This window comes from Balaenoptera physalus (genome assembly GCF_965194825.1).
Source record: "Balaenoptera physalus genome assembly, chromosome: X".
Lineage (NCBI taxonomy): Eukaryota > Metazoa > Chordata > Mammalia > Artiodactyla > Balaenopteridae > Balaenoptera > Balaenoptera physalus.
Window position 1 is genome coordinate 65,002,468 of NC_138903.1, and position 144,179 is coordinate 65,146,646.

General features: G+C 38.2%; 2 protein-coding genes across 6 annotated transcripts; one reads left to right on the forward strand and one right to left on the reverse strand.

Moving 5' to 3' along the window:
* Positions 1-48,701: 48,701 nt before the first annotated feature.
* Positions 48,702-110,835, reverse strand: LOC309653105 (uncharacterized protein). Of its 5 annotated transcripts, XM_082447477.1 has the most exons (15): positions 110,609-110,835; positions 100,548-100,688; positions 99,961-100,115; positions 99,418-99,537; positions 74,517-74,607; positions 73,331-73,425; positions 72,562-72,681; positions 68,328-68,372; positions 67,043-67,120; positions 63,047-63,142; positions 59,762-59,890; positions 57,548-57,708; positions 56,126-56,183; positions 52,714-54,931; positions 48,702-50,752 (listed from the first exon to the last, which is right to left on the reverse strand). In XM_082447477.1, exons 5-9 carry the CDS (start codon positions 74,560-74,562, stop codon positions 67,109-67,111), a joined length of 318 nt encoding a protein of 105 aa, XP_082303603.1. In that variant the 5' UTR covers positions 74,563-74,607; positions 99,418-99,537; positions 99,961-100,115; positions 100,548-100,688; positions 110,609-110,835; the 3' UTR covers positions 48,702-50,752; positions 52,714-54,931; positions 56,126-56,183; positions 57,548-57,708; positions 59,762-59,890; positions 63,047-63,142; positions 67,043-67,108. The 5 variants fall into 5 exon arrangements, with proteins under 5 accessions (XP_082303603.1, XP_082303607.1, XP_082303604.1 ...); XM_082447481.1 differs by lacking the exons at positions 74,517-74,607; positions 110,609-110,835 and adding an exon at positions 109,505-109,571 and having other exon boundaries at positions 67,043-72,681; positions 99,435-99,537; positions 100,647-100,688; XM_082447478.1 differs by lacking the exons at positions 56,126-56,183; positions 57,548-57,708; positions 63,047-63,142; positions 67,043-67,120; positions 68,328-68,372 and having other exon boundaries at positions 52,714-52,849.
* Positions 110,836-115,108: 4,273 nt separating this feature from the next.
* ZCCHC13 (zinc finger CCHC-type containing 13) lies at positions 115,109-118,741 on the forward strand. The gene is given in 3 exon segments (XM_082447474.1): positions 115,109-117,082; positions 117,084-117,147; positions 117,150-118,741. Coding segments are annotated over 3 exon segments (504 nt in total). The 5' UTR covers positions 115,109-116,695; the 3' UTR covers positions 117,203-118,741.
* The last annotated feature ends 25,438 nt before the right edge of the window (positions 118,742-144,179 follow it).

Genomic DNA, 144,179 nt, shown 5'->3' on the forward strand with positions numbered 1-144,179 from the left:
TGAATTCAACTCATCAAGTAGATTACACACCATGACCAGGTGAGGTTTATTCCTGAGATGAAATGCTGATTTAACATATGAAAATCAATCAATATGATATGCCATATTATCCGAATAAAGGATAAAAATCACACAATTATCTCAATAGAAGCAGAAAATAATTTGTTCAACATACATTCACAATAAAAATTCTAAACAAAATAAGGATAGAAGGAACTTTCCTTAACAAAATGAAAGCCATTTAGAAAAGCCCACAGCTAGCATCCTAATCAATGGAGAAAAACTGAAAAGCTTTTCCTCTAAGACTGAGTACAGGGCAAGAATCTCCACTTTGCCATTTCTATTTAATATAGTACTGAAGTACTAGTAAGAGCTAGACAAGAAAAAGAAATAAAAGACCTTCAAATCAGAAAGGAAGAAATAAAATTATCTTTGTAGACGACATGATCCTATATGTGGAAAACCCTAAAGAGTCCATAAACAAAAACTGTTACAACAAATAAATTGAATTCAGTAAAATTGCAGGATACAAAAATCAACATATAAAATCAGTTGTATTCCTTCATGCCAACAATGACTAATCTGAAAAGGAAATAAAGAAAACAATCCCATATACAATAGCATCAAAAAGAATAAAACACCTAGGAATAAAATTATCTAAGGAAGTGAAAGATCTGTACACTGAAAACTATAAAACATTAATGAAAGAAATTTAACCAGACACAAATAAATTGAAAAATATCCTGTGTTCGTGAATTGAAAGAGTTAATATTGTTAAAATGTCCACACTACCCAAAAAGACCTACAGACTCATTGTAATCCCTATCAAAATTCCAAAGGTGTTTTCACAGAAATAGAAAAAAACAATTTAAAAATTGGTATAGAACCACAAAACGCCCTGAATAACAAAAGCAATCTTGAGAAAGAAAAACGAAGTTGAAGACATCACACTTTCTGATCTCAAATTATATTACAAAGCTATAGTAATCAAAACAGCGTGGTACTGGCATAAAAACAGGCATGTAGACCAATGGAACAGAATAGAGAGTCCAGAAATAAACCCAAGTACATACGCTCAATTAATTTTTGACAAGGTTGCCCAGAACACACAATGGAGAAAGGATAATCTCTTCAATGAATGGTATTGGGAAAACTGTATATCCACATGCAAAAGACTGAAACTGGGTCCTTTCTTATACCATACACAAAAAACCAACTCAAAATGGATTAAAGACTTAAATGTGTGACTTGAAAGTAATAAAAGCACTAAGAGGGAAGTTTATAGAGATAACCACCTACATTTACAAAGAAAAAGATTTCAAATAAACAACCTAAGTTTACCCTCAAGGAACTAGAAAAAAAAACAAAGCCCAAAGTTAGCAGAAGGAAGAAAATAATAAAGATTAGAAATAAATAAGAAATAGAAAATATTAAAAATTGACAATCTAAAATATGATACAAATGAACTTATTTACAAAATAGAAACAGACTCACAGACATAGAAAACAAAATTATGGTTACCAAAGGGGAAAGGGTGGGGAGTTTGTGATTAGCAGATACAAACTACCATATATAAAACAGATAAACAACAAAGTCCTAGTGTATAACACAGGGAACTATGTTCAATATCTTGCAATAACCTATAATGGAAAATAAAATGAAAAAGAATATATATATAAATCACTTTTGCTGTACACCAGAAACACAACATTGTAAATCAACTATACTTCAATTTAAAAAAAGAAAATGTAGTATAATATATACATAAATAGAATATTATTCAGCCTTAAAAAAAGTAGGAAATCCTGCCATTTGCCACAACATGGATGAACCTGGAGGACATTATCCTAAGTGAAATAAGCCAGACACAGAAGTACAAATACTACATAATACCACTTATATGAAGGATCTAAACTAGTCAAACTTATGGAAGCAGAGAGTAGAATGCTGGTTTCCAGGGTCTGGGGGGAAGATGGAAATGGGGAGATGTTAGTCAAAGTGTATAAAGTTTCAGTTATGCAAAATGAATGATTCTTAGAGATCTACTGTACAACATGGTGCCTAGCGTTAATACTGTATTGTATACTTAAAAATTGGCTAAGTGGTAGATTTTATTTTAGGTGTTTCAAAATAATAACAATAACGGTGGTGGTGGTGGTGGTGGTAGTAGTAATAGTAGTAGGTAAAGAAGGCAAGATGAAACTTTTGTAGGTGATGGATATGTTTATTGACATAGATTGTGATGATGGTTTCACAGATGTATCTCCAAACTCATGAAATTGTGTACATTAAGTACAGCTGTTTGTATGTCAATCATACCTTAATAAAGTGGTTAGAAAGGAATAAAAGCAAAGGGGAAAAGGAAAACTATGAGAATTTGTTACTAGCAGACCTGCACTTCAAGAAATGCTAAAATATGTTCTTCAGACTGAAGGAAAATGACACCAGGTTGAAACAGAGACACTCAGAATAGAATGAAGATTATTGAAAATTATGTCTCTGGATAAATAGAAAAGATAAATTTTTTTCTTTGCTATTTACCTTTTTTATGAGTCACACACTAATTCTAGCAAAAATTATAATGTTCACTTGTGGGATTTATTATCTATTTATAAGTAATAAATATAACAATTGTAATATCAATGAGGGGAGATGTCAAGCATATGAACTTATACAGTTGCAGGGTTTCCATTTTTTACATTAAATGGTATAACACTAGACATAAGTGTATTGTAAAATGTTTAGAATGTATATTATAACCCATAGAGAAACCTTTGGATATTTAAAATAAAAAACCCAAAGGTAAATTAAGTGATGCTAGAAAATATTCAAATAATCTAAATAAAGGAAGGGAAGGAGGAGCAGAGGGAAAAAACAGAGGAGACATGTAGAAAAGAAATAATAAGGTTGTAAGAAAATTTCCAACCATATAAATAACACCATTAAATATTAATGGATAATAAATTTGTATACTTTTAAGACAATAGTTTTGTGGTAATTTGTTAGAGTAGCAATAGGAAAGAAGTACAACTTATATCAATGAACAAATTTAAATTGATAAAAATATTCTTCCCACAAAGGAAAGTCCAGGCCCAGATGACTTCACTGGTGGATTATATCAAATATTTAAATAAGAAATATTAACAATCCTACACAAATATTAGAAAATAGGGGAGGTGGTAACACTTACCAACCCATTTCATGAGGTATTACTCTGATACCACATCACAAGATTATAGAACTACAGAACAATATCTATGATGACCAGAGATGCAAAATTCCAATAACAATTTAGTAAATTGTATCCAATAATATATAAAAAGCATAATTCATTATGGCCAAATGGAATTTATGGCAAGAATTTAAGTTTAGCTAGTTCAAGATGGCACCATAGGAAGATCCTGAAACTCTCTTCTCACTCACACACTGAGTCTACAGCTACATTTGGAACAATTTCTTCCTAAAAAGACAAAGTCTGGCTGAGTGATGACTACACATTGGGCAAAGGAAAAGAAAACCACATCAAAACATGTAGGAGAGGCTGGGACACAGTCTTGCCATAAATCCCACCCCTGGCATAGCGATCCACAACTGGAAAGGAACTGAAATCCCAGAGCTTCTCTCTGAAGAGCAGAGGGTTCAGACCCCACATTAGGCACCCCAAATTTTAAGATGTGCACCTAAGAGATAAGCCCCCCAAACATCTAAATTTGAAAACCAACAGGGCTCACATACTGAGACTCACAAGACAGTAGCAATTTGAGAAACACATCTTAAAGGACTCATGCACTCAGACTCATCTGCCCCACGGCCCAACTCAGAGGCAGCCGATAGTGCCTAGACTTAAAGTGAAAGAGGCTCACCTACTCATATTGAAACCTCGGCCTGAGGGGCAGGCATTTAATTTAACACACACATCTAGGAGCCTGCTGGAAAACTCTCCTGGGATGGAGATTGGTGGGTGCCATCTTTGTGCTCTCCCTTTACCATGTTCCAGACTTCACATGCATCTCATGTCCCAATTTTTGGCAGCTGACACCCAGGGAATGTCTCTTCATTGCCTGGCTCTGGAGGCCAGGGGAGTTATCTTTTCTGGTACCATGAGACTGTAATAATTTGTGTCACCCACAAAGAAGCTCATACTCTTATTTAGCACCCCAGCTTTTGTGATTATTGCCTGGCTCTGGTGGCCAGTGGGGCTTATGCTCCTGGGTCCCACTGGACTGTAACCAATGGAAAAAGAGTTCATAAACAACTATCACCTCCAGGGCACAGCAAGAGACAATAAACCCAAAAGCTTGGTCTTTCTGTGAAAGAGGCCTATTAGCCAATCATCATGACTGTGACCTGACGGACAGGGTTCTAATTAAACATGCATCTAGAGGCTGACTGTAATCCTTTCCAGAGACCTTGGAGTACAGGCACTATCTTCACACTCACCCTCTGCCATGCTCCAGAGCACCAGTGTCTCTTGGAGGGGAGCTTTACATGTGTCTGGTTCCTGGATCTTATGGTTGATGCCCAGAGGATAACCCTTGATTGCTTGGCACTGGTGGCCAGAATGGTTTGCATTCCTGAGTCCCACAGGACTGTAGCAATCAGAGGGACAGTTCTCAGCAGGCTACCACCCCAGGGCATTGCACAGACAGCAGAATGAGACACACATACTCCCCCTGTCTTTCTGTGAAGGAGGCCACTTTACCTGTCCTAGAGCTCCAGACTGAGGATCAGGCTTCAGGTTTGGCCACACTTAGTGGCCTACAGAGCTGCTCTCAAGGAACGTAGATTGTGGATGCCATCTTGGCACTCTCCCTTTGCCTTATTTCAGTTCACTGATATCTCCCAGAAAGGAGCTTATCCACTCATCTGGAGCCACAGTTTTTGTGACTGCTGCCCAGGAGACACCTCTAGATTGCCGGGTTTTGGTAGCCAGTGAGGCTAATGCTTGCAGCCCCTCGTGACTGTGGATATAGATATAGATAAAGATATAGATATAGATATAGATATAGATATAGATATAGATATACTTTTAAAAGCTACTGCCTGAGGGTCTGTCTTCCAGTCACCCTGAATCTAGATGCTGAGATCCTCCCCTTTGTGACACTAACAAGTATTGACACATCCTCAACTACTGGGAGCTATTACAAATATAATAGGCTGATTGGATAAGTACAGATGGTTGAGAGATGAAAAAAGGCTGGGGCAGGAATGAATGAAAAGTTTCATTTCCTACATGAAGCCACTCCTTCAAGACTGGGAGAGGTGGTGTTTTTCATCTACTGTAGAGCAACCAACACAGAGAGTCAAGCAAAATGAAGAAACAGAAGAATATATTCCAAATGCATGCACAAAAGTAAACCTCAGAAAAAAATAACTTAATGAAACAGAGATAAAATTTACTTGATAAAGAGTTCAAAGTAATGGTCATAAAAAATACTGGACTGGGTAGAAGAATGGATGAACACAGTGAGAACTTCAACAAAGAGGTGCAAAATATAAGAAAGTACCAAATAAAAGTCACAGAGCTGAAGAATACAACTGAAATGAAAAATATACTAGAGGGGTCCAATAGAAGACTAGATGAAGCAGAAGCATCAGTCTACTCAAAGACAAGGCAGGGGAACTCATCCAATCAGAGCAGCAAGAAAATTTAAAAAAATTTTTTAATGTGAAGACAGCTTAAGGGACTTAAAGAACAACATAAAGCAGACTAACATTCACATAGGGCCCCCAGAAGGAGAAGCAAAAGAGAGGGAAAGAGGCAGAAATCTTATTTGAAGAAATAACGGCTAAAAACTTTCCTAAATTGGGGAAGGAAACAGAAATCCATATCCAGGAAGCCCAGAAAATTACAAATAAAATGAACACAAAGAGACCCACATGAAGACACATTATAATTAAAATGACAAAAGTTAAAGACAAGGAGAGAATATTTAAAGCAGCAAGAAAAAGACAACCTGTTACATACAAGGGAACCTCCATAAGGCTATCAGCAGGTTTTACAGCACAAACTTTGCAGGCAAGAAGGGAGTGACACAATATATTCAAAGTGCTGAAGGAAAAAATTTCCAACCAGGAATCTTCTATCCAACAAAGTTATCATTCAGAATTGAAGAAGAGATAGAGTTTTCCAGACAAGCAAAAATTAAGGGATTCATTACCACTAAACCAGACTTACAAGAAATATTAAATGGACTTCTTTAAGTCAAGAAGAAAGAGTGCTAACTAATAACAAGAAAACATATGAAAGTATAAATCTCACTGGTAAAGGTAAAGATATAGTAAGTGTAGTGTATTAATCACTTATAAAGCTAGGATTAAAGCTAAAAGACAAAAGTAGTAAAAATTACTATAGTTAGTTAAGGGATACATAAGATAAAAAGATGTAAAATGTGACATCAACAACATAAAATGTGGGGAAGAGAGTAAAACGGTTGAGCTTTAGAATGGAATTAAACTTAAGTTGTTATCAACTTATAACAAACTCTTATAGATAGGAAACAATGAACAAAATCGCAATAAGCACATACTCATGAATAATTACTTTAAATGCAAATGGACTAAATTCTCCAATCAAAGGACATAGAATGAGTGGATAGATTAAGAAAAAGACCCATCTATACGCTTCCTACAAGAGACACACTTTAGATAAAAGGACACAAAAAGACTGAAAGTAAAGGGATGGAAAAAGATATTCCATGTAAATGGGAAAGAAAAGAAAGCTGGGGTAGCAATACTCTATATCAGACAAAATAGACTTTAAAACAAAGACTGTAGTAAGAGACAAAGAAGGACAATACATAATGATAAAGGGGTCAATCCAACAAGAGGACACAACGTTTGTAAACATTTATGCACCTAACATAGGAGCACCTAAATATATAAAGCAAATATTAACAGACCTAAAGAGAGAAATAGACTGCAATACGATTATAGTAGGAGACGTTAATGCCCCACTTACATCAATATGTAGATCATCCAGATGGAGAATCAATCAGGAAACACTGGCCTTAAGTGATATTTCAGACATGATGGACTTAAAAGATATTTACAAAACATTCCATCTAAAAGCAACAGAATGCACATTCTTCTCAAGTGCACATGGAACATTTCCCAAGATAGATCATATGTTAGGGCATAAAACAAGTCTTTTTTTTTTTTTTATGATTCCCAGCAGATTTTTTTTTAAACATCTTTATTGGAGTATAATTGCTTTACAAGGGTGTGTTAGTTTCTGCTTTATAACAAAGTGAATCAGTTATACTTATACATGTGTTCCCATATCTCTTCCCCCTTGCATCTCCCTCCCTCCCACCTCCCTATCCCACCGCTCTAGGTGGTCACAAAGCACAGAGCTGATCTCCCTGTGCTATACGGTTGCTTCCCATTAGCTATCTATTTTACATTTGGTAGTGTATATATGTCCCTGCCACTCTCTTACTTTGTCACATCTTACCCTTCCCCCCCATATCCTCAAGTCCATTCTCTAGTAGGTCTGTGTCTTTATTCCCGTCTTGCCACTAGGTTCTTCATGACCTTTTTTTTCCCCTTAGATTCCATATATATGTGTTAGCATACTGTATTTATTTTTCTCTTTCTGACTTACTTCACTCTGTATGACAGACTAACTTCATCCACCTCACTACAAATAACTCCATTTCATTTCTTTTTATGGCTGAGGAGTAATATTCCATTGTATATATGTGCCACATCTTCTTTATCCATTCATCTGATGATGGACATTTAGGTTGCTTCCATGTCCTGGCTATTGTAAATAGAGCTGCAATGAACATTTTGGTACATGACTCTTTTCAAATTATAGTTTTCTCAGGGTATATGCCCAGTAGTGGGATTGCTGGGTCGTATGGTAATTCTATTTTTAGTTTTTTAAGGACCCTCCATACTGTTCTCCATAGTGGCTGTATCAATTTACATTCCCACCAACAGTGCAAGAGTGTTCCCTTTTCTCCACACCCTCTCCAGCATTTATTGTTTCTAGATTTTTTGGTGATGGCCATTCTGACCAGTGTGAGATGATATCTCATTGTAGTTTTGATTTGCATTTCTCTAATGATTAATGATGTTGAGCATTCTTTCATGTGTTTGTTGGCAATCTGTATATCTTCTTTGGAGAAATGTGTATTTAGGTCTTCTGCCCATTTTTGGATTGGGTTGTTTGTTTTTTTGTTATTGAGCTGCATGAGCTGCTTGTAAATCTTGGAGATTAATCCTTTGTCAGTTGCTTCATTTGCAAATACTTTCTCCCATTCTGAGGGTTGTCTTTTGGTCTTGTTTATGGCTTCCTTTGCTGTACAAAAGCTTTTAAGTTTCATTAGGTCCCATTTGTTTATTTTTGTTTTTATTTCCATTTCTCTAGGAGGTGGGTCCAAATGGATCTTGCTGTGATTTATGTCATAGAGTGTTCTTCCTATGTTTTCCTCTAAGAGTTTGATAGTGTCTGGCCTTACATTTAGGTCTTTAATCCATTTTGAAAAACAAGTCTTTATACATTTAAGAATATTGAAATCATGTCAAAAATCTTTTCTGACCACAGTTGTATGAAACTAGAAATTAATTACCTAAAGAAAACTGGAAAATTCACAAATATGTGGGTATTAAACAACATGCTACTGAATAACCAATGGGTCAAAGAAGAAGTTAAAAGAGAAATAAAAAATACCCAAGATAAATGAAAATGGAAGTGTAACATACGAAAATGTATGGGATGCGGCAAAAGTAGATGTAAGCGGGAAGTTCATAGCAATAAATGCCTGCTTCAAAAAACGAGAAAAGACTCAAACAGCAAAACCTTGCACCTCAGGAAACTAGGAAAAGAATGTCCAATGAAGCCCAAAGTTAGTAGAAGGAAGGAAATAAAGATTAGAGAAGAAATAAATGAAATAGAGACTAAAAAGATAATAGAAAGGATCAATGAAAGTAAGAGCTGGTTACATGAAAAGATAAACAAATTAACAAAACTTAGGTAGACTCACCAAGAAGAAAAGAGAGAGGAATCAAATAAAATCAGAAATGAAAGAGGAGGAGGACCAAGATGGCAGAGGAATAGGAGGACATGGAGTTCATCTCTCTCCACAGATGCATCAAGAATACATCTATGGATGGAACAGTTCTCACAGAACATTGGCTGAAAGCAGAAGAACTTGGACACTGGAAACGATAAGAAAGATCCCCGCATAACCAGGTAGGATGAAAGAAAGAAGGGAAAAAGTAGAGGAAAGGAAGTGGGATGGGATCTGCACTGCTTGGGGGGGGGAACGGAAGCAGAGGAGAGGCTCCTACATCCAGGGAAGCCCCCACACTGATGGGGAAATAAGATGGGACAGAAGGGGAGCTTCTGAGGCTGTGGGAGGAGGGTGAAAAGGCCGGTCTGTGCAGACAGGACAGAGTGAGACCTACACAGATGGTCCATGCCACAACCCTGCGTGCCCCAGAATGGGAAGTGTGTCTGCTGGTGCACACGGGGGCTGAGAGGTGGAAAGTGGGGATTGGAGAGCAAACCCGGGTGGAGGACCGCTTTTGGCTGTGAGGAGACAGCCTGAGGGGGCGGTAGGGAGGAAATTCATAACCAGGAATGCTTGTGGAGGAAATCCAGACTGCCATAGAAGCAAGGTACCACTGTTGAGTGACACACAGGGGTGGAGCCACCATTGCAGCCTCTCTATCCACACGCCGACCCCCTGCACTGCCAGGTGCTAAGAAAAGCTCCCAGAAGGGCTGACCTCATGCTGGTTGCCAGGCACTAGGGCCGGATCTATCGTGCCCATGGCCTCTGGCTTTCCTACACACCTGTTGCCAACAGGGCCCCTGCAACCCAGGCAGTTGTTCCATCTCTGTTCCCTGTCCTCACTGGGGCAGAACCGAGTGCTCCAGGGCAGCCTTGAGAGCAGACTCCTGTGAGTGGCCCACACGCAGAGCTGAGGCTAAAACCACAGCTGAGACCAGGGGCAGAGCAACTAAGGAACAGGAACAAAAGTCTTCCCATGCAGCTGCACAAGCCACAGATTGAATCCTCGTGACCAGCTTGGTAAACACTACATCTATGGAATATCTGAATGGACAATGAGTGTTCCCACAAATGAAACTGGTCTAGCTCTAGAAGCTATGGACTTTTGGGACTAGTACACATGGAAGGTGGGCCAGGACAGAGTCTGTGTTGCCCGCACAGTGCCCACAGGGGGACCAGAAACCTACCTAGAGGTTTTGGAAGGCCTCCTGGAGAGGCAGAGGTTGGCTGTGACTCACAGTGGGGGCAAGGACCCTGACAGCTGAGACCCCGGGAAAATATAATTATTGCTATTTTTAATGTTTTATTTTGTTTTGTTTTTTTATTATTATTTGTTTTATTTTTATTTTCATTTAGTTTTTTAATTTTTTAATATATTTTAAAATTTTTTGTATTTCTATTTCTACATTAGTTTTTTGTTGTTCTGTGTTTTTTCCTTGTTTTTTTCTTACCTTTGTTCTATTTTGTCTTTATCGTTTTTTCCTTTGTGCTATTTGTTCTTGTCTTTCTTACATTTTTAAAATCATTTTCGTGGGTTTGTTTTGTTTTTCTTGCTTTTTCTTTAAGTGTGCATTATGCTTTTGTTTTGTTTTTTATTTTTATTTTTTGGCAGTAATGTTTTTAATTGATTTCATTTTGGGATTCTTTTGTTTGTCTGGTTGTTCTCTTGGTTTTTGTTTTCACTGTTTTTGTTTTTGTTTCTTGTTTTGTATCTGTGTGTGTGTTTTTGTTTGATTCTGCTCTTACATCTGTCTGGGTTTTTTTCTGTCTGTTCATTTGTTTGTTCTTAATTGTTGTTGTAGCTGTTTGCTTGTTTTTGTCTTTGCTATTTGTCTTGGGTTTATTGTCTGTTTGTTTTCATTTGTTTTCTTCCCACCCTTTTTTCCCCCCCTTTTATTGCCAAGCCATATGGCTTGTGGGTCTTGGTTCCCAGGCCAGGGGTCAGGCCTGAGCCTCTGGGGTGGGAGCACCAAGTCCAAGACACTAGAACGCCAGAGAATTCCAGGTCCCAGGGAATATTAAATAGTGAGAGCTCTCCCGGAGGTCTCTATCTCAACTCAAAGACCCAGCTCCATCCAGCTGCCTGCAGGCTCCAGTGCTGAACGCCCTAATCCAAACAACAAGCCAGACAAGAACACAAACCCACCACCCATCAGAAGACAGACTGCCTAAAGTTGTACTAAGCCCACAGCCCCCCCAAAACACACGACTTGATGCGGCCCTGCCCATCAGAGGGACAAGATCCAGGTCCACCCACCAGAACTCAGGCAACAGTCCTTCCCACCAGGAAGCCTACACAAGCCACTGGACCAACCTCGCCCACTGGGGAAAGACACCAGAAGCAAGAGGAACTAAAACCCTGCAGCCTGCAGAAAGGAGACCGCAAACACAGTAAGTCAGACAAATTGAGAAGACAGAGAAATATGTTGCAGATGAAGGAGCAAGATAAAAACCCATAAGACCAAATAAATGAAGAGGAAATAGGCAGTTTACCTGAAAACGTATTCAGAGTAATGATAGTAAAGATGATCCAAAATCTCAGAAATAGAATGGAGAAAATACAACAAAGGTTTAACAAGGACCTAGAGAACAAACGAACAGTGATGAACAATGCAATAACTGAAATTAAAAATACACTAGAAGGAATCAATAGCAGAATAACTGAGGAAGAAGAATGGATAAGTGAGTGGCAAGATAGAATGGTGGAAATAACTGCAATGGAGTAGAATAAAGAAAAAACAATATAAAGAATTCAGGACAGTCTCAGAGACCTCTGGGACAACGTTAAATGCACCAACATTCAAATTATAGGGGTCCCAGAAAAAAAAAAAGAGAAAGAGAAAGGGTCTGAGAAAATATTTGAAGAGATTATAGTCGAAAACTTCCCTAACATGGGAAAGGAAATAGTCAATCAAGTCCAGGAAGTGCAGAGAGACCCATACAGGATAAACCCATGGAGAAACACACCAAACCACATATTAATCAAACTAACAAAAATTAAATACAAAGAAAAATATTAAAAGCAGGAAGAGAAAAGCAACAAATAACATACAAGGGAATCCCCACAAGGTTATCAACTGATCTTTCAGCAGAAACTCTGTAGACCAGAAGGGAGTGGCAGGATAAATTTAAAGTGATGAAAGGGAAAAACTTACAACCAAGATTACTTGGGTAAATCTTACTGGGTACAACAAGGCTCTCATTCAGATTTGACGGAGAAATCAAAAGCTTTACAGACAAGCAAAAACTAAGAGAATTCAGAACCATCAGACCAGATATACAGCAAATGCTAAAATAACTTCTCTAGGCAGGAAACACAAGAGAAGAAAAAGACCTATAAAAACAGACCCAAAATAATTAAGAAAATGGTAATAGGAACATATATATCAATAATTATCTTAAATGTAAATGGAATAAATGCTCCAACCAAAAGACACAGACTGGCTGAATGGATACAAAAGCAAGACCCATATATGTGTTGTCTACAAGAGAACCACTTCAGTCCCAGGGACACATACAGACTGAAAGTGAGGGGATGGAAAAAGATATACCATAGAAATGGAAATCAAAACAAAGCTGGAGTAGCAATACACATATCAGATAAAACAGACTTTAAAATAAAGTCTGTCACAAGAGACAAGGAAAGACACTACATAATGGTCAAAGGATCAATCCAAGAAGAAGATATAACAATTGTAAATATTTATGCAGCCAACAAAGGAGCACCACAATACATAAGGCAAATGCTAGCAGCCATAAAAGGGGAAATTGACAGTAACACAGTAATAGTGGGGGACTTTAACACTCCACTTACACCAATGGATAGATCATCAAGACAGAAAATTAATAAGGACACACAAGCCTTAAGTGACACATTAGACCAGATAGAGTTAATTGATATTTATAGGACAGTCCATCCCAAAGTAAGAGAATACACTTTCTTCTCAACTGACATGGAACATTCTCCAGGATAGATCACATCTTGGGTCACAAATCAAGCCGTGGTAAATTTAAGAAAATTGAAATCGTATCAAGCATCTTTTCTGACAACAACACTATGAGACTAGAAATCAATTACAGGAAAAAAACTTTAAATAACACAAACACATGGAGGCTAAACAATATGTTACTGAATAACCAAGAAAACACTGAATAAATCAAAAAGGAAATCAAAAAATACCTAGAAAGAAATGACAATGAAAACACGATGACCCAAAACTTATGGGATGCAACAAAAGCAGTTCTAAGGGGGAAGTTTATAGCAATACAATCCTACCTCAAGAAACAAGAAAAATCTCAAACAAACTACCTAACCTTACACCTAAAGGAACTAGAGAAAGAAGAAAAAACAAAACCCAAAATTAGTAGAAGGATAGAAATCATAAAGATCAGAGCAGAAATAAATGTAATAGAGAAACAATAATAGATAGATAAACAGTAGCAAAGATCAATAAAACTAAAAGCTGGTTCTTTGAGAAGATAAACAAAATTCATAAACCTTTAGTTGGACTCATCAAGAAAAAAAGAGAACACTCAAATCAATAAAATTTGAAATGAAAAAGGAGAAATTACAACTGACACTGCAGAAATACAAAGGATCATAAGAGACTACTAAAAACAACTGTATGCCAATAAAATGGAAACCTGGAAGAAATGGACAAATTCTTAGAAAAGTACAACCTTCAAAGACTGAACCAGTAAGAAAGAGAGAATATGAACAGACCAATCACAAGTAATGAAGTTGAAACTGTGATTAAAACTCTTCCAACAAACAAAAGTCCAGGACCAGATGGCTTCACAGCCGAATTCTATCAAACATTTAGAGAAGAGCTAACACCTATCCTTCTCAAACTCTTCCAAAAATTTACAGAGGGAGGAACACTCCTAAGCTCATTGTACGAGGCCACCATCACCCTGATACCAAAACCAGACAAAAATATCACAAGAAAACTACATGCAAATATCGCTGATGAACATAGACACAAATAACCTCAATAAGATACTAGCAAACCAAATCGAACCACACATTAAAAAATTCATATACCACAATCAAGTGAGATTTATCCCAGGGATGCAAGGATTCTTCAATATACACAAATCAATCAGTGTGATACACCCTATTAACAAATTGAAGGAGAAAAACCATATGATCATCTCAATAGATGCAGAAAAAGCTTTAGACAAAATTCAACACCCATTTATGATAAAAACTCTCCAGAAAGTGGGCATAGAGGGAACCTACCTCAACATAATAAAGGGTATATATGACAAACCCACAGCAAACATTATTCTCAATGGTGAAAAACTGAAATCATTTCCTCTAATATCAGTAACAAGACAAGGATGTCCACTCACACCACTTTTATTCAACATAGTTTTGGAAGTCCTAGACAAGGCTATCAGAGAAGAAAAAGAAATAAAAAGAGTACAAATTGGCAAAGAAGTAAAACTGTCACTGTTTGCAGATGTCATGATACTATGCATAGAAAATCCTAACGATGCCACCAGAACTACTAGAGCTAATCAATGAATTTAGTAAAGTCACAGGATACAAAATTAATAGACAGAAATCTCTTGCATTCCTATACACTAACATTGAAAGATCAGAAAGATAAATTAAGGAAACAATCCCATTCACCATTGCAGCAAAAGGAATAAACCTACCTAAGGAATAACCCTACCTAAGGACACAAAAGACCTGTATGCAGAACACTATAAGATACTAATGAAAGAAATAAAAGATGACACTAACAGATGGAGAAATATACCATGTTCTTGGATTGGAAGAATCAATATTGTGAAAATGACTATACTACCCAAAGCAATCTACAGATTCAATGCAATCCCTATCAAATTACCCCTGGCATTTTTTACGGAGCTAGAACAAATCATCTTAAAATTTGTATGGAGACACAAAAGACCCCGAATAGCCAAAGCAGTCTTGAGGGAAAAAAACGGAGCTGGAGGAATCAGACTCCCTCACTTCAGACCATACTAGAAAGCTACAGTAATCAAGACAATATGGTACTGGCACAAAAACAGAAACATAGATCAATGGAAAAGGATAGAGAGCCCAGAGATAAACCCACGCACCTATGGTCACCTAATCTATGACAATGGAGGCCAGAATATACAATCAAGTAAAGATAGCCTCTTCAATAAGTGGTGCTGGGAAAACTGGACATCTACATGTAAAAGAATGAATTTAGAACACTCCCTAACACCATACACAAAAATAAACTCAAAATGGATTAGAGGGCTTCCCTGGTGGCGCAGTGGTTGAGAATCTGCCTGCCAATGCAGGGGATACGGGTTCGAGCCCTGGTCTGGGAAGATCCCACATGCCGCGGAGCAACTGGGCCCATGAGCCACAATTACTGAGCCTGCGCGTCTGGAGCCTGTGCTCCGCAACGAGAGAGGCCGCGATAGTGAGAGGCCCGCGCACCGCGATGAAGAGTGGCCCCCGCTTGCCGCAACTAGAGAAAGCCCTCGCACAGAAACGAAGACCCAACACAGCCTAAATAAATAAATAAACAAATACTTTAAAGAAAAAAAAATTATTAAAAAAAAAAAAATGGATTAGAGACCTAAATGTAAGGCCAGACACTATAAAACTCTTAGAGGAAAACATAGGCAGAATGTTCTTTACCATAAATAGCAACAAGATCTTTTTTGACCCATCTCCTAGAGTAATGGAAGTAAAAACAAAAATAAGCAAATGGGACCTAATTAAACTTAAAATCTTTTGCACAGCAAAGGAAACCATAAACAAGATGAAAAGACACCTCTCAGACTGGGAGAAAATATTTGCAAATGAAGCAATTGACAAGGGATTAATCTCCAAAATATACAAACAGTTCATGCAGCTCAGTATCAAAAAAACAAACAACCTAATCAATAAATGGGCAGAAGACCTAAATAGACATTTCTCCAAAGAAGACATACAGATGGCCAACAGACACATGAAAAGATGCTCAACATCATTAGTTAATAGAAAAATGCAAATCAAAGTGACAATGAGGTATCACTCATACCAGTCAGAATGGCCATCATCAAAAAATCTACAAACAGTAAATGCTGGAGAGGGTGTGGAGAAGAGGGAACCCTTATGCATTGTTGGTGGGAATGTAAATTGATACAGCCACTATGGAGAACAGTATGGAGGTTCCTTAAAAAACTAAAAATAGAACTACCATATGACCCAGCAATCCCACTACTGGGCATATACCCTGAGAAAACCATAATTCAAAAAGAGTCATGTACCAAAATGTTCATTGCAGCTCTATTTACAATAGCCAGGACATGGAAGCAACCTAAGTGTCCATCATCAGATGAATGGATAAAGAAGATGTGGCACATATATACAATGGAATATTACTCCTCAGCCATAAAAAGAAACGAAATTGAGTAATTTGTAGTGAGGTGGATGGAGTTAGAGTCTGTCATACAGAGTGAAGTAAGTCAGAAAGAGAAAAACGAATACAGTATGCTAACACATATATATGGAATCTAAGGGGAAAAAAAAGGTCATGAAGAACCTAGTGGCAAGACAGGAATAAAGACATAGACCTACTAGAGAATGGACTTGAGGATATGGGGAGGGGGAAGGGTAAGCTGGGACAACGTAAGAGAGTGGCAGGGACATATATACACTACCAAATGTAAAATAGATAGCTAGTGGGAGGCAACCGCATAGCACAGGGAGATCAGCTCTGTGCTTTGTGACCACGTAGAGGGGTGGGATAGGGAGGGTGGGAGGGAGGGAGATGCAAGAGGGTAGAGATATGGGAACATATGTATATGTATAATTGATTCACTTTGTTATAAAGCAGAAACTAACACACCATTGTAAAGCAATTATACTCCAATAAAGATGTTAAAAAAAAAAAAAGACACATGCACCCCAGTGTTCATTGCAGCACTATTTACAATAGCCAGGACATGGAAGCAACCTAAATGTCCATCAACAGAGGAATGGATAAAGAAGACCTGGTACATATATACAATGGAATATTACTCAGCCATAAAAGGGAATGAAAATGGGTCATTTGTAGAGACATGGATGGACCTAGAGACTTTCAAACAGAGTGAAGTCAGAAAGAGAAAAACAAATATCATATACTAACGCATATATGTGGAATCTGAAAAAAATGGTGTAGACGATCTTATTTACAAAGCAGAAATAGAGACACAGATGTAGAGAACAAATGTATGAATACCAAGGGGGAAAGGAGGGGAGGTGGAATGAATTGGGAGATTGGGATTGACATTTATACACTATTGATACTGTGTATAAAATAGATAACTAATGAGAACCTACTGTATAGCACAGGGAACTCTACTCAGTGCTCTGTGGTGACCTAAATGAGAAGAAAATCCAAAAATGAGGGGATATATTTATACATATAGCTGATCCACTTTGCTGTACAGTATAAACTAACACAATATTGTAAAGCAACTATACTCCAATAAAAATTTTTTAGAAAAGAAATGAAAGAGGATATGTTACAACTGATACAACCAGTACATGCACCCCACATTCATAGCAGAATTATTTACCCTTGCCAAGATATGGAAGCAAGGTAAGTTTCCATCAAGAGATGAATGGATAAAGAAGTTGTCATACACACACACATAGACACACACACACTGGAATACTACTCTCAGCCATAAAATATTTGCCATTTACAACAACGTGGATGGACTTAGAGGGTAATATACTAAGTGAAATAAATCAAACAGAGAAAGTCAACTACTGTATGATATCATATGTGGAATCTAAAAAATACAACAAACTAGTGAACATAACATAAAGGAAACAGATTCACAGATATAGAGAACAAAGTAGTAATCAGTGGGGAGACGGAAGGGAGGAGGAGCAAAATAGGGCTAAGGAATTAAGAGGTAAAAACTACTATGTATATAAAAAATAAGCTGCAGGTATATATTGTACAACACAGGGAATATAGCCAATATTTTATAATAACCATAAATGTAGTATAACATTTAAAAATTGTTAATCACTATGTTGTACAACTGAAACTTGTATAATATTGTACTATCAACTATTCCTCAAAAAAAAAAGGTTGGTAGAATCCACCTGTGAAGCCATCTGGACCTGGACTTTTGTTTTTTGGGGAGTTTTTAAAATTACTGATTCAATTTCATTACTAGTAATTGGTTTATTCAGATTTTCTATTTCTTCGTGATTCAGTATTGAAAGACTATATGTTTCTAGGAAATCATCTGTTTCTTCTAGGTTGTCTAATTTGTTGACATATAATTGTTCATAGTATTCTCCTATCCTTTGTTTTTCTGTTGTGTATGTTGTAATTTCTCCTCTTTCATTTCTGATTTTATTTATTTGGGCTCTCTATTTTTTTCCTGGTGAGTCTGGCTAATATTTTGTCAATTTCATCTTTTTGAAGAACTAACTTTTAATTTCATTTATCTATTCTATTGTGTTGTGGGTTTTTTTTGTCTCCATTTCATTTCTTTCTGCTCTGATCTTTATTATTTTCTTTCTTCCACTAACTTTGGGCTTTGCTTGTTCTTTTTCTAGTTTCTTTAAATATACATTTAGAGTTTTTGCTTGAGATTTTTCTTGTTTCTTGAGGTGGGCCTATATCACTATGATCTTCCCTCATAGAACTGTTTTTTCCTCATCCCATGGATTTTGGAAAATTATGTTTCCATATTCATTTGTCTCAAGGTAATCTTTTATTTCCTCTTTGATTTCTTCATTGACTCAATGATTGTTTAGTAGCATGTTATTTAGCCTCCGCATGTTTCTGTTTTTTTCTAGATTTCTTCTTGCAATTGATTTCTAGCTTCACGCCATTGTGGTTAGAAAAGATGCTTGACTTGATTGCAAAATTTTTATATTTATTGAGACTTGTTTTTTGGCCTAACATGTGATCTATCCTGGAGAATGTTCCATGTGCACTTGAAAAGTGTGTTCTGCTTCTTTTGGATGAAGTTTGCTACACATATCTATTAAGTGCATATAATCTAAAGTGTTTTTTAAGGCCAGTGTTTCCTTACTGATTTTCTGCCTCGATGACCTATCCATTGATGTAAGTGGGGCATTAACATCCCCTACCATTATTGTATAGCCATCTATTTCTCACTTTATTTCTGTTAATATTTGCTTTATATATTTATGTGATCCTATGTTAGGTGCATAAATGTTTACAAATGTTGTGTCCTCTTGTTGGATTGACCCTTTTATCATTATGTAATGTCCTTCCTTGTATTTTATTAGTCTTTGTTTTAAAGTCTATTTTTCAGATATAAATTGTTGCTACCCCAGCTTTCTTTTATTTTCCATTTACATAGAATATCTTTTTCCATCCCTTCACTTTCAATCTATATGTGTCTTTTTAGATCTATTATGAGCCTCTTGTAGGCTGCATAGAAATAGGTAGATGGGTCCTTTTTTTTTTTTTTTCCAGTCAGCCACCTTATGCGTTTTGATTGGGGCATTTAGTCCATTGAATTTAAAGTGATTATTGATAGGTTATTACTTATTGCCATTTTGTTCATTCTTTTCGGGTTTTTTGTAGTTGTTCTCTTTTATTGTCTTCTCTTGGTTTCTTCCTTCTGGTTTGATGGATTCCTTTAGTGTTATGTTTGGATTCTTTACTCATTATTTTTTGTGTTATCCATTGTAGGTTTTTAGTTTGTGGTTACCATGAGGTTCATATATATTGACCTTTATATATACCTGTGTATTTTAAGCTGATAGTCACTTAAGTTCAAAAGCATTCTAAAAGCATTCCTTTTTAACACCACCCACACACACACCTTTCATTTTCCTGGTGTCATAATTTACTCCTTTTTATTTTGTGTGTCTCTTAACTACTTATTGTTAAGTAAATAATCAGATATTTAAATATCTGATTATATATTTGCCTTTACAGTGAGATTTTTCTTTCATATACTTTCTTATTTCTAGTTGTGGCCTTTTTTTCTGCTTAAGATGATGCTTTAACATTTTTTGTAAGGCCAGTTTACTGGTGATGAACTCCTTTAGCTTTTGCTTGTCTGAGAAACCATCTATCCTTCAATTCTGAATGATAACTTTGCTGGATAGAGTATTCTAGGTTGTAAGTTTTTTTCCTTTCATCACTCTATATCCTGCTACCCGCTTATGGACTATAAAGTTTCTGCTGAGAAATCAGCTGATAATTTTATAGAGTTTCCCTTGTATGTGATTAATTGTTTTTCTCTTGCTGCCTTTAAGATTTTCCCTTTAACTTTTGCCATTTTAATTATAACATGTCTTGTTGTGAATCTCTTTGGGTTCATCTTGTTTGGGACTCTCTATGCTTCCTGTACCTGGATGTCTGTTTCTTTCCCCAGGTTAGGGAAGTTTTCAGCCATTATTTCTTCAAATAGGTTTTCTGTCCCTTTCTCTCTTCTTCTAGGACTGCTATAATGCGCATATTGGTATGCCTGATGTTGTCCAAGTGGCTCCTTAAACTCTACTCATTTCAAAAAATTCTTCTTTTTGCTGTTCTGATTGTGTCAATTTCACTATTCTACTTTCCAGATCACTACTCCATTCTTCTGCATCACCTAATCTTCTTTTTATTCCATCCAGTGTATTTTTATATCATTTATTGCATTCTTCATTTCTGATTGGTTCTTTTCTATATTTTCTAAGTATTTGTTGCATTTCTCACTGAGTTCCTCCATTCTTTCCCAAGTTTGGTGAGTATCCTTATAATCATTTCTTTTAACTCTATATCAGTTAAATTACTTATCACCATTTCTGTGGGGTTTTTTCTGGAGTTTATTCTGTTCTTTCATTTGGAACGTATTCTTCTGTCTCCTCATTTTGTTTGATTTTTGGTTTTTGCTTCTTTGAATTATGTGAAATATCTAACTCTCCTGGTTTTGAAGAAGTGGGCTTGCATTTGAGTGTCCCCTGTATAGACTGCATATGTCTGGTGGCTTTGGCAGGTCAGCTGCAGTTGGAGCAATGCTGGCTGGGGTCAGTCCCTAGGGAGCACTGGACCAGAGGTCACCTTGGCTGGATAGCTGGGGCTGGAGCTGGAGCCATTGTGGGCTGGGAGTAGTTCAGGGGAACTCAACAATGGCACTCGGGAGTGCCTCTGACCCCAGAGAGGGCTCCAGTAGTTCCCTGCTTGTTTGGCAGGAGCTCTAAAATTAGCACATGGATTTTTTTCCTGTATAATCTAGGTTCCCTATAACCTTCTGGTAGTTTTTTGTTTTTGTTTCACGTGTCTTAATGCAGGTGTGTGCTCAAGCCCCTCAGCTATATCCCTCCCTACTGTAGTTCATCATGAAGAGGGTAGGATTCTCATGGATACCATGTCTCTCAGTTTCCTACCCATTCCTGTGTGGTCCTTCTAAGTGAAATAGCTGTTTAATCAGCCTTTAGGGCTTCTTCAGGAGAAATTGTTCTATATGTAGATGTAGATTTGGTGTTTCACGGAAGGAGGTGAGCTCAGAGTCTTCCTATGCTGCCATCTTGCTCTTCCCCATTTCCTTTAGTTCATTGAACAAAATTTCTTTGAAGCAATGGTTGCTTTGAAATCTTTGATGTTAAATATGACATCTGGTCCTGCTCATGGGCAACTTTTGTTATCTACTTTATTTCCTGTTTATGGGAAACATGGTCTTGTTTCTTTGGATGTCTCATAATTCTTTGTCAAAAACTAGACATTTTAAATAATATGTGAGTCATTGGATCCTAACATGTAACCCTCTCTGAGACTTGTTTTTATTGTTTTTTTCTTGGTTTTTGATGTTGTAGTTGTTTGTTTTGTGACTGGGCTATTTTAAAGAAGTCTATTTCCTTGTAGTGTGAAGCTTTTGATGTTTCTCTTCAGAGGGTGAAGTTTCAAGTATATGTATAGTCACCTTGGGATCACAGAGATTTTAGCAGTGCTCTCTTTGACTATCTCTTTCTCTGACCTCTCTTTTAAACGGCTTTATATATTATTATACATCACCTATTAGGCTCCACTAATTCCCAGATGACTACGTTAATGTTTTCAATGTTCTGAGGAATAAATTGCCCATTAGTCTAATCAAATTAAATTCATGAAGTGATAGTTTTTGAAGGCTGTCTTTGGGGTTTGTTCTACTCCAAGGAGGTCTTTTCTTTGCTATATCTTTCCCTGGTTCTCTCTGGTGAACTAACTGGCCTATGGTATATCCTCTTGCTCTTAATTGAGAGGCACTAATTATTTCAAGAATGTTCTTAGACTTGAACTTCCCACACTCTGTTTCAAATAGTCATTTGCTTTGGATAGAAATTTCATGCTCCCTTTCTTGTGGACTGCCTCTACCCCTGAGAAAACTCTCTGAAAACCTACTATGGGTACTGGGTGGAGTGGTAGTCTGTTGACTTATAGGTTTATTATTTCCCTGGGTGAAACCTCTGACCTATAAAAAAGCTGGGACAGGGGGGAAAAGTCAGGGTTCCAGTACTCTAGGTCTGCCACACCTGGAGTAGAATCTCCACCTTATCAATTGGAACTGGGTAAATGAAAGGAGTCCTCAAACTCTTGGCTGCACTAACCAGGAATTTATTCTTTTCAACTTTGAATTGTAGGGTACAGAAAATGCTGGCAGCCTGCCACTCAAGGTTTCATATGGTAAGCCTTGATTAGGAGCTAGACACAGACCTTACATGCTTCACAAAAAATTTACTTAAAATGGATCATAAACCCAAATGTAACATGCAAAACTATAAAACTTCTAGAAGATAACATAGAAGAAAATCTAAATGATCTTGGGCTTAACAATGACTTTTTTAGATACAACATCAAAGACATGATTCATCAAAGAAAGAAGAGATAAATTGGACGTCATTAAAATGAAAATTTTCTGCTCTGCAAAAGATACTCTCAAGAGAATGAGAAGATAAGCCATAGACTAGGAGAAAATATTTGCAAAAGATATACCTGATAAAGAACTGTTCTCCAAAATATACAAGAAACTCTTAAAATAATTTAATAAGAAGAAAATAAACAACCTGATTTTCAAATGGGCAAAAATCTGAACAGATATCTCACCATAGAAGATATACATATGAATAATAAGTTTATGAAAAGATGCTCAACAACATATGTCATTAAGGAATTGCAAATTAGAACAACAATATCACTACACACCAGTTAGAATGGCTAAAATTCTAAATACTGACTATATCAGATACTGTCAAGGATGTGGAGCAAGAGGAACTCTCATTCATTGCCAATGGGAATGCAAAATGGTACAGTTATTTTGGAAGACAATTTGGCAGTTTCTTATAAAACTAAACATAGATTTACCATGACATCCAGCAATCACACTTCTAAACATTTATCCAAATGAATGAAAATTTATGACTGCACAAAAACCTACACATGAATATATATATCAGCTTCATTAATAATGGCCAAAAATTGGAAGCAACCAAGATGTTATTTAATAGATGAATGGATAAACTGTGGTTCATCTATAAAATGAAATATTATTCAGGGATAAAAAGAAATGAGCTATCAAGAGACATGGAGAATTTTGTACCCTTGTAATACAATACCCTCTTAACTGTGTCTCTAACATTTGTGTCTCCCTTCCCCAGTCTTTATTCCACATAGCAAATAAAAAATTATGTTTTGAAGCACACACACACACAAAAAAAAGAGACATGGAGAAGAGACATGGAGAAAATTTAAATTCATTTTGCTAAGTGAAAGAAACCAGTCTGTTAGTTTTTTTATGAATTAGGATATAGTTTATCTTGGTGAACATTCCATGTACAATTGCAAGGAATATGAATTTGACTGCTCTTGGGTATAGTGCTCTACAAGTGTCAGTTAAGATAAGATGATTCTAGTGTTTTTTATATCTACTTTTATTAACTTTCTAGCTAATTGTTCTATTAATTCTTTTTTTTCATTTAGGTTTAATCGACAAATAACATTAGTTTCAGGTGTACAACATAATGATTAAATATTTGTATACACTGTGAAATGATCACCACAATAAGTCTAGATTCCCTCAGTCACCACAGAGAGTTACAAACTATGCAATACAGTATTATTGACTATTTTTTCTACTTTTATAAGAATATTTTATTGTACAGAGAAATACAAACTGCTGCACGCTGTCTGACTTATACAAAAAGCCCACTATTCTTTTTTTTTTTTTACTGTGCAAATATAAACCAAAAGGAAATTATATAGTAACAGATACAGTACATTTGAAAGCAAAAGCATTACTAGAAATAAACAAGGGCACTTCATATCAACAAGTCCAATTTACCAGGAAGTTTTAAATTTGTATGCACTTAACTTCAAATTATATAAAGCAACAGAGCTACAAGGAAAAAATAGACAAATTCACTATCATAATAGGAGATTTAACATACTGCTGTCATTCAAGAATTATTGACTATTGTCACCATGCTGTACATTACATTCTAAAGCCCTGTTTATTTATTTATTTATTTAAAACACTCAAGGAACCAATGTTTATTGAACAGGCTTTAAATCAGGCATTTTTATTAGCATTCTTCTGATAGAATAAAATTTAGATTTGTACAAGATCATCAATTTTTTCAGTGTGTTTTTATTTAACATCTTTTTTGGAGTATAATTGCTTTATATTGTTGTGTTAGTTGCTGCTGTATAACAAAGTGAATTAGCTATACATATACATATATACCCATAACCGCACCCTCTTGCATCTCTCTCCCTCCCACCCTACCTATCCCACCCCTCTAGGTGGTCACAAAGCACCTAGCTGATCTCCCTGTGCTATGCAGCTACTTCCCACTAGCTATCTATTTTATATTTGGTAGTGTATATATGTCCATGGCACTCTCTCACTTCATCTCAACTTACCCTTCCTCCTCCACGTGTCCTCAAGTCCATTAGCTACGTCTGCATCTTTATTCCTGTCCTGCCCCTAGGTTCTTCAGAAATTTTTTTTTTTTAGATTCCATATATATGTGTTAGCATATGGTATTTGTCTTTCTCTTTCTGACTTACTTCACTCTGTATGACAGACTCTAGGTGCAACCACCTCACTACAAATAACTCAGTTTCATTTCTTTTTATGGCTGAGTAATATTCCATTGTATATATGTGCCAAATCTTTATCCGTTCATCTGTCAATGGACACTTAGGTTGCTTCCATGTCCTGGCTATTGTAAATAGTGTTGCAGTGAACATTGTGGTACATGACACTTTTCGAATTATGGTTATCTCAGGGTATATGCCCAGTAGTGGGATTTCTGGGTCATATGGTAGTTCTATTTTTAGTTTCTTAAGGAACCTCCATACTGTTCTCCATAGAGGCTGTATCAATTTACATTCCCACCAACAGTGCAAGAAGGTTCCCTTTTCTCCACACCCTATCCAGCATTTAGTTTTTGTAGATTTTTTGATGATGGCCATTCTGACAGGCTTGAGGTGATATCTCATTATAGTTTTGATTTGCATTTCTCTAATGATTAGTGATGTTGAGCATCCTTTCATGTGTTTGTTGGCAATCTGTATATCTTCTTTGTAGAAATGTCTATTTAGGTCTTCTGCCCATTTTGGGATTGGGTTGTTTGTTTTTTTGATATTGAGCTGCATGAGCTGCATGTACATTTCAGTGATTAATCCATTGTCAATTGCTTCATTTGCAAATATTTTCTTCCATTCTGAGGGTTGTCTTTTCGTCTTGTTTATGGTTTCCTTTGCTTTGCAAAAGCTTTTAAGTTTCATTAGGTCCCATTTGTTTATTTTTCCATATCTCTGGGAGGTGGGTCAAAAAGGATATTGCTGTGATTTATGTCATAGAGTGTTCTGCCTATGTTTTCCTCTAAGAGTTTGATAGTGTCTGGCCTTACATTTAGGTCTTTAATCCATTTTGAGTTTATTTTTGTGTATGGTGTTAGAGAGTGTTCTAAATTCATTCTTTTACATGTAGATGTCCAGTTTTCCCAGCACAACTTATTGAAGAGACTCTCTTTTCTCCATTGTATATTCTTGCCTCCGTTGTCAAAGATAAGGTGACCATATGTGCATGGGTTTATCTCTGGGCTTTCTATCCTGTTCCATTGATCTATATTTCTGTTTTTGTGCCAGTACCGTACTGTCTTGATTACTGTAGCTTTGTAGTATAGTCTGAAGTCAGGGAACCTGATTCCTCCAGCTCCGTTTTTTTTCCCTCAAGACTGCTTTGGCTATTCGGGGTCTTTTGTGTCTCCATACAAATTTTAAGATTTTTTGTTCTAGTTCTGTAAAATATGCCATTGGTAATTTGATAGGAATTGCATTGAATTTGTAGATTGCTTGGGTAGTATAGTCATTTTCACAATATTGATTCTTCCAATACAGGAACATGGTGTATCTCTCCATCTGTTTGTATCATCTTTAATTTCTTTCTTCAGTGTCTTATAGTTTTCTGCATACAGTTCTTTTGTCTCCTTAGGTAGCATTATTCCTACGTATGTTATTCGTTTTTTTGCAGTGGTAAATGGCAGTGTTTCTTTAATATCTCTTTCAAATTTTTCATCATTAGTGTATAGGAATGCAAGAGATTTCTGTGCATTAATTTTGTATACTGCTACTTTACCAAATTCATTTATTAGCTCTAGTAGTTTTCTGGTAGCATCTTTAGGATTCTCTATGTATAGTATCATGTCATCTGCAAACAGTGACAGCTTTACTTTTTCTTTTCCGATTTGGATTCCTTTTATTTCTTTTTCTTCTCTGATTGCTGTGGCTATAACTTCCAAAACGATGTTGAATAATAGTGGTGAGAGTTGGCAACCTTGTCTTGTTCCTGATCTTAGTGAAAATGGTTTCAGTTTTTCACCATTGAGAATGATGTTGGCTGTGGGTTTGTCATATATGGCCTTTATTATGTTGAGGTAGTTTCCCTCTATGCCCACTTTTTGGAGAGTTTTTATCATAAATGGGTGTTGAATATTTTTGAAAGCTTTTTCTGCATCTATTGAGATTATCATATGATTTTTATCCTTCAGCTTGTTAATATGGTGTATCACATTGATTGATTTGCGTATATTGAAGAATCCTTTCATTCCTGGGATAAACCCTACTTGATCATGGTGTATGATCCATTTAATGTGCTGCTGGATCCTGTTTGCTAGTATTTTGTTGAGGATTTTTGCATCTATGTTCATCAGTGATATTGGCCTGTAGTTTTCTTTTTTTGTGACATCTTTGTCTGGTTTTGGTATCAGGGTGATGGTGCCTTCCTACAATGAGTTTGGGAGTGTTCCTCCCTCTGTTATATTTTGGAAGATTTTGAGAAGGATGGGTGTTAGCTCTTCTTTAAATGTTTGATAGAATTCGCCTGTGAAGCCATCTGGTCCCGGGCTTTTGTTTGTTGGAAGATTTTTAATCACAGTTTCAATTTCAGTGCATGTGATTGGCTGTTTATATTTTCTATTTCTTCCTGGTTCAGTCTCAGAAGGTTGTGCTTTTCTAAGAATTTGTCCATTTCTTCCATGTTGTCCATTTTATTGACATATAGTTTCTTGTAGTATTATCTCATGATCCTTTGTATTTCTGCAGGGTCAGTTGTTACTTCTCCTTTTCATTTCTAATTCTGTTGATTTGAGTCCTCTCCCTCTTTTTCTTGATGAGTCTGTGTAATTGTTTATCAATTTTGTTTATCTTCTCAAAGAACCAGCTTTTAGTTTTATTGATCTTTGCCATTGTTTTCTTCATTTCTGTTTCATTTATTTTGATCTGATCTTTATGATCTTTCCTTCTGCTACCTTTGGGGTTTTTTGTTCTTCTTTTTCGAATTGCTTTACGTGTAAGGTTAGGTAGTTTTTCTGAGATGTTTCTTGTTTCTTGAGGTAGGATTGTATTGCTATAAACTTCCCTCTTAAAACTGCATCCCTTTTGCTGCATCCCATAGGTTTTGGCTTGTCATGTTTTCATTGTCATTTGTTTCTGTGTATTTTTTTTATTCCTCTTTGATTTCTTTAGTGATCTCTTGGTTATTTAGTAGCATATTGTTTAGCCTCCATGTGTTTGTATATTTTTACAGGTTTTTTCCTGTAATTAATATGTAGTGTCATAGTGTTTTGGTCGCAAAAGATACTTGATACAATTTCTATTTTCTTAAATTTACCAAGGCTTGATTTCTGACCCAAGACATGTTCTATCCTGGAGAATGTTCCATGAGCACTTGAGAAGAAAGTGTATTCTGTTGTTTTTGGATGGAATGTCCTATAAATATCAGTTAAGTCCATCGTGTTTAATGTATCATTTTAAGCTTGTTTTTCCTTATTTATTTTCATTTTGGTTGATCTGTCCTTTGGTGAAAGTGTGGTGTTACATTCCCCCTACTATTATTGTGTTACTGTCGATTTCCCCTTTTATGACTGTTAGCATTTGCCTTATGTATTGAGGTGCTCCTAAGTTAGGTGCATAAATATTTACAATTGTTATATCTTCTTCTTAGATGAATACCTTGATAATTGTGTAGTGTCCTTCTTTGTCTCTTGTAATAGTCTTTATTTTAAAGTTATTTATTCTGATATGAGAATTGCTACTCCAGCTTTCTTTTGATTTCCTTTTGCATGGAATATCTTTTTCCATCCCTTCACTTTCCGTCTGCATGTGTCCCTAGGTCTGAAGTGGGTCTTTGTAGACAGCATATATTCAGGTCTTGTTTTTGTATCCATTCATCCAGTCTGTGTCTCTCGGTGGGAGCATTTAATCCATTTACATTTAAGGTAGTTATCGATATGTATGTTCCTATTACCATTTTCTTAATTGTTTTGGGCTTGTTATTGTAGGTCTTTTCCTTCTCTTGTGTTTCCTGCCTAGAGAAGTTCCTTTAGCATTTGTTGTAAAGCTGGTTTGGTGGTGCTGAATTCTCTTATCTTGTCTGTAAAGGTTTTAATTTCTCCGTCGAATCTGAATGAGATCCTTGCTGGGTAGAGTAATCTTGGTTGTAGCTTTTTCCCTTTCATCACTTTAAATATATCCTGCCACTCCCTTCTGGCTTGCAGAGTTTCTGCTGAAAGATCAGCTGTTCACCTTATGGGGATTCCCTTGTATGTTATTTGTTGCTTTTCCCTTGCTGCTTTTAATATTTTTTCTTTGCATTTAATTTTTGATAGTTTAATTAATATGTGTCTTAATGTGTTTCTCCTTGGATTTATCCTGTATGGGACTCTGTGCTTCCTGGACTTGCTTGACTATTTCCTTTCCCATATTAGGGAAGTTTTCAACTATAATCTCTTCAAGTATTTTCTCAGTCCCTTTCTTTTCTCTTCTTCTTCTGGGACCCCTATAATTCTAATGTTGGTGCATTTAATGTTGTCCCAGAAGTCTCTGAGACTGCCCTCAATTCTTTTCATTCTTTTGTCTTTATTCTGCTCTGCAGTAGTTATTTCCACTATTTTATCTTCGAGGTCACTTATCTGTCCTTCTGCCTCAGTTATTCTGCTTTTGATTCCTTCTAGAAAATTTTTAATTTCATTTATTGTGTTGTTCACCATTGTTTGTTTGTTCTTTAGTTCTTCTAGGTCCTTGTTAAACGTTTCTTGTATTTTCTCCATTCTATTACCAAGATTTTGGGTCATCTTTACTATCATTCCTCTGAATTCTTTTTCAGGTAGACTACCTATTTCCTCTTCATTTGTTTGGTCTGGTGGGTTTTTACCTTCCTCCTTCATCTGCTGCATATTTCTCTGTCTTCTCATTGTGCTTAACTTACTGTGTTTGGGGTCTCCTTTTCACAGGCTGCAAGTTCGTAGTTCCCATTGTTTTTGGTGTCTGTCCCCATTGCTGAAGGTTGGTTCAGTGGGTTTTGTAGGCTTCCTGGTAGAGGGGACTGGTGCCTGTGTTCTGGTGGATGAGGCTGGATCTTGTCTTTCTGGTGGGCAGGACTGCGTCCAGTGGTGTGTTTTGGGGTGTCTGTGAACTTATTATGATTTTAGGCAGCCTCTCAGCTAATGGGTGGGGTTTTGTTCCTGTCTTGCTGGTTGTTTGGCATGGGGTGTCCAGCACTGAAGCTTGCTGGTCGTTTAGTGGAGCTGGGTTTTAGCATTGAAGCAGAGACCTCTGGGAGGGCTCTCGCTGATTGATATTACATGGGACCAGCAGGTCTCTGGTGGTCCAATGTCCTGAACTCAGCTCTCCCACCTCAGAGGCTCAGGCTTGACACCCAGCTGGAGCACCAAGACCCTGTCAGCCACCTGGCTTTCAACACAGGTCCTTCTGGCTGGTGTGGCTTGTGCCCAAAGGAGACCAAGTTTGGTTCAGAAGCAGAGGAAACTGTATTCTCAGACTGAAGAATGGAGAGGTGTGAGCTCAAGCTCTAGAGCACACGCTTTCTCAACAGGCAGTCTTTCAATGTGTTTTTAACCCCTGTTTATTTCTTTCATATCAGGAGAGGGGGGAAGCATTGTAGTCATTTATACATTAACAGTATAAGTCCTTCCTCACAGATGTTGACATTTAAGTGTCAGAAGACTGGATGTATTACAAGAAAAAGGCATTGAGCTGAAAGACAGACTTAGATGTGTTCATTTATCGATACACTGATCAGCCACACAGCACATTATCAGAAGCCTACTATGCACAAGGTACTAGGGTTACAAAATACTGTAAAGAAGCCTATCATCTAATACAGAGAAGACATTCATGAAAACATACCATTTCATAACAGTAAAATGAATGCAATAATGACAATATGAATGAAAGAATGGACCAGGAGAAAAGATGCACCGAAACCTACTGAATGGAAAATGCCCATAGTAAAGGTAGTCCTTGGGCAAACCAAAGCCTTATTTATTTTATGACTGGAAATTTGTACTTCTTGATCCCCTTCACCCATTTTGCCCACCCTCTAAACCCCTCCCCTCTGGCAACAACCAGTCTGTTCTCTGTATCTATGAGGTTGGGTTTTTAAAAAAATATATAGAACATTTAAAATTTTTTTGACTGCGTTGGGTCTTCGTTGCTGCGCGCAGTCTTTCTCTAGTTGCGGCGCACGTGGGCTACTCTTCGTTGTGGTGTGCAGGCTTCTCACTGCAGTGGCTTCTCTTGTTGCAAAGCACAGGCTTTAGGTGGCGCAGGCTTCAGTAGCTGCAGCATGCAGGCTCAGTAGTTGCAGCACACGGACCCTAGATTACACGAGCTTCAGTAGTTGGGGCATGCAGGCTTCAGTAGGTGTGGCACACGAACTCAGTAGTTGTGGGTCATGGGCTCTATAGCGCAGGCTCAGTAGTTTTGGTGTATGGGCTAAGTTGTTCCGTGGTGTGTGGGATCTTCCTGAACCAGGGATAGAACCCATGTCCCCTGCATTGGCAGATGGATTCTTAACCACTGTGCCACCAGGGAAGTCAGAGGTTCTTTTTTTTTTCTTTTGTTTGTTCAATTTCTTTTGTTTTTAGATTCCAAATGTAAGTGAAATCATATGGTATTTGTTTTCACTGTCTGACTTGTCTCGCTTAGCATAATACACACAACATCCACCCATGTCGCATAGGGCAATATTTCATTCTTCTTTATGGCTGAGTTGTATTCCATTGTGTGTGTGTGTTGTTTGTAGAGTCTATTCAAATTACCTGCCCATATTTTAAATTTAATTGTTTTTTATTTGTTGTTCAGTTGTATGAGTTATTTATATATTTTGGATATTAACCCCTTGTTAGATATATGATTTGTAAATATCTTCTCCCTATATTTAGTAGGTTGCCATTTCATTTTGTTAGTGGTTTCCTTCGCTGTGCAGAAGCATTTTAGTTTGATGTAGTCCCATTTGTTTATTTTTGCTTTTGCTTCCCTTGCCTGGGGAGACATATCCAAGAAATATTGCTATGATTTATGCAAAATGTTCTGTCTATGTTTTCCCCTAGTAGGATTATGGTTTCTGATCTTACAATTCGGTCTTTAAACTACTTTGAGTTTATTTTTGTATATGGTGTTAGAGAATGTTCTAATTTCATTCTTTTTATATGCAACTGTCCAACTTTCCCAGCACCAATTTCTGAAGATACTGTCTTTTCTCCATGTATATTCTTGCCTCCTTTGTCATAGATTAATTGACTATAAGTGCGTGGGTTTATTTCTGGGCTTTCTATACTGTTCCATTGATCTATGTCTGCTTTTGTGCCAACACCATACTGTTTTGGTTACTATAGCTTTGTAGTATAGTTTAGATTAGGGAGTGTGATGCCTCTCTATTAATTCTTAAGAGTAAAGTATTGAAATCTCCAGATATAATTGTGGATTTGTCTGTCTCCTTGCAGTTCTGTCAGTTTTTGGTTCAGGTATTGTTATGTCTTCTTGGTATAGTGCCATCTTTATCATTATGTAATGTCACTATTTATCCTAGGGATATTTCTTCTTCTGAAGTCTACTTTTTAATATTAATATAGCCATTCCAACTTCCTTTTGATTTGTGTTTGCATAATATAATATTATCTATGTATTTTTATTTGAAATGTGTTTCTGGTAGAAAGCGTATAGTTGGGTCTCATTTTAATAACTAAATATTTTATGGGACTATACAGCTTTCCTATTTTTTTCTTGAGTTGGTTTTGTTAAGCCACATTTTTCTAGGAATTCATCTATTTCCTCTAAATTTTCAATCCTATTGACATAAATTGTTAATACTGTTCCTTACTCTTCTTAATCTTTTTTCCTTTGTTATGATTTCCCTCTTTTATATTATTATTTCATTGTACATTTTCATCTTGATGAATCTCCCAAGTGTTTGTCTATTTTATTAGTTTTGTAAAACAAACAAATATGGGGTTTTATTGACCTTTACTGTGTCTTTGTTTTCTATTTTATGAATTTATGGTTTGCCTTTAATACCTTCTTCCTTCTACTTCCCCCCTCCCATTTTTTCTTATTATATTCTTAGATTGGATACCTAGCTGTTTAATTTTCACCCCCTCATCTAATATAAATAGTTAAGGCTATAAACTTCCCTTAAAACATGCTTTCATCATATCTCATAGGTTTTTATATGTATTATTTTCATTATTTTTAAACATTAAGTATTTTAAGATTTCCCTCATGATTTCTTCTTTGACTCATATATTTAGAAGTGTGTTTTAAATTATACAATATATGTAGATGTTTTATTTACCTTCTTTATTCATATATAACTTAATTGCAGTGTGGTAAGACAACATGGTTGCTATGATACCAATTCTTTAAAATTAGTAAATAATTTATGGAGAATCAATTCTTTTTTTTGAATTTTATTTTTTAATAAACTCTTTTTTTAGAACAATTCTTGATTTACAGAAAATTGCAAAGATGGTACAGAAATTTTCCATATACTCACACCTAGTTCCCCCTGTGTTTAACATCTTTCATTGTTATGGTACATATTTTAGAATTAGTAAACTAAAACTGATACTTTATTATTAACTAAAGTCCATACTTCATGTAGATTTACTCAGTTTTTACCTAATATGCTTTTATTTTCTGTTCTAGGATCCCATCTAGAATACTACATTACATTTAGTGACCATGTCTTCTTAGTCTCTTCTTGGTTGTGACACTTTTGTACCTTATTTTTGATGGCCTTGATATTTTGGGAAAGTATTATTCAGGTATTTTGTAGAATGCCCCTCAGTTGGTATTTCTCTAGTAATTGGTATTTTCTCTAGTAGTTTTTTTTTTCATGCTAAGACAATAGGCTGTATAATTGTTTTTTGGCTTCCAGTTGGATTAGCCAGTGGAGAACCAGAGTAAGAAATCAGAAAGGGATGAGGTTTTGTTTTATATTTCCATGGTTCTCTCCATGTGAGGAACTTGGGCTGACTGTATTCCTCAAATACAGTGCACGACTCCACTAAGAGTGTCTCTGCCTACAGTTCTCAAGTTCTTGTAGCCACTCCCTCTCCTTGTCATTTCTGGAATTAAAAATAATTTCATCTTCACTCTTAGTGTTCCTAAACTCTTTTTTTGCCCCCTCATGATTTTCTAATTCCTCACACATATCTTTGAAAACCGTCCCTTTATTAAAACTTTCTTGAATCATTCTAATGAAACTGTGCCATTTATCCCACTGGAACACTGTCTAGTATATTATGAATCAAAATAAGCTTCTCTGGACATTGAGGCAGAACTAACATTTTTTTAAATTTATTTTTTATTGAATTATAGTTGAATTACAGTGTTCTGTTAATTACTGCTGTACAGCAAAGTGACTCAGTTATACATATATATACATTCTTTTTTCATATTCTTTTCCATTATGGTTTATCACAGGATATTGAATATAGTTCCTTGTGCTATGTAGTAGGACCTTGTTATTTATCCATTCTTTGTTTTTTAAGTAACTTTTCTCTTTTTTAAAAATATTTATTTATTTTATTTTTGGCTGCATTGGGTCTTAGCTGCAGCACCTGGGATATTCATTGCGGCATGCGGGATATTTTGTTGCAGCATGCGGGCTCTTCATTGTGGCACACGGGCTCTTCATTGTGGTATGTGGGCTTCTCTCTAGTTGTGGCACAGGGCTCTAGAGCACATGGGCCCTGTAGCTGTGGTGCATGGGGTTAGTTGCCCTGTGGCATGTGGAATCTTAGTTCCCTGACCAGGGATCAAACCCGTGTCCCCTTCATTAGAAGGTGGATTCTTAACCACTGGACCACCAGGGAAGTCCCCTATTTATCCATTCTATATATATCAGTTTGCATCTGCTAATCCCAAACTCCCAATCCAACCCTCTCCCACCCGTCTCCCCCTTGGCAACCACCAGTCTATTCTTTATGTCCCTGATTCAGTTTTTGTTTCATAGATAGGTTCATTTGTGTCATATTTTAGATTCCACATTTAAGTAATATCATATGGTATTTGTCTTTCTCTTTCTTACTTAGTATGATAATCTCTAGTTGCATGCATGTTGCTGCAAATGGCATTATATCGTTCTTTTTTATGGCTGAGTAATATTCCATTGTATATATGTACCACATCTTCTTTATCCATTCACCTGTCGATTGGCATTTTGGTTGTTTCCATGTCTTCGCTATTGTGAATAGTGCTGCTATGAACACAGCGGGCATGTATCTTTTTTTTATATATAAATTTATTTATATTTATTTTTGGCTGCATTGGGTCTTCTTTGCTGTGCATGGGCTTTCTCTAGTTGTGGCAAGTGGGGGCTACTCTTCGTTGTGGTGTGCAGGCTTCTCATTGCTGTGGCTTCTCTTGTTGCGGAGCACAGGCTCTAAGCACATGGGCTTCAGTAGTCATGGTGTGAGGGCTCAGTAGTTGTAGCTCATGGGCTCTAGAGCATAGGCTCAGTAGTTGTGGTGCACGGGCTTAGTTGCTCCACAGCATGTGGGATCTTCCTGGACCAGGGCTCAAACTTGTGTCCCCTGCACTGGCAGGTGAATTCTTAACCACTGTGCCACCAGAGAAGTCCCGCATGTATCTTTTTGATTTATAGTTTTGTCTGGATATATACCCAGGAGTGGGATTGCTGGATCATATGGTAATTCTACTTTTAGTTTTCGGAGGAAACTCCATACTGTTTTCCATAGTGGTTGCACCAACTTACAGTCCCATCAACACTGTAGGAGGGTTCCCTTTTCTCTACACCTTTTCCAGCATTTATTATTTGTCAACATTTTAATGATGGCCATTCTGACCGGCGTGAGGTGGTACCTCATTGTAGTTTTGATTTGCAATTCTCTAATAATTAATGATGTTGAGCATCTTTTCGTGTGCTTATTGGCCATCTGTATTTCTTCTTTGGAGAAATGTCTCTTTAGGTCTTCTGCCCATTTTCCGATTGGCTTGTTTGTATTTTTGTGGTTGAGTTGTATGAGCTGTTTGTATGTTTTGGGAATTAAGCCCTTGTCAGTTTCATTATTTGCAAATATTTTCTCCACTTCTCTAGGTTGTCTTTTTGTTTTGTTTATGGTTTCCTTTGCTGTGCAAAAGCTTGTGAGTTTGATTAGGTCCCATTTGCTTATTTTTATTTTTATTTCTATTGCCTTGGAGACTGACCTAAGAAAACCTTTGTACGATATATGTCAGAGAATGTTTTGCCTATGTTCTCTTCTAGGCGTTTTCTGGTGTCATGTCTTATGTTTAAGTCTATAAGCCCTTTTGAGTTTATTTTTTTATTATTATTTTTTAATCAGTCATCAATTTTATACACATCACTGTATAAATGTCAATCCCAATCGCCCAATTCAGCACACCACCATCCCCACCCCACCACAGTTCTCCCCCCTTGGTGTCCATACGTTTGTTCTCTACATCTGTGTCTCAACTTTTGCCCTGCAACCCGGTTCATCTGTACCATTTTTCTAGGTTCCACATACATGCGTTAATATACGATATTTGTTTATCGCTTTCTGACTTACTTCACTCTGTATGACAGTCTCTAGAATCATCCACGTCTCAACAAATGACTCAATTTCGTTCCTTTTTATGGCTGAGTAATATTCCATTGTATATATGTACCACATCTTCTTTATCCATTCGTCTGTCGATGGGCATTTAGGTTGCTTCCATGACCTGGCTATTGTAAATAGTGCTGCAATGAACATTGGGGTGCATGTGTCTTTTTGAATTATGGTTTTCTCTGGGTATATGCCCAGTAGTGGGATTGCTGGGTCATATGGTAATTCTATTTTTAGTTTTTTAAGGAACCTCCATACTGTTCTCCATAGTGGCTGTAACAATTTACATTCCCACAAACAGTGCAAGAGCGTTCCCTTTTCTCTACACCCTCTCCAGCATTTGTTGTTTGTAGATTTTCCGATGATGCCCATTCTAACTGGTGTGAGGTGATACCTCATTGTAGTTTTGATTTGCATTTCTCTAATAATTAGTGATGTTGAGCATCTTTTCATGTGCTTCGTGGCCGTCTGTATGTCTTCTTTGGAGAAATGTCTATTTAGGTCTTCTGCCCATTTTTGGATTGGGTTGTTTGTTTCTTTAATATTGAGCTGAATGAGCTGTTTATATACTTTGGAGATTAATCCTTTGTCTGTTGATTCGTTTGCAAATATTTTCTCCCATTCTGAGGGTTGTCTTTTCGTCTGGTTTACGGTTTCCTTTGCTGTGCAAAAGCTTTGAAGTTTCATTAGGTCCCATTTGTTTATTTTTGTTTTTATTTCCATTACTCTAGGAGGTGGATCAAAAAAGATCTTGCTGTGATTTATGTCAAACAGTGTTCTTCCTATGTTTTCCTCTAAGAGTTTTATAGTGTCCAGTCTTACATTTAGGTCTCTAATCCATTTTGAGTTTATTTTTGTGTATGGTGTTAGGGAGTAATCTAATTTCATTTTTTACATGTAGCTGTCCAGTTTTCCCAGCACCACTTATTGAGGAGACTGTCTTTTCTCCATTGTATATCTTTGCCTCCTTTGTCATAGATTAGTTGATCATAGGTGTGTGGGTTTATCTCTGGGCTTTCTATCTTGTTCCATTGATCTATGTTTCTGTTTTTGTGCCAGTACCATATTGTCTTGATTACTGTAGCTTTGTAGTATAGTCTGAAGTGAGGGAGTCTGATTCCTCCAGCTCCGTTTTTTTCCCTCAAGACTGCTTTGGCTATTCGGTGTCTTTTGTGTCTCCATACAAATTTTAAGATGATTTGTTCTAGTTCCATAAAAAATGCCATTGGGGGGCTTCCCTGGTGGCACAGTGGTTGAGAATCTGCCTGCCGATGCAGGGGACACGGATTCGAGCCCTGGTCTGGGAAAATCCCACATGCCGCGGAGCAACTAGGCCCGTGAGCCACAACTACTGAGCCCTCGCGTGTCTGGAGCCTGTGCTCCGCAACAAGAGAGACCGCGACAGTGAGAGGCCCATGCACCGCGTTGAAGAGTGGCCCCACTCGCCACAACTAGAGAAAGCACTCGCACAGAAACAAAGACCCAACACAGCCAAAAAAAAAAAAAAAAAACAAATGCCATTGGTAATTTGATAGGGATTGCATTGAATCTGTAGATTGCTTTTGGTAGTAGAGTCATTTTCACAATATTGATTCTTCCAATCCAAGAACATGGTATATCTCTCCATCTGTTTGTATCATCTTTAATTTCTTTCATCAGTGTCTTATAGTTTTCTGCATACAGGTCTTTTGTCTCCCTAGGTAGGTTTTTTCCTAGGTATTTTATTCTTTTTGTTGCAATGGTAAATGGGAGTGTTTCCATGATTTCTCTTTCAGATTTTTCATCATTAGTGTATAGGAATGCAAGAGAAGTCTGTGCATTAATTTTGTATCCTGCAACTTTACCAAATTCATTAATTAGCTCTAGTAGTTTTCTGGTGGCAGTCTAAGGATTCTCTATGTATAGTATCATGTCATCTGCAAACAGTGACAGTTTTACTTCTTCTTTTCCAATTTGTATTCCTTTTATTTCTTTTTCTTCTCTGATTGCAGTGGCTAGGACTTCCAAAACTATGTTGAATAATAGTGGTGAGAGTGGACATCCTTGTATCATTCCTGATCTTAGAGGAAATGCTTTCAGTTTTTCACCGTTGAGAATTATGTTTGCTGTGGGTTTGTTTTATATGGCCTTTATTATGTTGAGGTAGGTTCCCTCTATGTCACTTTCTGGAGAGTTTTTATCATAAATTGGTGTTGAATTTTGTCAAAAGCTTTTTCTGCATCTATTGCGATGATCATATGGTTTTTCTTCTTCAATTTGTTAATATGGTGTATCACATTGATTGATTTGCGTATATTGAAGAATCCTTGCATCCCTGGGATAAATCCCACTTGATCGTGGTGTATGATCCTTTTAATGTGCTGTTGGATTCTGTTTGCTAGTATTTTGTTGAGGATTTTTGCGTCCATGTTCATCAGTGATATTGGTCTGTAATTTTCTTTTTTTGTAGTATCTTTGTCTGGTTTTGGTATCAGGGTGATGGTGGCCTCATAGAATGAGTATGGGACTGTTCCTTCCTCTGCAATTTTTTGGAAGAGTTTGAGAAGGATGGGTGTTAGCTCCTCTCTAAATGTTTGATAGAATTCACCTGTGAAGCCATCTGGTCCTGGACTATTGTTTGTTGGAAGATTTTTAATCACAGTTTCAATTTCATTACTTGTGATTGGTCTGTTCATATTTTATGTTTCTTCCTGGTTCAGTCTTGGAAGGTTATACCTTTCTAAGAATTTGTCCATTTCTTCTAGGTTGTCCACTTTATTGGCATAGAGTTGCTTGTAGTAGTCTCTTAGGATGCTTTGTATTTCTGCGGTGTCTGTTGTAACTTCTCCTTTTTCATTTCTGATTTTATTGATTTGAGTCCTCTCCCACTTTTTCTTGATGAGTCTGGCTGATGGTTTATCAATTTTGTTTATCTTCTCAAAAAACCAGCTTTTAGTTTTATTGATCTTTGCTATTGTTTTTTTTTTGTTTGTTTCTATTTCATTTATTTCCACTCTGATCTTTATGATTTCTTTCCTTCTGCTAACTTTGGGTTTTGTTTGTTCTTCTTTCTCTAGTTTCTTTAGGTGTAAGGTTAGATTGTTTACTTGAGATTTTTCTTGTTTCTTGAGGTAGGCTTGTATAGCTATAAACTTCCCTCTTAGAACTGCTTTTGCTGCATCCCATAGGTTTTGGGTCATCGTGTTTTCATTGTCCTTTGTCTCTAGGTATTTTTTGATTTCCTCTTTGATTTCTTCAGTGATCTCTTGGTTATTTAGTAACGTATTGTTTAGTCTCCATGTGTTTGTGTTTTTTACGTTTTTTTTCCCTGTAATTCATTTCTAATTTCATAGCGTTGTGGTCAGAAAAGATGCTTGATATGATTTCAATTTTCTTAAATTTACTGAGGCTTGATTTGTGACCCAAGATGTGATCTATCCTGGAGAATATTCCCTGCGCACTTGAGAAGAAAGTGTAATCTGCTGTTTTTGGATGGAATGTCCTATAAATATCAATTAAATCTATCTGGTCTATTGTGTCATTTAAAGCTTCTGTTTCCTTATTTATTTTCATTTTGGATGATCTGTCCATTGGTGTAAGTGAGGTGTTAAAGTCCCCCACTATTATTGTGTTACTGTTGATTTCCTCTTTTACAGCTGTTAGCAGTTGCCTTATGTATTGAGGTGCTCCTATGTTGGGTGCATATATATTTATAATTGTTATATCTTCTTCTTGGATTGCTCCCTTGATCATTATGTAGTGTCCTTCCTTGTCTCTTGTAACATTCTTTATTTTAAAGTCTATTTTATCTGATATGAGTATAGCTACTCCAGCTTTCTTTTGATTTCCATTTGCATGGAATATCTTTTTCCATCCCCTCACTTTCAGTCTGTATGTGTCCCTAGGTCTAAAGTGGGTCTCTTGTAGACAGCATATATATGGGTCTTGTTTTTGTATCCATTCAGCAAGCCTGTGTCTTTTGGTTGGAGCATTTAATCCATTCACGTTTAAGGTAATTATCGATATGTATGTTCCTATGACCATTTTCTTAATTGTTTTGGGTTTGTTTTTGTAGGTCCTTTTCTTCTCTTGTGTTTCCCACTTAGAGAAGTTCCTTTAGCATTTGTTGTAGAGCTGGTTTGGTGGTGCTGAATTCTCTTCGCTTTTGCTTGTCTGTAAAGCTTTTGATTTCTCCATCAAATGTAAATGAGATCCTTGCCAGGTAGAGTAATCTTGGTTGTAGCTTCTTCCCTTTCATCACTTTAAGTATATCATGCCACTCCCTTCTGGCTTGTAGAGTTTCTGCTGAGGAATCAGCTGTTAACCTTATGGGAGTCCCCTTGTATGTTATTTGTCATTTTTCCCTTGCTGCTTTCAATAATTTTTCTTTGTCTTTAATTTTTGCCAGTTTGATTACTATGTGTCTCAGCATGTTTCTCCTTGGGTTTATCCTGTATGGGACTCTCTGCCCTTCCTGGACTTGGGTGGCTATTTCCTTTCCCATGTTAGGGAAGTTTGCGACTATAATCTCTTCAAATATTTTCTCTGGTCCTTTCTCTCTCCCTTCTCCTTCTGGGACCCCTATAATACGAATGTTGTTGCGTTTAATGTTGTCCCAGAGGTCTCTTAGGCTGTCTTCATTTCTTTTCATTCTTTTTTCTTTAGTCTGTTCTGCAGCAGTGAATTCCACCATTCTGTCTTCCAGGTCACTTATCCGTTCTTCTGCCTCAGTTATTCTGCTATTGATTCCTTCTAGTGTAGTTTTCATTTCAGTTATTGTATTGTTCATCTCTGTTTGTTTGTTCTTTAATTCTTCTAGGTCTTTGTTAATCATTTCTTGCATCTTCTCGATCTTTGCCTGCATTCTTATTCTGAGGTCCTGGATCATCTTCACTATCATTATTCTGAATTCTTTTTCTGGAAGGTTGCCTATCTCCACTTCATTTAGTTGTTTTTCTGGGGTTCTATCTTGTTCCTTCATCTGGTATACAGCCCTCTGCCTTTTCATCTTGTCTATCTTTCTGTGAATGTGGTTTTTATTCCACAGGCTGCAGGATTGTAGTTTTTCTTGCTTCTGTTGTCTGCCCTCTGGTGGTTGAGGCTATCTAAGAGGCTTGATGGGAGGCTCTGGTGGTGGGTAGAGCTCACTGTTGCTGTGGTGGTCAGTGCTCTGTAAAACTTTAATCCACTTGACTGTTGATGGGTGGGGCTGGGCTCCCTCCCTGTTGGTTGTTTTGCCTGAGGCAACCCAACACTGGAACCTACCTGGGCTCTTTGGTGGGGCTAATGACAGACTATGGGAGGTCTCACGCCAAGGATTACTTCCCAGAACTTCTGCTGCCAGTGCTCTTGTCCCCATGGTGAAACAGAGCCACCCCCGCCTCTGCAGGAGACTTTCCAACACTAGCAGGTAGGTCTGGTTCAGTCTCCTCCAGGGTCACTGCTCCTTCCCCTGGGTCCCGATGCACACACTATTTTGTGTGCGCCCTCCAAGAGTGGGGTCTCTGTTTCCCCCAGTCCTGTCGAAGTCCCGCAATCAATTCCCACTAGGCTTCAAAGTCTGATTCTCTATGAATTCCTCCTCCCGTTGCCAGATCCCCATTTTGGGAAGCCTGACGTGGGGCTCAGAACCTTCACTCCAGTGGGTGGACTTCTGTGGTATAAGTGTTCACCAGTCTGTGAGTCACCCACCCACCAGTTATGGGATTTGATTTTACTCTGATTGTGCCCCTCCTACCATCTCATTGTGGCTTCTCCTTTGTCTTTGGATGTGGGGTATCTTTTTTGGTGAGTTCCAGTGTCTTCCTGTCGATGATTGTCCAGCAGCTAGTTGTGATTCTGGTGTTCTCGCAAGAGGGAGTGAGAGCATGTCCTTCTACTCCACAATCTTGGTTCCTCTCCCTTGAGTTTATTTTTGTGTATGGCGAGAGGGTAGGTTCTAATTTTATTGACTTACATTTGGCTGTCCACCTTTCCCACCAACACTTGAAGAGACTGTCTTCTCCCACTGTATATTCTTGCCTCCTTTGTTGAAGGTTAATTGACCATAGGTGTGTAGGTTTATTTCTGAGCTCTCTATTCTCTTCCATTGATCCATATATTTGTTTTTGTGCCATTACCATGCTGTTTGATTTCTGTAGCTTTGTAGTATTGTTTGAAGTCTGGGATGGTTATGCCTCCTGCTTTTTCTTTTTCTTCGGGATTGCTTTAGCAATTCTGTGTCTTTTATGGTTCCATATGAATTTTAGGATTATTTGTTCTATTTCTGTGAAAAATGTCATGGGTAATTTAATAGAGATCACATTAAATCTGTAGATTGCTTTGGGTAGTATGGTCATTTTAACAATATTAATTCTTCCAGTTGAAGAGCATGAGATATCTTCCTACTTCTTTGAATCATCTTCAGTTTCCTTTATTAGTGTTTTATAGTTCTCAGTGTATAAGTCTTTCACCTCCTTGGTCAAGTTTATTCCTCAGTATTTTATTTTTGGAGCTGCAATTTTAAAAGGTATTTGTTTTTACCTTCCCTTTCTGATATTTCATTGTTGGTGTAAAGAAATGCAATCTTTTTTTTCTGTATGTTAATCTTGTATTCTGCTACCTTGCTGAATTCGCTGATCAATTCTAGTAGCTTTTGTGTGGAATCTTTAGGGTTTTCTATATATAGTATCATATCATCTGCATATAATGAAAATTTCACCTGTTCCCTTCACCTTGGATACTTTTTATTTCTTTTCCTTTTCTGGTTTCTGTGGCTAGGATTTCCAACACCATGTTAAAGAGAAGTGGTGAGAATGGGCATCCTTGTCTTGTTCCAGATTTTAGTGGGAAGGCTTTCAACTTTTCAACATTGAGTATTATATTGGCCGTGGGTTTGTCATAAATAGCTTTTACTATTTTGAGATATGTTCCCTCTATACCCACTTTGGTAAGAGTTTTTACCATGAATGGATGTTGAATTTTGTCAAATGCTTTTTCTGCATCTATTAAGATGATCATATATTTTTTGTCTTTTCTTTTGTTGATGTGATGTATCACGTTGATTGATTTGCGTATGTTGAACCATCCTTGTGAACTTGGGATGAATCCCACTTGGTTGTGGTGTATGATCTTTTTTATGTGCTGTTGGATTCAGTTTACTAATATATTGTTGAGAATTTTTGCATCTATATTCATCAATGATATTGGCCCATAATTTTCTTTTTTGGTGGTGTCTTTCTCTGGTTTTGGTATCAGGGTGATGGTGGCTTCATAGAATGTCCTTGGGAGTGTTCCCTCTTGTTCAATTTTCTGGAAGAGTTTGAGAAGGATTGGTATAAGTTCTCTGTATGTTTGGTAGAATTTGCCTCTGGGACCATCTGGTCCTGCACTTCTGTTTGTAGGGAGTTTTAAAATTACAGATTCTATTTCAGTTCTAGTGATCAGTCTGTTCAAATTATCTATTTCTTCTTGATTCAGTTTTGGTGGGCTGTATGTTTCTAGAAACTTGTCCACTTCTTCTAGGTTGTTGAATTTGTTGGCTAATAATTATTCATAGTATTCCCTTATGTGTTTTTGTATTTCTGCAGTATCAGTTGTTATGCCTCCTTTTTCATTTCTTATTTTGTATATTTACGTTCTCTCTTTGGTTCTTGGTGAGCCTGGGCAGAGGTTTGTCAATTTTGTTTATCTTTTCAAAGAACCAGCTCTTGGTTTTATTGACTTTTTCTATTGTTTTTTAGTTCTCTATTTTGTTCATTTCCTCTCTGATCTTTATTATTTCCTTCCTTCTGCTGACTTTAGGTTTTGTTTGTTCTTCTTTTTCTAATTCTTTTAAGTGATAAGTTAGGTTGTTTGAGATTTTTCTTATTTTTTGAGGAAGGCCTGTATCACTGTGAACTTCCCTCTAATAACTGCTTTTGCTGCATCCCATAGAATTTTTATGGTTATATTTTCATTGTCATTTGTATCAAGGTATTTTTTAATTTCCTCTTTGATTTCATCATTCACCCATTGGTTTTGTAGTAGCATGTTGTTTAGTCTCCATGTAATCTTTTTATTCTCATTTCTTGTTCTGTGGTTAATTTCTAGTTTCATGCCATTGCGGTCAGAAAAGATGCTTGAGATAACTTTTATACTCTTAAATTTGTGGAGGCTTGTTTTGTGCCCTAGTATGTTGTCAGTCCTAGAGAATGTTGCATGTACACTTGAAAATAATGTGTATTCTAGGGTTTTTTTAGTGTAATGTCCTGAAAATATCAATTAAGTCTAACTGCTCTATTGTATCACTTAGTATCTCTGTTGCCTTATTGATTCTCTTTCTGGAAGATCTGTCCATTGATGTGAGTGGGGTGTTAAAGTCTCCTACTATTATTGTATTCCTGTCAGTTTCTCCCTTTGTGTCTGTTAGTATTTGTTTTATCTATGTGGGTGCTCCTATATTAGGTGTATATATGTTGACGAGTGTAAAATCCTCTTCTTATATTGATCTTTTTTGTCATTATATAGTGTCCTTCTTTATCTTTCTTTATGGCCTTTGTTTTAAAGTCTATTTTGTCTGATACGAGTACTGAGATCTCTGCTTTCTTGTCATTTCCGTTTGCATGAAATATCTTTTTCCATCCCCTCACTTTCAATCTATGCGTGTCCTTCGCCCCAGAGTGGGTCTCCTGTAGGCAGCATATCATAGGCTCCTGTTTTTTTTTTTTTAATCCAATCTGCCACTCTGTGTCTTTTGATTGGAGCATTTAGTCCACTGACATTTAAGGTAATTATTGATAGATATGTATTTATTGCCATTTTGAACCTTCTTTTCCCATTGATTCTGTATTTCTTCTTCCTTTCTTTTTCTTTTTGTTTTTCCTTTTGTGACTTGATGATTTTCTTTTGTATTGTACTTGTGTTCTCTCCTTTTTGGTTTTTGTGAATCTACTGTATGTTTTTGATTTGTGGTTACCCTGTTTTTCAAGTATGTTAACCCCTTCTTATATCTACTTGCCTTAGACTAGTAGTCATATAGGCTCAAACACTTTCTAGGGGGAAAATATCTACATTTTCTTACTCTCCTCCCCCACGTCTTATGATTTCAATGTCCTCTTTTACATCTTCATGTTCATTCTTGTGTTGTTCATTGTGGTTATCATCACTTTCACAGAAAATTTTTTGTTTTTAATCTGTGTACTGGCTTATTTAAGTGATTTATTTTCCAATTGTGATTTTCTCTTCCCTATGGATTCTTACTTCTTTTCCACTTAGAGAAGACCTTTCAATATTTCCTTTAGGATAGGTTTAGTAATGCTATATTCTTATTTTTTGCTTGTCTGAGAGATTCTTTATCTCTCCTTCTATTCTAAATGATAATCTTGCTGGGTAGAGTAACCTAGTTTGTAGATTTTTCCCTTTCAGGACTTCAAATATATGTTGCCACTCCCTTCTGGCCTGCAACGTTTCTGTAGAGAAATCAGCTGATAGCCTAATGGGGGGTCCCTTGTAATTACTCTTTGTTTTTCTCTTGCTGCCTTTAGAATTCCCTCTTTATCTTTAACTTTTGCCATTTTTATTATAATATGTCTTGGTGTAGGTCTGTTCCAGTTTATCCTGCTTGGGACCCTCTGTGCTTCCTGTACCTGGATATCTGTTTCCTTCTTTAGGTCTGGGAAGTTTTCAGCCATAATTTCTTCAAATATATTTTTGGTCCCCTTTTCTGTTTCTTTTCCTGGAATCCCTATTATGTGTGGGTTGGCACACTTTATATTATCCCATCGGTCTCATACTATTTTCTTTTTTTTTTTTTTATTTGGCTGTCTGCCGTCCTGATTGGGTGATTTCCATTATTCTGTCTTCCAGGTCACTTATTCATTCTTCTGCATTATTCATTCTGCTATTCATTGCCTTTAGCTCAGCTTTCATCTCTGTAAATGAGTTTTCTAATTTTTCTTGGTTTCTCTTTATAGTTTCTAGTTCCTTTTTACAGTGTTCTGCATTTCTTTTGATAGCCTTTCTTAATTCCTTCATTATTTTCATTATCTCCTTTTTGAACTCAGTGTCAGAGACCTGTTTCATTGTTAATTCTTTCAGGGGAATGCTCTTGATATTTTAACTGGGAGTTGTTCCTCTGTTCCTTCATTTTACTTATATTTCTCTTACTCTGTGAGTTTAGGGGAAAGTTATCTACTGTGGTCTTGGATGGCTATTTATATGTGGGGTTGTTCCTGTGTAGCTTGTGTGGGTTTAATATTTTTGGTGTGAGGGCTGTTTTTAGTATGGATGCCTGTCGCCTCTTTCCCCAGCACGTGCTGGTTGTTTTCCCCTTGATAGGGGGTGTGCAGATGCAGTGGCTCATGCCCAGTCTTGGGGTTCTCAGCTCAGGCAGGCAGCTCAGGCGTGCACTTGGGACATGTGATGGGAGTGGAGGCAGCTTGCAATGACGACTGGAATTTGGGTGGGTTCGTGACCACTCCTAGGGTCTGGGAGGGAGTCAGCAGGGGCCCACAACCACTCCTGGTGTCTGAGTGGGAGGTGGCGGGGTCCCACAACTGCTCCTAGCGTCTGGGGAGGCAGCAGTGGAGGCTTGCCACTGCCTCTGGAGCCCATTCAGGCAGTGTCCTGCCCTCTGCAAGTGTACACAGAGGATAAAGTCTACAATCTGGTCCCACCCGTCCCCTCATGCACCCTGCAAACAATGGTGACTGGCCTCTAAGGTGGCCCAGGCTTCCTCTGCTTACACACCCAGCCACAGTCGCACTGGATTCCAGCCCCCCGACCCCACCCCAGTCTGTCTACACACAGCCAACCCCAGTACTTTCCTGGTTCTGATCTCTGAAGCCCGAGTTCCAGCAACCAGCCTCCACCAGCACTGGTGGACGTGCATGTCAGGCTGCGGAGTGCTGGGCAGCAGCACTGACCACCTGTGCAGTTCTCCCTCTGCTCTGGCTGCAGCAAACTGGCTGCTGCATTCTCCTCTGAGGCTCTGAAGCTCCCTTTCTGTCTTGGCCAATCTCCCTGCCGGTGAGGAGGCTTCCCAGGGCACAGGAAGCTTTCCTCTTTCACACCTCCCTTCCAGGGGCGCAGGTCTCATCCTGATTCCTTTCTCACTTTTTTTTTTTCTTTTTTCCTACCCAGTTACGTTGAGATTTTCTTGCCTTTTCAGAAGTCTGAGGTCTTCTGCCAGCATCTAGTAGATATTCTGTGAGAATCACTCCACATGTAGATGTATTTTTGCTGTATTTGTGGGAGAGGGTGAGCTTCACGTCATGCTACTCCGCCATCTTGCTCTCTCTCCCTAGAATCAATTCTTGTAACTGTTCCAAGTGTGCTTCAAATGAATTGTTTTCTGTAACTCTTCAAGGCAGAAGAGTTTGTATTTCCACTCCCATTTGGTAAGGCTTGTAATTTGTGTTGTTTAAATTTTCTGTATGCTGTTGATTTGTATATGGGATTTCTCAACAATTGAAAAAGAGCTGTTTAATTCTCTCAGTTGCTTGGCGGATTTTTCGATTTCTCTGTGGACTTCTATTAATTAATGCTCTGTATATTCTGAGGCTATTTTTACATGGAAATGTAATATTATGTAACATTTTAATGAAAATGATGACCTTTGCCATATCCTGTTGGTTAGAAGCAAGAAACAGATCCTGCCCACATTGAAGGCGAGGAGATTACACAGTGTAATGACTAGGACAGATCTTTTAGATTTATCCTTAGAGTCTCACTTCAACAATAAACATTTATTGTATTAAACACCACCTGGATAATTTAAGTGGCTTTGAACATTTTAATTTCATTTATACCCACCCCAAATTACATTGTCATGTATTTGACAAAGTGGACTTTGTCAAATTAAACACATTTACTCTGAAAGAGGCACTGCTAATAGAAAGACAAGCCACAGACTTGGAGAATCCAATTCCAAATAATCTATCTGACAAAGAACTTGTATCAAGAATATATAAGGAAGTCTGAACACTCAACAGTAAGAAAAAGAACAACCTAATAAGAAGGGCGGGGGGCAAAAGATTTGAACAGAGACTGCACCAAAGAAGATATTCAAATGGCAAATAAGCATATGAAAAGATGTTCAAACTCATATGCCATTAGGGCACTGCAAATTAAAACCACAATGAGCGATCACCACACACCCAATGGGTAAAATTTTTAAAAACATATGATAATGCCAAGTGCTGGTTAAGATGTGGAAGAAGTGGAGCAACTGGAACTCATATTTGTGGTAGGAATGTAAAGTGATACAGAAACTTTGGAAAAGTTTAACACACACTCTCACTCCTAGGCATTTACCCTATAGAAGTGAACATTTATATTTACACAAAACTGGTATCTGAGAGTTTATAGCAACTTTATTCATAATGGCCTAAACTGGAAATATCTCTCATGTCCATCAATTAGTGAATGGATTAAAAGCTGGTACATCCATACAGTGAAGTACAACAATAAAAATAATGAATATTGATTTACATAACAATATAGATGATACTTAAATGCATTTTACTAAGTGAAAGAAGCCAGATCAAAAGGTGTACATATTGCACGACTCCATTCATATGACCTTCTGGAAAAGGCAAAACTATAGGGATGGAGAACAAATAGGTGGTTTCCAGGGACTGAGGGAAAGGGGTTTACAACAAAAAGAGCAATCAAGAGAAATTATTAATGCTAAAACCATTCTGTATGGTACTGGAGTGGAAGGATACATGACTCTATACTTGTCAAAACTATAGAACTATACATGATAAGAGTGAATTTTAGTGTATGCAAATTAGAAATAAAAATCTCAAACAAATGGATATTTTTGCCTGTCAAATGATGACAGATTTATAAAAGGAAAGGGCATATTTTGATGCACATTTATGCACCCCTGATGGGAATGTTATTTGTACAACTATATTGAGGACAATTCAACAACACCTTTCAGGTGCCCTAATAACGCTCTCATCAAACTCAGTAATTCCAATTCTAGAAATTTATTCTAAAGAAATAGAGATGCACATAAAGGTTAATATACAATTATGTTCATTATATGTTAATTTTATAGGCAAAATTGATAATATTCAAAATGTCTGCATCATGGGATCATCCACAGTAAGCCCCCTATATACAAACAAGTTCCATTCCAAGAGCGTGTTCATAAGTCCAATTTGTTCGTAAGTCCAACAAAGTTAGCCTAGGTACCCAACTAACACAATAGGCTATATAGTACTGTACTGTAATAGGTTTATAATACTTTTCACACAAATAATACATAAAAAACAAACACGAGAAACAAAACATTTTTAATCTTAAAGTACAGTACCTTGAAAAGTACAGTAGTACAGTACAACAGCTGGCATACAGGGGCTGGCATCGAGTGAACAGGCAAGAAGAGTTACTGACTGGAGGTAGAGCAGGTGGGAGACGGTAGAGCTGAAGGATCATCAGCAATAGGTAAACTTCAATTTTTTTTTACCTTAATTTAAAAATACTTTTTAAATTTAACATCTTTATTGGAGTATAATTGCTTTACAATGGTGTGTTAGTTTCTGCTTTATAACAAAGTGAATCAGCTATACATATACATATATCCCCATATCTCCTCCCTCTTGCTTCTCCCTTCCATCCTACCTATCCCACCCCTCTAGGTGGTCACAAAGCACTGAGCTGATCTCCCTGTGCTTTGCGGCTGGGTAAGCTTCTGTTTCACTCACATTCTGGGCCTGAAATAAAGATACTGTACTACTATGCTCTATACAGTACGGTACAGTAAAGTACACAAAAGCACAACCACTTGTAGAGGATGCATGCACATGACAATGTACACCAGACTCATGAACTAACTTACATGACTGGACACGTGAACACACGTTCGCATCTTTGAAAGTTTGCAACTCGAAGGTTCATATGTAGGGGGGCTTACTGTAAATGAACTTTGTTAGAACCATATGAAATATTATGTGACACTTAATACTGTATTTTTAAATAATGCTAATGATATAGGAGAATGCTTGTTTATTCTCAAATGAGAAAAGTTAAAGAATAACATATACAATGTCAATTTTATTTTTAAACTGTGTTATATACACTTTTTTTAAAGAGTAAAAGGAAATACATGCAAATGTTATGAATTATTTTCTGGGTTATAAGATTATAGGTATTATTTACTTTTTAATTTATACCTTTCACTTTATTTTTTAACAATGACCACTTGTTACTTTTGTCATCAAAAAGAAAACATTTTTTTATTTTCAAAAAAGAAACAAGCCCAGCCTAATGCAGCCAATCCCATGATCTTTTCAGTTGCTATCTTCACTCAGAAGGCCACACTGTTGTCCCCCTGGATGCTTGTTGTTGTCTTGCTCCTTCAGGTACTGGACTCATTGCAGATGAATGAATACCTGCCAAAGTGAGAGACAGAGAGTGGCAGCATCTCTCCAGGAACATGAAATTGCTTAGTTAAACTGGCCTGATCAGCCACAGGTTGATACTGGTATCAATCTCTATGACCTATACAGGGAACAGATGTCTTTAAAAGCTATAATGCCCATCTTATATAATTGGAAGTTTCCCTTCTTCTAAATCTCTTTCTTCTATGAAATAATCTTTTAAAACCCTTCTCCTTCTCGAAAGCAGCTCCTAATTTTATTTTAGATATTCCATCATTCTCTGGGGAATGACAAAGGTCCAAATATTGACCTTTCATTGTACTGTTTCCTTATGTCCTATCTGGTGTTTGGGGTTGCCTGAAGCCATTCTGCCCACTGTCTCTGGCCCATTCATCCTATTAAAAAGAAAAACAAAAAACTGAGCTATTTGGTACTACTTGTGCTATTTCCTCTGTCCTCAACCCCTTTAACACCCTGTCATTGAACTGGAGAGTTCTTCTAAGTTGCAAACTTTTTTCTGGGTTGTTTTTTTTATACAGGTCAACAGAAACCTCCACAAGGGCAGACCTACCTAAGAAAAGTGGCTGACAGTGACTCTCACGAGTGAAAAAACAAAATGCAGCACAACAACTTATCTTCACTCTACCTCTAAAAATAACAGGTTCATGAAGCGAGTCTCAGTGCCTTCTCCACTGAGGTAAAGGATTTTATGACCTTCACTTTTCTCTCCTCCCTTCATTCTTAATGGCAATAAGGAGTTAACTCCTATCTTCACTCAAATATCAGAAATCTCAGGTTTGCTTCCTTCAATCATGTAGGCTTCTAGGTCTAATACCCACTAAAATGTCAAGCATTTGTTACTCCATAATGGGATTTCATAGCTTCCCCCTCCTTCCCCTCTGCACTGCACTCCTTCTCTCCTTAAATCCAGAGAGAAACATGGTGTCACTACCAACACTCACTGAATCTTCATTCACTCATTCACAGTAAGGCTCTTTCGATCTGGGGCCTGTTACAGACAGATGGCCTGGGGGAAGGAAAAGAAAAAAAAAACACCTGCTGAAACCCATCATGGTGGGGCAGGAGATGAAAGGTGGCTAGAGAGAGCAAGGAGTGCACTAGAAGGATTATGAAGAAAGGAGAGGCAAGGCACAGGATAAGGCACCAGAAGATGTGACTAGGGGTGTCCTGAACAATCACTGGAAATATTTGAAAGGTTCAAGACTGTCCACTTCCCCCATACCCTATCTTGCCCATCCCCAAGAGACCAAAAGTAACCTGACACTGTTTACTATTAACCCATAAGATGTGTGTCCTTATATACCATATGTATGCAAATCCTAATCTCTGATGACCAAGTTAGAAAGGGATACAAGCCCTCCTACTGGTATTTCATAATCAGTTGAGACATCAGGAGTAAACCCTGGGGCTGGGGTCCAGTTGCTGGCTGTGGCTAGTGTCTCCTGTGGCTGCCCCAGGAGATAAGGTGGGAGTTGGTTTCAGGGTGATTAACATGAGTATTCTCCAACTGCAGAGTAATTATGACAAATTAAACACCAACCTTAGTTTTCATACCTCCTTGGGTTTTAAGAGATGGAAAGAAGTGCTAATGAAAGACAGTGACCCACAGTGGCATATACGTGGGACAGAGAAGTGCCAGTGGAAGGAGAAAGGCATGGCTTTTGTTTGCTTTAATCAGTGATATCTCAGTCATGGGACTGAAGGAAAAAGAATATGAATGCAGGGATTGGGGTTATTTTCAAGTCAATTGACTACCTTCCTTCCATGAAGTTGGGGTCTTATGTTGCTGAAACTCAAACTCATCTCTGGTGGCCTATATTCCAGCATTGGGGATCTGGCAATTTTTGACTACATGGTGTCCTCTTTATGGGAAGTGATAGTTCATATATATACATAGAGTACAACTTCTGAAAGGAGCCAAGAGGGCTAAGCATGCAATTGAAAAGAGCAACCTGTGGTCTGGAGAGTCTTCAGAAGAGTGATCTATCTATTGAGTCATGCTTTGCAAAGCTGGGATGAAGAGAGGCTGTAGTCATCCTCTGATTTTTTCCTTTTCTTCTCCTTCATGAAGTCTTCTACCAGCTCCTCCTGAGGAATAAATATAGAGCAGCCCCCACGGGAGGGGATGGGCTGTCTGAGGGCCTGGTCACTCTAACACAGTGGCTCTAAACCTTTATTGGAATATTAGCTCATTTGAAGACTATAACAAAAGAAAAATGACTGCATGCAATTTCAGAGGGTTCACAGAGACTCTCTTCTTAAACTTTACCTTCCAAGTCCTAAGGGCCATCTCTTTGCATCAATTTCCAGCCATCCTTCCCAACAGCACAGGGAACATCTACAATGTGGCCACCAGACTGGATGTATCCTGACCCTAAATGGCTTTTACAAAGTGGTTTTTGTTATTCACACACTGATGTGGGCTTTCTTTTGTCTACTCTTTATCTTAAAAGCTCAATTAGATAATAGGACTGTGTCTTGTTCTAATCAACATGTGTTTTTAAAGTACTGTGCCTGTCTTTTTCAAAGGGCAGTTCTAGTTCACTCCTCAACTCAGAGGCTCAGAAGCCAAAGCACATTATGGAACACAGCCAACAAAAGCCTGTACCATGTAATGAAGTTACATCAAGGTCAAGGGAAAATTTTAATCCTAAACAAATCTTTTTATCATACTTCCAGATGACCAGCCTTGCTGCTCTTTCAAAGAGTTAGGAGATGGCCACAGGATTCCACCAGTGCTAAGGGCCAGCAGCCTAGCTATCCTTGCCTGGGATTGCTGCTCATTTTCACACATGAAATGTTGACAGACCCAAAAGGGATAAACAGATGGCACACAGCAAAGTGTCGGGTTATAGAACAAGCACTTAATAAAGGAGGGGATCATTTTAGATGTGCATTCTGCCAGCCAAAACCTCAGTGCAATGGGCAAACCACAGTTTTTGCATCTTCTAGTAATCCCCACCACTCTTCTGAGGCTCATACTACTATCCATCCCACTACATCCTCTCTTCTCTTGCATCTGCACAATTGTCATGTGCCAACCTCCAGATCATTCCTCAGTCACTGAAGCCTATTTTGTCTAGCCCACAGTGTTCATTCCTAGCCCAGCTTTTGCTATAATCCTGGGTCACTTCAGTATCCAGGTAAACAACCATCTGACATCCTACCATCACAGGTATCTTGATCACTCCAATTTTAAAATTTTCACATTCCAAAGTTCAGCCTCTGATACAGGTCCTATCCTTCTAGTTTTCCAACTATTCAGCACCCATCTTGATTGCACTAAAGCCTCTTTTTCTTTACAGACTCTGAGCTTCTTTCCATATACAGTCTGGATCCTCAAATCCATTTCTGTGTAACTCCTCTCTTGCTAGCTGTCCATCCCTCAATCAATCAAGATCAGTTCCAGGCAACCAAATGTTACTTGTAACAATGGCCCAAGACCACTTTATATTTTTTTCCTGAGTCTATTATCAAGTTTCAAACTAGTTGTTCACTTTGATATGTCATAAGCTCTCAATCCAGCCTTTTGGCCTGGATATTCCTTAGACTCTTGTCTCCATAATCCTGTCCCTGGTCAGCTTCCTCTCTATCATCCACCTCTCCAATTACAAATCTTCAACGCCCTTATCAGGTACTCTTCTTAACTCTTATTCTTATCACTATGCCCCAGTGAAGAGGTAACTCCTTTCATCTAAGGCTAACCCTCCACCCGTGTTCTAAGAGCCAAAAGTTATCATCTCTCTTCCACATGTACAGTGCCTCCCTTTTCCCTGCCCTGTAGTCTGTGAGCATGCTCAATTTTCTCCTACATTAAAAGGGAGCTTTTATGACTCACTGTAGGGCCCTGATGGAATTGGTTAACTTGTATTCTAGTTGTCACATCTTCTAACAGAAAGAAGGCTTCTCATGAAGCAATAATGATTAATCACACTAAATAAGAAAAAGGAAGTATGAGCCTGTTGAGTGGTGAACATAATCTGGAGGCCTACCTGTTAATGTAGGTAAGGGGATAGCTGAGGTATAGTTGAAAGGGGAAAACTGTGAATACCAGCCACAGGAGCAAACCCCAGACTGTGAGGATGAAGTTTCTGATCAATGATCACTCTGGTCCTACCCAAGGAGCAACTGGCAGCAAGTGTAGTAGTGGCAGCAGCAACAATGCAACATCTGCAAGTAGCCAAGACTAAAATACAGGCATAGAAACAGAGTATTTCATGGAAAATACATTAAATATGACATATATGTGGCACTTGTGCTGCCACATATATGTGGCACTTGTACTCCCCTTCTCCCACCCCCAGCAAACATCACTAATTAGTTATAATCCTCTTTCATACTGAGCTGAGATCTGGCTTCAGAATCCTTTTTATAAAACATAATCAAGACATGTACTATCAATCAATTGGAGATGGTACTTGAGATGATGAAGTATATTTCCTATTTTTGCACTACACAGAAAAGTCCTTGGCAAAAGAATTAGAAGATAGGAGTAAGCTTCAGGAGAAAGCACACTGAAGACAGCTTGGACGTTGTAGGCAACTGGCGGGGACAAGCTGAGCCCATGGAGATCACAGAGCAGGCGCCCAATTAATGTCTGTTGATGATTCATTTTTTCATTCAACAAACATTTAATGAGGCCTACAATGTGCACCGGATTAGGCACTGCGAATACAAAGATGAATAAGGCACTGTCCTTGCCCGTTAGGAATTTAGAGTCTGGTAGACGAGAGCCATAGACACGGACAATGATAATACAACCTGATAAGTGCTAGGACACTTAGCAGGTTGTATTATATCCATCCGAGTAGGATTTCTTCAGGTTGCTGTTGGATCCATGAAGTCCTCCCAGCCACCAGGGCCTGCTGTTGTTTCTGTCACGCGGTGAATGTCCCAAGAACTAACAATGATACCTGCAATTTATAGCGTGCTTATAACATACACTTTACAATATCCTCATGAAAACCCTGCAAATTAATTATTATAATAGATGAAGAAATTGAGGTTCAATGAGGTTAAGTAACATGGCTTAGATCACACAGTTAGTAAGTAGTTGAGCCAGGTTTCAAATCCAGTTTTGACCAATTCCAAAGCATTTTACTACATTTTTTAGGATACTTTTATTCAGTTTGGGTACTGTACAAATTTTCAACAACTTTATATTTGGAAATAAGAGCAAATGCAATAGATTAGTGATCAGGGCATGGACAAAAGTCATCTGTTTTCCCAACCTATTTGGCAGAGGGAAAAAAAAAGGCAGAGAAGTGACTTCACACTAGCATGCCATTGAAAACCTTGAGGTCAGTTAGTTTTACTTTTTTTGCAAACCCCAACATCCTTATTGACAATATAAAATATAAGTACCTCTAGTTAACTATCTTCTTTTAATCCTCGTCAAGGTCAACATCATTATCTGCAGCAACTACAGTTCATATAGCATTTAGCATATTCCACACCAGTTCCAAGCAATTTACAGAAATAATCCCATTAAATACTTATATTCCCACCCCCACTCATCATTGCAAAAAGATATTAATTCTATTTTACATAAGAAGTACCAGAGAGGTGAAAAACCATGCTCAAAACCACATTGGTAAGTGTGAGACTAGATTTGAGTCCAAGGCCCAAACTGTCACTGTACTACTTTGCTGTCCTGCTCAGGGCTTCCTGTCCCAAACCTTCTTCCCCCTACTGCCCTCCAGGATGGCTAGTGACATAAGGTCCACTGAAAATACATAAGGTCTACTTAAACATAATCTCCTATTAATCATTCCAGTCACAGAAAGCCATTCTCTGAATCCCCAGGGTCACCACTCTGAGCCTTAAGGGGAGAATTTCCCAAATATTCTGTTTATATTGCTTTGAGAAAAGAGAAAATAAACACTGGATATATTTAGATTTTTAATTATTGAATGTATTTTTTTACCAAGAGATATAACCATAAACATTTAAAAATCCCTAAGCAAAATAAAGCAATTGAGACAATAACTAAGGCCATTTCTTCCCTGAGTGGGTTTTAAATACAAAGGCCTCCATTTTTGGTAAAAAATATTTTGGGAGATATATGACAGTGAGATTAGCCCTGCTATTGATGAGAAGGACCAGGAACTTAGTAATACTATGAGAAGTCTGCAGCTGTTCAGATGTCTTCCCAAGAGTCAACATTTCATATATGGCTGCCCCCCAAACCAAAGAAACTTGCAAAATCTGTGCAGCAAAGCCCTGGTCTAGAAGGAACATCTTTAGATGTTCACCCATCTAAAGAACACGTGAGGATCTTTCATGAAGGCCAGGGGTGGGGATGGGGGATACACACTTGCCAAAGTCTGAAAGCCTCAATTTTCCCATGTTTTAATTATATCTGTATTTTGTATAAACCCTTATTTGAGAGGTTATCCCCTCTTCTTCACTCCCACTCCTTCTAGCCTTAGATCACTTATCATCTTAACTACTACAGTATCCTTCTAACTGATCTCCCTGTCCAGATTTGAAAATCTTCCATACTACCAGAGTGACCATCAAAAGCATCTCCTTAAAACACTCAAAATGAAATCCAAATTTCATGGCACATTTCCATCTAATTTCATGAACTACTTGTAGTTTCCCAATTCATCATTCTATTTCTAATCCCCATACCTTTGCTTAGAAGGTATTTCCCTCTGTTTTCTGCCTAGTCAACCTTTACTTTTTTAAAGAATTAACTGAAGCATCAGTTCCTCCAACCTCTGCATCTCCAGACTCAGTCAAATGATTTCTCTTCTCAACCCCATAGTATCTTGTACATACCTCCATTGTAGAGCATACCATACTGTTGTAAGTATCTGTGTACATGTCGAACTCTCTCACTAGACTGAGAACTCCTTGAGGGCAGGAATCGTGTCTAATTCATCTCCATATCCCCATCACCAAGCACAGTGCCTGGCAGCACAAAAAGCAGCAGAGAGAAGCTGAAGATGCAGGAGAGAGAACAATAAAGCAATATTCTTGAATTGAGGCATAATACAAATATGATGAATGAGTTGAAGCTATAGAAAAATATTATTTCAGCTCAGTATTGCATAGAGCTCTTGAAAGAAGAGATAAGTTAACTCAGGGAGGAGTTCCCCATCACTAAGTACACTTACTTGGAGGCAAAAAGACCATTTGTTGGGTATATTATAAAATGACTTGAATTAGGGTCAAATTAAAATAAGCTGTTTTAGATATGAGATTTTTTTTAAGGTCCTTCTATCCTTGAGGTTCTAAATCTACAACCTATGCTATAATCAAAAGAGCCATCACTCTGAGCCCATGTCACAGTGAATGGTGGCTCCCAGAGTTGTGGACAACTGTTGAGGCTTCATCTCATTCCCATCCATTAGCAGACTGATTGTACAACATAACTCATTTTCCAGTGGCCTGATTCCCTGGTGACCCTTGAACCTGGAGCAGGAAATACTTTAAATGCTTTAAAGGCCACCAAGTAGAACCTCATGACCCCAAATATCTTCCACAACCTGCTACCTGAAGCCTTACATTTCTTCCTTAAACCTTTAGTGCCTTTGATCAGCTTGTTAAAATGCCACTTAATCTAATATGGCGAGCTTGCACCAATCAAGTGTATACTATAGGATGGATAAAAACAATACAACCTTCTGTACCTCATGAAATCATCTAGTCTCACCTTCCCCTCCACCCAACACAAATCAAAGAATGCTTACAAAATATCCTGATTTTTAATTCTGGTACTGTTTCTTCAACTACAAAATATGGACATTGTATTGAATAGTCTCTCAGATCCCTTTTACCCCAGAGAAATATATGTTCCTCACCTATAAAATAGACAAGTGGAATCGGTTCTTCCAACTTCACCAGATTTTTATAAGGGTCAAATAAAACTATGTTTCTGAAAGGCTTCTAAATGATAAATTGCGATACAAATGTAAGGAATTACTATTGCAAAATAAGATATATAGGAGGAGAGAGGTAAAAGAAGTATGCTCTGCCATTAATGAGATTAGTTACCTGAGCAAACTTATTCTACCTCTCTGGGATGCCTCAGAGGGTTGTGATGATTAAATGGGAACATGTGAAGTAGGCACACAATAAAAATCTGTTTCATCTGCCCTGACTGAGACAGAATCTCAGTTATAAATGTGACCTTAAAGTGCATGTAATCCAACTTTCAGTCCATGCAGGGAGATTCTCAGATTCCACTAGGTTATTATTTCCAAGAGTATTTTCATCTTTGGACATTCTTGAATCTGTTACTCCATTAACTAGAACTGCCTTTACACAACAAAACCAACTATCCCTGACTTCAGACCAGCAAGCTCTCCATTTTGCAGTTGTCTCCCACAATCTAAACAGCTCTAATTCCTATAATGCTTCTCATAGGATCTAAGTTCAAATATCTCTCTGTATCCTGGATGTTCTCCTTTAGCTCCCTCTCAGAGAGTTGCTCTTAAAATTGAAACAAAACCATCAAGTGGAACAGGATTCTTACCTCTCCAAAACTCTAAACCTTTGTAGTGAAAACACAACCAGTTAGCTCTATATTGGAGGGTTTGAAGGTCTTCAATGGGTACATATGCTATAAACAATAAGCAGAGTCCCCAAAAGCTTGCAGGATGGAAGAAGCACTTCGAAATGGGAAAGGGGAGGGTCAAAGGGATGTTGACAGTATTAAAAACAAATGGCTTACTACATAATTTCCCCTAATATTAGCAACCACCTCTGTACTTATGCAGAACAGGGATATGGAACATTATAAATAATGCAGGCTCCTAGGGCCTTGTGGAAGAAATGGTAACATCATATTCAAAAATACATTTTATATGACCTTTTATACTAATAGAGTCTAGTCTATGCAGATGACACCTTCTGTACTTTTCCCACCAGAATCTCAGTTCCTAAGACATCTGCCTACTTCTTCCAGAAACTAGGAAAAAAATATTGAAAATAATAAGTGGAAAAGACAAGCACACAATGATGAAGACCTGAATAAAAGGAGAAACATACCACATTCATGTATGAGAAAATTATAAAGATGACAGCTCTCCAAAAATTATTCTATAATTCAATGCCATTCCAACTGTAACTCCAATGCTATTTGTGGTGAGAACTTGACATGTTCTTTCTAAAGGGCTCCTGGAAGAACAAGTATATGAAAATAAAGAAATTTAAAAAAAAACGAATGAGGGTCTTTCCCTACTAGATAAAGTTGTTATTTAAAACTAGACATGTAGGAACATACAGCAGTCACATTGTCTAATCACAATGCAATAAAACCATATATACATGTATACATTTCATTATATGTATATATTTCAACATATATTATATACTTCATATATATATGAAATATGTGCTCAAACCAGAAAACCTCAACATGAAGCATCACAGTAAATAACAATTGGGTCAAAAAAGAAATGTAAATTACAATCAAGCCAATTTAACAAGTAAAAAAGGAATACTATAACATAAAGCCAATACTATACATAGCCTTACATTCTCTTATTATAAGGTAATGAAAAAGAATTACTGTCAGTAAAGATAACAAACAAAATGAGAGTCAAACAAAGGAGAAGAACAGGGGACAGAAAGAATATGTGAATAAATAATAGCCCAAAACTTGCCAAATTTGATGAAAAAAATATTAATCTATACATGCAAGAAGATCAATGTATGCCCAAAAGGATAAAGTCAAAGACACTCAAATCTAGACTCATGACTGACTTCAGAATCTTGAATGCAGCAAGAGAAAAACAACTCATCATGTACAATGGCTCCTCAGTAAGTTATAGCTGACTTCTCATCATAAACCATGGAGACCAAAAAACAGTGGGTGATATATTCAAACTGCTGAAGGAAAACGAATGTAAACTGAGAGTTCTATGTTCAGCAAAACTATCCTTGATAAATTAAGAATTGTAACATTACCAGATAAACAAAAATTAAAATAATTCAGTGCTAGCAGACATGCCATCTACAAGAGATACAAAATCAAGTCCTTCAGGCAGAAATGAAAAGACATTAGACAGTAACTCACATGCACATGAAAAATAAAGAGCACCAATAAGATAACTCCATAAATATAACAGACAAAAAAAAATCTGTATTTATTTGTAACACTTTTCTTCTCATTTCTGACTTAAAGACAATAGCATAAAGGAATAACTAGAAAATTGTGTTGATATGCTTACATCATGTACAGATGTAATTTACATAATAATAACATCACAAAGGAAAAGAGAGGGAACAAAGACATAGTAGAACAAATTGTATACACAATTGAAATTAAGTTGGTATTAATCTGAAATCAATTCTTTTAAGGTAAGTTGTTAATTGAAAGATCAGAGCGGGGCTTCCCTGGTGGCACAGTGGTTGAGGGTCTGCCTGCCAGTGCAGGGGACACGGGTTCGAGCCCTGGTCTGGGAAGATCCCACATGCCACGGAGGAACTGGGCCCGTGGGCCACAGCTACTGAGCCTGCGCATCTGGAGCCTGTGCTCTGCAACAAGAGAGGCCGCGATAGTGAGAGGCCCGCACACTGCAATGAAGAGTGGCCCCCGCTCGCTGCAACTAGAGAAAGCCCTCGCACAGAAACGAAGACCCAACACAGCCAAAAATAAATAAATTTATTTTAAAAAAAAAGAAAGATCAGAGCAACCATGAGAAAAGCAACTCAAAAAATATAATAAAAGAAAAAAGGGAATTTAAATGGTACAAGAAAATGCTTAAAATATTTAACAAAAATAAAAGAAGGTAGTAATACAGGAACAGAGGAACAAAAAGACATAAGACTCATGGAAAACAAGTGGCAAAACAATCCTACCTTGTCAGTAATTACATTAAAGATAAAAAAATTTTAAATAATGCAATCAAAAGACAGAGCTTGGAAAACCAGATTTAAAAAATATAATCTACCTATATCTTATCTACAAGACAGTTTAAATTCAAAGACACAAAAAGTTTGCAAGTAAAAGAATAGAAAAAGACGTACCAGGCAAAAACACTAACCAAAAGAGAGCTAGAGTTAGCTATACTAATAAAACACACAATTAAGAAAAGACTATTACTAGACATGAATAAGGATATTTTATTACAATCAAAGGATCAATCCATCAGGAAAGTATAATTATAAACATATATGTACCTAACAACATAGCACCAAAAATAAGGAGAAAATGGTAGAAACAGAAAAAAAAAAAAAGATAATTCAGCAATAAGTTTCAGTAATAGAACAACTAGGTAGAAGATCTACAAGAAAAGAGAAGACCTGAACAACTCTATAAATAACCACTTGATCTATTAAACATCTACAAAACATCCACACAACTGCAGAATACACATTATTCTCAAATGCACATGGAACATTCTCCAGAATAGACTAGATGCTAAGAAATGAAACAAGTCTCAACAAACTTAAGAGAATTGAAATCATACAAAGTATGTTCTCCCATGATGAAATTATAAATCAATAACAGAATGAAATTTGGGAAATTCACAAATATGTGCATATTAAACAACAAACTCCTAAATAACCCATGGGTCAAAGAAGAAATCACAAAAAGAATTTATTTTGAATAAAAATCTAAACAACATATAAAAAGATATATAACTCAATTCCAGTGAACATAGGATTTGAATAGACATTTCTCCAAAGAAATACAAATGGCCAATCAGCATATGAAAAGTTGCTCAACACAGATATACTAGGCAAAACCACGAGATACAAGAAACAAATGACCCTTGAACAACATGGGCTGGAACTGCGTGGGTCCACTTACAGGTGGATTTTTTTTTTCAGTAGTAAATACTGCAGTACTACACAATCTGTGCATATGCGGAACCTCGGATGGGAGGAACTGCATGTATGGAAGGCTGACTGTAAGTTACACGTGGATTTTCCACTGTGAGGAGGATGAGCGCCCCCAACCCCCTGTGTTGTTCAAGAATCAACTGTACTTAACATCTACTAGGATGGCTATTATAAAAGATAGAAAATAAGTGAGAATGGAGTTAAATTAACATCCTCATAAATTTCTTGGTGAGAATGTAAAATGGTGCAGTTACTTTAGCAGTTTGTCAATTACTCAAAACATTAAATGTAGAGTTGCCATATTACAAAGCAACTGCAATGCTAAGTAGATACCCAAGGAAATGAAAATATGTCCACACAAAACCTGAAATGTCCTTCAACATTATGCCAGCATCAAACTGCCCAATCTGTGTAGGCATAACCCATAAACATATAAGCAAAGATTAGAGATAAAATAAAATACCACATGGAGATTAGTCTTACCATTGAAATATTTTCATCCACTAGGACATGTAAGCTTTCCAGTGACACCATGAAGTCAAAAGATGATCCCGTAATACAGCTGGGCTAAATAATGATCTAGCAGAGAAGTAGCAGAGGCAAGACTGTAAAGAACAGTCACTAAAGAACCTCAAAAACAGAAAAGTACCACATTTGACCACAGGTGGTGAAAAATCTTAGCAGGATCACATCTATAATACAAAGGGATTGCTGAGCCAACAACCAGACATTTATTTTTAGTAACAGATAGGAAAATATGACAATTCAGTACCAACACAAGGCAGTAAAAAAGCCAAAATTTTCTTAATGGTGGAAAAAGCCTAAGACCTACCAAATATATTTCAATCACCTTGGTGACTATGGTTTAGATTAATGCTATTCAACAAATAACGACAGCAGACAGAAACAATGACCACTCACCATGATAAAATTCTGGGACACATTTGTTGATCGCATGATTAAATTAACATTGGCAGTATAACAAATCACGGATCTATGGTTTCATAATACAGCAAGTAACAGGCCCTCCAGAACCACTCAGTCCATGGTTGGCAGATCCTAACACCTAACGTTTTTCTAATTAACAAAATTCCAGGCAGTCAAGTGGAGGAGCAAAGAAAGGCTAAATGGTTAACAATATTAGAATACCCCAATCTAAATAGCAACACTGAACTAAAAGTAAACAATGAAAAGTTCTCCATGTAAAGCACTATAACGTACTGAGCAACCTAGGTGACAACACTAAAGCACACCACCTAAACAAGTTTTGCCATGACAAAAAAAGCAAAAATTTTTGAAACCAAGTAAGATGCAGCTCAAAGTACTATTTAACAAACAATAGTGGTTGCTAGAGAACACCAGCAAAATTAAACCACCACTCATCACTGCATTATACATATGCATGCTAGATAATTTTTAAAATAATTTGGAAAACAGAGCACAATTATAACCAGTAATACATTAACACATACTATGCTTTTTGGTATCCATATCAGATTATCACAGGGCATGTGCTTACTAGGGCAATGTTATGTTTGACAAAAGTCAGCTGAAATTACTGCAACAATAGTACAATAAAAGTATATCAAATAACAACACTTGGAAATTTCGGAATAGCACATTAAGTCTTTAACAATAAACTCCCTCAGGCATTTTTTCATATATGGAGTAATGTACTCCAGTGAGGTCAACTGGTTTTAGGAGAAACACGGTCCTTGTTATCTGATATAAAGACATCATCCATGTGTTTTTAACTTGCTAGTGAAATTTTTAAATTGCTAGTGATAAACCAGATCAAAGCTAATAAGTAGGAATACTGAATTTAACCAACTGTACATCAGCACTACACTATACTGCACACAAACACCAATGTCAAATTTTATAAGCCAGAACCTGTAACTGGGCAAAATCAAGAAATGAAACAAACACCCTTGAAATTCCTCAAATGTATTTTTGGCTCACTACACAGTCATCAGGTTACTGTACTCTCAATCAGAACCATACTTGTGATGCAAGCAGTGCAATATCACTCAAAAGGGCGACACATTGTGGACTAATGCAGTACTAGAGTCTTGGGGGGAAAAAAAACTTTGTGTCCACAAGGTGGCAACAAACCTTGAAATATTTCCTGACAAGGGGCACAAAACCCTCCATAAATTTGGAGGCAAGACACCTAAAATTAAAGAAAAACAGCCACTGTAATATACGTAATAATTACACTGACCTACTTTAAGAATGTCACACACCTCAGTGAATGTGGAGATAAAGTTAATATTACAAGCAAATAAACAGCTTTTATCAACACTAAAATATTTTTTGCTCTTTAGTACTATTAGACTGTGATGTTAATGGAAGTTTCCATTAACAAACTTCCATTTCTGGAAGAGACTGAAGAGACCAAATTTCTGTGAGAGTGATGAACCTAACATATCCAAAAGGCATCATATTATGGGTAAATTGAGTAACACAATTTCTGTTATGTTTCCTCTTTGTCCACTAAACTATGCAAAATCTGGATGAACTTTTCTTGGAGTTTTTATGAGTGAAAACCTCACTCCTATCATGTTATGGAGGATCTACAGTAATTGGCAAGACTACTACTTAACATATCGCATGATCAAAGTGATCTATAAACAAGAAAATCACACTATAGATGATATACATGCCATATATAACCTACAATAGTTGACAATCTCAATGGCCTCAAAAACCTTACAACATTATTGTTGTCTTACCATCACTGGAGCATTTACATTTAGAGTAATAATCCCTGAAGGGAAATATGCAACCAATACCACTAATACAAGCTGTGGAAAATTTCCACAATCATTGCTAATTGTTCTCAGAAATGCACAAACTTTGGAGGTATACTGTAAATGGTTGAATAAGACACTAAATGTACCAGTAAATAGCCTTATTAATACCTTTAACAACCAAAACACAAACTATTGGGCCTTAAAACCCTATTACTCTTTAAAAGTATTTAAATGTCTAACAATAAAAGACACTCAACAGCAACCCTGAAATATATTAGTGACTCAAAATGGAGGAACCAGATTGTAATGTTACTGGAAAATTGGGGAGCCATTTCTGATCTGCAGTGATTTCGCAAAGGGTGCTGCCCTGTGGACAAATGAGGTACAACATAAAAGCTAACATAGTGGTTATCTTGTATCCACAAGATGGCGCCAAATTCCTACCAATCTCAATATTTGATTATGTAGCAGAGGTATTAAACTGCACTGCTGATGACACTAATTTCCTACATTCACATGAACATCAAACCATCTAAATTCTCAAAGGGTAATGATGCATGTACCAATTGGATACAAGTTCGGATTAGCTCCAACTTCTCTACAGTTCAGTTACAAATGTGAAAACACCCATTACAACCTATGAAAACGCCACACTATTACCTCAGATTTAATAGGCAGTGGAATTAGTAATGAAACAATGGCCATAAAATATTGGAGCCCAGAGAATGACGCATATATTTACGACTAAATTTACCTACGTATACTTTGGCCTGTCAAGAACCAAACTTTGAATGCAAGCTTGTCACCTGTTAAATAGCAGTGTGGGTAAATTTAGTACAGAGCATCACCTAACTCTGAGACAGTGCCAAATCTAACATTTAGAAATATGCCCAGATAAACATATGCTATCAGTGCGTTAGAGAGAGCGGTAATTGTAAAATTATTTGCAAATGATAATGGTGATAAATCACATACGTTCATGAAACGTTCAGCATAAAGGACCAAGGGCAGACATACAGTTTCATTAAAAATGTTTCGCCACCAAATGCCTTTATTACTGACTTGCTGGTTCCCAAGGCTGCAAGCAGCGCATTACTAAGAGTATTTTCTTAAAATTCATCTAATAGCTTATAAAAGACAACACTGTAAAGACAAATGAAATATACATAAGATCCACGGTAATGGGTCTTTTGCCCAAAACACAGCACCAAATTTGTCAAGGCTCGTGAAAGATATGATTGGCAGTGGGATCTTACTTAACGTTGCCAAATATTCAGACAAAATTGACTCCCTAAAAAAGTAAATAGGCACCTAAGGATACCTAGCAAACTTTCTTTTTTTAAAAGCCTTATTGTATTGGTACAGAATCAAGGGATCCTAATGCAATGCAACTGGAAGAGACCCTGAGATGTTGACTTGTAATGTCACCTCTGCAGAGGCAAAGCAGAGTGGACAACTGGGGAACTCCATTGCAAGCCTCTGGCAGCGTCAACGAATAAAAAGTAGGTGACTGACGTTATAGGTATATGACAGTAGTAACGCTACTTAATGTAAAGACACAAATATGGAAAACTATAGCTATCCAGGTTTGCAGTATTATCTGCCATAAAGTGATGACAAGACCAAACTTCCCATAGAAAACTGACATCCAATAGCAAATGGCTACATTATTGCACTACAAATTCCAATTAGTGGCTCAATATTTCAAAGACGGATGCCAAACCTGTGACTTTATTGGACAACTTGATTGCATTGCCGGTTTGCACAAGATGGAAGCAGCCCAGGTAAATTAACATTGCACCTAAAAAACAGTGACTGGTTTATCATACACGTAAGCATGAATATATAGTTACTAGAAATAAAGGACCTTAAGATACAATGAGTTTTTCAATAAGCAGCAAAATTTTACTAAAATTTTTACTAGGTCTAAACTTTGGAACACAGTGCTCTGCAGCAGAGATTTCCAAAGGATAAGTCATGCAATTACATTTGATTTTCTTGCTAATTTGTCCATAGAAAAACCAAAATTGGAAGTTCATTACAACCATATCATGGGAAGATTTGCTGAGCTTAAGCTGCCAATTGAGTGTTACATTCCATCTGAAGAATCAATTAAACTAGAAAAAGAGAGTAGCACCGTGTCTAAGACGTTTATCCTGTCTCAGGACAGCCAATTCTCCAGCAGTGGCTGTCTATAATGCAACAAAGCAGCCTACAGGAGCACACTTAGGAGACAGACAACTAGAAAAGGAGTTAGGCACTTATATGCTTTCAAAGAACCAAATATTTTAAAGGCATTTCTTGAAAAACTAAGAAAGCTCACCTGCACTACCAATGTAGGGAATTGTCCGAATAACCTTAATGAAAATTCAAGTAATATGTCCTAGGCAGTAGAATGCTTGAAAGGAATAGTAATGTCTACTAATAGTATTAACAGAGATTATCTGGGAAAATACAACCCAGGCCATCAGGGGATAGTTGAGGACCACAAAGTCGCAGAACCCCAGGTGGCTAGGACAAAAAGTGCTAGCAGTATACAACAGCTTCTTGTCCGCTTACAGGAAAACTGCCCTTAAAGCCAATGAGTGGCGAATCTATTGCAAACATGATTCCCAAAGAGCAGGGGGGCACTACGGGTGACAAAATTATATTAGAATATTTTCAGATGGCAAGTTCGTTGAAGATAGGCACTATTACTAACTAGGCATTAAAGAATTTCACCACCTAAAAGATTGTTGCATATTTGCTGACAGCGATGGCAAACTCCCATCTGAAGTTTTGCCTCCTAGTTCACTTTCAGGGACACTTTGACCAATGCTGTCATTAGGCAATTCTGATTTCTTCTTAGTACTGGGGGTGCATGATGCGAGGCACTTCACAATATGCTGAGAGGTTCTAGAAAAGGGCCTTTGTATGGATGGGGTCTAGGACAAACTATAAGGAGACCTACATTTCTAGTTCACACACTCCAGTGCAATGTAGAGAGGGAGCAGCAAAGGTGAACTAACCTTAACTTCCAACGATGAGATCTTTGGTGCCGCCGCATGGGACTCCTTCAAATCAATAAAACAGCCAAGCAGGGAAGTATATTCATGAGTCCCACCCATACTCCAAGGACACATTAAAAAGTATTTATTCCCCCCCTCTTGTGGAAAGCATGCCCAGTTTGTAGTTCCCACAAGTATAAAACCATATCCTTTTCACTTAAAAATGCTAATCTTTTTGTGCTGGAATCTGAAACTGATGATTCAGAAGCTGGTTGTATTCCCATCTCTGCCAGTATGTCACTTTTAAAGGTTGAAATAAACAAAATCTTTCCTTTCTTGACTGCTCTTAATATGCGTTTGAGATGTGAATCAGGAAGTGCAAAGGAAGCTCAGAAACTAAGCACAGATAGCAACTCATCCAAAGGATGGGTAACTCAATACAGGGTAATAAATGCAAAGTGCACTGGCCATTCTGGCAGTGATCAAAGATTACCTGTATCAATGTAGGCATCACAAAGCTCTACGGGCTAAGTATACCACAAACAAAAGGCATCAGGCTCATTCCTCCTCCCGATGAAAGCAGGGGTAATCTTTGTTCTCTTCATTGCAAATCTGTTCCAGATTATTCTTGAGGTCAATACCCGCAACCATCCTTCTGGTTAAAAACCATCTCACTACATCCTTGAACACGTGCTCTGGTCCTAACATAAGGTATGGGATTTCTTAAATCTTTTATTTTGGAGTTTCATCTAAGACCTCCTAACTCTAGAGTACATGCTGAACTACTGCACTTAGTTAAAAGGCTGTAAGGGCAGTGAGTTCCTGAGATGAACACCAAGAGTTCATCATAGCAGCATCTGTCTGGACAGCCTTCTGGCCCTGATAAGCAGAAGCCAGTAAAAAGTACAGCTAAGCCAAAGACATCCCATCCTAAAGGACAGCTGGAATTTCAGCAATACTATGATTGGAGACCCCTCAGGGGACCCAGAACCTTGTCTACCATGGTGTACTATTCCCTGGGGAACAAATGTTGCGTGTTCTTCCTATTGTCCTATAGAGGAACTCTCATCTTTGAAGAATACTGGCTTCCTGTATTAAGTGAACATAGTTCCAGTAGCAACTAAAACTTCCCAACAGGTTAACTTCTCTTAACCTTATCCTCAAGTGTAAAACATGCAAACTAGGAAGTGCTTCAAGTCAAATTACTGAATCAGATGGCCTACAATCTAATGTCTGTAGTTATGTATGTTGCTCAACTATCCTGTACTTACCGGACAGGAAGATTCTTTGAGGCATGTCGAAATCCACAGAAAATCTTTAAGATCTTAACACACTCGATTACCCATCGTAGTCCCCCCATCCCTCTCCCATTAACCCCCAAATTGAACAGTGATAAATACTCAGGAAACACTGGTAGGACACAGGCTGGCCCATCAATCCCACAGGCATGAGAAGCCAGGGAAAGAGTGGAGAGGATTCTTGGATGTAATAATAAAGGCATCTCAAGTTGGAACTTTCTATATAAAGACGATGGTCCCTGACTCCATTTTCAACATATTGAGCAGCTTGGGAGTGAAAGAGAGAAGAGGCAAAAGAATAATTTTCAAAGTCACTGCTAATAACTACAGTGCCTGCTTGATAGGGTTGTGTAATAGAGCTGCAGCCATCCCCGACTGAGGGCACTTGATAGGTGACAAAAACCTGTGTCCCCTGATTCCTACAGGATATGCATCCTTCCCTCCATGCTGCCCCAAATACCTCCTCTGCTGCTCATCAGCTTGACACCACATCCCCATTCCACAGGAAACCATCCCTTCCCTGCTGCTTTCGTGGCCTAAATGACAGCCACAAGTGGTCCCTCTCCCAGTGCTTGAGCTCACCCAGAGCATAAACAATCGCTGGGCCCCAAAACACACAGAACCAGGATGGGCATTAAGGGGGAAGAGGTGAGGCTGAGCCCTGCCAAGGAGATGGGGTGATGTGAAGATAGCTGCTGAGATCACAGGTCTTCTTGGACTGATGCTTGATTTCTTCAAAGCACTATGCAGTCTTTCTTCTTTGAAACCGATTCCAGATGGATCTTCCATCCCTTCCCTTCTTCCCTTCTTGTCCCAAGCCCTCAGGCCCTCACCCCTACCTATCTCCCTTACCTAATAACTCTCAAACAGAACTCCTAATAGCATCAACTTGTATGACAGGAAATGCTGACTATCCCACACCTTACTCCCTATTTCCCTCTTAATTGTTTCTTAATAGATGAGAAGCCAAGACTCTAAAATCCCTTAAATACCAAAAGCAAAAGTACTAGAAGGGCTCATGCAGTTTGCTTGAGTTTTCAATCTATCCTGGGCCAGACAAGCCACCCACACCCAACCCATGGATCTCAGTGTTCACACACAGAAACTGATAGGGCCTCATCAGGCAATTAGTCTATTCAGCTCTAATACTCTATAGAATATGGATTTGTATTCCCTCTCTTAACCACGCACCCCTTTCCTTGAGGCTGGGGAGGGGCACTGTCCACCCCAGGACAGCTCTGGTGTTAGCAGTGGCCCCAAAGAACTCAATCTCAAACATCTTCTGAGATGCACCAGTTCTTCTGATGCAGCAGCAGGTTGTCAACCATGGCAAAGTCTAATAATGCCAAGTGAGTCTTCATCCTACCACCCTGCTCCTTGGACCTAAAGGCACCTCCCAGATTCTGCCCCAAGCTATGTTACAGTTTGGTGTGAGGGGACATTAGGCATCCAACAGCAGGGTAAGTGTAAGTGATTACAGTTCCTGATATTTGGCATTCCTTGGGGGCCAGGGTAAAATAAGTGACTTCCTAGACAGACTAAACTAACTCATAGGCACTGTGAAATGAGAGCTCACTAGTGATATGGTACAAGGCTAAAGATTAATGGGGGAAAATCTACAAAGGACTCCCTAAATTGCCCTGCTCACCCTCTTAGTAGGTCAGTTCAAAATTCCTCCTGTTGTGAACACTCATTTACTTAACAGCCAAGCTGCTACCAAACTAGCTCAGTCACCTGGGGTTAAAGCCTCATAGGCAGAAGCAGGGAGGTAAGGCACAGAGAATAAGCTAGAGTCTAAAAACAGAAGCCTTCAACAAGTAAGCCCACCACACACAACCACCATTTTAAAGGTAAAAGGAGAAGTCTTAAAATGAGACAAATGAAAGACACCAAGAGGCACCAAGGGGCACTAACTCATTCTTCAGTGACTCCACAAAGCCCCTCACTTGTCTGGCTCAACACGGACTCCAAAAAGCCAGCACACCACTATAGCTGAATCACTGATGCTCCCGAGCTCCCAGGAGACAATGATGCCCAGAGACCATGATTCCTACACCCCATACCCCATTTATATTCCAAAAGAAGGATAAATGACCCCACACTCACCCCCATCTGCTTTGCTGAGAATTTTATGAGGATTTATTTATTGTATAAGCCTGCCAGCTTTCCCAGCCAGGTGGTTAAACTCTGAATATGAAGGGTTGGAGAAGGTGGAGGTGAGAAGGACGATTTAAAAAAAAAAAAGAAAGTATTAGACTCAGATAAATGAAAGGGGGCAAGAAGGAATAACTGCACATGCCAGGGAAGGAGAGTGAAACAGCAATCTATGAGGGGCCTTGAATGTAGGGGCTAAGAGAGTAGACCCTGCAGTATGATCACCTGGGTACAAATCCCTGCTTTGCAAATGACTTGCTGTGTGACCCTTGACAGGTCATCTAGACTGTGTAAGCTGTAATTATCCCATCTGTAAAATTTGGGTAAGACTACTCACAGCACCTAAAGGAAAGGGTTACTGTATTAAATGCTTTAATACAGGAACAGTGTCTAACACACAGGAATTACCCAATAAATGTTAGTTGCTTCTAAATCTGGGCTAAAGCAATCTGGGTCTATCAGTCACTTTGCTTTGCTGCTTCAGCCCTGACACAGGGATGCTATTCTCACTAGGGCCATGTGGCCAGGTAAGAAACTGTGCCTGGTCTAAGGACTTAAGCACATTACAACTGAAGTGACTCACACGTACGTGAATTAAGTATATTTAACTTCAACCTGAAAAAACTTGTGACCTAGAAATTCAGAAACTTCAAGGCCAAGTCAAGGCTGAAGGCCAATAAATAGAAAGAAAGCTTCTCAATCCCAAAGGAGTCCCTGGAAAAGGAGTAAAGCCTGACTTTCAAAAGGGCTGTAGTTAACAGTGGAGATGCAGGTCTGACACCCAAAGCCCACCCTCCTCCTACCCTGTCGAAGCAGGTCTCTGTCAGGGCAGTGAGCACTAGTAGCCCCAACCACTGCCACAGAAGTGTCTTTGAAGAACAGACGGTGATCAGTTCTCCCTCTGTGCACGGCCGTTTTCTTTCCTATTAAAAAAGAAAACTTATTGAGAAAAAACTGTCCTGTTGGGGAAGGCTAACTGCACTTCAGTTGAATTGAAGGTTTAACTGCTGAGAAACCACATATATCCCTTAGACAAATATATAAGTGCATACGGGTCATCTGTTCCCAAGCAAATATGGGGAAATTTTCACAGGTGTGAAGGTTAGCCATGCTTCTTTTCCTTTGAGAAATGTGAGCTAACTGAATCCCAAACAATTCAAAGCTTTCCTTGGAATGTAAAACGCCACAAACGGAGCCTTCAAATTCAAACTGTAACTTAAAAAGCATTCTGATCTTGTTAAAATTATTTTCTCTCCAATTCACACTCTGATTATCTGTACAATGTACATGATATTAACACCAATTATAATTTACTTATCAGAGGATGTGGGGAAGAGCATATCTGCAAGGCCCATGGTAGGTAATAATCAATAGGAACACAGACAGAGATATTCAGTTTAGGCACAGCAAGACTCTGTTTTTAATGGATTTTCTTTAAACCAACCAATTGGACTATGCATTATAGTTTATAAATTATTCTGTAGTTTAAAGGAATAATACTTTCCCCCTCTGACAGAAAGACAGCCCTTGTCCCAACAACATTAAAGATAATGAGATGGAATGATTGCTCACCTGACTTAACTCAGCAATCCTCCGTGGACGAGATGGAAAGTCAAATGGAGGCTGAAGACCTGAAGGTAGAGGAGCCTGAATTTCCAAAGTTGAACCTGGACAGAAACATCTGGGGTAAAACAGTTGACTTGAAAGCAGGTTGGCTCCCAGGAGTCTCTCTGTCCGGGTAGCCAGATAAAGGGACCAAAAGGCAGATCTCTACTTGGGAAATCAATTGAGTAATTTGGAACAAGTCTCATTCTGAAGTGCTTCTTTGGGGTGGGGGGAGGGAGGGATAAATTGGGAGATTGGGATTGACATATACACGCTACTATATATAAAATAGAGAACTAATAAGGACCTACTGTACAGCACAGGGAACTCTACTCAATACTCTTGTAATGGCCTATATGGAAAATCTAAAAAAGAGTGGATATATGCATATGTATAATTGAGTCACTCTGCTGTACACCTGAAACTAACACAACACTGTAAATCAACTATACTCCAATAAAAATTTTTTTAAAAAATGCTTCTTCCATGGAGTGTGGTTAAATTATGAAAACGTGTGTATAATAAAGGTTGTTAGGATGGAGACATCACAAGAGGAAATACCAGAGAGGTCAAGGGTAATTAAGAAAGTCCAAAGATGACACTGTAGTATCCTGGGGCAATTAAGAGCTTAGGCTCTTCCATCATAAGACATGAGTTCAAAAAGGGAGTCTACAATTTACTGTCTGGCCATTCTTGGATGAGTTTTGAACTTCTCTTGGTTTGATACCTGTCTTTGAAATGTAATAAAAATGATACTAACACCAGAGTTGGTGAGATTATTACATCAAGTAGAAGTAATTAGAACAATTCTAGGTTTGGCTATCTCTAAAATGAACCAACCTTAGGAGGAAATGGCCTTTATTAAAGGTCTTTTCTGTATGGTTCATTGTGTGTTTGAAAACCAGATGTGGAGATAAGTGTCATATCCAGGTGTTCTATTAGAAAGGTACCCCAGTTAATCCTAACACACCTATCCTATATACTCTTCTGATTGCCTCTACTTTGCTGGTCCAGCATTTAAACTTAAAAAAAAGGGCAAATCTTAAAGAGTTCCTGATCTTCCTAGGAGTACAGTTACCCCTGGACATTGAAAAGGACCTCAATTTACCTCCAACTAAAGCATCATTGATAAAGATAATGAGAGAGAACCTACAGAGCAGAGACTCTGAGGATGAACTGCTTGAGTCGCTCTGTGACATTTGGGGAGCAACGTTACTGAGTTTAACTGACCTCAATTACGGCAGCTGAAAAAAACAAGGGATAATATTAGAATTTACTTCCTGACCATTAAAACTGGGTCAAAGCACACACAGAACAGTGTGTAACACTTACTATGTGCTCAGTTAATGTGAACTATTGTTATCAAAAGACTATTATAAAAGAAAAAGGATATTGTATAAAACCGACTGCTGTCTGTAATAGAACAAATAGATATGATTAAGAGGTATTTAAATGAGAAGGAATAGTTGTATTTGGTAGAAAGTGCTAGGAAAACAGATTGAAAGGTTAAAATAATCTTTCAACCATTAAAAGTGTTATCAACTAGTGAAAGTGAAAGGAACAGAGGCATCTCATAACATAGGACTGAAAGAGGAAGGCAAAGGATGGTGGATGACAGCAGGGCACAGAATGAGTATGTCTGTCAGAGGTGAGACTAAATTAAGTGTGAAGGGATGTAGGGATGTATGGACAACGTTTGCTTCTTGAATGTGGGTCTAATTACTTTACACTTGACTGTCTTCACATCAGCTAATCAAGAGGTGCAAAACAAACAAAAAATAATTGGGTCTCTAACAAGTTTATAATAAAAGAAATTATCAGGGAGATACATACACAAAGATGTTTCTGTAAGTATGTTAACTGTACTGATATGTTCAAATTTTATTTTTAAAAACACTTAAAATAATTCTAATGTCTAAAAAAGAGGTAGATGTTATACCAAAATATCATGGTCCAAATGAGATTAGTGTGTATTCATATTTAAAGACAGGAAAATGTTTTTGTTAATTTAAGAGCCACCTAAAAATGTTATCAGTATACATACATATACTAAAAAGAAATGTACCAAAAATCTGAGTGGTTCTGGATATTCTTCTTTTAATTGTGCTATGCTTTTTTACTTCAATTTTTTACAATGACTACCTATGCCTTTTATAATTTTTTAATACATTGTATAATGGGGGAAAGAAAATGATTCTTTGAGTGATAGATACATAGATTTGAACTTATTCCTCCCTAAAGAAATTGACTAAACGTCCTCAGAAAATATGAAGAGAATAAGGAGAAAAGGAAAGAGCAAATGTTCACGAAATAGATAGCAATTCTACACAAAATACTGACCTATATTAAAAATTATAGCTAAAAGAAAAATATATTTAAAATCACATAAAACTATTTACCCAATTAGTATTACTGTTCAATTTTAATCAAGGAAAATAGACACTGATGCCACAGGTATCTCAACTAAAATAGGAAAATATTTTTGTTAATTTTTGGATAGCCTGTGCTGATATTAATATAGATGCCTAATAATTTCAGCAGACCAAAGTTTTATCTTAATACTACAGAGCCAATTTCAAGATTTTTATTGCAAGAGTTAAATAATTCTCTACTGTACAGTTTACTATGAGCAATTTAATTAGCTTAATAAAATGTAGAAACAATTAACCAAAAACATTACATGCATGTTGTAGAGCAGGGCTATCCATTAGACAGTAAACAAAATGTGTTTTATAAACAAAGTGTATATATAAACAAATATATACTAATATATGTTGTATAAAAACAAAACATGTCATATAAACAAACTGAATGCATAAATAAAGTGTGATATATATATACACACACAATGAAAAATATCATTTGGCCATTAAAAAAAAGCAATGAAGTTCTGGTACATGCAACACTGATGAACCTTGAAGATATGCTAAGTAAAATAAACCACACACAAAAGGACAAATATTATACTGCTCCAATTATATGAGGTACCCATAATAGGCAAATTCAGAGACCAAAAGTATACTTAGAGGTTACCAGGGGTTAAGGAGAGAGGGAATGTGACAAATGTACCATAGTAACTGATATAAAATGTTAATATAGGGGACCCTGAGTGGGGCATATATGAGAACTCTTTGTAACTTTGTGTACACCAAAAACTGTTCTAAAAACAAAAAGTTTATTTAAAAAAAAATAACAAGAATGATGACATCCACCTCCCCCCAAATTTTACTCCATAAATAGGTCACCACACATTTTGATCTTTCCATGCAGTAAAAATTAGACTTACTACAAATTCAATAAAGGAAATTGAATCAAGTTTATAATATCCTTGTTGAGGCCCCTGATGTGCAAGGAAAATTTGGGGATAACCTGTTTTGTGATATTGTGCTAAAATACAGGTTAAACAATCCACAGCCTTGTATTTTGAAGAAAATTAATTAAGCAACTATAAAAATGGTTAAGTAAAACATTTCTGGATGGGCAACTGAGAAGAACTTTAATAAAAATTGTTCATATTTTTACCAACTTTTGCAAAGATACCATCATATAGAAATCATATAAAAATACTCACACAAGGAAATATGGATCATGTTTTCACTTCACCATTATTTGTGAAAGGAACAAAAGGCTTTAAAGTAATCTGTTAAATAAATTATATTATGCATAAATTTTAATTTCAAACTAACAGCCAAATATTCTGATGTATAGTCCAGAGTCACATGTTAAGTGCCAAAATTGATAATTTTTAGAACATAAAATTGAATGACTTGTGTATGACAAGGGGTCCTGTTTAAGGCATGCAAAGACACAAGGCAAGACAGAGGACTCTATGAATATGGCAGTCATGAAACATACCATAAATATTACTTTGATAAGACTATCTCAACCAAGAACAATAGCAATGTGCAGCAATAGGCATGCAAGAAAGCACAGATCATGAAATATTATAGTACTCTTTCTGCTTTAGCTCTTCTATTATGTTATGTGTACGCTGATTAAAATCACCCTGCATATTAATTTTAACATGTAAAATTTCCTGTTATAAAGCCCATGTATATATACATACACCATACAACATCTTTATGGTACACCTGGCAGGAAAAAAAAGTATAAAAGCAGCTGGGAAAAACAAAAACCCTGGGTAGAACTGACACAAAATAGAATAATGAAAAAAATTCAGATGGAGACTACTCTAGTAAATTGTTAAAGTGGGAAAGTCAAGAGCCATGATGAACAGTCATTGACACAAATATTATGTAGAACCAAGAAATTCAGAGTATATGGAATGGTGTCAAATAAATGAATCTAAATATGGACAGGCAGCAAGTGGGCACAGCAAATAGTAACATAATACTTACACAATCAAAATAATTCCATACTGTCACAGAAAAGACAGTTAATGGACTCACACACCAGTGAGTCCAGAAGCAGACCCAAATAAATTATGAAATTTAGTATTTGACAAGATGTAATTTTAAATGAGTGAGCAAAAGATGAATTTTCAATAAATAGTACTGGGCAACTGGCTAGCCTTTTAAAATAGAATGTGAGATCATTATATGACTACTGACATCAAAATAAGATCTAAATGGAACAATGATTTTGATTATATTATAAAAATACTAAAAAGTTCAACTTGTAGGGCTGCTCATGTGATGTTTTTTTCCTCTGGCCTAACCATGTGGTACTTATATTCACAGATTTCCTAAAATTGAATCATCCTTGCATGGCTGGCATGAACACTACTTGCTTGTATACTAGTCATGAATTTGCTCCTGGATTCTTCTCACCAAGTTTATATTTAGGTTATTTGCTTATACACTTGACCCTTGAATACCGCTAGGGTTAGGGGTACTGACACCCCCACGCAGTCAAAACTCCACACACAACTTTACAGTCAGCCCTCCATACCTGGGGTTCCGCATTGAAGGATTCAACCAACCAGGGATTGTGTAGTATAGAACGTATTTATTGAAAAACTAAATACTCGTATATAAGTGGGCCCTGGCAGTTCAAACCCCTGTTGTTCAAGGATAAACAGTATATCACTGTCAGAGACTGGTCCACAGATCTATTTTTATCAGGCTATTGTTTCTACAATATGCTGACTTTATAACAAGAGTATCAACTTATATATGCAGAGACTATCTCTGAAAAATTACACATAAAATCAGTAACAGTACTTGTATCTGGGAAGAAGGAAGATTGAGGATTAGAAACCAGGGGTGGAAAGGCAACTTTTAACTACATCCACTTTAGTACAAACTGAACTATTTACTATTTGCATGTATCATTGTTTTTTGAAAAAAAACTATTATAATCTGTGAGTGACAGTAAAACTGGAACATTTTCAAAGGGCAATCTAGCAACCTAATGAATCAAATTATTAAATGTGCATATTCTCTTTACTCAAATTATCATACAGAATTACTAGTGCAAGTACCCCAAAACAAGTGTACAAGATACAGAAAAATATAAATGACATGTAACACACTGTTTGCATTTAGGAGATGACACATATGGTATTGTAGACATACTGGTATTATATTCATACCAATGTTTATTCAACATTTAATGAGCACCTACTAAGTGCCAGGCAGTTTTAAGAGATGGAATCACAGCATTCTAAAAGGACAAAAATGCTTGGTCTACAAAGACACAAACCCTGTATATATCAGCAAAGAGCTTACTTATCAGCAGCAACAACCAAATTGCCACTAGGCTGCCAATCAATCAGGGATTATAGGGAAACATACCAATGCAAGATGGCAGGCCACCTTATGATATTCAACCTAACCTGAGTTGAAAGTATTAATGCTTAGCAGACTCCTACAAATTCTACAATATACCTTTGAGTTCCATGACTTTGGTAGAAATTCACTGGTTTTAAAGATGTTCATACAACCTGTTGGAAGTAGATATATCTACACCCTACATTACAATGTAATTTCAGACCCAGGGTGCAATGCTTGTATAATATGATATACCAACTGTTCAATCCCAGGTACTGACAGACATATCATGTAATCTCTCAACTAGAAAATAACAGAGCCGAAAGTATCAAACTACCAATTATAGATCAGTCACTAAAGTTACTATAAGATATACTGACCCCTTGGGCTTGGATCACAATATTTGGTCTAACATCAGAGGGAACATTCTGGGTCAAAGGAACCCCCCAAGCAGAACTTAAGCCAGACACTTAACACTACTTCAACAGATTTTTAAGTTTCTACAAAGTGAAAATAAACTGGAAATTATGCCAGGCTGCCAAGGTATCATGATTCCAAGAGAAAGGAATGGGTGATGATCAACAACATGAAATTAAAAAATGACAAAATTTATCTAAAGACATCATGAAAAAGGCTGCATTTATGATTGACATGATTCCTGACCCAGAATTACAAAAATTTTAGCAAGAACACCTAATGGACAAAAGTAGGTCCCTTGGAACCTCTAATAATTGGAATTTAAGCCCCTTGGTGGCAATATATTGATATATATGGTGGTTAAGTCCACTGCAAAAATACCAAAAGTCCTTCAGAGAACAAGATCTACCAATGTTAGCTTGGTTACTTGGCCCCAAATATGGGTTCTGCCTTAGGGTGCAACTTTGGTGATAAAATTCCCCTGAAATCCAATGTTGCAAAGTCCTCCTCCTCTCCCCTCCTATCATCACCTCTACTGTTAGGTAACCTTCCTTCCTACGTACCTTGTACTTAACTCTATTATACTTCCCCTAGCTTATTGATCTCCCAGAGAAAACCTAGAACCTACTGCATGTATAAATTATGTACAGTATCCATGCATGGTACAGGAGGCATTTAATGTGTACAAGTTGAATAAAAAGCTTATCAAGAGGAAAAATGAGTGAACATAGCTTTTTTTTTTAAAAAAAAGAAAACCTCTTATTAAAACAGTTTGTCCTCAAGTCCATTCTCTAGTAGGTCTGTGTCTTTATTCCCGTCTTGCCCCTAGATTCTTCATGACTTTTTTTTTTTTTCTTAGATTCCATATATATGTGTTAGCATACGGTATTTGTTTTTCTCTTTCTGACTTACTTCACTCTGTATGACAGAGGGGGAAGGGTAAGCTGTGACAAAGTGAGAGAGTGGCATGGACATATATACACTACCAAACGTAAGATAGATAGCTAGTGGGAAGCAGCCGCATAGCACAGGGAGATCAGCTCAGTGCTTTGTGACCACCTAGAGGGGTGGGATAGGGAGGGTGGGAGGGAGGGAGATGCAAGAGGGAAGAGATATGGGAACATATGTATATATATAACTGATTCACTTTGTTATAAAGCAGAAACTAACACACCAATGTAAAGCAATTATACTCCAATAAAGATGTTAAAAAAAAAGATTTAAAAAAAAACAAAAAAAAAAAACTAAAAACATAGTTTAAAGACCAGCATGTAAAAGAAATCAACAGATCAGCGAACACAATATACCTTAGAAATATACACAATATACACAACATTACAGTGAAAATTAAAGGTGTATCTTGTCACCAGAACCTTCCAAACCTATCAATTCTGCTACCTTCCCCCTCTCTATATAAAAAATTATATATAGAAAATTCTTGCTCTCATCCCTGGATACACCTGCCCCATTCTCCCAACACCTACAGGTAACCACTTTTATATAATCTGTTTTTTTTTTTAACATAAGTGAACATTGTACATTTCACTTTTTCACTTAACAATATATCACTGCAGAGACTGCTTCCTCATGTGTTTTTACAGTAACCTAGTATTCCACACTCATGGGCTCCTGGGCTGTTTCCAATCTTTTACTATTATAAAACCGTCTGCAATGTTACATATGCAATTTGTTTCACATGTGCAGATATACAGGATCACTGGATCAAAGAATAAAGGCAACTATAGTTTTGATAAATACCTCCAAAGTGCCCTCCATAAGTATTATACTATTTTGTACTCTAACAAACATTCTATAAATGTCAGTTTTCCCATAGTCCTTCCAGTAAAGTTCTCAAGTATTAACTTTCTCTGTAGTTTTGTTTTGCATTTCTCTTATAAGTGAGCTTGAGCATTCTTTCATAGGTTTAAGTGTCGTTTTTCTGTGAACTGTCTCTGTTCATGCCCACTGCTCATTTTAAACTGTGGTCTTTTGGTTTTCTTTATTTAGAATCTTTTTATACATTAATGGAGATTAGCACTAAGTAATACATGTTGCATATATTTTCCAAGTTTCTCATTTTCTTTTGACTTCATTTAGTGTTTTTGACATGAGGTATTTTGTTAGCTGCGCTTATGAATCATTTTATGGCTTCTATGTTTGAGGACATAGAAAGATAAAGGTGTTTTTACAAATCAGTGAGCAAAGAATGGATTAACTAACAAATAGAATAACCAAACAATTGGGAGAGAGAAAAAAGTAAATCCTTTCCACTTAAAAAAAAAGATTAATTAAGGATTGCAAGATTTTGACAGAATAAGAAAAAATACATAAACAAATATACTGATTTAGTCTTGAGATTTAGAATTCCTTTCTAAAAGTAAATCCAAAGTCAAACATTCTTTAATACATTAAACTCGATTAAATTTTATATCATGACATTTATCAATCTTCCATATTAAGAATTTTGCTTTTGGTATTAGGAAAAGCATTGATATCCTTAATATTTTAAGCACTCTTTAAAGAGAAACATTTTAATGTTGTTTTAGAAGTGCTTTCCATTGTAATAAGCCTCTCTTCCCTTGGCTCCTAAGTGAAACTTCTCTGCAGTAGTAGTCTTCTGAGTCTACTACTGTTAATTCCCAACCTAGCCTAGGAAAGAGCCAGTCAGGACGACAGGCTGACAATTTACATGCGCTCAAGTTTTAAATATGCATAACGAAGTGAGAGCTAGAACTGGATCTCTAAGGATTCATGCAGAAGCATAAACTATGAGTAAGCAGAAGCTCCAGTGTAGAGAAGGATGTAAAAGGTCAAAGGAAAGAACAAAACAATCAGAGGTAAGGTAATAATAGAGCAGAAATGCAGAACAGGGGAAATCCCTGGCGGTCCAGTGGTCAGGACTCCACGCTTTCACTGCCGAGGGCCTGGGTTTGATCCCTGGTAGGGGAACTAAGATCCCACCCACAAGCCACCAAAAAAAAAAAAAAAAAAGAGCAGAACATGGCCCATAAATAAAAACAAACCCATAAAGGGTTTCTCCTGATGCCTCCATTTCCTGGTGGCCTTCTAGTTACCATGCCAGAGGCACAGCCACTCACCAGTTCCTTTGGTGGGTTTCCAGTAAAATTCTTACCTCCCTTACTGCTCACGATCCCTTGTAACCTTGCAAATTATCATCCCCTCATTGGATCTATCATTTGCGCTCTTCATAACAAAACACTTTACAAAACTAGAGATAAAATATAAAAATGTATAATATGAATTTGGTCTTTGTCCTCTGTTGGAAGCACAGATCTCAAAAGCGTGTGTGATGGAGTGTGCTTTTGTTATTTACAAGGAGTCCATTTTGAGCATACTTGAGTTTATGCTAACGACGTGACTCAAGATGGGCTTAGTTGCCAGAAAGACCAAGCATATTAGTAGAAGATTGGAACTTTCAGCCCTATCCTCTAGACCTTCAGAGAGAGGAGAGGGGCTGGAGACTGAACTTAACCAAGTGACCAATGATAAAACCCCAATAAAACTCTAGAAACCCAGAGCTCAAGGAGCTTCCTGGTTGGTGAACACTTTGATGTGCCAGGAAGGTGACATATCCTGAGTCCAAGGGGTGAGAGAATGGAAGCTCCTTATCCAGGGTCCTCCCAGACTTTGTCCTATGTATCTTTTTCATTTGGCTGCTCCTGAGTTGTATCCTTTATAATAAAACTGTAATTATAAGTATAGCACTTTCAGGGAGTTCTAGAAATTATTCTAGCAAATTAACAAACCCAAGATGGTCACAGGAATCCCTGAATTTAGCTGATTGGTCAGTATAGGTTGCCCTAAGATTTACTAAAGGGAAGGCAGTCTTCAGGAAGATGTTGCCCTTAACTTGTGGGATCTGGTATTAACCTGGGGTAGTTAGCATCAGAATTGAATTGAAGCCAGGTGGTGTCAGAGACCTGGTGTCATAACAGTATCAATCTCTCACTGTCAACCTACCAACTATTTATTTTTTCCAACATAGTATATTTTCACTAAGAAAAACAATTAAACCAAAACACCCCATAAGAAATAATAATTACTTATGTAAACCTGTCTCAAAAGATAACCAATGTGAACATTTTGGTGTCTTAATAGACTTCCACATTTTTACTTTTGATGCAGGAAAATGCATCAAAGGGGTTACAGCAATTTCTTCAATTTCTGATAAGGGAGAAAAATAGTATTACCTGAATCGAATTATGCCCAGATAGTACAATCAATCTGCTTTTAAATCTTCTCAAATGGAGAGGCCTGTTACTTTAAACTAACTTTCAGTTTTTTAATTAAATTCATGTGAAACCGTAGAACAAAACTTTAATATTACCTTGGACTTCTTTCTTAAAGAATGGTTCCTTGAAGGTCAATTTCCTAATTAATGTGTGGGGAAGGAATGACACCCAAAATTTTAAATTAACACACTTCTCTCAGTTAACTATTTGCAACAGTGTAAGGAGGAAAAAAGGAAAAAATAGCCAGTATATCAAAGATTTTGTTAAAAATACTTTACAAGTTAAGCTTAAGTCACTCTTTGACATAACCTAAAAGGCTCCCCAAAAATTTTTTACATGCCCCAAACAGAACAGAAATCATGTATTTAAACTCACTCTTATCACCTTAAGCAGGACCTGAATGTGATCATAGAATGCTATAATTTTGATCTATTATTATACATTCAACCCATGTACACAGGAAAGAGTTAACATAGCAGGCCTAAGACTACTATCCTCATAAAGACCTGCTTGCAAGGTTGGCCCTTGGCTGGCATCAGGAAACTTTACTGGTAAACAGTTCCCTGCACTGATAGAAAACTTTCCCTAACTGATAAGGGCGGCTCACTGTGCCTAAATTGCTTATATAAATAATGTGGATCACGTTGAATACCTACTTTCCTTCTGGAAGTCTGATATCTTGGTATGTGCTAAGCAGAAAGTGCCTACATGACCAGCCCACAATAAAAGCCTTGGTTGCTGAGTCTCTTAACAGGTTTCCCTGGCAGAAACATTGCACACGTGCTGCTGTATTTTTATTGCAAGGGGATGCTCTGTGCGAATGCTCATGGGAAGGAGAAAGCAGATGGAAGCCTGCACAGGGACTTCTCCAAACTCCACATGTGTCTTTTTCTTTATGCTAACTTTAGAAAGGCTATGTATCCTTACTATGTTAGCCTTAAGTAAAACTATATGCTGAGTCCTGTGATCCAGTGACACCCCCACATACCATCCATTTTTTGATATTAAGTAGCCAAATCATATAGGCCACCTTTGTTTTCCTTGAAGTTTCAAAATGCATTTTTACAACCACAATTAAATATAATATATATTTACATTATAACAATTAGATGGTTTTGGTTATAATTATCCTTACTGTCACATTTTTTAAATCACTGGATTAGAACTGTCAATAAATGAGGTTACAACTATCATAAAACTTACAACTTAGTAACTACTTCTGACCTAGAACAAAATGTTAAGCTGGTTTTTAAACAAAACAATGCATTTTCTGAACTAGGCAAGGTTGTTTTTTTTTTGGAGAGGGCACTTTACACCCCCAAAAAGAAAAAAAAACTACATTTATTTCCCAAACTTGTTCCCAGCAAGAAATTTTTCTTCTTAGTGATGCAGAAGTTCTTTTTAGATATTAAGCTGTTACTCTGAGTTAAAATATTTTATATCCTACCTTTAGTTAATGACATTTCTATCAAGTTCCAGGCTACTAAAAGCAGGCACGCACACTTTTCAATTACAAATACTTCATGCAATTCTCCCTAGTTGGATGTATTCAAGGAGTGTAAAAATCCTTTGGCGGCCCATTGTAGCCAACTTCCAACAACTGTGCCTCAGGAACAAGACAAAACATATACATGCTGCTATCTCTGAACTGACTAAAGTAATTCTCTAGGTAAATTAGAAAATGAGGGAGTTTCTCCTAACAAACTGTAACCACTGATTTTTATCATATTCTCTAATATTTCTTCAAATGCATACTTATGCTCATGCCTGCTGCCAGGAACATGTCAACACTATCAGTCTTTTGTTAGGCTCTTTTCCATGGAAACAAACCAGGCTTAAGGGCCCTGAGAGCATTCACTGCAGCTTCTGTGACTAAAAATTATGGTTGGTAAGGAAATGATGAGTCAACTGTGCAAAGATAAATTACAAGGGCATTCACCATAGCTGACATATAATGAGAGGTAAATAATCTTCAACATGCCAATTTAATTTACTACAAGAAACATACCCATCTACGTAACCAGAATACTTGTTTCCACATGAGGAGCATATGCTTTTCTTGTAGCCGAATTGTGATCATGAAATTGCTTAATCAGCACAGAATATGAACAGGTGGCACATTTAGATAAAATAAATGCTCAATAACAAAGACAGCCCAACATTGAAGTCTATACACCATTAACAGTGGTTTTAGATGAATGATGGGATTATAGTTTATCTTGACTGCACTCTTTATATCCTTGTATTATTTGAATTGCTTATTATAAGTACCTCTTTATAACCAGGAAAAATAGCACTTCCATTTTGAAATAAGCTAGGAAAAATAAAGTTATTAAAATTAATAGAAAATTGTGGCTACATATGGCATAAAATACCTAAGGAGTAACATAAGAAATACTGGGGGGATCTACATGATGAAAATTATGATTATTAGGACATAAAAAGACTTGACTAAATGTCTCTAGAAGAGGAGAAGAAATGTTACAAGCAAGTTAATTCTGACCAAATGAATTTATAAATCAAATGCTACTATGATAAATATCCCTAAATGAATTTTTTTAGATGAAGTAGAATTTTACAAAGTAATGTTTTTTTAATTTTTTAATTAATTAATTTTTTTTTTTTTGGCTGCATTGGGTCTTCATTGCTGCGTGCGGGCTTTCTCTAGTTGCGCCGAGCAGGGGCTACTCTTCGTTGTGGTGCGCGGGCTTCTCATTGCGGTGGCTTCTCTTGTTGCGGAGTACGGGCTCTAGGCGCGTGGGCTTCAGTAGTTGTAACACACGGACTCAGTAGTTGGGGCTCGCGGGCTCTAGAGCGCAGGCTCAGTAGTTGTGGCGCACGGGCTTAGCTGCTCCGCGGTATGTGGGATCTTCCCGGACTAGGCCTTGAACCCGTGTCCCCTGCATTGGCAGGCAGATTCTTAACCACTGCGCCACCAGGGAAGTCCCCAAAGTAATTCTTATATTCAAGTTAATGATGAATTGGAGAACAGTAGCTAAGAAGATATTGAGAAAGAATAAACAAGAAATTTTACTATGAACAAGGAAGGAACAGACCAGGGGTCAGCAAACTACAGCCAAAGGGTCAAATCTGGCTGCAGACAGATCTTGCATTCACTGTCTCTGGTTGACTCCCTGAGTGAATAGTTGCAACAGAGACTCTGTGGCCTACAAGCCTCATATATTTGCTATCTGGAGTTTTACAGAAAATGTTTGCCAACCCTTGCAATAGACACTTTAATTTTGGTGTCATGCCATAGGCTCTTCTCTAAGGGAGCTCATTAAGACCAAGAGAAGGCAAATTTACGAGGTAATACAATCCATGAATATCACAAGTAAGCAGAAGCTGGCAGGTAGAGAAATAAAGGTTGGGGAAGCCAGTTAAGAGCAAAGGAGGACTTCCCTGGCAGTCCAGTGGTTAAGACTCTGCACTTCCACTGCAGGGGGCACGGGTTCGATCCCTGGTCGGGGAACTAAGATCCCACATGCAGTGCAGCCAAAAAAAAAAAATAAAAGCAAAAGAAGCATGAAGGAACTTTAAAAATATTGATGCCTGTGGCGATTAAATCACAATATCTCACCCTGGTTTATTTTTAAAGTTCCTCAGTTGATTCTAATGTACAGCTCTGATAGAGAGCCACTGAGCTAGAAGGAACAGCAAATGCACAGTGGCTGAGTGATGTCAGTGGTGTAGCACAAGAGTAATGAACCAAAAATACCTGCTGTTAAGGTGCCCAGAGCTGCTCAAATCCAGTTCCCATACTCAATATTGTTCCTATATTTAGATTCCCATTATAGCCCCATTTTCCACATTGTTCAACATATTTATATAAAATAAACCCCTATTAATGAGGCAGGCTGAGTGATTCTTCATTTCTTGAGACCAAAAGAGCCAATTTTGTATAGAAATTTGTATCAGAAATACAGTTGCATGAAAACAGACCCCCAGGAGAAATATAAAACATTTGGAATTGTTAGGGTAAGACTGTAGGGTAGAAAATCATATACAATCCCCTCCAGATACCAGGATGCAAGGTTTTTTTTACAAGTCCAGGTTATGTTGTGGCAAAGCCACTAATTACACAATTGCCTTTGTGACTGATACATACAGCCACTTAAGGTGAAGCACTGAGGCTATTGGTAGTGGTTGTATTATAGCAACAACAAAAAAATAAGCAGAGCAGGGTTTGGCAGTTATTTCTCTTCTGACAATGATGTGCAAATTCCAACATAACCATGAGGTGCTGACCCTGGAAAGCATGATTTTATCTCTCTTATAGCTAGACATGGTGCTCAGTTACCATTCCAACAGGCATGGAATAACATGGATCAGACCATAGGTTCCCAAGCTTGAGAACCACTGGACTAAATGTGTCCAGTGTTCAGGTTCCTACAAATGTACACCCGCATCCTTCTAAAGATCACCACCCTATCTATTGTCACAGCTGTAGCACAGCCCTTAATGACCAGCTTTTGTTTCACATTATCTAGTACTACATCCTCTCCAATGAGCACGACTGTCGGGACCAATCCATACATTGCCAGCATGTCTAAGCATGAAAAAGCACTGCACAAGTAAAGATAAACTAGGCCAATTAGATTCTCACTCTTTGTAATTTGAGTAGAAACAATGAAAACTAGGTCATTACCAGTAAAAGCTGAAGCTGAAAGCCTCATTGAAGTAGTGGCAAAGCCAGTCATGAGGAAGAAAAAAAAAAGTAGAGATGAAGAGAACAGCTGAACAAATAACTGATTTAATTCAAGTCAACAGCACAATGGAAAAGGCCTACATGTGCTTAAGCCCTAGAGCCACCACAGATGCAATTCCATACCACACTGTTCTTAAGATTTCTATGAAATCCTATCTTCCTCACTGTGTGTATCTTACTATGTGTATCTATTTGATAAATGTCTATTTCTTGAGCTAATCCTGTGTCTTATTTATTGAAACCAGAAAACCTATGTAATTTAGAAAATAATGTAGAGTTGGGCTACATAAACAGAACTTTGGCAGGAAGTAAAATATTTAGACCTGGTTATGACTTGGTGGTGGGGCAGAGAACAGACACACCCCACCACAACCCAGGCTAGAAGGTTAAGGGCCTACAGGAACTGCAACCAAGTTACTGTCACAGGACCACACATCCAATGAAGGTAACTTGTGGCACAATCGCAACAGAGAAAACTGAAGTGGCCAAGAAGATCAGACAAGTGGATGCTTCTAAAATTGGCAGGGAAATTTCTAAAGTGGCCTCATGACATCAGACTATAGCATCTGGCCGTGACTTAGTTACTCTCCAACATTTCTGCTTAAGTAAGAGCTGGAAAAGTATAAACAGAAGCATCTTTAGAAATGAGAAAATGAGATGAGGGGCATATGTGATTAGTGGTCAAGATGTAGAAATGCAATACAAACACACCTGAATCAAATCGTGGCTACACTCACTGTCTCATCTAAGGTAAACTGTCTCACTCATAGTTCTGGAGATGAGGCAGTCTGAGAGAGCAATGAATTTTAGAATATGACCTGTCCTGTCACCCAAAGCTGAATGTACCAGGTGTGGGACACACTACCTAAGTGCTGTGTCATTGCACGACTCAGAAACTGACTACCCCAGCAGGGGGTGAGCTAAGCCATTTAAATCCTTGCATTGAGGAATAAAGTTTGTGAAATACAAAAAGAGTGAGGCCCATAGCAGAGGGAGCTGAATATTAAATGACAGCGCTGGGAAACATGAGATACAGTCAAGGACACCAGAGCAATAAGCAAGGTTTAGTGATGAATAACTGAAAATTTATGAGGAAGCAGAATATAAACAAAGCTAGGAAGTAAACTAAAGCTTGAGTAGATAATGAGGAAGGCAAAAAAGCAGAGAAAAGGAGGAATGAAGACATGTGATATATGGCATAAGGTCAGTTAATAATACTATAGTGAATACTGAAAATTTGCTAAGAGAATAGATTGCAGGTACTCTCATCACAAAAAAATAGGTAACTAGGTGAGAAGAAAGTTAATTAGTTTGATGGTTGACTATAGTAATCATTTCACTATGTATATCAAATCATCAAGTTGTATACCTTAAATATATAGAATTTTTATTTTAAAAAAAGATGTTAAAGGTGGCATACTAGATGAATGATACAAACCCCTGTTGCTTGCATCTATCTTGGAACCGTTTCCAATCCTCAAACCATTTTCCTCAGAGAGGAAACTGAATTTCATTTTCTTTACTTTTTAACTGTCTTATTCAAATACTGGATTTTCTTTATTTGGACTCTTATGAAACCTTTGTCTACCTTAGAGGCTGGCCATGCATAGCCATGGGTGGTCCAAATTGCCTGGCTGACCCAAGAGAGGTCCGTTTCTTGAAAATAAAAGAACCTACAATACCAGAAATTGCTAACAGAATTCCAGGCATAACTGAAGCTCACCAAGAATGTGAGTTTGCTCGATTTGGTTAGGGTGTCACAGTAGGGGATAAGGAAGTGAGAATCCCCCCACATATTAGAACAGAATGATAATAGCCACTAGGAGGCCATGACAGAGCTGCTAATTAGGCATTTAAAGCCATCAAAGATGATGCTGTGAGGGATCTGGCAACTGTTGCAATACAGCAACTTTCCAAGTTTTTCTTTAATGGCCAGGTAGTAAATATTTTAGGTTTTGCAGGCCATATGGTCTGTGTCACAACTACTTTGCCACTGTAGCATAAAAGCAGCCATAGACAATACATAAATGAATGTGTGGCTGTGTTCCAATAAAACTGAAATCTGATTTTTGTATAATTTTCACAGGTTATAACATTATTCTCCTTTTGATTTTTTTCAACCATTAAAAAATGTAAACACCATTCTCCACTCATAGGCTGTATATATATATATAAAAAAAAAAAGCGGTGGGCCACGTTTGGCCCGTGGGCCATAGCTTGATATATAGAAATGGAAGGTTTTATCAAAGACGGTCATGCAAGTATTTTTTAACTTGATTATATTTGACATACTCAAGGATATTCTGATGACTGTGTAAACTTTCTGTTTAATGGGCTACTCCTGTTCTTTTTTTTAAACCGTCTTAACCATTTTTAAGTGCACAGTTCAGTAGCATTAATCATATTCATGTTGCTGAGCAACAAATTTCCAGAAATTTTTCATCTTGCAAAATTCAAACTCTATACCCACTAAACAACAACTCCTCATTCTCCCCCTCCCCTCAAGCCCCTGGCAATCACCAGATTTTCAAGAAACACTGTGTGAGCCAAAGGAGACCTGTCTACAGGAAGGATTTAGCTCAGAGGATGCCAGCTTACTCACACTATTTCATTCGGTGCCTTATAAAGTTGCTTAATCCACAGTAAGAAACAATAACATTAGAACAAACATACACATACATACAAACATATAGCTGGAACAAAAATTTCACAAAGTACTTACCCTTTGCCAGATGGAGGCTAGTATTTTCTCATTTTTAAATATTCTATCTTCACCTGTTCCTTCCTAATCTATTCTAATCTATACAATTTCATTCAAAACTGCAACCTAGTTTTAAACACTACCCAAGGAAAACCGCCAACCCCAGGCCAAGCTGAACAGGTAGTGCTACACACTCATGTTTCATACCACATGGGAAAAAGGTAACACTACAAACAAGTCAAAATTATAAAGAAGCAGAAGCTATGGGGTTATAAGAGCATTTATAAACACACTGCGTTTGGGACTTCCCTGGTGGTCCAGAGGGTAAGACTCCGTGCTCCCAATGCAGGGGGCCCGGGTTCAGTCCCTGGTTGGGGAACTAGATCCCACACGCATGCTGCAACTAAGAAGCCCACATGCTGCAAATAAGATCCCGCGTGCCGCAACTAAGACCCAGGGCAGCCAAAATAAATAAATAAATAAATATTTTAAAAAATAAAATAAATACACTGTGTTGGCCTGCAGCATTTAAACAAATTTAAGCTAACAGCTCAAACTCAGGCTCCTTGCAGAGAGCTGGAAATCCTGTCAATGTTGGGCAGCATTTTTACTGGGCAAAAATCAACAGGAGCCAAGGAGTAATAGCCTTCTCCTTTGGATGAAAGGTTCATGTTCCACTGGACCACAAACCTAAACACTCCCTCTTAGAAGCATCAACTGCTCTTTACCATTGCATTTGAAATCTTTATTTTACTATGAGAGAATTCTCTTTTCCAATGTCTGTATCAAAAGTAGAGCAACAAAAGAAAAGCTGAAAAAACAAAACAAAAACAAAGCAGTGTTTCAAGAAATAAATAAGAAAATAAATATCAGAACCATCTTACACATTTACCCCATCTGGACCCTGCATGCATTTGCAATTGCAACCCCTGAAATAAAGGACAGAGAAGCCAGTTGTTAATGGATGCATTGGAAGCTAGAAGAAACGAAGAAAAGTAAAAGAAACAGAGACTAAGTGTAATAATCATATTAACTGCAGAACACAAAAGTAAAGACCCACAAACATATTTCCAAATAAAGTTGCGTTCTCAGGTACCAGGGGTTAGGATTTTAACCAATCTTTGGGGAGACACCCAGGGTGGCTTCTACGATGTCGTCATAGTGAATGACGAAGTGGAGTCTGGTGAGAGCGGAGAGCTGTTGACCATTTTTCAAATGCGAGGGAAACACGAGAAAAAAAAGACTGAACCCTGTTTGTTCTAGGATTTAAGAGAGATTCACAGTAAAGAATAGTATTCTTAGGCATAAGGAAACATCCATCAATTACAGTATGAGAGCTATTATATGTGTTCATAGAATTCCATATCTACCCAGAAGTATTGTAGATTGTAGATTTTTTATCAACTTGCACAAAATCTTAAAAAAAAAAAAAGACCCACAAACTGCTGCTGTTGGTATATAAATATCTAACTAAACTGGGATAAGTCAGGCCTAGTACATTTGTATTCTCAGGAATTAGAATTGGGCTATCAAGAGTAGTAATCATAGTTAGCAAAGGGAACTGAAGCTGAAAGGATAGACAGCAAGCCAACACAATGCAGAGAGGTGAGGCCACGAGGGCCACAAACAAGCAAAATTTATGATAAAGGTGAAGCCCTCAGAACATTGTAAATCAACTATACTCCAATTAAAAAAATAAATAAAGTATACAATTCAGTGGGGGGAAAAAAAGGTGAAGCCCTAAGTAAGCAGAACCTATGAATAAGCTAAAAATATGAGGCAGAGAAAAAAACTAAAACAAAGTGAATAGGTAAGCCAATAGACAATGGGAGAAATAAGACACAAGACTTAAGAAGACAGAGTAACTCAGTTACATAAATGGCACAATCCTAACATGAAGATCCGCAAACTCCTGCTGCTGAGTTTCCCAGAGCTTCTTTGGACCCAGATCCCATCCCTAATGGGCATGACCATGTTAAGGTCCCCCTATAATTGGCATTTCACGTGATCCCAGTCACCATTATCTCCCCACAAGTCACCAGCCAATAACCTGTCATTAGCTCACTGGTGAATTTGTTTCCAGCAAACAGAAGTACCTAACCAATAGTAAGAAGCAGAATAGCCCCTCAAGAAGAATGCAATTCAGGGAATTGGCTATGATCTTCCAGAAAATCCCTTGTTTTAAAGATGCTGTGCAAACCAGCTTGTGACATGGAATTCACATTTTATACCCACTTTAGAAGGTGAGACTTTGAGAGACTTGCTAGATGCTGCAAATAAGCAGTGTTAGGGAGCTAAACCAGAGAGAATAAAGTAGACATGTCATAGTGTCACCCATGCCCAAAATTCTGCTAAAGGAAACTGTACTGCAAACAAGTCTAGCTAAGAAAGCATTCTTGTGACCAAGAATCCCTCCTCTGAATCCATGGCTGTTCAGATCAAGGGGAAGTAAGGATCAGACCGAGAACATCCACCCACAAGCCGGTCAACAGCCTATGACTTGCTGTGAAATGAAAGCTGTTCCCAAACAAGGATGAGGTAAGAAAATTAGATTCAACTTACAACTGAGGAAAAACAGAGGGACAAAACCTCTGCACCTGAAATGAATGGATATGCGATAAAAGAACATACCACAGCCTATGTAAGAATCATGAAGGATTTAAGTAAGATCAACTGTAAGCACAGAAATCAGAAGCTAAAAATAAGCAAAAACTCCATCAGCAATAGGATAAAGAACAGAGGATAAGGAAACCAGATAGCAGCAGGAAGAGACTCAAGGATATAAAGAAAGTAGGGTCGTGTAGTCATTTGTGAAACTGTCGCTTCCAAAGATGGTTAGGTATGGCATCTTTTGGATGTCCCATGACCAGGATGCCTTCTAGTTTTAGAGCAATTAAATGACTCTGGATATACCTATGATAGATGAGTTGTGTTACTCTAAAGCACTTCGGGATTATAAAAAGGGAAAGAAAAACATTTCCACATAGCAATCAATAGGGGGAAATGTCCTAGACCTGCCAAATAACAACTGCTACCTCTACAGTCTCAGGAAACTTAACCCACAGGCAATCAGAGTCTCAATTTAATGACAACTGGGCAGCATGGAGAACAAGAGCGGAAACAGTTTGCAGAGAGAAAGATGAGGTAGAATGGAGGCCACGCCTACAGAGGCTGCACAAGCTCAAGTTATGAATGAGAAAAAAACATAAGTATTCAGTAGCTAGGAGGTAGAGGAAGACAGAGTATGAGGAAACCAGTTGGAAGTAGAAGCAAGACGACATGCAGAAAACCAGAGAAATAAACTGAATCACATTAATAATGCCACAGTGGAGTCAAGTTCTATAAACTTCTTAAACTGATCCAAATGAGCCCATTTCTTGCAATAAAATTTGGATTGCAAGGAACAGACCCTGAAAAGGAATGTAATAAATATGGAATTGGTTATATTGAAGCAGCAAGGTAGACAGCCAAGAAAATCACTTTTACATCCCAGAACATAATACTAATGACATACAAAGCACCCAGTCTGGCTACCACCTGTGCTCTCAGAAACTTAGAATTGTGAAATATGTACAGAAACAGGTAATCAGTAGCAGAGACTGGAGGTGAAAAAGTGCTCTAAGAGGTTATGAGGGGAGATGAGAGGCATGAACATGAGGAAGTCCACCATGACTAAGTAGAAACTATGAGAGCAAAAGTTATAAAGCAAAATATCACAGAGCAGATGTTGGCAAACCACAGCCCACAGGCCAAATCCAGCACCATCTTTTTTTTTTTTAATAAATATGGTTTTGTTGGAACACAGCCACGTTTGTCTGTTTATGTACTGCCTCTGGCTGCTTTCATGCTACAGTGGCAAAAACCATATGGTCCACAAAGCCTAAAATATTTACTATCAGGCCCTTTACAGAACAAGTTTGCCAACCCGTCAGAGGACAGAACAGTTATAGAAAAATTAGTTATATACCACACATAAAGAGAGGATCCCCAAGGGAAAAAGATTTATATTTAAAAGTAAATAAAGCATGAACTATATTAAACTATAAAGTGAAGATAAACTATATTTATCTTCACTGTGAAATGCAAGGGGAGAATAAACCATAAAGAAAAAACATATTTGAGCTACATAAAAATGAACTTCTATGTCAAATTGAGGGAAACATCTGTGACATATATGGTAGATCAAAAATCAGTGTGAAAAAGAAACTTAAAAATAAGACCCAAGAAAGATTTTTAACTGTTCCATCTCATTAGGAATCAAATAAATTAAAACATCAAGGGAGACCACTTTTCACCTTTGCAACTGGCAGATTTTTTAAAACCACAATATAGTATATTACTGAGGATATGAAAAAACAGGCATTCTCATACACTAGATGGAATTGTACATTTAATCCAACCTTAGGAAACAAACATGGAGATGTGCAAAAACTTATTTACAGGGATGTGCACATTAAGCATTATTTACACAAACTTAGAAGGGCAGCAATTGAACGAGGGCCCAAATATCAGATACAAATTATTTTTTATATTATAATGCCAATTAAAACAGATGTTTAATTTTTTTATTATTAAAAAAAATTTTTTATTAAACAGATGTTTCAGATGGCATGGGACAGTTTGAGATCTGCTAAATTTAAAAGCTCAGGCAACAAGGTTTCATTAATGACCCTAACGTCAACAACTGACAAAGACTGTCACTCCAACCAAAAACTCACTTTTGAACACAGAAACAAAGTAGTAAAAAAATAAAATAGAAAATAAAATTTAAAAATAGCGAACTTAGCAGACCTAATTCAATACTCTTGAAAACTAGGAAAATTTCTTCTGGAAATACAAGGTAGGTTCATTATAAGGAAAGCTATTAAATATAACAAATACAACAAAAAGGGCAAAGAAAAAGATTTACTTCCATGTTCAACACTTACTAGACTGAGATCCCTGTTACTTTGTTCAGATCACATTTTGAGACATCAATGGAAGGATTAATTCCTCCTAATCCTGAAAGCCATTTAGGGTTTGATATAGCAAATTACCAAAACCACAGCCCCCTACGTTGACTGCTAGGAGAGTGATTACATCCAAAGTAACCTCTGTATCAGATTCACTTTTGGGCCTACGTAGGGTAGAAGACATGCTGGTGAAGAAGGTAAACACTAGAGCTGATAATGTAAGAATAAGAACAAATAACAGACATAAAGACAAAGTCACTTCTAAGCCATGCAAAGAAAAGACCTGTGACAAGGAAGAAGATCCTCTAAGGGATGATAATAACGTGGCCCATGAGGATTCTATCACTCTACCAAGAACTCAGGCCAATATCTAGGTGACTATTAAGTCATGCACATAATGCACAGATCATGAGACACTTTCCAGTGCTAATTCAAGTAGAGCTGTGTTACTGTCACTGTATTACAAGTATTTTGAATAAAGATCACCCTGAATATTTGCTTTAACGTATCACCTCAAGTCTTCTTGTTTTAAAGTCTTCGTGTATATACAGTATAGAACAAGGATAGCATGCTATGGCCCATGGGCTGAATCCGGGCTGCCACCTGTTTTTGTAAATGAAGTTTTATTGGACCACAGTCCTGCCCACTTGTTTCCATATTGTCTATGGCTGCTTTCACGCTACAGGGAGGGGAAAGATGTATGAAAAATTAGGATAAACTCATAATTAGGAAACACGAGTAGCACTTTATTGATACTTGAGAATGGCTAAAGTTTAAGTCATCCCTGAAAAGAAAAAAGAAAAAAATAAGGGAACCATATAGGATAAACGAATAGCTACAGTGAGGCATATAAAACATAGTTCTTTCTGCATACATAGCAAATTTGTGAATGTGCTTTCTTGGTGAGCTTAATTTGAGTGGGAAGAAATTCAGAGGCAAACTGACTACTATAAGATTCCATACTTTGTCGGATCAGCTGTAAATCTAAGCCCCACAGAAAAGAAAATGGGTTGGGAGGGGAACATCTGTAGTCATAGTACATTTAACCTATGCCAGTGGTTTGCAAACTTTCTGTGAAGGGCCAGATGGTAATGCTTCAGTCTCTGTGGATAATATGGTCTCCGTTGCAACTACTCAACTCTACTGTAGTGTGAAAGGCAGCCATGGACAATAGTGAATGAGCATGACTGTGTTCCAACAAAACTTTATTTACAAAAACGGGCAGCTGGCATGTGGGCCATAGCTTGCCAAGCCCTATAGTCTATGTTAACTATCTGGACACTGTCACCTTACCAGCAATAAAATTTATGAAAGTATTAATTGTTAGGTATTCTTGTTGTTTTCCACTTGATATGAACAGAAAATAATTTTATCAGCATTGTCTGCTAACGGAAGGCAATGTTTATGCGGAATTCGGGCTTGGACATGCTGATCTACACAGCAGGCTGCTCCAACCCCTGATACACCTACACCTGAGTTAACATTCTGCAAGCGATGGGATTTTCAGTTGTAACTCTGACTTTTGTGATTCCTTTTTGTTTGTGTAAAAGGAAGTATAACCTCATAGAAACTATACAACATAAACATCATGCTGGAGGGTGGGGGTAATAACAAAAGGTGAGAAGACAAAGAGAAATAGTGAATGGTGGTGTGGGAAATAAATAAATGCTCATCCATCCAAAGTGGTCATCTCTAAAAGTTAGAGGGGCCTACACAACCCTTGCACCATCTCTCTTGTGCATCTGTATCTCCCTTCAAGAATGAACCACTCACATGTGCCCCTATATCCTGGAAGACGACAGTGATGAAGAGCCCACAAGGAGTCAGGAAGTCCCAACAACTAAGAACGTGCTCAAAACATCCTAGTGCTTCAAGTAAGGTAGCTGAGATATTTGGAGTGTGACTCACACAGCTCCACCACTGGCTCCGTGTTACATGGGTGACAACACTTCTCTGATCCTCAGTTTTATTATCTGTAAAGGAGGAACAAATCCTACTTCCCAGAGGTAATGTTAATTCAAAATGAGATAGCAAATAGGTATAAAGCACTAACCTAGAACATAAAAGGCACTTATAACTGATAAGCACTATTATTAATATTATATGACTTTAGAAAGGAAATTTTCAAATGTTGTATGTGGGTGCTAGATGACTAGCCTAAAGAGAAAAGAAAAAGAAAAAACAACAGACCTGCTGTCACAAAAGGAAAGGAGGATGGATAACAAGGCTAGGGGAGTCCTAGGGCAAGAAATGGCATTCAGACAGCAAAAGCCAAATTTATACATCCCACTTTGGCCCAGATAGAGAAAGTGACAGAAGACTTTTTTAACTGCATGCTAACATTCATATCGTTATACATGAACAATGTCATTTTAAAATAAGTTCTGGTGAAGGATAAAGAATGCAGGGACTCTCTTTGTATCAACGACTATTCCAGACTTCTCTGTAGGGAAAAGACCATGTTTCTATCATTCAGGTTCCCAGTGCAGGCTAATCTACCTAATTCTGCCAACAGGAATTATCCAAACACACCAGAGACTATACCAAGAACATTATGTTATGAAGGCACCATCTCAAGACCATCCTTATGAGAAAAGGTGACTTTTATTGCTTCCATAAAAAATGGCAGATACCAAGGAATGATATGGCCCTCGGGTATTAACTCTGGATGGAGGAGCTACTAGCTTAAGATAGGGGTGGCTTCTGCAGAGATCTCCCAAGAATGGCCATTTTATAGATGCTGCCCAGTTTAATTATGAACCATTTCATTATTCCTTAAAGCCTATTAGGGGGCTGATCCCTGAGGAGCCAAAAATGAATGCTGGTCCAATTGGTTTAAATGGAGTGCACAAGAAGACGCTGCTGCCTCTGAAATTACTAATCCAAAGCGCCATATACTTGGCGGCTGCTGAAACAACAAGCCTCTGCTAATGAGCTGGCTTTTGACAAGATGTATGTAGCTCCATAGTCTGACAAAGAAAAACTCTCAACAAGTCTGGTTTGAAAGATTAGACTCTCCCCTAAGGGGAGTGTAATCAGTGTCATGTTGACATTATTTATGACATGCAGCTTATGCCACCGAGTTTACTTGGGAATGATTTCAGTTCTCGTGACCCTCTGCAGGGGTGTTCTCAGACTGGGTAAGCATATAATCCACCCCAATTGTTTTGAGAAGGATATATCATAGAATAAACTGCAGGCTTTAAAAGTACTGGCCCCTGGAAATGACATTTCTAAGAGCCTCCCTGACAGGAGTCAAGGCAATGTCAGTCTTTCCTCCCCCCTACTTACCTTAATCACTGTGTTACCTTAATCACTGAGAAGACCCCCTCTTCTGCTGCACGTGCACTCACATGGAAAATCTGGTAGACTCTCTAAAACACTTTTCAAAGATATCCTTCAAAATTCAGCCTAGTGAGGGGTTACAAAAAGGAAAAAGATTGCTTTCATTATCTATGACCCTCCCATACTCAGCTTGTCAGCCTCCACTGCACTGATAGACAGTGGAATGTATGAAAAGGGAGAATGGGAAGGGGGGAGAAAAACACACAGTATTGCTGAGTCCAACCCAACCATTTTCACACCAAAATGGAGAAACTTCTGATATAACATTTATGATACACATTTACTTATTTATTGGTTATTTATTCTTTTGTCTACTCTCATAGGAATGAAAGTCCATGATGGCAGGACTTTGTTAATATCTAGAACAGTCTCTGGCACTTAGTAAGCACCTAATAACTGTCTGTTGAAGGAAGGGGGGAAGTGCCACGTCACAACCATCTCTTCTCTGCCACCAACTGGGGAACCCCACCGAAACCACCACCAACTTACCAAGACTTCCTAACAGCTTCACAAGGACATCCAGGGCAATGATGCTTCATTCTGGCTTGCTGGTGAACCCACTGGGCAGGAAGCCTCAGGATAAGTGACAGGTAGGTCTTAGTGTTGCTCTTGACCAATGACAAGGTTTCAGGCTGCCCAGGAATCTGCATTTTTAACAAGCACCCCAGGTGATTTTATGCATAATAAAAAAAATCACACCATGGACATTTCCTTCATCAGAGGAGCACAATCTCAGAGGCCATTATAAAAATCTTTCACAGTATGGAATAAAAATGTTTCTGTCTCACATGGCCTCCTTGGACTTAGATGGAATCTAGAGGAAGCACTGGGTGGAAGACACAGTATTGGGCTTGGATTCAAATCCATTTCCTATACCAACTAGCTATGATCTGGGCAAGATATCATCTGCAAAAATGGGAGAATGGGAAAAGGAGAGGTTAGGCTCAGTACTCTCTAGTGTAGTCTGAATATTTTAAGACCTTTTTTCATATCATAATGGGAAAGGCCTAGTAAGACTACCTTTCCTGGCCCTTCCCACTAACTGGGCAAGCCCACCAGAGCCACTGACCACTTACTAAGACTTCACAATGGTTTGATAACCATGTGCAGGATGCTGATTTGAGTCTCTTCCAATTCTCTAGTAACCTCACTGGGCCAGGCAGGGCTCAATATACCTCTTCATCAGTGGCATGGTTTCTGATCGAGTTTGGTGTCACCTGTAGGATAGGGAGAAGGAAGAAGAAACAAATGTAAGAACAGTTAAGGTATGAGATCTAGCTTTAATTTTACTTTACCATAGTCAAGTCATCCAGTCCACACCATGGACATCAGATTACACTCTTGCTAAGCACTGTTATTAGCATCACAACTATCTTTATCTGGCAAAGACTGTTGCAACGCAAACAATTATTATTTAATAAGGATTTTTGCCTCTATTTTAAATGAGATAACTTGGGTACAGAGGCACCAAGTAACTATTCCAAAGTGTTAGAACTCAGATCTGAACTAATGCTGATCCTCCTAGCTACCTACCCTCTTTAGACCTCAATCAATATCCTATCTTTGAATGGAGGTAAACTTGGTATCTTAGGGGCCCTTCTATGTCTGGCAATTATGACCCTTTATTCCATACTCCTGGCTAAAAGGCCCCCCTAAAAGTGAACTAAATCTTCATTTACTCATCATATGGCATTTAGTTCACACTGATGAGGAAAGGTAACAAAACCCTGGGCTCTGGACCAAGGCCTGTCATTTACAATCTCAACTCCCACCAGGACTCACTTTACACATACCTGAAAAGGAATAGAACATATCTTGTCCCTTATCAGCTGTGTGGGTTACCAAAAGGATCACAAGGAGCTAGGTAGGCCCGTGGCTAGTTCCCTACCTCCAAGACTCAACCACGAGGAGGAATGGGGCTCTGAGACCTAAGACCCACACAGGACAAGCCAAAGACCCCCAAAGGGTCCTTTCTTCCTAAGGAAGCAGCGTTCTGCCTCTAAGTTTCCCAGTCCCTAGCTGCTTAGCATGAAAAGCAACCCAGAAATCTAGCAATTCAGTGACGGCCCAAAGCCCAGGCTATTAATTATTATCATTAGATGCTGGCAGCACCAACTAGTGCAACTAGGTTTCCTGTTATTGCAGTGAGATGCAGGCAACCCTCAAACCCCAGGAAGACCCAAGGAGCAGTTTCTCAGGGCTCATTTTTAACTGTTTCACCCACAGTGAAATATAATAGTGTCTTATAATCTACTAGTGATCATGAGACCCAGGAGAAAGCTCTCCCACCATAGGTGGGGAAGATTCATAATGCCAAGTGGTATATGTTGGGGGCGGGGGCGGTGAGGAGGCAGGCTTGATGGGTTTGAGCCTTCTCTTTATTGGATAAAGTAAAGCAGCCGTTACTAGAGCAAGATCTGCACACCCATAAGCAGCTGCTGCCACCAGCAATTATTTAGCTTATGAAAGCCCAGAGGGACATGGGTGGGAAAGGAATGTGTACAGGGTCTAATTGGGAAATAAACAGTAAGTGTAAAGCCTGATGCGTGAAATGCCTGCACTAAGGAGCCAAGAACAGTTAGTAGTTAAGCTAGTGCCTTTCTCTAAAGACAGAGATCTTATTTCCACCATGCCCTACTCCCACCCAGCCCAGCTCTTTTCCAAACTAAACTGCTCCAGTTTCCAGCCCCCTCAACCAACCCATTTATTCCACTTCTGTTCAGGTCAGCATATTTCAAAATGGAAACCGTTTCAATGTTTGTCTTAACTTTCAAAGTCATAAACACACGCTGTGAAAAAAAAATTCCAGAAATACATTAAGAATACATAGAAAGTAAAAATCACAAAATCCCAGAAAGTTTAACACTTGGGGTATATGCTTCCAATTACTTTAATGTACATGTACAAACATGAATTTTTATTTAACAAAAATTAGATGAAACCATAGCCTTTCTTTCAATTAATATACTGGGTACATCTTTCCAAGCCATATACTCATCTACAAGACTATTTTTATTTTTAATGCCTAAGTTGTATTATTATATGAATACACCAAAATTTATTTATTCAAATTCTTATTTAGGGATAGGTAAGTTTTTCTATTTTTTTTTTACTGCTATGAACATTGTGAACATTCCCATACCTAAATCTTTTAAAATATCCTTAGAACATTTTAAAAAAATATTTAGAATTTATTTAGAATATTTAGGGGTATATCCCTAGAAATGAAATTGCTGGGTCAAAGGGCATGCAATATTTATTCTGCCCACTAATACATATTGCCAAATTGCTCCTACAAAGGATTACACTAAAATTGGACATATCCCACCAACACTAGTATAACATTTTTTAATCTTTGCCCATGTGATAGGTGTTAAATGTAATACTGCATTTTTTATGAATACAGACATTTTTTACTAGGAGAATTACAAAGATGAGTAAGATATGGCCTCTGCCCTTGAACTTAAATGAAGGGAGATAGACACAAACAGGTAACATTATCATATTCATGATAAAGATAAATAAGATTTCAGTTCATGGTGCTTCCTTCGACTCTGTGGCTATTGCTAACAGAAAAGGTCCAAAAGAATATTATTAGACAGTAGTCCAAATTAAAAATCCATTTACTAAAATTCCAAGGAGTTGTGTTAATGCTGACTACCACATCAGTGGCACTTCGGTATCACTTTGTTGTTTCTCCTTCATCAATTCAAAGGAAGGAACCAAGCAGAAGCAGCTCAGAAAACCAGCTGCCCCCCACCCCCCAAAGCCAGTGAAGTGAATGAAGTGCAGGGCAGTATATTATTGGAAGGATTTACTGACAGTGGATCTGGACTTCCATTTTTCCTTCTCCTATTATTTCCAGTAAACAACAGTGAGCTGCGGCCATTTTCTTTCAGAAACAAAATGTCTTCTCTCCCTAGGACTCTTATTCCCAGGCAGATCTGCTTGTAGGTAGTTAGGCTGCAGTTTCCATACCATCTTGGAAAATACAGATAAGAATCCAAAGAGATTATTTTTCTGCACCATAATGGGTCAGATACAGATGAAATCAAAATGGATGACAACACAAGTACTTTAAAAACCCACCCAACAAAGATGGACGAATATGCAATAAAGCAGATACAGCAAAATGTTAATTGTACCATCTAGGTGGTGAGTATATGGGTTTTCACTATACAATTCTTTCAATTTTTCTGTATGAAAATTTTCATAATAAAGTCCTGGGAAAAATCCAGCAAGCGGCTTGAAAATAACGCTGTAAGGCCTTTCCCTCCATTTTACTCCTAGAATGAGACTATCTGATATTCTCTCCCTTTTGCTTTTTTAGATCTACATTTCTTGCATCAGACTTGGAGCTCTCCAACTTTTTAATGAAGTGAAATGAATGACAATATACTCACAGACAGGTTACCAAGACAACGGGCGGTGGGTTAGAGAGGGTTGAGGGGAGGGCCCTAAGCTCTTGGAAGCGCAGGCTCACTACCTGCATAAGTCTGAATAAGTGAATGTTCCAGAAATCCCATTTCTCAGTTTAAAAATTAGCATTCAGACCCTCTAAACATTTGCCTCAGTCTACTTTTCTGCTTTATCTCATATTAATTCCTTATTTTCCATATTCTCATTGCAAAGAGCTGTGTAGGAAGGAGGGGGGCAAGGGATAAGGCACCAAAGCATGAAATGTCCATATGCTTCAAGTTAGGATATAACAAAAGGAATTTTAATTTCTAGGGTTGAAGCTCGAAACTTGATGCTGAAGGACACCATATAACTGACTGACTGCAGGACCCTGGGGGAGGCCTTATAATCAGTCTCCTAGTTTGAAGTGTGTCCTGGCTGGCCCATCTGTAAAACAGGAAAAAGACTCGTCATAAGTAATAATGAATGAAGTAAATAAATGAGTTTCTGAGATGCTAAAGGTTATCTCCGGTGAATGGAGAGGGGAATGAAACTATGACTGTTGAGTGATACTCCAAAAAGGGTAGGCACTCTTTTTCTAGGGCCAGCCTTTGTGGGTCAGCATGTCTCTGATGTGGCTACTCAACTCTGCTGTTGTAGGTCAAAGAGGCCACAGACAACACATCAACAAATGAGCATGGCTGTTTTCCAACAGAACTTTATTTGCAAAACCAGGCAGCCCATGGGCTGTATTTGCCCACCCCTGATCTAGAATGTGGAGCCCACATGGGAATACCATTTGGAGGATGACCTGAGGAGGAGTGAAAAGGGGATGAGTCTACAAATAGAAACCATTTAGCAAACACTAGACAGTGAGGATGGAGCTCCTGATCTGGCAGCTTTCACCCAGGTTCCACCAAGGAAGAGACTGTCAGCAGTAGCAATAGTAGCAACATCTGTAAATACCAAGGACTGAAATCCAAACACAAAAATAGCATTATCTCATGAGAAACTGTTAAGAAGATATATACATAACTAGAAAGAAACAGCAAGTTTCTGACCACACGCATTTTGAAGAAAACTGTTGACAGTCCAGAGCCTGTGGAGATCACGTTAGCAGGCACACAATAAATGTTTGTTGATGAGTCATTCATTTATTCATCCAATAAACATTTACTGAGGCCTACTAATGTGCCAGGCTGGGCTCTGGAGATGAAGACACTGTCCCTGCCCTCAAGGAGCTCACAGTCTAACTGATAACATAGGAAGGGAGACAGGCATATACACAGACAATTACAATACAACCTGATAAGTGCTGTAACACTTATCAGGTTGTATTATAATGGCCGATGTAAAATTTCTTTCCAGGGGGTGCTGCTCCAGGCTGCTGCTGGCTGTAACATCAAGAGAGGGGAGGAACAAATTGTAGAAACCAAAGGTTAAATGCTTTCAGGCTATTTCTAATATCCAGGCTCTCCCTAACTCCTGATCATAAATGGATTTGGGAACTAGACACTGGCATGACGTAAAATGGGACCCCCATCCTTAAGATAGGCACAGACCTCCAGTAAAGGACCTTCCCAATCACTTCCTCTACAACACAAGCTCTGTTGTTGTTGCTTTGTTTCATTGTTTTGTTTCATTTTGCTTATTATACATCTGTCAACCTCCCCACCACACGCATAAGCCTAGTTTAACATCTGCAACTAGCAAAATGCTGAAAACTGGGAGCTTACAACTAACTGAATTAACCCAGTATAACTGGATAACAAAAAGCAGCAAGTAACGGCTCACTTGACACCTCTAAATCCAATAATCCCCCCTTCACTGACAAAATAAAAATTAGAATGTTACTAATATAAAAGAGATAGTATATAGCTCATGGAGTAGGAATAATAATTTAGAAAGGTTTAACTAATAAATATAATTAAACAGATTCTCTGAACCACAAATAACAGACTCAGTTTCAGGAAACCAAAATAAGATACCTTATCCCCTCCCAAAACCTTTGAGAATATATAATCTAAATCACCTCCATATTATAAATAAGAAAAATGAAACACAGAGGTAACACACTCTTCCCACCACCTTCTCAAAATTCAGTGAGAGGTAGTAAGAGACTCCTTGAGGAGAGATTACTAGTGTTAACTGGTCATTTGGTTCAGATCATTTTATACAAAGATAGGATGGAATTTTTGTGTGTCACATACTGTTCTTAATGAGGCCTAGGTTTTTAATGGGTCTTCTGTCTCTGCAACAGCAAATTGAGCTGATGACATCAATAAATTGTTTCTGCTTACACTGAAATCCCTGTCTTGGGACCCAATGTCTCTGAGGCCACTATTTTGTATGCTTAACATACTATTTTCCCCTAAAGTCATTACACTGCTCTTATCTACCCTGTTCCATTCTGCCAATTGTTAGCCCACACGCACAGTGTCTTCTCAGGTGTTGCGGTTTGTTCCTATTACCACTTTACATCTCCAAAGAGTTCCGTGTTATCTACAAATGTGAACATTCCACTATGTCCATATCCTCCCCCAGATCACTCATAAATATTCAAAAGACCATCAGTCCCCGAATGGATGGGGGGAGGGGGACTACTGTTTTGTGTCTTGTCTACTTGGTTGCCATGTCTTATTAAGGACAAAATGTTGCCCTGTCTTCTCCCCACACCCATAACGAGGGAGCCTCACTGCTGTGCAGCAAACAGTGCTTTCCTTTTAGATGAAAAGAAATGGCTATCTATTTAAAGAACAAATAAATGTTATCTCAAAATGGCTACCAAGAATTTGACATGTATTCCATGCAGCAGTTGTCTTTGGAATCACAAACATTTCTTCATACTCAATGGCAACAAACATATACCAGGAGTATATGTGCAACAAATGAGGTTTGTCATTTGCAACAAATGACAAGGGGTAATAGATTCTCACACAGAACACATAATATAGAGCTCTTACAAATAGATAACATTCAGACCCAAGTCGAATAGTTCACAAAAGGAAATAGGAGCTAACAATTAACATTTAAGAGTCCAGCCTCGCCAATAATCAGAGCAATGTACCATAAATCAAAGATACCATTCTTTTACATATAAAGTAAGTAAAAAAAATTTTTATGTACCTAAATGACTGGGTACAAAAATTGACAACGTTTGGAATGCTATTATGGCAGGTCTTTACAATGTTCAAATTTTTTGATGAATAATGCTAATTCTGAACTCTGTTCTATAAAGAAATAACTCAAAATAGATAAACAATAAAAACTAAATGAAAAGACATTACATAATTTAAAATACTGAAAATCTTAAGCTACTTCCATACAACAAAATATCATGAAACCATTCAATGACAATCACAGAAATGTTTAACATGGAAAAATGCACATTATAAACACAAAACACCATATAAAATAGTACAAATATGTGATCACTGTAGAAAAATGCAGAAAGAATGAAAAAAAGTGAACACATTTATTAACACTGCTTATCTCTGGGTGGTGAAATTATGGATCTTTTTCCTCATACTTGATGGTTATCTTCAGATGAAGCTACAATGGGTATTTACCAAATTTCTACATTGAGGGAACTATTCAAACTTAATGGAAGAAAAATCACAAAACACAAGATAGAGTGATTTGATCACAATTTCAAATTTCTACTAACCAAAATTTTAGAAACAAAAATTAAAAGGCAAACAATAACCTGTAGTACATATTTCTAACATTACAGAAATCTGAGTAAGAGCCTTTATTTACAAAACACATTCAAATAGATAACAATAATAAACGCTAAACTAAAAACTCCAACAGATAAATCAGTATAAGACATGAACTAACATCACATGGAAGAAAATAAAACTGCTAAGAAACATATAGAGGAAAACAGAATCCAAACTTACAACCAAAGAAATGCAAAATTAAATACTGTTTTTTTTATCCATTAAAATAATGTTTTTAATAAATACTACTCAATGCTTGTGTGGGTAAAAATTGGTACAACCTTTTCATGAAGAAACTTGGCAATACATATTAAGTGTTAAAAATGTTCATACCCTTTGACACAGTAATTCCCCTTCAATGAATCTATCCCAACCAAATAATAAAAGAAATCCATGTATTCTCTGTCTTTTATTATGAGAAAGAAAAGCAGTACCCTCTCCTTTACTATTGAACCTTGGTATTAACACACCAAAATATTAATAACTGGTAAGGAAAAAATCTCTACTGCGGTAAATGACTGGTTGTCTCAAAGCGTCAGACCAGATCTCAAATCATGCAAAACAAGAAGGGTGTGTCCAGCCTGCCGCAGTCGGCCATTTTAAACCCTCTGCAGAACAAAAAGCACAGAAGACAAGGGTAGGTAAGGATGGCCACCCTATTAGGCTCCAAACCAATTCTTTACTTTCTGTCTTCAACATATGTAACCCTGTACAATGCACTGAGTAAAAATCAGCAAACAGGTCTCCTTTCTTAAACAGCATAGATAAGTTACAAATAAAATTTGAAACCATAAAAGAAGGGTCCTTTAAATTTGCCCCATCATTTTGGTGGATAAATATAATGTTTAAGAGCACAGGATTCCGAAGCCACAGTACCTGGATAAAAATCCAGTCTCAGTCATTCAGACGGATATAAAGCCTTGGATTTACTTTACCTGTGTCCCTGAAATTTCTCATTTGTAAAAGATGAATAACGGTACTGCTATTTCATAAGACTGTCCAGAGTACTAAATTAGTTAAGGCATGTGTAAAAGCATGTAGACCCAGTACTTGGCACACAGTTTAAGCTCCAAAGACGTTTAAGCATAATTATTATTATAGATAGGGAAACAGGCCCAGAGAAGGAAAATGACCGTATGAGATCACAGCTAGGATTACTGAAAAGACCTGTCTCAATTTTGAATCCTGTGCCCTTTCTTCTACATATCTAACTGCTAAATTACTAGTTTTAGCGATTAACAGTAGATCCTTACTGACAGCCCTCTAAGAGCCATGACAGTGCTGCTGCCTAAAAAAAAAAAATAGTCCCCCTAAACGAAACCGTGCTCAAAGTTCTACAGAAAAAAATAATTTAGAAGAAAGGATGTGAACCCAGGTCACCTTCATACCACCATTATCATTTGCCTAAATCCTAGGTTTAAAGCAAAGTGGAACAAGCACTTGGAAACAGCCAAATCCTCACCCCTACAACCTCAAGGGGAGAAAACCAAGGGCTTCTGACCATCAGTAGGTTCTCACAATATTGCAACCGCTGGGTTCTGCTACTCTGATGGAATGAGAGAATGTGTCCAGAGCCAAGGACACCGGCCCACGATCTGCAAGTCCGGCAGAGAGCCCTCCAGAGGCGTACTGCCCGAATGTGGCCTTGTCTCCAAGTGCTCCCGTTTTACGCATTTCCTACACACAGCCTGCTGCCGTAACCTTTTGTAAAGTCATCATCGCCTCCGCATTTTTAAACCCACATTATCTATAGGCCAGAGAGGGGCTAAGATTCTGGGTTATTATCTGGTGGATCTGGCCACAGCCTAAGACAACTCCAACTCAGGCTAACCCCCCTCACCCAGCTAGAAAGGTCGATCTGCTCCTCTGCAGGCCCTCCTAGCCCAAGATGGCCAAGCAAAAAGACAACTTACCTCCCCCCTCGCCATTTTGCAATCTTAATTACACGTACGCTGCGCGCCTCCCCTCCCCGTCATTCCGTTTGAAATACGCATGCGCGCCTCTCCCCTCCTCCCGTTAAAGCCAACCGTCACAAAGTCGTCTCGAGTGCGCATGCGCACCTTCACTCGTCCCTTCCGCGCCTATCAACTACCAGCAACTTTGCTTTCCTAAATACGCATTTGACCCACCCCCCTGCCCCAAGCCTTACGCGTGCTTACCTCCCGCTCTCCCCAATGGAAGCCCCCCCACCCCCCACCACCCCCCCCCACAGACATCAGACCTCAAATACAGTGGACCCTCCGCGGATACGGAGGACTGACTATACTATGCCGTTCTATATAGGAGACTTGGGCATCCGCGGATTTTGGTATCCGCGGGGGTCCTGCAACCAATCCTCCGCGTTTACCAAAGGACGACTGCATACCTGCACGCTACCGCGCCGCGCATCCCCACACTCTCAAATACACGTGCGCACCGCGTCTGTCCTCCCACCTCAGTTTTTTATATAAAAGTGCCTGATGATATCTGGATGTGTTTCTCGCTATAGTTGTGCCCCAGTGCTCAATCAAGGAGAGCCATTACCAGCCTTCCCTAATGGGGGTAGGTGTGATAAACTAGGAAGTGGAATACGGGAAAGACGTCATTGCTTGCAGAGCAGATGCCAGATCTAGATAGAATCCGCCCCGACCCTCAGGGAGGGGCTTAGAGTACCCTCGGATTCCGTAATAAGAGCCACCACCCTGAACAAAGGCAAAGAAAGCTCTCAATCTCCTAGTCCTACAACCCCGACCTTTAAATACACCTTCTACTGCATATGAGGAACTCCAAAAAATTTTAAAGCAAGGAACGTTATGGAAAATGCCGACGCCCAGGTGCCTCAACCCTGATTAATGGAAAGAAGTCTGTATTACTTTCACAATGGGAAGTAAATGCTCAACATCCTTTTGTAGGTCTGAGGCGCGTACTGTCCCCCATTTTTTCCTCTCGTGAACCGGGAGAACACACAAATTAAGGATCCCCCTGGGCCGAGTTCCCTCCGCCGCCCTCCATGTTCTTCCCCTATGTCGTTCCTTTACCTCCTGGCTGCATCGAAGGTCATAGCATGAATTCTTAGCGCCGGCCGTCCCAAGACAGGGTGAAGGGAGAGGCGGCACAGAGTTCGCGGCGCCAGGGTGGCAAGAGCAGGCCAAGGTGGCAGTGGACAGCAGGCAGAGGACCAGCCGTACCTCCAGCCGCAGCTCAGATGCCCAGACAGCGCCGATGCCCAGACAGCGCCGATGCCCAGACAGCGCCGCCTCTCCAGGATCGCCGCAGTGTGCTTCAGGCGCATGCGCTGAGCCCGCCCTCTTCTCCCCACCCCTCCACCCAGCCCCAGCTTTCCCCGAGGCTGACCCTCCGGTGTTCCCCCTCGCCCAGGTCCTTGGCCCATCCTGCTTCCTCAACCTTTCTTCCTCTTGGTTACACCGGTCTTCACCACCATCCTTCCCTCAGCCCATCTTCCTTCGTCAATCCCTCTTCTGTTCTTAGCCCACAATTTCATTGCCAGTCTCCCTGTTGGCTGCCTTTATTCGCTCTGTTATCCTTAGTGGCCTACCCGTGTATTCTTGGCCTTGCCTGGTCTGCAGCCCTATTGGGCCTCTTACTCCTCCCCTTGTGTGTCTGATGTTGCAAATTGTAAAAAATACGGCAAAAAATGCTGTTTAAAAGATATTGTATCCACACAATCTTCTCCAAAGAAGCTCTCAAGCTGAGCCCAACTAGCTAGTGTTGGGCAAACAATGCCTGGTTAGTGATGAACCCACAGAGGAGACCCAGAGGCAGGGGACCAAAAGACCCTATGCACAGAGCAAAAAGGGAAAGGGTGTTCAATCAGTTTGGGGGTAAGAAGGAGTATGCAACACCTTTTTCTTTCTCTTCACAACCCTGGTATTGTCTGAACATTAAAAATACTGTTCAGTGTCCTTTGGTGCTAGATGCAAGGCTTGTTCCTGTCTTCTGTGAGAAATTCACATATTAATTTTAAGAGAAGTGGCATCATTTATTCAACAGGCTCTGAAATAGATTCCTTTTCGGATGTGAGGAGGAGAGAATACAAAATAACATTTTGTTTCTCATTATGATGTTTTACTTTGGTGGCTGGTTCTTGCTTTCTAAGAAAGCCAGTTTGGAAATACCAAAAACTAAGAACCCACAATTCTATAAATTCTGAGACCCATAAAATGTGTACATCATCATCCTCTCTAATTGTTAGGAATGTCATATTAACATTATTTGGAGACATAATGGAAGATTTTTTTTTTTGCCTAATATGCACAAAAAGGTTATATACAACAATGTGCAATATGCAGAAAGAAAAAAAAGAGAAAAATAGAAATGCTTGAAGTTATAGTATTATAAAGAACCTCACTCCTAAATTAAAAGAATCATTTATTATTGCACAAAAGTTAAAAGGGAATTTTGGGAATTCCCTGACAGTCCAGTGGTTAGGACTCTGCACTTCCACTGCAGGGGGCATGGTTTCTGTCCCTGGTTGGGGAACTAAGATCCTACAAGCTGCCACAGCGTGGCCAAATAATAATAATAATAAAAGGGAATTTTGCCCACGATTCTACAGCACTATAACAAATGCTTTTATTTCTTTGTGTACTTTTTTTTGTTATAACAGTTCTATTGAGATATAATTCACATGTCATACAATTCACCAGCTTAACGTGTACAGTGCAATGGATTTTAGTGTATTCACAGCTGTATGGCCATCACCACAATTTTAGAATTTTTTATCACCCCAAAATGAAACCTCAAGTCCATTATCATATCTTTGTGTTCTTTCAATTTTTGCTTAAATATGTAATGTTTTAACATCAACATTTTAATAGATATAGTGTTGTTTTAAATATTTTGACATGGTCCTAATTATCATCCTTATCATTTTAACAAATGGACAACATTCCACTTTTTAAAGTATTCTAAAATTGAGGTCAGTACATAATAATAATTGCAGATGCAGTTACTTGCTCTTTCCACTTCTCTTCCCTTTGACAAAACTTCCCTAATCTACTATGTCCAATCTGAAGAGAAATTCAAGAAAGAGGCACAGCTTGTAAATCTTGAATGCTATAAATACTTTGGGTCCTGGACCTACGCATTTGTCTGAACTTTGCATTTCCTCAGGAGTGGTAAAGAAAATATCTGGAGACCTCTACTACCTCCACACTAACACTCTGAGGCTCTGATTCCCTTTTATTCCCCACCCAATACATTTGTTAGGAGAATGACCCTCTTTAGAAAATATGATAGTTAATTTTATGTGCCAACTTGGCTGGGTCATGGTGCCCAGACACATGGCCAAATATTATTCTGGATATTTCTGTGAGGGTGTTTTTAGATGAAATTAACATTTAAATCAGTGGACTTTGAGTAAAGCAGATTGTTTGCCATAATGTGGGTGGGCCTCATCCATCAGTTGAAGGCCTGAATAGAACAAAAGACTAACCTTCCCTGAGCAAGAGAGAATTCTGCCAGTGGACAGCCTTTGGACTTGAACTACAACACTGGCTCTTCCCTAGGTCTTCAGCCTGCTAGCCCACCCTGCAGATTTTGGACTACCCAGCCTCCATAATCAAGTGAACCAATTCCTTAAAATAAGTAAATGAATATTTATTTATATATTATATAAAAGATATATATACATACATCCATAGATAGATAGATAATCTCTCTCAATAGATAGATAGATATAGAGATATCATGTTGGTTTTGTTCCTGTGAAGAATCCAAATACAGAGGATCTCCTCAAACCTGTGAACACCCTGAATTGAGGTTGGGGTACAGGAATGAAAAATAGTCAAGAATACTCTATCAGTCCCTTGAATACAGCTTTGCCTTGCCAAATTGTACATTGACTAAATCTGGCATGGGACTGGCCTTAATTCTGTAATAGCTAGCATTACAAGGATATAAAACTGAGGAAATAAGAGTGAAAATAAATGAAATAGAGAATAGAAAAACAATAGAGAAAGTCAACAAAACCAAAAGTTGGTTCTTTGAAAAGATCAGCAAAATTGAAAAAAAAACGTTCAGCTGGACTGATGAAGAAAAAAAGAGGTAAGAATCAAATTTCTAAAATCAGGAATGCAAGAGGGTTCATCAGTATTGACTTTACAGAAATAAAAGAAGTATAAGGGAATATTATGAACAACTGTATGCCAATAAATTAAATAACCTAGATGAAATAGACAAATTCTCAGAAAGACACAAAGTGCCCAAAGTACCTCAAGAAGAAACAGAAAATCTGAATATACCTATAACAAGTTAAGAGACTAAATTAGTAATTTTAAAACTTCCCACAAGAAAAGCCCAGGCTAAAATAGCTTCACTAGTGAAATCTTGCAAACATTTAAAGGAGAAATAGTATAAATTCTTTACAAATTATTCCAAAAAATAGCAGAGATGGGAAGCCCTCCAAAATCATCCTTTGAGGTCAGTATTACTTTGAAATGACAACCAGACAGAGATATCACGAGAATAAAAATTTTAAAACTTCTACAGATTAATATTCCTTATCAGTGTAGTTGCAAAAATCCTCAACAAAGTACTAGCAAACCAAATCCAATAGTAATAAAGGGCAAAACCACATGATCATCTGAATAGCCACAGAAGAATTTGACAAAATCCAATGCACTTACATGTTTTTAAAAAGTGCTTAATAAATTAGGAATAGGAAGGAACTTCCTCAACCTGATAAAGGGTATCTACCAAAAGCCCACAGCTGACATCATACTTAATGATGAGACTGAAAGCTTTCCCCTTAAGATCAGGAACAAGACAAGGATGTGCACTTTCACAACTTATATTCAACAATCTACTGGTGATTCTAGCAAATGCAAGAAGTCAAGGCAAACTCAAGAGATGCAAAAAAAGCATTTGACAAAATTCAACATGGCTCAGCCATGAGTAGCATTTACATAGTTATAATTATGTAAATGTTGGCTATTGACCCAATCAATATTAGGAGAAAGGTGCGAGGGCGGGAGGGTGAGTGGAATGCAAGCACATGAAGTGTACCAAAAGATGGTGTAGGTAAAAGAGGGATAAATGTTCATTCTCTGAAATGGAAAATCATAGATAATGTCTAAAATTGAAACATCAAGAAGTCATAGCATAAGCATAAGCATTATTTATAGTTATCAATCAAACTATGAGTAAAAATCATTTAGTGAATTGAAAGATTAATTTAATGGGTAACTACCAGCATTTTTTACAACATGACTAGAAAGCATGAAAGTGCATTGCAGGGAATTCTCTGGCAGTCCAATGGTTAGGACTCTGTGCTCTCACTGTGGAGGGCCCGGGTTCAATCCCTGGATAGGGAACTAAGATCCCACAGCCTGTGCAGCGAGGCCAAAAAAAAAAAAAAAAAAAAAAAAAAATATATATATATATATATATATACACACATATATATAAATATATATATACATATAAAATTTAAAAAGTGCATTACAGACATTAAGGGTAATTATTTTTTTCTTAACCTTATTTGAGTTATAGCACACACTCTCACACACACACACACACACACACACACACACACACACACATATCCTCTATTGTGATGTAAAATGCATTTCTTCCTTCATGTCTCAATTAAACCTGTTTGAAAATCAATGCTTTAAACTATGGGCATGTATTACTTTAATAAAACTATAAATCTAAACAGGGGTCTAAATATGATAGTTAATACAGCTAATTTAATAAACATATATCAAATTTTAAAACACAGAGAGAATTTTTGCCATTTGAAACCATTTATGCTGCATCATTTAATTGTTTAGGAATAAAACTCATTCCACTATTCTATATGTGGCAACTGCTCATCCTCTTTGGCTATAACTTTTATTAATTTTTGAAAACATTTTTCTTTGTGGTTGCATTTATGAAACCAGTTGCACATTCCAATCAAGTCATATTGAAAATAAAGGGCATTCACTTTGTTGTGGAGCAGAAACTAGCACACCATTGTAAAGCAATTATACTCCAATAAAGATGTTAAAAAAAATAAAAAAATAAAAAATAAAGGGCAATTGCTACATTCATTATTCTCACGTCTATGTTTTACCAAATACAGTTGTACTGGCTTCCTGAAAAAAATTCACATGCAAAGCATATAGCTAGCTAGTAACTTAAAGAAAAATATTTATTGTGGATTTTTAAAATTACACCACCTAAAGTCATTTCAAAAACTGCAAAATACAGAGAAGGAAAATAAGGAGAAAAAAGTCCTGTTCAATCTTATAGCCCCAAAATAGCTACAGTTGGATATTTTAGTGTCTAGTTTTCCATACATATTTCTATATCTATATAAGTGGACATGTCCAGAAATCCTTATGAGCTTTATATAATAAATAATTTAGAAAACAGAGAGGAAATCTGTCCAATATTTAAATTAAGATTTTGTAATTTATTTTGCAAAGAACAACATATTCTTTATACTGAGTGCTTCAATTATGTTGTTTTACAACTTAAATGGTGGTGATTATGTTGAAAACTACGATTCCTGAAATAAAACAGGCTAAATTGTGAGTAAATCTCCCTGTAGCATTTTACAGATTTTTTTCTATCTTATGTATCTCATATCTTTATGGACGTTTGTATTTTATTTTTTAACCCACCCCCCCAAATGGGTTACTCTAATTTGTGGAATTTCTTTCATTTACTGGATTAGATACATCTCACACATATCTTTCCTATGTCCAAAGCGCATATATAAAAACTGGTCATCTACTAGACCACAAAGAAGGTCTAAGCCTTAATTATAAGAAATCCTACAAGGCACATTTTCTGAACAAGAACGGATTCAAACTCAAACTTAACGACCCAAGAAGTGTTTATTTAACACACAAAAACAAAAATAAACAAACAAGAAACGGAAAACGCCCCTGCGATGGGCTTTGGGCTTCAAGGACAGGAGGAAAGTCAGGCGGGAAGGAGCTGACTGCTAGAACGCCTGTGACACAAGAATGGGGCCGTGCGCAAACCCTGTGTGACATCGCTGAGGCCCCTCGAGAAAAACAGCCACTTCTGTCTAAACCTCCGTAAGGGGAGTTTTGTCGGGGCTTCCGGGGCAGCAGTGGGACCGCTCACCTGAAGATCTCACTGCAGCCATGAACAGTAAGGAATGCTTCAAGTGTGGACACTCTGGCCCTAAAGGAGGAGGACCTCGAGGGCGCGGAGCTAGAGGTGGTGGCCGAGGTGCTCAGTGCAGTTCTGCCACCCTACCTGTCATCTGTTACTGCTGCAGTGAGCCTGGTCATCATGCTAAGAACTGTAACCTTCTCGATGACATCTGTTACAACTGTGGGACAAGTGGCCACATCGCCAAAGACTGTGTTAAGCCTAAGCGAGAGAGACAGCAGTGCTGTTACACCTGTGGCAGACCAGGGCATCTGGCCCGTGATTGTGACCATCAGGAGGGGCAGAAGTGCTACTCTTGTGCCGAATATGGCCACATTCAGAAACACTGCGCCCGAGTCAAGTGCTACCGTTGTGGCTAGACCAGCCACATGGACTTCAACTGCCATCAACTGCAGCAAGAGGAGCGAGGTCAACTGCTGCCGTTGGGCGGACTTGGACATCTAGCCCGGGAATGCCCCATTGAGGCTACCGCTTAACTTTTCCCTTTGTTCCCCACCACCCCTACTCCTTTTGCTGCGTGATAATTGTGTTATTTTCTCTGAAACCTCTTCTCTGACCAAAGGTTGATAGACTGAGGCTACTCTCAGGCCAGTGAGCTTTAATTACAAAGGTAAAAGAGGAAAGGGCTGGGAAAAAAATCTCAGAAAAAGTTATTCACTTGTAGATGTCTTATAATTAATGTGTTTCTGCACCGCTGATAACTCCGGTCATTGAACATCCTGAGCATTAAGCAGTTTCTAGATTCTTTGGAGGCATTTTGATTTAACATTTAATTAAGAGCTACTGTGTGCCAGCCACTGCCAGAAAAGCTGGAGAAATATCTGTGAACAAATCAGACCAAGTTTGCAAACACAAGCCTAGAATCTATTAACAAGTAAAATAGTGTGTCAGATAAAGATAAATTGCTAGAGAAAAAAAAGAACACCAGGTGAAAGGATAGAGAATGTGTGTGGGGGGGACCTACGTTTCTGTCTTAGATACACAAGGCACCCTGAGTAGGCGACATCTCCTCAGAGATTCATTGCAAAAATAAAGCTGATTCTAGAAATGTCTGTGACTTTGCCAAAGTAACTTTATTATATATCGATTGCTTTGATTTATTTGACCTCATTACCTCTTAAATAACATTGAAAGACATCTCTATCTGGTCTTACAGAGAGTGTATAGTTTATGAAAATAAAACAGAAAAATATGTATAACGTGTACAAGTAGCTTTGACAGAGAGCAATGAGAAAACAACCAAACAAAAAAACCTTAGCAGCAAATTGTGGACATAAAGATATTGGTGATAAAGTTTGGACTTACATATTTTAAAAAATCTAAGAAAACAGGTATAAACATTAAGATTAAACATAGATAGGGGCTTTTGTAATTTCAAAAACACACATTTTCACAGGTATGAAAATTATATTTATGTTTAGGAATTTCCGAAAAATGTGTTTTCCCAGATATGAATACATTCAATTTCATATGCTGCGACCCATTTTAAAAAATCAGATCTGAAAAACAACTGAAGTTCTATAAAATAGAAAAGGCAATTTAAATTCTAAATTCTAAATAAAACCTGGGATGGGGAGAGGTAACTGTTGTGTCAAGAGAAAATTGAAGTTGTAATGAAAAATGATTTACAAAATAACAATAATGACAATACTACATATCAAACCTAGGATGTGATAGAATTTATAGCAGAAAAGATAGTGTAGAGGGTATAGTTTTTGATCCATAAACTCAAACCCGGTAAAAGAAATGTAACTGGTTTTATAACTGAAGACGCATTCTTTTATGAACCTCCATAAGACTTGATGTGTGACCCTTCATCCCCATCTGAAAGACCCTTTCAATTCAGCTGCGTTTCAACTTCTGTGACCCTCTTGGGGTCCTAGAAATTGATTCTGTCACTCTGTGCTATCTCAACAAGATAAACTCAGCCACACTCCCAGCCCCTAAACGGGGCAATCTCAGTCCAGTCTGCCAAGACACAGCTGGAAACTCCTATATCACACTGAGCCAAACAAATTCTTTTTTTTTTATATATATTTATTTATTTGGCTGTACCAGGGCTTAGTTGCGGCATGTGGGATCTAGTTCCCTGACCAGGGACCGAACCCAGGCCCCCTTCATCGGGAGTGCCGAGCCCCAACCACTGGGCCACCAGGGAAGTCCCCAAACAAATTCTTGAGTCTCATCATAGTGCTGAACTCTATTTAGGAAAGGAGGATCACAGGAATCTGCTTTTGAATCCCCCCAAACCATCTGGCATTTCATTTCCCATGCCCTCAGGAGTTTGGCCCAGAGTTGGAGGGGGAAAAGAGGCTATGTCCCTTTATTAAGGACACACACAGCATTGACGTCCTCTTTACATTCCCTTCAGGCATTTTTTCTAGTCTAGAGGAAAGGAAGTCTTATTTTGACTCACCTGTACCCTGTGCCAGAAGTTACAAAATGGTAGCCCTCTTACTGAATCAGGTCCACAATATGTTTAGTTTGACCTGAACATTGTTTAACAACATTCATTAATTAGATGCCAACATTTAAAAATTGGAACATTTCCAATGGAAATTCTTTTTCTTCTTTCTGGAATAAAATGAAAGATCAGGAAGCAATAGGCACCAATTTCTGTGTGGAAACTTTCAGCTGGAGGTGAGTAGTACTTTCTCCCTAGACAAGTCAAAAGTTCCCTCTTTAACTTAAAAGAAAATGAGGAAGGAATTTAAACATTTTACTACAAAAAAATCAACTAAACACAAAAGAAGACAGTAATGCAGGGAAATGAGGGACAAAGCTATAAGGCATACAGAAAACAAATTGCAAAATGACAGAAGTCCTTCCTTATCAGTAATTACTTCAACTGTAAATGGATTAGATTCTCCAATGAAAAGACAGATATTGAAAGAATGGATAAAAACACATGATCCAACTGTAAATTGCCTTTTCTATAAGAGACTCATTTTAGGTCCAAAACCACAAATACATTGAAAGCTAAAGGATGGGGAAAAAAATTCCACGCAAATTGTAACCAAAAGAGAGCAGAGGTGGCTATACTAATATCAGCCAAAATAGACTTTAAATCAAAAAAATTTACGAGAGTCAAAGAAGGACATTATGTATTAATAAAAGGTTCAATAGTTATACCTTATTGGCCAGGATATGGAGAGATGAGAACCCCATACACTGCTATTGGAAGCAGAAAATTTGTATAACATTTCTGGAAGGCAATTTGGCATTATAGATCAAAAACCTTTAAAAAGTCCTTATCCTTTGAAATAGAAATTAAACTTCTAGAAATTTAAGAGACTGATCATGGATATATACTCAAATATATATTAAAAATAGTGTTCACCTCAACATTATTGCAGTGATACATAAGAAACATTTATCTTCAAAGGGTAGGGAATTTAAAATATGACACATGTATAAGATAAAATACTTTGCTGCCACTAAAAATCATATTATAGCAGAATGTTTATCGACACAGAGAAATGATCAGGCTACCAAATAATACACACAGTGTAACATAGGTAGTTCTTCCTATTGTAAAAGCTCTGAGCACATTGTACTTTCTAAAACAAGAGTAAACACCAAAAATAAATTTAAAAATTTAAACTCTCCAGCTATTTTAAAATTTATAAATCATTTACTAAATAACTGTAGGTTCCAAAAGGTAATTACAATTACAATTGCCAGCAATTTAGAAGATGGAAACAAAATTTATGGACTCCAGTCAAAAATAGTATTCAGAAGCCAAATATTTTATTACATTATAATTCAGGAAGACTTTTTTAAAAACTTAGACAAAGCTGCAGAAATTAGAGAAATGAAAAACAAGATTAAAACCAAAAAGTTCAAAAAACAAGTGAATTAGACAAAACAATTGATAAACAAAAAAGTCAGCGTCTTTGAACAAAATAAATATATTTAAAATAGAAAAACCTGAGGCACGTGTACTTTTTTAAAGGGAAGGAATGCATAAATATACAAATTAAGAATGTGAAAAGGTATTTAGGGAAAAAAAGCCAGAGCCAGAGAGGTAGTTTATCTTAATTGTAAAAGAGCATAGACTTTGGAATTATACAGACCTGAATTAAATCCTTGCTCTACTCTGTGACCTTAGGCAAGTCTCAATCCCTGTGAGACTATATTCTTATCTGTAAAATAAATAACACCTCAAAGGGTCATTTTAAGAGTTACTTGAGATTTTATATGTCAAATGTTTGGCACAATGTCTGGTACATGGTAAAAATTCAACACACAAAAGCTGCTATTATATGTAGCAGACTGCTTTTAAAATTATGAGAGCAGTGATTATAATTTTACTCTTAATGCACTTTAATATCAATGAATATACATTACTAAAAATGGCAAATTATGCAAATAGTGTGAGTATTACTTCTAAGTTGATTATTGCCACTATTAAAATGATATAGCTCAGATGGTTTTAGGGTTATTTCATAAGAAAAAAATCATTACCAGCAAATTATTGACTATTCCAGAGCATAAGAGAGACAGCACACTAATTTTCTATAAAGCTAGTATATCTATAAAGCTAGCATAGAAAATTTTAGCAAATGCTAGTAGAAAAATTTTAAAAACTCTGCAGACTAATCTTATTTATGAATACTAGTACAAAAATCCTAAATAAAATTACTAGAGCACAAGTTAGAAATTTCTTAGTTATAAGTGGCATACAATTCTATAATACTAAAACCTGGCTTAAGCAGAAGGGGGATTCAGGGTTGCATGTAATGAAGTAGGGGTAGGTGAGGCTTCGGGCACGACTAAAAACAGAAATTCAAACTGTCAGGATCAGTTTTTCTGTTTCTCCATCTCTCACTTATACACCTGCATTGAGTAAAAGCTGAATAGGTAATTCAAACCAAGCTGCTTACTATAGACAACTTTAAAAGCTGGTCAAAATATAAAGCACCATCACTGTAAAAGTATCACAGAGCTAACAAGATAGTGAGGAACTGCTGGAATGAAATTCTGTGAAAAGACAAGAATCCTGAAAAGTGGAGGTGGACCTATCAATTAGGTTTACCTCTGTTCTGCTTACATTTGCCAAAGCAAAGAGGTACCTAAGATGCTGGACTGTGCCTTTTGAGGTTGGGGGACAAACGGGACAAATGTTGGAGTTCAGGGCACACTGAGGATGAGAACTCTGGTAAACTATAGCCCATTTGTTTTGCCAGGAAGGCAGAAACCACTTCACGTATTTACAACAGGAGGAACATATTGCAGGGAACTGGCACACTGGTGACGGAGGATCTGAAATCCAAATGGGATACCATAGATTAATAAGAGCAAGATGCCACAATCTTTTCTGGGTTGGAGATACAGAAGTAAGAGGCAATGTCACTGGAGCTCAGGGGTCACCTAGTGGAAGCTAGAACTGTAGCAGGCCTGTCCAGTTGGAGCCACAGAGAAAATGGAGCCACTGCCAGAGAAGCTGCCCGAAGCAGAGAGAAATGCCCTGGCCTCTTTCTTCCTCCCAACCATGGAGGCTTTTCTCCAAGAGGCTGGGAGCCAGGGAAGGTAGAAGAAAAGTTCTGAAGGCAAACATGGCCAGGAGACCATAGACCCCAAAAGCTGCACCCCAGGGATGAGAATGAACCAGAACTAAAGCATCCCCTTCCATTATAGCTTATTAAACTACTGTTCCATTTTAAATGCAGATGACTCAAGGCATCAAGTCACTATATTCATAGCAGAATACAAGTTAGAACATCTGGAACTATGTTAGAAGACATAGCTTTGTGATTGATGAGATGACTGGCCCAGTATCACACATTTTCCCCACCTTTGCTCCTGACTGTATATTCATAGTGCCGTATATTTACCATGTTGCATCTTAGATATCCATAGAAAAACTTTCTCAGGGTTTTTTAAAGTTACAATAAAAAACACACAACATAGGGACTTCCCGGGTGGCACAGTGGTTAAGAATCCGCCTGCTAATGCAGGGGACACGGGTTCGATCCCTGGTTCGGGAAGATCCCACATGCCACGGAGCAACTAAGCCTGTGTGCCACAACTACTGAGCCTGCACTTAAAACCCCGCAAGCCACAGCTACTGAGCCCACATGCCGCAACTACTGAGCCCGTGTGTTGCAAGTACTGAAGCCTGCACGCCTAGAGCCCAAGCACCACAAGAGAAACCACTGCAATGAGAAGCCCACGCACTGCAACGAAGTGTAGCCCCCACTCGCCACAACTAGAGAAAGCCCGCGCACAGGAACAAAGACCCAATGCAGCCAAAAATAAATAAAATTAAAAAAAAACACACAACAGGGCTTCCCTGGTGGCGCAGTGGTTGAGAGTCTGCCTGCCAATGCAGGGGACACGGGTTCGCGCCCTGGTCTGGGAGGATCCCACATGCCGCGGAGCGACTGGGCCCGTGAGCCACAATTACTGAGCCTGCGCGTCTGGAGCCTGTGCTCCGCAACGGGAGAGGACGCGACGGTGAGAGGCCCGCGCACCGCGATGAAGAGTGGCCCCCGCTTGCCGCAACTGGAGAAAGCCCTCGCACAGAAACGAAGACCCAACACAGCCATAAATAAATAAATAAATAAAATATTAAAAAAAAAAAACACAACATAAAATTTACCATCTTAACCATTTTAAAGGTATATTTTAACTGTATAGTTCAGTAATGTTAAGTATATTCACTTTGTTGTACAACAGATCTTCAGAACTTTTTCATCTTACAAAACTGAAACTCCATACCCCTTAAACAAGAACTTTCCATTTCCCCCCTCCCCTCAGTCCCTAGTGACCACCATTTTACTTTCTGTTTCTGTGAATTCTCCAGAGATTTTATGTGTGCACACGTGTGCACGCACATAAATGCAGACATTAAATCAAATATGAGAAGATGTTAACATTTGTTGAATCCACATGGTGTAAATACAGAGTACATTGTACTATTTTTTTCAACTTTCTTCTGTGAAATTTTTCATCATAAAAAGATAAATAAAAAGTTATTAAATGATTAGGCAAAACAGAAATAGTAAATAAAAATAGACATTTTCAGGCAAACAAAAGCTGAAAGATTTTGCCACCAGATGTTCTGGAAGAGGGAAAACGATACCAGATAATAGGTCAACTATACAGGAAGTAATGAAGAGCAGTGTAAATGATGTATGCTGTTGTGGAAATAATAATGTCACTGATACTAGAGATGAGCATAATGTATTATTTGAGGGTAGAAATGACCCAGTTTTTAATTCAATGAATGCCTAAGATGAAGAAAGTTCTCTACATATGCTGGTGATGAAAAATCTTTGTGCTCTAAAGGTTGTGATTGCCCAGGCTTTTAGGATGAAGATGAAAACTTTTCAATGCTAAAATAAAAGTAAAAGTATCGTATGGCAGCTCCTCAAAAAATTAAAAATATTACCATATGATCCAGCAATTCCACTTTTGGGTATATATCTAAAAGAATTGAAAGTAGGGTCCTGAAGACATATTTGTACATAGCATATATAATTCATAGCTGGGTTATTCACATTAGCCAAGAGGTAGAAGCAACCAAAGTGTCCACTGGCAGATGAATGGATAAACAAAATGTGGCATATACATGCTATGAAATATTATTCAGCCATAAAAAGGAAGGAAATTCTGACACTATAACATGAATGAACCTTAAAGATATTATGGACAAATATTGTATGATTCCACAGTATGAAAAGGCAACCTACAGAATGGGAGAAAATATTTGTAAACTGTATATCTGATAAGGGGTTAATAAAGTATATAAGGGACTTCCCTGGTGGCGCAGTGGCTAAGAATCCGCCTGCCAATGCAGGGGACACAGGTTCGAGCCCTGGTCTGGGAAGATCCCACATGCTGCAGAGTAACTAAGCCCATGCGCCACAACTACTGAGCCCGTGTGCCACAACTACTGAAGCCCGCACACCTAGAGCCCGTGGTCCGCAACAAGAGAAGCCACTGCAATGAGAAGCCCATGCACCACAACAAAGAGTAGCCCTCGCTCGCCGCAACTAGAGAAAGCCCATGCGCAGCAACGAAGACCCAGTGCAGCCAAAAATAAATAAATAAAATAAATAAATTTATAAAAAAATAAAAATAAAGTATATAAGGAACTTATACAATTAATTCAATAGCAAAAAGAATAACCTGATTAAAAAATGGGCAAAAGACTTGAATAGACATTTTTCCAAAGAAGATATACAAATGGCTAACAAGTATATGAAAAGGTGCTCAACATCACTAATCATCAGGGAAATGCAAATCAAAACCACAGTGAGGGGGCTTCCCTGGTGGCGCAGTGGTTGAGAATCTGCCTGCCAATGCAGGGGACACGGGTTCGAGCCCTGGTCTGGGAAGATCCCACATGCCGCGGAGCGACTAAGCCCGTGAGCCACAATTGCTGAGCCTGCGCGTCTGGAGCCTGTGCTCCGCAACGGGAGAGGCCACGATAGTGAGAGGCCCGCGCACCGCGATGAAGAGTGGTCCCCACTTGCCGCAACTAGAGAAAGCCCTCACACAGAAACGAAGACCCAACACAGCCATAAATAAATAAATAAATAAATAAATAAATAAAATTTAAAAAAAAAAAAAAAAAAAAAAGGTTTGAAGTTTAAAAAAAAAAAAAAAAAAAAAAAAAAAAAAAACCACAGTGAGATATCATCTCACATCTGTTAGAATGACCAATATAAAAAAGACAAAAGAAAACAAGTGTTGGTGAGAGAATGGTACCCTTGTACACTGCTGGAAATGTAAATTGGTACAGCCGTTATAGATACACTGTGGAGTTTCCTTAAAAAATTAAAAATAGAGCTACTATATGATCCAGAAATCCCACTTCTGGATATATATCCAAGGGAAATAAAAACAGGATCTCAAAGAGATATCTGCACCCCCATGTCCATTGCAGCATTATTCACAATAGCCAATTTATGGAAACAACCTATATATAAAATGGAATATTATTCAGCCATGAAAAAGAAGGAAATTCTGCTGTTTGGGTCAACAAGGATGAACCTGGAAGTCATTATGCTAAGTGAGAAAAGCCAGATAGAGAAAGACAAATACTGGATGGTATCACCCAAATGTGAAATCTAAAAAAAAGAAAAGAAAAGCTGAGCTAATAGAAATAGAGAGTAGAATATCTGTTACCAGGGGCTAGGAGGTGGGGGATAGGGGAAGATGTTGGACAAAGTGTACAAACATTTGTTCATAAGATGGGTAAGTTCTGAGGATCTAACATACAGCATGGTAACTATAGTTAATACTACTGCATTGTATACTTGAATTTGCTAAGAGAGTAGATCTTAAGCATTCTTACACACAAAAAAGGTAACTGTGAGGTGATGTGTTAATAACTTGATTGTGGCAATCATTTCACAATGTGTGTATATATTAAATCACCAAGTTGTATACTTTAAATATATATAATTTTATTTGTCCATTATACCTCAGTAAAGCCGGGAAAAATGGTTAAGATAGTAAATATTATTTTATATGCATACTACCACACTTAAAAATAAATAATAATAATAAAAGTAATACTTCTAGTTGTATCTCTAGTAGTGAGTAAATATTGATTTGTTATTATTACTTAAACTATACATATTAAAAATATGTTTTATGTATGATATACTTCATGATAACAATTTTCAGAAAACTAATAATTTATAAAGATGCCAATTTTCCCTAATTTATAAATTTAACAGGATTCCAACAAATGTAACCACATGGTTTCTTTATTTGATTGTTTTTTGAAGTAGACAACCTGATTCCTTAGTTCATATGGGAAAATATACATGTAAAAAGACACAGAAAATCTCTGAAAAAGAAAAGCAACTAGGAGGAAATTTTTGCTCAGTGTTTTTAATGTTAAATGGTGTTGGACTTTGTCAAATGGTTTTACGCATCAATTGAGATAATCATGTGTTTTTTTTCCCTTTAATTATCTTAATATAAATTATATTAATTTGTTTTTGTGTGTTGAGCCACTCTTGCATTTCTGGGATATTTCCTACTTGGTCATAGGTATAATCATTTTAATACACTACTGGATTAGTTTGCTGTTATTTTGCTGAGGATTTTTGGATCTATATTTGTATGGGATGTTGATCTGTTGTTTTTGTTTCTCGTGATATTTTTGTCTGGCTTTAGTATTGGGATAATGCTAGCCTCATAGAATGAGTTCCAAAATGTTCCTTCCTCTTCTATTTTTGGAAGGATTTGAAAATGATTGGAGTTAATTCTGCTTTAAATGTTTGGTAGGATTCACTAGTGCAGCCATCTGGTCCTGGACTTTTCTCTGTTGGGAGGTTTTTATTACAAATTCTGTCTCTTTATTGTTATAGGACTGTTCAGATATTCCATGCTTCTTGAGTCAGTATCTATAGTTTGTGTGTTTCTAGGAATTTGTCTATTTCATCTAAGTTATCTATTTTGTTGGCATACAATTGTTCATAGTATTCCCTTATAATTCTTTTTATTTCTGTAATGTCAATACTAATGTCTCCACTTTCATTTCTGATTTTTTAGTAATTTGAGTATGCTTTCATTTTTCATAGTCAGTCTAGCTAATATTTTGTCAATTTTATTGATTTTTTTTCAAAAAAACAACTTCAATGTCTGTTGATTTTCTCCATTCTCTCTTTCATTTATCTCTAATCTTTATTATTACCTTCCTTCTGCTATCTTTGGATTTAGTTTTCTATTCTTATTCTAGTTCCTTAAAATCAAGTAATGAATTTGAGACCTTTCTTCCTTTTTAACATAGGCATTCACAGCTATAAAATTTCCCCTGAGCACTACTTTCACTAAATCTCATAAGTTTTGCTGTGGTTTTTTATTCAGCAAAGTATTTTCTAATTTCTTCTTTGAATCCTTGATTGTTTAAGAGTGTGATGTTAATTTCCACATAGTTGTGAATTTCCAATTTTATTTCTGTTATTGATTTCTAGTTTCATACTATTGTGGATAGAGAAGATATTTTGAATGATCTCAATCTTTTTAAATTTATAAGACTTGTTTTGTGGCCTAACATGTCTATCCTGGAAAATGTCCCATGTACACTTGGGAAGAATGTGTATTCTGGTGTTGCTGGGAACAATGTTCTGTATATTTTTTTAGGTCTAGTTGGTTTAAATTTATTTATTTATTTATTTATGGCTGTGTTGGGTCTTGGTTGCTGCATGCGGGCTTTCTCTAGTTGTGATGAGCGGGGGCTACTCTTCGTTGCAGTGAGGGGGCTTCTCATTGTGGTGGCTTCTCTTGTTGTGGAGCACGGGCTCTAGGCACACAGGCTTCAGTAGTTGTGGCACGCAGGCTCAGCAGTTGTGGCGCACAGGCTTAGTTGCTCTGCGGCATGTGGGATCTTCCCGGACCAGGGCTCGAACCCATGTCCCCTGCATTGGCAGGCAGATTCTTAACCACCGTGCCACCAGGGAAGTCCAGGTCTAGTTGGTTTAAAGTGTTGTTAAAGTCCTCTGTATCTTTATAATTTATCAGTTGGTCCAGCCATTATTAAGAGTGAATTATTGGGACTTCCCTGGTGGCGCAGTGGTTAAGACTCTGCACTCCCAATGTAGGGGACCCGGGTTCAATCCCTGGTCAGGGAACTAGGTCCCACATGCATGCTGCCACTAAGAGTTCACATGCTGCAGCTAAGGAGCCCTCGAGCCTCAACTAAGACCCAGTGCAACCAAATAAATAAATAAATATTTTTTAAAAAAAAAAAGAGTGAATTATTGGCTTCTCCAACTATTTTTGTAGAAGAGTCTATTTCTCCTTTTAAGTCTGTCAATTTTTGCTTTGTGTTTTTTCGGGGGGGCTTTGTTATTTGGTGTATATATGTTTATCATTGTTATATCTTCTCAATAAATTGACTATTTTATCAATATATAATGACTCTTTTTATCTCATAATTTTTTTTCTTAAAGCCTACTTTGTTTCATATTCCCAAACTGAAACTCTACCCATTAAACAATAACTCCCCATTCCCCCTTTCCTCAGCTCCTGGTAACAATTATTTTACTTTCTGTCTCTATGAATTTAATTTTTCTAGGTACATCACATAAGTGAAATCAGACAGTATTTGTCCTTTTGTGTCTGGATTATTTCACTTAGCATAACATAGTCAAGGTTTATCCATGATGCAGTGTGTATCAGAATTTCATTCCTTTTTAGAAAATTTTTTATTGAAGTATAGTTGATTTACAATGTTGTGCCAATCTCTACTGTACAGAAAAGTGACTCAGTTATACACATACATACATTCTTTTTAAAAATTTATTTATTTTAGTTATTTTTGGCTGCATTGGGTCTTCATTGCTGTATGCGGGCTTTCTCTAGTTGCGGCGAACAGAAGCTACTCTTCATCATGGTGCGCAGGCTTCTCATTGCAGTGGCCTCTCTTGTTGCAGAGAACAGGTTCTAGGCGCGTGGGCTTCAGTAGTTGTGGCGCAGGGACTCAGTAGTTGTGGCTCGTGGGCTCTAGAGCACAGGCTCAGTAGTTGTGGCACACAGGCTTAGTTGCTCCACGGCGTGTGGGATCTTCCCAGACCAGGGATCGAACCTGTGTCCCCTGCATTGGCAGGTGGATTCTTAACTACTGCTCCACCAGGGAAGCCCCCATACATTCTTTTTTAAAATATTATTTTCCATTATGGTTTATCACAGGATAGTGAATATAGTTCCCTGTGTTATACATTAAAACCTTGCTGTTTATCCATTCTAAATGTAATACTCCGCATCTACCAACCCCAAACTCCCAGTCCATCCCTCTCCCTCCCCCTGCCCCTTGGCAACCACAAGTCAGTTCTCTATGTCTATGAGTCTGTTTCTGTTTTGTAGATATGTTCATTTGTGCCATATTTTAGATTCCATATATAAGTGATATCATCCAGTATCTGTCTCTTTCTGACTTACTTAGTATGATAATCTCCAGTTGCATCCATGTTGCTGCAAATGGCATTATTTTGTTCTTTTTTATGGCTGAGTAGTATTCCATTGTATATATGTACCACATCTTTATTCATTCATCTGTTGATGGACATTTAGGTTGTTTCCATGTTTTGGCTATTTTGAACAGTGCTGCTATGAACATAAGGGTGCATGTATCTTCTTGAATTATAGTTTTGTCTGGGTATATTGTCAGGAGTGGGATTGCTGGATCATATGGTAATTCTCTTTTTAGCTTTCTGAGGAACCTCCATACTGTTTTCTGTAGTGGCTGTATCAATTTACATTCCCACCAACAGTGCAGGAGGGTTCCCTTTTCTCCACACCCTCTCCAGCATTTGTTATTTGTAGACTTTTTAATGATGGCCATTCTGACAGGTGTGAGGTGGTACGTCATTGTAGTTTTGATTTGCATTTCTCTAATAATTAGTGATGTTGAGCATCTTTTCATGTGCTTACTGGCCATTTGTAAGAATTTCATTCTTTTTTAAGGCTGACTATTATTTCATCATATGTACATACCACATTTTTGTTTATCTATTGATTGGTCAATGGAAATTTGAGATGTTTCCACCTTTTGGCTATTGTGAATAATGCTGCTATGAACATTGGTATACAAATGTCTGAATCTCTGCTTTCAATCTTTTTGGATTTGTACCTAGAAGTGGAACTGCTGGATCATATGGTCATTCTATATTCGATTTTCTTAGGAACTGGCATACTATTATATTTTCCTGCACCACTTTACATTCCCACCAGCAATACACAAGGATTCCAATTTCTCCACCTTCTCATTGACACTTGTTAATTTCTGTTTTTATTTATTATTATAAAACAATATCCATCTTAATTGTTATGAAGTGGTATCTCATTGTGGTTTTGATTTGCTCTTCTCTAATGATTAGTGATGTTGAGTATGTTTTCATTTGTTTATTTGGCCATTAGTATATCTTCTTTAGAGGAATGTCTAATCAAGTAATTTACCCTATGCATTTGTCTTTTAAAGGATATAGGGGAAAAAAGACAAGGTTCAAGCCAAAAATACAATGCTGACTCTTATTTTTACTTATATCATACCTTTACCAGTGTTCTTTATCTCTTTGTATGGTCTTAGGTTACTATCTTTTTTTTTTTTCAGACTGTATGACTCCCTTTAGCATTTCTCATAGTGCAGGTGTGCTAGTGACAATTCTCTCAGCTTTTGTTTATCATGGAATGTCTATTTTCTTTTTCATTTTTTAAGGATAGTTTGCTGGATATAGAATCCTTGGTGGGCATTTTTTCCTTCAGCACTTTAAATATGTTCTCTCACTGCCTTCTGGCTTCCACGGTTTCTGATGAAAAATCAGTGGTTAGTCTCATTGAGGATCCCTTGTACATGCTGAGTCACTTCTCTTTTGCTGTTTTCAGTATTCTCTTCGTCTTTGTCTTTCAACAGTTTGATTGTAATTTGTCTCAGTGTGAGTCTCTTTGAATTTATCCAATTTGGGTTTCTTTGAGATTCTTGGATGTCATCTAATTTGCAAGTTTACAGCCATTTTTTCTTCAAATATTCTCTCTCCCCTTTTACTTTCTCCACTCCTTCTGGTACTCCTATTATGCATATTTTACTATGTTTTATGGTGTTCCACTGGTCTCTTAGACTGCATTTATTTTTTGTTTATTCTTTTTTCTTTCTGCTTTTCAGACTTATAATTTCAATTGTCCTACCTTCAAGTTTGATGAGTTTTCTTCCACCTGCTCAAATCTGCTTTTAAATCTTCTGGTGAATTTTTCATTTTAGTTATTGTACTTTTTAGCTCCAGATCTCTATTTGGTTTATTTTTATAATTTCAGTCTCTTTATTGATATTCTCTATCTGGTGACACATAATTCCCCTGGGTTTCTCTAGTTCTTTGTTTATGGTTTCCTTTAGCTATTTGAGCATATATAAATTAATTTAGAATCCTTGTCTAGTAAGTCCAATGTATGTACTTCCTCAGTGATAGTGCTGTTAATTTCTTTTTTTTCCCCTATGAATGTGACCTACTTCATTGTTTCTTTCCATGACTTGTATTTTTTTTGTTGTTGAATACTGTATATTTTGAATATTATAATGTGGTAACTTTGGAAATCAAAATATTTCCCTCCTCAGGATTTGTTTCCTGCTTCCTGTATATTCTTAGTTGAGTGTGCTCTCTGAAGTCTCTGTTCTGTTAGCTTATGGTCAGCTAGTGATTTGACAGAGATGTCCTTAAACTCTCGGAGTTGAAAAGAAGAAAGTAAAAGGAGAAAAGAAAAAAATCTATCCTGGTCTTTACAGATTGTTTCTGTGTTAGGACCCTCCTTTAATGCTTAGCCAGTCCATTTACAACTCTGGCTTAGTCTTTACTTCCCCCTTTCAGTGAGCCTAAATTTCAGCAGGAAGTAAATGCTCAGGGCTTTCTCAGGTCTTTTCTGAGATGTGACCAGCCCTGGGCATGTGTACGGCTTTCCATCTTCCCCATGATATGTGGGTGCTTTTGAAAGCCCCTATTTCCCAAAGTTGTTCTCTCCCCAGCTTTTCCTCCCAGGCTTTTAGTCCCCATTGTCTGATGGAACTGTACTCTTTTGCCACAGATAACAACAACTTGTTCATTTACCTTTCAATAGTTTCCAGGAATGACCTCCATTTAGCCACTTTTCCAACCTGAGAGTGTTCCGAGTTAGGTGAAATAAAGGCAAATGCCATACATCAGTCCTTCAGAATACCTCCAACAGGTCAAATGAGACAAACACAATTCCTTAGAAACAAAGTCTGCTCTGTTCCTTCCAGAACCAGGTACCCACAACAGGAACACAGGCTGTCATCATTAAGACAGCCACTGTACCTGGGAGGAGTTTGGGGCAAGGCTAAGTTAAAACTATATAAAGTTCTCCTATCATGTTAAAGTGGACTTTTTCCTGATTCATCATTCAGTTGGTTACTATAATCCTTTGACTGTTTTCCAAAGTTCTGACAAAGTTGATTCAGACAGTTTTGCTCAGTTTTCGTTTTGGGGATTCCAAGAAGTGATAGGCACTTGAAGCCTCCTACTTTTCCATTTTCTCTAACACCTGAAATTCTTAATAATTTTTGAACAATGAACCTCCCATTTTCCTTTTGCACTGGGCCCTGCAAATTATGTAGCCAGCCTTGACCCTAAAACATGCTAACCATTTTTATAATTTTTCTGCCTCTGATACCTGTCACTCTAGAGCATTCCTATAAGTAAGTCCATGCAGGCATCTTTCCCTGGTGTTGGGTTAGTACTCAACTGAGAATCATCACAACTATGACAATGAATGCCCTCAGTAATGGTGTGGATAATATCGACAATATTTGTTCTCATGTCCAAGATAATTTTTGGAATTTCTAAGGTGTCTTCTGAAACTAAGGAGTAACACTCAACTGAATTTGCTAAATCCAACTAGGATCCTGGCCATTCCCTCAAGGAATGAGGATTTTTAATTTAATGCTGTTATATGAGTTTATAGATCAGCTTTCATAGGTCTCTGTCACCAGCAACTTCCCAGGGAACTATTTTATGTAATTAATAATCCTTGACACCTCAAACAAAAGAAAGTCTCACCCTCCTGACTGTTCATCAAACCCCACACCACGCATTTCTCTCTCCTTCTCCTCAAAATATGCAAAGGCTCTAATTCTTTGAGTGTCTCCAGCTTTCTTGTTACCTTAGTCACAACCAGTGAGTACCATCACCATCACCAACAACAAATTATAGCATGAGATGGATTAATTTCTACTCCACTTTGTATCAGTTAAGATACTTTCAGCTGAAAACAGAAGACCAACTCAAATGCCTTACATGATGAGGACAGTTACTATCTCACATATCAAGGGCTTCAGAGATAGGATGGTTTCAGAACTGGTTAAATGAGTGATTTATGACATTATCAAAGACCCAAATTATTTCCACGTTTCTGCTATGTTATTCTTATTCTGTTGGTTTGTCTTCTAAAACTGACTTTCATCATGACCCATAATGACTGCTACCATCATAGGCACAGCATGTAGATGGCAATATCCCAAAGCAGAAAAAGGTCTTTTTCCTCAGTCTTTGTAAGGGCAGAGAAATTGTACCCAGAAGGCACTTTCCTAAGCCAATCACTGGCCAAGGAAATGGAGTTACCATGATTAGTTTAGACTAAGGAAGATTTATTCCTCCTCACTACCACACCCATGGCTGAGAAGGGACCCCACTTCTCCTGAAGCTTATGGCCACTGATAAAATGTACAAAATAGGGGTTATATTACCAAAGAAGAAGGTGTGGAGGGAAGGAATGCCTGTTGAGTAACTATTCTAGTGATTTAGCAGCCACCTGAAATAAAATGAAGGGAAATAGTAGGGAAAGGCCTGAATCTCATTTAAGGGTATTAATATGACCATGATACAAATGAGTTGTACCAAGACTCACAAATTACTGTATACCAGATGAGTCCCCTCAAATATAACTTTACATTTTAGGATGCAAATAACATCAGCCCAGTAGTATCCCTCAATATAAAACTTGTAAGTTTTTTGTGTGTGTTATGAGGGAGTATGCTAGGCAGTATTGCTGTTTATCAAATATTTTCTGCTCTCTGTTTCTCAGGCACAAGGCAAGGTTGAACTTCCCTGCCCCTTGGAGGTAAGACATGGCCACATGACTTGCTTTATCCTATGAAATGTAGGCAAAAGTAACATGCATACCACATCCAATAGGAAACTTCAAGAGCCAGTGTATAATTTGTCCCTCCCTTTCACATTTCTGTGGTAATCACAGAAGCACATGAAGGGATGAAACTTTCATCATCCTGGTTTACTGAGTGTCTACAATGAACAAAATCCTTTGGTGAGCATTTCCTTTGGTAGAGCATGAGCAAGAAATAAACTTTTGTTATACTAAGATACTAAAATTGGGGCTTAAGTATTTGTTACAATAGAATAATCTAGCCTGTCCTGAGTAGTAACAAGGGGATGGAAGCCAACCCCTTCCACATTGTTGAAAGGTTGGCTGGGTCCCAGAGATGAAATGAGGTACATTCTCAAACTGGAAAAAAATCCTACTAGAGAAGATGATGTCTCCTTATTTTCCTTTGCTATGCATGATACTTGCTCCTTAGATATAAAACTGAAAACCCCTGGCTTTCTTCCAATCTACTACTTACTGAAAAAAAACAATGGTATGTTGATCAACCTTAGGCTATTTGTTTAGTGTATAATATTCCACTCATAGCCTACTTTCCCCAAGTTTTCTATGCATTGTTGTTAAATCAAGAATGCATAAGGGAAAAATAAATAAATAAATAAATTAAATAAAATAAAATAAAAAATGCATAAGGACTTGAAGACTTGAATATAATGCCCTAAATAAAAACTTTAAAAATATACTCCCTTAAATGACTAATTCCTCTTGAATGTTCCTGAAAAGGTAAGGAACATGTAATATTATTTAATACTGTTCTAAATTCTATTCATAGATGGAGCAAAACTTACTTCTAGCTCATATCTTACCTTTTAAAATTATTTCACTTATTGTTGATCTTGAGATGTGTGTGTGTGATGATAGTATTGTGATTATGTTTTAAAAGGGGAATCCTTGCTTTCTGTACATATGGATACATACCAAAATATTTACAGATAAAATTATAAAATTTTTTGAATTTGCTTCAAAATAACCCAAAGGTTGGAGTGGGGCAGAGGGGATGAGGAGGATGAATACAGATATAGAAGAAAGAAGATTGGCCATAACTTGATAATTGCTAAAGCTAGGTAATGGGGTTCATCTTGATATTCTCTCTGTGTTTACATATGTTTGATGAATAATCACTAACATCAAAGTTTTCTAAACTCAGTTCTTTGTCAGCCTTTCCCTACCCCCTCCTCCAAGAGCTTCCTGGCTGGGCATATTAGAAACTGCCTCATGCTGGAGTTAATTCATGGAGTATACAGAATGCAACTAAATATAGCTCTGAAGGTGCAGGTGTCAAAATGAACCAAAATACTAATGAGCTTGAAAATGTCCCCAGTGAATGCAGCATGTCCTGTTCAGCCTGTGGAGACTAAGCTGCCCACTAAAGAAATGTCCACACCTGTTCTCCCCTAAATAACCCCTTCTACACTTTAACCCCAAGTTATCTGCACTTATGCCACAAACTCCGAATTCTAGTACATTTTGGAAGGGGACAGATGCCATTCATAGAATGATTGAAAAATGATAGATAGTATCTGAGGATTTCAGTTAAAGATTGTGGACTGAATACTCCAGAAAACTCACAAAAATGACATTGATGGGATATTATGAAGGTATAAATCTTCTAGGACCTAGAGGAAGGGAGACAACAGCAATTTAATTTTGGAGGAAGGAAACAATGAAACTGACTTTGCACACATGAGAAAGCTGAATCTCAAGCATGGAGAAAACTGAAAAGTAATCCAATTCACCCTGAGAAACCCCCCAAATGGTAAGGAATTGGCAGCACTGAGTACTTCTAAAAGTGGGAATGAAGATGGTGAGAACAGCTGAAGGGTTGATTGCCTAAATTTTATCAGTTAGATCCCTGGACCCCACCCCACTGAGCACAGCCAGTCAACTGCCTTTCTTCCTCTTTGGCTAAAAATTGGAGAGTCATTCCCTGGAGAGACTAATACAATTTCTGGACCAGGGAACACCGGCACAGTTGAAGTGAAGAGTACTATACTTAAAACAATATAATTCATTTAAATGAAAGTTTACATACTCAATATTGACAGCCACCTCATCCTGCTCTCTGAGATTACTGTCATTTAGACTTACTACAGGGGAAAGATTGGAAGACTCTTTTGTGGGGAATCTGAACACCCCAACAGAAAAGACTAAAAGATACTGATATGGGGAGTTGTCCAAAGAAATGGAGCAATCAGAACACCCTATGGAGTAAATTAGTCTTTAAGTCCCACCCACAGGCACAGAGCTTTCAGCTTTCTAGTACTCAAATCTGAAATACAATTAGACAACCAAGGATCACCATGCATTTGAGGAAATACAAATATGAATAATATGAAAGACAGAGACCAAAATCAATGAACAGAGGAAGTACTTTGGAGGAAACAGAGACCATTCATGGAAAGGGCAACAAAGAAATCTAAACATTCCATTTCTCTAACATTTCCTTAGCATATTTATTCCATAGTTCAGTCTTCCTCCTCTGGGACCCACTTGATCACATTAGCAAAATCCTGAGCCGCCTGCAGATCTGGTGTGTGCCAGGGTCTTCCTACCTCTACTAAACTGCTTTGTGTATGTGACTTACGTCTCTAGAAGCAATTTAACTTTCTTTTAAACATTTGCATCATAATTAAATATTTAAGAAGCAACAGCCATGACATCTATAATTTATTCTCAAATGGTTTGGTAATAATAATAATAGTAAAGTAATAACAACTACAACAATAATAATGGGATAAGATATACAGGACTTCCCTGTACTTTTATTGCAACTTTTCTACAGAAAACTTAAATGTTTTGTATTTACATTACATTAACATTTACATTTACAAGAAAACTTACAAGTTTTACAAAATATAGATGAAAGGTAAAATATATTGTGTTAGACAACACATGTGTACACACAGCCCTATGTGGCCCACCTCCTTTTGGGATCTTATTTAGAAACTGTTCAGCAAGCACAGTTCCAAATTTCCACTTGAAGCACTGCCTCCTGAAGGTCACTTCACCCAGTAACTCTAAGGGAAAGAATTCAGCTCTCTCATATCCCTCTCCACTTGAGAGAATATTTCAAACACCGTTACTGCTTATGCTGAGTTTATCTAAATGTCTTTGCATGATTTTTCTAACAATCTGGATGCCAGAAATGGACATTTCTAGGCTCAGACCTAAGGCATGTTTAGACTTGGATAGAGTCGAACATGACTTCATAGTTCCATTATCATGGAAAAGCCCCCAAAAGGTAACCAATATGAATACTGGACCCATATGGTCCAATTACTGCAAGGAGTTATATTCAAAGACATATGTTCAGAACAGTTTAAATAATTAAAAAATGTTTTCCTTTTTTTTTTTTTTTTTACTCTGTTCTTTTATTTTTATCTTTTGAGCTAAATACTTGACACATTAATTTGTCTTAGGTACATATTGATACATAGGTATAGATATACATAAATTTTTCCATTTTTATCTTATGTCCCTTTCAGAATATGACATAGGATCCAATTTATACCAGCAATACTTTTTATACCCTCTCTTATCTTTCAATTTTCTTACACCTCCCACCCTAATATCTCTGGAGCCTCTCATCTGCAAAAATGCCTTCAAATACTCTTTTTCCCCTCTCTTTCTCCCCAATATCTTTTGTTTCTTTATTATGTAGATGAGTTTAGCTTCTTCTCTTTACATGCTTCCTTTTCTTTGCTCACCTTTGAGATATGGTTTTCCTCAGTTCATTTTCCATTTCTGCATCACAAAAGGTCCAAGAACTTACCAGGTAGGGAATTGGTCTCCTGGTTGGGGCTGCTAAACTGGAAAGACTACATCTCTTTACTTCCTTGGGGGAGAGAGAATAGATTGAGAACGTTCACACCTTATTAATTTTTTGCCCTTTCACTTAGGCAATAGGAAAAAACACATCCAGGGACCAGTCCCTAGGACAATCCAAATAATTCCTCCAGGCAGTCTCTTTCCCCCTTGGGGCTGCTTTTAATAACCAAGCTTGCAGTAAAAATTTTCCTCTTTAAAAGATTATTAGGTTTGAAAAGCAGAAAAATATAAAGAAGAAACAAAAGACCTATAATTCACTGTCCAGATAAACTCCCAATGACAGTATTTTTAATAATACAATGAATATATACATAAGGCCAGAAAATTCACACAAAATAGAAGAGTATAAAAAGAAATGTTTACCTTCATCATCGTGCTCCCCAATTTTCCTCCTCAAAGGTAAAGGAACTAATAACAGTTTCTTGTGTATTCTTCCAGAAACATGTTTATGAATATGCTAGCATGTGTGTACTCTATAGTATCATCTCAAAAACTCCAGACAATAATGCAGCCTGAAAATTCTTTTCCTAAATCAAGATGATAGGAGAAAGCTAGTAACAGTGTTTAACTATATTTGAGCCTTGTGCTTTGGAAGAGCAGAGATGGTTGAGAAATCCCCTCACCTTTTTGTGTTCTGAGAAATGGCTAACTACAAAGGGCACCCCTGCCCTCCTATATTCCCCTCCACTCTTCTTCATAAGTTAGATAAAATTTGCTGTTCACCTTTCCTCATGGCTCCCTTGTTTATCTGCCTCTGTAAATTTAGGCCCCCTTCCATTTCTCTGAAACATTCTTCCACAGAAATTAACATTCTCCCACAGAAATTAACATTCTCCCTATAGCAATAGCATGAATAAAAGCATCTTCTTGGGCTTCCCTGGTAGCGCAGTGGTTGAGAATCTGCCTGCCAATGCAGGGGACACGGGTTCGAGCCCTGGTCTGGGAAGATCCCACATGCCGCGGAGCAACTAGGCCCGTGAGCCACAATTACTGAGCCTATGCGTCTGGAGCCTGTGCTCCGCAACAAGAGAGGCCGCGATACTGAGAGGCCCGCGCACCACGATGAAGAGTGGCCCCCACTTGCCGCAACTAGAGAGAAAGCCCTCGCACAGAAACGAAGACCCAACACAGCCATAAATTTAAAAAAAAAAAAAAAAGCATCTCCTTAATGTCCAGTGCATTTTGTCTTTCACATTACTGTCAAAGAAGAATTATTCTGACACTTGTTAAGGAATAGTAATGAAGGCTTTATTCAAGGGACTACTGCAATGGGGGTTTGCAGCTGGAGGGAGAGATTGGGCTCAACTCTGAATACAGCAAGGATAAGTAGGGATTTATAGCCAAGGAGCAGGGTGGGAGTCAGTGGGCAGAAAATTACTAAGAGGAAACATCAGGGGTGATGAGGGGATTCTGACTTGACAGGATTCTTGCTGAAGGCAGGCCTGGGTGACCAGATACCAAGGGTGAGGGATGAAGAATTTAATCAGATATCAAGGATGATCATATATTGAGTGTGGGGATTCTTGCTAATTCATTTTAGCAGGATTTCTGCTAAAACTGGGCAATGCAAAGATGGACACAGAAGTCCAAAGTTCGAGGCCTAGTTGAGAAGAGTGCTCAGAGGAAGCTGATTAAAGTTTGGTCAGAGTTTTTGTCACTAACAATTGACAAATTCTGCTTTCTTTATATAAGCAAATAATACACACTAACCTCCAACATTAGGTCAAAATCTATGTGTAACTTTTTTTTCTTCCCCATTTCCAACTTTAAATTGTAAGAAATCAGGTGCCAAGGAATCCTTTTTGTTCCTGATCAGGACGTCCTAATCCCTAAAGACATATTCGTAAAATCTTTTTTTTTTTTTTTTTTTAATGTGATGATTTATTTATTTATTTATTTATTTATGGCTGTGTTGGGTCTTCGTTTCTGTGCGAGGGCTTTCTCTAGTTGTGGCGAGCGGCGGCCACTCTTCATCGCGGTGCGCGGGCCTCTCACTATCGCGGCCTCTCTTGTTGCGGAGCACAGGCTCCAGACGCGCAGGCTCAGTAATTGTGGCTCACGGGCCCAGTTGCTCCGTGGCATGTGGGATCTTCCCAGACCAGGGCTCGAACCCGTGTCCCCTGCATTGGCAGGCAGACTCTCAACCACTGCGCCACCAGGGAAGCCCCCGTAAAATCTTTTAACACTATCATTTATCCATAATAGTTTTCCAGAAATGGTTACTGATCAACAAGTCCAATATCTCTCAGCAAACAGTAATAAAAATCACCATTATTTTTTACAGGCTTTTTCATGCCATTTACCCTCTTCCTTTTTTTAAAGTATTATTCCTACAACCTCCAGAGCCAGTCTTTCAATGTTCCTTATTCCATCATTTTTTCTCACCTTATTGGCAATGTCAATGAAAGGCTACGTAGGACAATAGAAAGACCACAGGGCTTGGAGCCTAATCCAACTTCCAGTACTGCCCTTGATGCCAACACTAATGAAGAGGGCTAAATTATCGTGAAATGGAAGTTGCCAAGTTTATCTCTAATGGCAGGGGAACATCAACAAGGGGTCTCATGACAATAACATTCTGGGTGGTCTCATTACTTTGATCTTGCCTGCAAACAGTCCATTCTTGGCACAATTACCACAGTTACCCAGTTAATGACTAGAGGATGTATTGATAATTTTGCTCCTCTCCTGATAATATAATGCCTTCCCACCTCACTGTGAATAAAAGCCAAAGTTCTTATCACAGCCTGCAAGGCTGTATATAATCTGACTCTCTCACTTCAATTCTTTGCCATCATCTCCCAACACTGGAACTACCTCACTCTCATTACAGGCAAACTAGTTTTCTTGCTGTTCTTCAAACATATCTCAGGGACTTATACTTGTTATTCCTCCTACCTGAATATTTTCCCCCAGATAATCACATGGCATGTTCCCTCACATTAAGTCTCTTCTCAAATGTCGCTTCCTCGAGGAGGCCGCTCTTTATGGCCCTATAAAAGATAAATGTCCATACTATATATACTGCAACATATTATATATTCCTATTAAGGTTTTTAGTGTTTATTTCCATTTGAATGCAAGATCCATGTGGGCAGAAGATTTTGCCTATTGTTGTTTATCGTTGTACTCCAGTACCTGGAACAGTATCTGGCACATAGCAACCATTCAGCTGAAATATTTTCAGTGAATAACTGGAATGGAAGAGTAGCATTACATTATCTCTTTCCAAAATATCCAAGCTTATCGTTAAATTCATTAGGAGTTACCTGTGTTTCCTGGAACAAGGGCAAGAGCCCTGTGTTCTCTGGGTCTCAGTCCCCAGCTCTGAGAAAGAAGGGGCTGGACACCACCACACCTGTGCCTCCTCTCTCATCCAAAGTCTGACAGGAGTGGGTATGGCATGGGGGCGAGAAAGGAAGTGTGGCCCCCAAAGGACTGGAGGCCCACTGGGATCATTGTTTTTCATGGGCGCAGGCCCCACCCCCCAGGGCCAGTGGCAAAGAGAGACCATATGGACAGAGTCTGTGGGTGGGGGCCCCAGGGACCAGAGGGCCCTTCCCTTTCTGTTCCAAGGACACATACAGCTTCTCAATACGTCAGTACTTATGAAACAGCCTGGAAACCAGAAGTCTCAGAAGCCAAACAACAGGAGTGACCAGGCGGGGAAAATAAGGCATTTCCTTATTTCTTCCCTGAAACTTTCACTTAAACATCTCTGTGTGTCACTGAGCTCAGTAAGTAAAGAATCCACAGGACACTTTCCCATGTTTTTCCCCCCTTCTTTCCTGTGTCCCTCCTCCACCCCCACCCCCACATACATAGGAGAAGAGTAGCAGGGATGGAGAAAAGGGGCAGCCTTGCTCCCTGCCCTTTATGTTAATTGTCAAGGTCAATGGAAGCTAAATCACAAACACAGGTTTGAAGAAGGCAATATCTTGGCCCTCTGCATGAGTGGGGAAAAAAGAAAACTGTTTCTCAGAACAATTGAACTGTTGCCGTTTTTTGGAGGCCTCACAACCCACGCTTTGCATCACAAGAGCCAGCAAGAGAAAGGGCACCCGGTTCATATTCAACTTCTGCTCAGAAGAGCCACTGAAGACTCAACAGTGAGCTCTGGGGTCCCAAACCACTACTTTGGGAACCCCTGGTGTGATGGAGGGGAGCCTCACCTCTCCTCCCAGAAGAGAAGGCAAGCCCCAGAAGCTGCCCAGTTATCAGTGACATGACAAAAAGTTCCGGAAGGTCATCCGCACCCTTGACCGTGTCTGCCTGGCCTGAAGAGGGGAGACCGATGGCTGCCCAAGGATACCTTCCCAACCAGCTAGAACCGACTCCTCCAGAAATGGGCACGGACAGCCAGGAAAGTGCCTGCAGCACAGGATGGTTCCTGAGCCCCTGAGATGGGCTCCGCTGGGTTCCCACAGCCCCTGGCTTCCTTTAGCCTGGGGGTAGCTCCCTGGGTTGCACTCACCTCTCGAGCACTTGCCTGCCTAGCTGGGCTGCAAGCTCTGAGAGGGCAGGGACCACATCCCACTTGTTCACTGTTGGGTTCCCAGTCACTCGGTCACTGTTTGTTGAGTAAAAGAAGTAGCTAGGATACTCAGTGGCTCGTGGTGGGTGGTCAAGATAAGAGTCCCAGCTCAGGCACTTGGTAGTCAGACGTGCTTGTGACCTTTCTCCCTGTGGCGTGCATGCATGTGTGCATGTGTGCCTGTACGTGTGTGCATGAGTGTGCGTGTGGCCTGTATCTGCCCAGGAGAACCCAGGAGCTCCCTGAGGGTGGGTTTCATAAACTGGTTTCAGTTCATGCCACAACTCTGCTCCTTAGGGGGCTGGCTCTCCACTTCACCATCACCCGCCCTGCCCAGGCAAGATCCCTCCTGAGGAGGTCTCCAGCTCTCTCCTACCCCAAGCTCCTCCCTGTCCCAGCTCTGTGTAACCTTGGACGAGTCCCTGTTTCCTTGGCTGGAAAGTGAGGGTGTTGGGCTACATGGAGGGCAAGGAGCCAATCGGTGCCACAATTGCTCATCTCCATGATGTCTGAACACTGCTGCCTCCTGAACGCCTCGGGGATTGGGAGCAGGGACTTGAGGGCTCTAGAGCCCACTCTGCCACCATTGTGACTTGAGTTGTGGTGATGAAAATGGCTGTCACCCACCCAGGTACTTCTGGGTCAGCCAAGAAGCTTAGACAGACCCAGGCCTCGGCCAGAGGAAATGAGGCTCAGAGACAGTGGGACACAGGCAGGAAGGAAGACCCTCCTGACTGTAAAGGTAAATAAAACCAGCAATCGTCTACCAAGGAATGTTGTGGGTCTCCCTTTCCTGGAGATCACAGAAACGTGGAAGCTAACGGGCCCCTGGAGATCGACTGGTGCAGCCCCCTCATTGTATAGATGAGGAAACCGAGACCTACAGGCAGGAAGTAGCCCGCCCAGGGTCACAGAGCAGCGTAATGAAAGAGCAGAGACCCAGACCTGCCACCAGGGCTCTCGGGCCAGAGCTGATTCCATTACTCCAAGCTGAGAGGCCTCCTTCAACCACAGGGCAGCCCAGGCGATCCTCTGCAGTGTCTTCGCTGCACGGATGAAGACTCCCTGAGGCTCTCAGAGGGTAAATGAGCTATGGGAGGGAGGGCTGAGGCCAGAGGCCAGAGGCCCCTGTCCTCAGGATGCCCAAGCCCAGGCTGCTCCCTGGGCAATCCCTTGCCTTCTCTGGGGGCAAGAGAGACCCCCATCACTCTGGAGTGTCTGATGGCTCTTCCTGCCTGGGGTCCGGGATCTCTCCTCAAAGCCTTGCCCGTACATTGAGCCCACTCACCCTCCGGAAGGCCCCTCACTCGGGCAGTCAGTCAGTTAGTCAGCTGCCCTTTGGGGAGCACCTTCCAAGTGACTCTGGGTGAGGCTCAGCTGGGGCAGGTCACAGATATCCAGAAACAAGGTCCCCGCACTTGGGGTGCTTCTGGGTGAGGGAG

What these genes read in the sequence shown, in the direction of transcription:
- LOC309653105 (XM_082447477.1), bottom strand. Translation starts at nt 74,562, where the DNA reads ATGTCACAGAGCGACTCAAGCAGTTCATCCTCAGAGTCTCTGCTCT. An exon ending in ATCCTCAGAGTCTCTGCTCT is followed by an intron (nt 73,426 to 74,516) that starts GTAGGTTCTCTC and finishes GTTTCTGTCCAG; the next exon opens with GTTCAACTTTGGAAATTCAG. An exon ending in CAGAGACCTGCTTCGACAGG is followed by an intron (nt 68,373 to 72,561) that starts GTAGGAGGAGGG and finishes ATTGATTTGAAG; the next exon opens with GAGTCCCATGCGGCGGCACC.